The 144,179-nt window shown below is 36.4% G+C and overlaps 2 protein-coding genes across 2 annotated transcripts; both read right to left on the reverse strand.

The window, feature by feature from the left end:
* Positions 1–23,841: 23,841 nt before the first annotated feature.
* On the reverse strand, positions 23,842–96,580 carry LOC150109372 (uncharacterized). The gene is made up of 12 exons (XM_090402229.1): positions 96,347–96,580; positions 91,169–91,459; positions 62,772–62,880; positions 52,040–52,135; positions 41,816–42,396; positions 39,037–39,202; positions 37,529–37,698; positions 33,771–33,941; positions 29,896–29,994; positions 29,081–29,327; positions 28,498–28,685; positions 23,842–24,847 (listed from the first exon to the last, which is right to left on the reverse strand). The coding sequence occupies exons 1-12, from the start codon at positions 96,578–96,580 to the stop codon at positions 24,719–24,721; spliced, it is 2,481 nt and encodes an 826-aa protein (XP_090258355.1). The 3' UTR covers positions 23,842–24,718.
* Positions 96,581–100,584: 4,004 nt separating this feature from the next.
* On the reverse strand, positions 100,585–101,397 carry LOC150109373 (uncharacterized). Its single transcript, XM_090402243.1, has one exon. The coding sequence runs from the start codon at positions 101,395–101,397 to the stop codon at positions 100,585–100,587; it is 813 nt and encodes a 270-aa protein (XP_090258369.1).
* Positions 101,398–144,179: the final 42,782 nt, after the last annotated feature.

A 144,179-nucleotide genomic window follows, 5' to 3' on the forward strand; every position in this document is an offset into this window, starting at 1 on the left:
TAAACTCTGTTAATCATCAAATACTCGTGAACGGTTTCTATTGAAATGATGTAGTTGATAAACTTATGTAATTAAATTACTTTTTTAATTTTAAAAAAGAGAGAATAAAATTAATTATGAAAAGATAGTATGTCAAATACGAAACATTCATCTTTACTTGCTTTACAACTGGTACATCCGTGAAGATTCTGAAACAGCTTACTAAGTCATTCGTTATTTCGTAGAAAGCGCAAAACGTGGCTGACACTGCTTCGAAATGTCTCTTTTCACTTTTCATTAAATTGCAATCTTAAATAATCAACAAATGTTGAATAAGATTAAGAACTTTCTCTGCTTGTTCTAAAACCACTTGATCTTCCGTAAGTGAGATCTAAACTCAATGAAAATCAACAACAACCGTAATTTATTTGATTTGGGGGAAGATGGGGACAAATTTAGAAAATTATTAAAAGAAGCGAAAAACAAGAGCGAGAGGGTGAAGATTGTATATCTCCCGCGGTTCTATGATGTGAAGAGAGAAGGGCATTGATTGCAAACAAATCAATACGCAGGTTGTGCAGAAGAAGTGATGTAGAGTTTGAGCAGACCTATGGTGTGAATTTGAGGGACGAATTTGTTGAGTTACTGAGCGACTACTTTGCAAGGGTATATCATCCAAGTGAAGCTGTGACAGATTTGACAGGGACTGTTATGAAAACAGAGGTGGATGAATTGGAGATTCTTAGAATATTGTAGAATCTTGACTGAATATACAGCTGTGGGATTGGATGAGATATCTCCGACTACGATCTTTAATTTAAATTCCAATGACAAAGTCCAAACGAATGGAAAGAGAACAAAATAATTCCATTGTATGAAGGATGCTCTCAGATTGCAATAGGAAATTATAGACTAATCATTATCTCAGAAGTGGTGGTAAAAGTACCGGAAAAGTTGATCAGAGAGAGAGAGAGAGAGAGAGAGAGAGCGAATTCAGGAATGGGTAGATAGGAATATGATACTTTATGATTTCAACAAGGATTTGTGAAAGGTCAGTCATGTCTTAGTAATTTTTTATAATAGAGTAACCGCTGAGTTGGATAAAGGAAATGGCTACACGATGATACTCATGGATTTTGCAAAGGCATTTGACAGAATGCCGCATAGAGCTCTGTTACGCAAATTAGAACAAACTGATGGATACGAGAGTGGGTGATAGACAGATACCAAAATGCTGTAATGTAGTATATATAGGAACAGAATCCAAATAAAATTAATTTAAAAAAAACAGATGGTTGGTAATGTGGGGTGCAAAGTCCAATTCTTCCTTCCCGTGGTGCACCCTGGGGGTGTTGGGAATCCTAACTATTATCGGACTTGGGCACAACACTAACAGAACCCTTGTGAACACTTCAGAATCCTGGTTAGAAGTGTATATCCGAATCACTGCAACAACAGAAAGAGTCCCGAGTCCTTCCCAGCCCACACTCACCTTTCTACGGCGGCGGTAAGGCATTGAGTGAGACTAGGGGTGTTAAGAATCTCGCAGATGAAGGCTGACCGCCTATTAGATCTTTGGAAATGACAATCGTTATCCTCAATACTCGAACTTTGGCAAGAGACAACAGAATAGATTTATTAATCAAAGAACTAACCAATATCAACTTAAATATCCTACTTAAATACCTACTAGTAAATGAAACAAAAAAGATTGAAAGAACTGGCAGCAGGATGGTACGATGGCTCACAGATACTCCTCGGAGTATCCTCAAACAATGGCTGACAAGGCGGAGTGTACTTCATTGTTAAATCTAAGATCACAAGTCGATCCCTTGTTGTAACATCATATCTCAAAGAATAGGTGTACTCGTAATTGGAATAGAGAACAATATAACAATAAAATTAATATCCTGATACGCTCCAACATCCGTAACTGATACTCAAGATATAGAAAATTTTTAAATGAATCTTGAACAGGCACTAAATTACAAGTCAACATACACATTCATTGGTGGAGATTTTAATGTCAAAATAGGAGGCGGTAAACAAAACGAAAAGTTTATAGGTCCAAATGGCCTGGGAGAAAGAAACAGAAGAGGAGAGAGATTAGCTGAATTTTCAGCAGCTGAAGAACTCTTTATCATGAACACTTTTTTTTCAACAAACGCCCAGGAAGAAGATGAACTTGGCAATCACCGAATGGAGACACAAAAAATGAAATTGACTACATTTTAACAGACTGGTACAAAATGTTGGCACAATAGGCAAAACATATTTGATTCTAACCACAAACTTCTCAGAGCCATTATAAGAACAGATCACAAAAAAAGAATAACATATTAGGGGAACATTAAACCACAAAAGACGACCAAAACAAACAGACTACCACGAGTATAGGGAATACATAGAAGAGACTGAATGGACTATTAAGAGCTACTACATAAATGACGACTATACTAAAATAATTAATAAATTCAACGAGTGGAAGAAAAAAAATCAGAAATTCCTGTGAAACAAAGAAAAGATAACGACTCTCACCTCAAACTACAGAACTACTGAAAAAGAGAAAAGAACTGAAGAAATCTGAAGAAAATTTTCTAGAATACAAAAATATCTGTAAGTTACTAAGGAAAAGAATTTCAGAAGACTACAAAGCTTTCAGGATACAAAAACTAAGAGAACTAGTGCAGGTAAAAACCAGCCTGAAAATAACAGAGAAAGACTTAAATTTTAAACAGTCAATTCTATCTGTTTACAGGATCAAAATGGAGAAAAACATACTAGTAGAACAAGGATAGAAGAAATTGTGGAAAATTTTTATAATGATCTCTATGCAACTAAGTGCCAAGTTTCAGAACCTATCATTTCAAAACCAAGCAATATACCAGATGTACTTCCAGAAGAAATAGAACATGCCCTTAAGAAAATAAGTAAAGGCAAAGCCTCAGGACTTGATCATGTTAAGGCTGAAGAAATCCAACAAGGTGGACCAATTATTTTCAAAGCCTTGGCTGCTAGATTCACGTGGTACTTCAAAGAAAGAAAGATTCCAGAGGAATGGAAGACCTCAAAAACAATAATTCTATTCAAAAAAAAAAAAAACGGGAATAAGGAAGACATAAAAAACTATCGTCCAATCTGTCACTCTCTCACATATATAAAATCATGAACAGAGTAATACCGAACAGAATCCAAAACACTATCGCAGACAACTCCAGTAGAGAGCAGGCAGGATTCAGAAGAGGCTTCTCCAAAATAGATCATATCCAGGTCATTTTGCAATTAACGGAAAATGTAGAGAATACCGAATCCCTCTATGAAACATATTGATTTGTTTCATAGAGGATCCCTCTTTATTGATTTTAGAAAAGCATCTGATACCATAGAACACAATGCAGTCACCAGTGTCTTACTGGAAATAAATGTGGATCCTACTTACATCCACATGATAAAAAAACTAACAAAAATCAGACCACACAAATAACCCTATTTGATCAACCTATAAATATAGATATAAAGAGCGGGGTGAAGGCGATGTCAAGGCGATGTGATCTCCCCAAATCTATTTTCCAGCACTTTAGAATACATTCTGAAAAAAATAGACATAAACGAGGGAATAAGCATAGATGGTGAAAAACTACAAATCCTTATTTTTGCCGAAGATCTAGTACTGATATCCCACAACCCAAAAGGCCTGGAAGAAATGAGTGAAAAAGTATACACAAACAGCAGTGAGATAGCTTAGAAATGAATCTAGAAAAAAATGGATTAAAATATCTACACAAGTAACAGTCACCTATGTATTGATAACATCCCTATGGAACAAGTTGACTCCTACAATTACTTAGGACAAACAATAAAAATTAATAATGATATCTGAAGAACTAATAAAACGAAAGAAATCGGCATGGCTATCATTCAACAGACTAAAAGACACACTTACTGATCCAATCTTGACACCTCTGCGAAGGCGAAACTATATAATGGTGACATTCTTCCATCACTCACATACGGATCAGAAACATGGAACACAAAAAGACAAGAAGAAGAGGTTATCTATGCACGCTGAGTTATCTATTGATAACTCAGCGTGCATAGTCTGGCTATGTTGGAAATACGGAACTAAGAGAGAGATCAGGCATAAAAGATGTGGTAACTGCAGTATACGAAAGCAAGATGAGATGGGTAGACCATATAGCCAGATTCGGGGATAACAGATGTATATACAGTATACTCAGTTGGTAACCAAGAATAAAGAGAAAACCAGGAAGACCACCTACAAAATGTGAAGACCCACTGGTCAAATCTATGGGTATAACATGGATGAGAGAGGCACAAGATCGAGATCGGTGGAGGAATTTTTGTGACTTTCACTCATGGAGAAATCCTGAATAAAACACAGGCCCATCAAGGTAATCAAGGCTGGTAGTGTGCCGCAGGCCCTGTGCTTGAAGACTACTGCTGTTTAATTTGTACATAAACGATATAGGATATAACCTGAAAGGAAATATTCATTTTTTTGCTGATGATCATGTGATATCAAGGCGATGTGGAGAGCTTGCAGGATGATATAAATAGGCTGTGAGTATGGGCAAAAGATAACGGATGTAAATTTAATGTGGAGAAATATAAAGGTATGCATTTTGGGATAAACAGATTGCAAGCTGTGTATCTCATTGATGGCACTATACTCCAGGAAATAGATGAAGCTACAGATTTAGGGGTATTAGTGGATAGAGAACTGAAGTGTAGAGGGATTTTTTCATTGCATTTTGAAATTATCACACAGAAGGCATTTTTCCACCTGTGAAGTTTGTAATCAACCTATAATAGTCAGGTCAAAATTCCTCGTACAGACTTTGAAGAGAGGTATAGAGAACATCAAAATCAACCATATTCACATAGGAAAGCATAACCGGAAAAGCCACCCGAAAGTGATAGGTGGCGCTGTTCGCCAGCGCTCCATGCAAGCAATTGGGGCTTCCTCATCCAAGCTTTCGTTGTCGTACAAAGAACATGCGTCGTTTTACGAACGCTGAGATGGCAGACATGCACCTCGTTTACCATATTATGTATCCAACTATTATTGAACTGTTCAGTTACGTCTAATAAAGTTTTTTACACTACTTACTGCCTTGTTTTATTTCTGTATCTTTGTGTCCCTGTTAGTACCTTCCGGTGGCGTTTCCAGTCATGCTTTCCTATGTGAATATGGTTGATTTTGATGTTCTCTACTTCCAAATCAAAGTTTGTACGTGGAATTTTGAACCACCCTGTATAATTCACTAATGCCAAAAGATTAGTTACAGAATTATGAAGCGCTACTCAAACTCCTATGTAATATTCTAGAAAACTATTGAACCTATACACATTATCACATCTTGTAATAAGAGAGAGAGAGAGAGAGAGAATTTTTTTTCTCTCATCCTTCCTTCATTCCAATAGGAAAATTAGATGAAAGATGGTTTTTTAACCCGGCGTTAGTAAGGTGGCGGTGTCACAGTTATTTCATTCTATATCTTTGGGGTCTGTGACACCCCACCTTACTAACGCCGGATTTTAAAGCTCAGTTACAGGTGCACGGTGAGTGTGTGTGTGTGTGTGGGGGGGGTGATGTAACTGAAACACTTCTGAATAAAGAGAAATTTTTAATTAATGTGAATATAATGTGCTTCAGATGAGTTCGCTACGCATATTTACAGCAGTCATAAATTGCATACTGTTATTAAAAGAGGCATTCAAAGGGAAAAAAATCAGAAAGCAGATACTCGTACAGTAACACCATTGTATCCTGATACCAGTATTACCATATTTCAAATATTATATAAAGCATTACACTTTTACCCTCATACCATTATACAGTATTACCATACTTCAAATATAGTATTACCATATACAGTAATATCATTGTACCCTCATACTATTATATATATTATTACCATATTTGAAATATCTTTTTTTGGCAAGATGGGTGAAGCAAGAATGCTTTTTCATATTCCCCATTATCTGTAGAAGAAAATGCAAATGTATGGATGGGGGTTATTAAGCTATAAGCTCTGGTCTTTGCAGGGTAACAGCAATAGCCGATATTTAAGTATAGTCTGAGCACAGAAGTTAGAGCTGTTGGTGGCAGACTGCCAAGAACAGTCGATTCATGTTGAAGGGGAGAAAGAAATAAGGCGAAGTACTAGTTGGTCACCAACGCGCGAAATCACGTTCTTTATACGTAAAATTTTCCAACTGTTGTACAAGCAAAATAGTTACCACTTTAACAACTGCAATGATCATAAAAGAGAAGTTAATTTTCCGACATGTAATAATAACCCTCATACCACAAAACGGATTGATTAGCCTATTATCGGAATGGATTATTCTCCTCCTTCTGACATGCGCAGGAGTGTTGAAGGGTCTCGTATCTGTGGGCGTATATAAAGGGTTATTCTAAAAAATTTAGCGATCCTCCGGACCACTCCCTACGAGTGACCGAAAGATCGTCCAACTCAGCGTTGTTCCACTCAGTGACAGGCTCATCCCCTCACCGATAAAAACTCTCAGCGTTGGCTCTACCCAGTGGCAGGCTCACCCCACCACCGAGCAGAGACGTTCATATCTCATCTCATCTCATCTCGTCTCAGGAGCAAGAGCAATAGTGAGTCTCAGTTAAAACTTCATTGGTTACATGTTGCCATCTTTCAAATATCTTCAATTTCAACTTTACTGACTCCAAGGGTAAGCAAGATGCTTTTCATATACCCCGCTGTCTGAATGAATACAGTGCAGAAAAATGTTTATAAGCAATACTCTCGCCCTGTGAGGACAAGGGGATTATAGATCATTTCTTGAAATCAGGATGTCTTTAGGTCTTTTGTGTTTGTACAGATCCGTTTCAGCATAGTCAGCAGCTTGTTGCACCAGTGAATTGGGATGTGTAGACGTTTTTAGGAAATACTTTGCTGCAAGAGACTGGAGGAAAGAGTTGATATAGGGGATGTCTGTGTCTCGATGAAGTCGAATAACTTTGACAAACCATGGGGCGTTCAGAATCATGCGAAGGCACTTGTTTTGCACTCGCTGCAGTTTGAGGATATTATTATCATGTGACTTCTGTTTTCCAAGGAATTTTGGTGTTAAACAGGAAGATGTCCCCTGTAGGAGATACTGTTCTTCTGGAGAAGAGCACGACTTTGCTCTTCAAGGGGTTTACTTGTAATCTCCAATTGGAGAAACATTTTTCTTAAATTTGTAGGATTTCTTGGAGATTTTTGGTGACGAGGTGTGGGCGAAGAGATCTGGTTAATACCGCTGTGTCATCAGCGTAGAGGGCCAAGATAGAGGACATTGGATTGTGTGGAATATCCGCCATAAATATCGAGAACAAAATTGGGGCCAGTAATGATTCTTGCGGAACCAGCCAGAATGGAGCGCTTGGTAGATATAGTGTAGTTTATCTTGACCTAGCATAAATCTGTTGCTGAGGTATGATTGGATCAACTGTACCATCTGTAGCGGGATGTTAAAGGCAATGAGCTTGTGGAGCACATAATGCCACACCTTATTGTAGGCCTTGGCCATATCCAGAAAGACAGCTCCGGTAAGTTGACGCCAGTTGTAGCCTGTGGTAATATATTCAGTTAGCCTATGGATCTGTTGAGTGGTGCTGTGAAGCTGACGGAATCCAAATTGTTCATTTGGGAGGATATTCAGCTTATTTACTATGGATTGGAATCCGGTGAGGATGACCCTTTCGGTAATCTTTCCCAGGTTTGAAATCAGGCTAATGGGACGATAATTTTGCGGTAGATGTGGGTCTTTGCCTGGTTTATGAATGGGGGTTATATAAGCAGTTTTCCACGGGGAAGGGAAATATCGGAATCTAATAATCGCGTTGATTATGTTGGTAAGATGCACAATGGCTCTGCGGGATAGTAGTTTAATAACTTTATTGGTGATGCCATCTGGACCAGGAGCTTTTTTGTTGCTAACATTCTTAATGATCTCGTAGATTTCTGCTGGTGAAGTAGGGACGATTTGATTAGTACAGGCATCAGGAAGTTTTAGTACATGACACAGCCCTTCTAAATTTTTTGCAATGGTTTCTGCCTTCTCTGCATCCGTGTGCACACATATCCGATTGTAGAGGGGGAAGAGATTTGTTTTTATTTCTCAGATTCCTTATGAGTCCCAAGATATATTGATCCACAGGTGAGAAGGAAGTCAACTTATCCTTCCATAGCCGATCCCTGTGTGCTTTGAGGGCGTCTCTCACAGCTCCATTTAATCTGTTAAGAATTCTTTTGTCTTGAGGCGGCGAGTATTCTGAAACCTTTTTCTAGTTTTATTTTTATCTCTGATAGGTTCATAATATCCTCCGGTAACCGATTTGTTATGGAGCGAGTTGTGTTAGAGGTGACTACCGTTATGGCTGCATTAATTTGCTGAGTAAAATTTTTGACTGCTGTTTGAATTGCTTGCTTTGACCTTATAGGAGGAACAGGGCCAATGAACTCTGGGAGTGCTTTTGCTAACTTTTCCCAGGATGGGAATGAGTGTGAGGGGGGGGGGAGGGGTGTTTCGTTCCCAGCTGTAATAGCACCGGATCATGATCTGATGACAGCTCGTTTAATGGTCCTAAATTATATTGAAGTTTAACATATTGCAGGATGGCTGTAACCAAGATGTCAGCAGTGCCATTCGGGCTGTCATGAGTAGGTTCAGTGGGACCTGCAACGACAGTGCAATTGAATCATGTGTAGTTGGCGAGGATGCGTCCGTTGTTGTTTGTGGTTCTACAGTTCCATACCGGGTGTTTGGAGTTTAAGTCCCCAGCAATAATGATAGCCTCTCTAGCATCTAGGATGGCATCCATATCCGTGTGCAGTAGTGTTTTTTGCGGTGGGTTGTATGCTGCATAAATTTTCAGTCTGCCAGCCGAGCTAGTAAGAACCTCCACAGCAGTAACTTCGAGTTAGTGGTTGGAGGTTGTTCACTGTGTGGTGTTGGATATAATTTTTTAATAAAGATTGAAGTGTCACCATCACCTCTGTAATTTGGTCTGTCAGTTCTATAGAGGTGATATCCCCTAATTTTGGGGCTGTCCAATGGCCTCAGATGTGTTTCACTTATCAAAACAGCGTCTGGCTGAAGTCTCTGAGTGACCTCTTGGAGCTTCATAATCTTGTGTTTGAGGCCATTGGCATTCCACATCAAAATCTGTAAAGCGTCTGGAGTTAGTATATTCTTGTTCATCAATGGTGCTGAGAGGATTGATCGAGTTTCATATAGGAATCTTTTTTGAGCAGCTGGTGAAGGATTGGACCTGCTGAAATCCTGTAACATATTTGCCAGCAAGGCAGTAATGACAGTTCTCAGGTTTGAACTGCGCTGCTGATTGATTCTGATTCCATTCCTTCGTTGTCATTTTGAAACGGGCCATGTCCGCAAAGGTTCTTGCCTGCCGTTGGTAATTTGTTCTCTTAGGAGCCTCAAACTGCAGTGGTGGGACTTCTGTCACATATTGTTGAACACTGCGAGACTGTGGTGCTAGAGGTGTAGGTGTTCGTGAGCTGATAGAGGCAGGTGATTGTATGTTTGTTTCGGACCGCCTGTTATTCGGGTGTTGAACACGTCCTTTATAGTTAGCTGAATGAGGACTACCACAGTTTGCACAACTAGTCGGGGTGGTTTTTGGCTTTGTGCAGGTGTTAGTGGGATATCTCTTGGCACATATCATGTATTTACTGCTAGGTCATGGAGGAGGGATGTGATGTAGGGAATGTTGACTTCTCTGTGAATCTGGGAGTTTCTGATAAACCATGGGGCATCTAAACTCATTCTCAGGCATTTTTTCTGTATTATCTGCAGCTTTCGAATATTTGTATTCGAGGTATGGCTAGATGCAGGAGATGCGTAAGTGATGACTGGGCATATTACCATCCTGTATATGAGTAGTTTGTTCTGAGTGTCCAGTTTGCTTTTTCTGTTGATAATGGGGTAGAGCTGAGCAATTACTTTGGATGTCTTCGAGCTTATGTATTTTTTATGACTGATGAATTGTAATTTTTTGTTGAGCATTATGCCGAGATACTCGACTTCACTCTGCCATGGGATCTTAACTCCTAGATATATGTCTTCCTTGGTCTGAAACTTCTTTCTAGTGAACAGTATGGCTGAACTCTTCTGTGGGTTTGCTTGAATCCTCCAGTCCATCAACCATTTCTCTAATGGCTGAATACAATACTGCTTTGGAGTCTTTTGATGGCTAGTTTGGGGCTGAGAGATCTTGCTAATAATGCAGTGTGTCATCTGCATATTAAGTGATTGTTGAGCTTGGGTTTTGAGGGATATCAGCTATGTAGATAGAAAACAGCAGGGGGGGGGGCAGGAGTGAGCCCTGTGGCACACCTTCCAGGACCTTGCGTCTGTTTGACAGAGTTTCATTTATTCTGACTTGTATGAATCTGTCTTTGAGGTATAAGTGAATTATTTTTACTAGATTTGTTGGTATATTGAATGTGATGAGCTTGTAGAGAAGACCCTGATGCCACACCTTATCAAAAGCCTTCGCAGCATCTATGAAGACTACACTTATGTGGAGGTTCCAGTTGAAGCCTTTGGTGATGAATTCGACCAGTCTGTGAATCTGTTGTACGGTAGTGTGGTTTTTTCTGAATCCGAACTGCTCGTTAGGAATAATATCTGGTTTATCCGTTTCTGATTGAAGCCTTGTAAGGATGACCTTTTCCACAATCTTTCCAAGGCTGGACAGAAGACTGATAGCCCTGTAGCTTTCGGGGAGCTGAGTGTTCTTTCCAATCTTTTTGATTGGCGTGATATCCGCCATCTTCCATGTTAAGGGAAAATACTTGAGTATGAGGATGGCATTGATTATGTTGACTAGATGCACAATGGCTTTTCTGGGGAGTAGTTTGATTATTTTGTTTGTGATTCCGTCTGGATCTGGAGCCCTATTGTTGTCCAGGTGGGTTATGATATTTATAACTTCTGCTGGAGAAGTGGGTGTGACAGGTTCTGGGTCATCCTTTTGTTGTTGTGGCCTGCTTAACTCGGCGGTGAATCTTGTAGATAAGATCGATGTTCAAATTTTCATAAGAGGGGTTATATTGAGTTTCCAAGCTGTCTACCAGAGCCTCTGCCTTTTCCTTGTCAGTATGGGCTATTCCCTTCTTAGTCTGAATTGGGGGTAAAAGTTGCCTTTTAGTGCGGAGGGTTCTCAAGAACTTCCAACTGAAGTTGTCCTCTGGGTTTAGCTTGGTTAGCTTGGATTCCCAATCTTGGTTTCGATGTTTTTGGAGAGCTTCGCGAACTTGTCTATTTAGTTTATTCAGATTTGTTTTATCTTGTGGGGATCTTGTGTTATGGTACCTCTTTCTGGCTTTGTTTTTAAATCTGATTAGATCCATGATTTCTTCGGGGATCCGTAGTCACTAGGGTGAAAGACTGTAGTTTGGGTGACTGACTTTATTGCTTTTTTGATTTGACTGGTTAGGTTGTTTACAGCAAAGTTTTTCTTTGTGTGAATAACAGGGACTGGGCCAATGTGGTCAGGGAGAATTCTGGAGAGCTTGTCCCAAGATATGAAAGAGTATGGAGGGGAGAATTGATCTTGTGTACTGAGTTTAAGCAGAATGGGGTTGTGGTCGGAAGAAAGTTCATTTAATGTTTCCAACTGATACTGGTATCTGATGTTTTTGAGGATGACTATGACAAGTACATCTGAGTTTCCAACTGAGCTGTGATGGGTGGGCTCTGTGGGTGCAGCTACAACAATAGAATTTTGTATTGAGTAATGATTTAGAGTTCGACCTTTGTCGTTGATTGTGGAGCTATACCAGGCTGTATGTTTGGCATTAAAGTCACCCGCACATGACGATGAAGTCTGTGAAGCCGAGAATGGTGTCCAAGTCAGATACCAGTAATGGAATGCTGGGTGGATTGTATACAGCATAGATTTTGATACTGCCAGCATTGTTGGTATGAACTTCAAAGCCAGTTATCTCTAGGTTCTTGGTTTGTAGATTTTTCAGAACATTGTGGCTTAGGTAGTTTTTAATGTATATGGCTGTACCTCCTTCACTGCTGGTGAGTCTGTATTGTGAATCTCCATAATTTGGGGTTATTAGCTCGCCTGAGATGTATTTCATTTACTAATATTATGTCAGGATTGTGTTTGTGAGTGAACTCTTGCAATTCCAGAATTTTGTTACTCAGTCCATTTGCGTTCCATGCAGTGATGACGAGAGAGCTGGGACGGAATTTTCTTTTATTCATTATTGAGGGCTGTCAGAATTGAGTGGGAACCTTGTAGGAATCTTTTCGTGGAGGATGGCGAAGGATTTGTCATGCTGAATTCTTGTAACATGCTAGCTAGTGAGGCCGTTAATACTGATGTTAGATTAGAACTTATTTGTTCATGGGATGGAACAGCCTTAGTTCGTGCACCCTCTGCATAACTTTTGGTCATTGCTGCAGTTTGTTTTCTTTCCTGAGTTGTCGAGCTGGAGATTATTTGGATCGGGGTGCGACCTGCACGGCTGCCTTGAGCATCACTATAGTGTGTTGGAAGGGTAGTTTTTTTGCTGACTCTCGGTTATTTGGGTATGTAATGCATCCCTTGTAGCTGGCAGGGTGAGGGCCTCCACAATTGGCTGGAGTGGATCTTGGCTTGATGCACATGATGGTCTGGTGGCCCTCGCCGCATTATAAACACCTGAAATTTGCCTGCAAAGTTTCTGGGCATGGCCAAACCTTTGGCACCTATGGCACTGCCCAGCTGGCGATTTTTTCCTTAGTGGCTGAGTAGAAATGTTTGACAGCAGTATGTGTAATCCTGCAGGGCTAGGGGCCTGCTAGCAAAGAATCCTATGGTTTACTATCAATATATAATCCCGCAGGGCTAGGGGCCTGCCAGCAAACGTCCTGTAGACTGAGTTGGTCTACTAGCAATATTTAGTCTTATAGCGTCCTACTAAATGGTGAAAGGAGTATCAGTATCTCACTTGGCCACAGATTGGAAACCTACCTTCCTATAAAACCTTAAAAACACCACTAGTCCTTATTGCGGGTGGGGCCTGCCAGCCATTTGACCTCTTGCATGTTTCTTGCAGAGGGGGGAGACAGTAGGAATCAAATTGTGTCAGTGCCAGTGCAATGCGAGATTTCTGAGAAACCTTGTATTGCAATCTAATCAGGCTCAGTCTAAAATAATACGTCCGTTCTCATCAAAAGCCAAAAGCAGAATCGGATCTCCTCCCCTCCAACCAAATCCTATCTTTCAAATATCCTTATCCTTATAAGGACTGGCTTAAAGGGGCGAAGCAAGAATGCTTTTCATATTCCCCGTTGTCTGTAGAGGACAGTGTATGGATAAGGTGTTATTGAGCAATTAAAGCTCTGATCATGGTAGGAGGGTAACAGCAATTGCCGAGCCTCAGTTAAAACTTCATTCGCAACAGCATTGCTATTTGTTACCCTGGAGGTCCTAATAAAAAGGACTTTCTCAAATTCAGCCCTTGGTTTAAAGGGGCGAAGCAAGAATGCTTTTCATCTTCCTCGTTATCTGTAGAGGACAGTGTAAGGATAAGGTGTTATTGAGTTATTAAAGCTCTGATCATGGAAGGAAGGTAGCAGCAGCAGCCGAGCCTCAATTGTAACTTTATTGGCTACAGCATTGCCATCCATTACCCTCCCTGGGTACCCATTTTAGTCGCCACGTACGACATGCATGAGCTACATTGGTGCTATTCTTATCCCGGCAACATTACCGAAGATTATAAAAATTTTTATCTTTTGGAATATATATTGGTGTGTTTACTTTTTTTTTTTTCCAAATTATAAAGAAGTAATTTTTATAGCCTGTGTAGCTCAGTAGAAATGAATGGCTGGATAGCGACGAGTGCAGGCGTGTTTTTTTTTTTTTTTTTTTTTTTTTGTGCTCCGTGTGTCTAAGCTATTTTCCCATCGTAAGTGGATTAATTCGGCTTAAGCCGATTACCAGTGTGATTGCCCATGTTCCCGCAAGTAATTGCCGTAGGAATGTCGACGATAATTAAATCTGTAACTCAACCCTGTAATTCTACAGTATCCAGTTTGGCCACTTCTATTGGAAAAGACAATAAAGTAAAGGATTCTACAATGAAATCTCCAGAAACGTAGCCGAATACTTCTAAGGATATCGGAATGGGTGTCTTGAATTCGCTAAACCTACTGGAAGAACCGGAAGAACCCATACACAGAGGAGGATGTAATAGAAGGTTTAAAAGCAAAGATAAGAGGTTCTGACGTGTGGCACCTAGGTGCGTTAAAATATAATAATGTGTTTCTAATATCTTTTAAACACCTATCTGTGAAAGACATTTTTTTTTAAATTAAGAGAAATTATTGTTCGTAATTTAAAATGTGAAATGATACCCATTAGTAAATGCCGTAAAAATTGACATTGTTATACACTGGTTACCCCCCCCCCCAAATATCAAAAACAGATTAGTAGTTTGAAAAATTCGGGAAATTTGAAATTTTAGAAAATATCGCCAGTTGTAAAGATAAAGAGTGAGCCCATGTTCTCTCTAATAAGAAAAAATTAACTATAACTCTGAACGAAGATGCAAAAGTAGAAGATATACCGTACGTAATTAAGGTTCAAAAAATGACCGGAATAGTCATAATTCCAGGACGACCTCCGGCATGTTTCAGATGCAGGAAAATTGGACATTTGCGAAAGCAGTGTACGGCACCTACGTGTGATAAATGCAAAAGAATCGGACATGATACGGAAGACTGTAAAGGGCAAACATATGCATCAATGTTGGTTAAACGACCAGCAGTAAACCAACCTAACCAAGAAGAAGAGCTAGAGTCAGTAGATGATGTACAAGAAAATAATAATACTGTACATCATCTAGAAGAAAAAAACCAAATAGGCACTAACGAGGAGGAATCGGAGCGGGGTGATTCTCAAAATATATCAATTGTGCCATCAAGACCAGTGGATGCAGAAGGAGAAAAAACAAAGAGAAAGGAATAGTAACAGATAAAGATCAGGTATCTATGAGAAAAGAGGAAGAAAAGAATATGACACCTGACGAAAGGGGAAAACATGAAGCAAACGGCAGCGCTTCTACCCCAGGGAGACGTAAAAAAATCCAGTTCGTAACTAATGTAAAAGCAAAAAGAGAAAAATGAAAAACAAAAAGAAATAAAGCCTGCTAATATATACTGTATATACAAAAAATGATGAATAAGCCAATTAAGATAATTAGAATGAATTGTAATGGATTGAATAATCAGATTTCACAAAAATTGCTAACAAACACAGTATACCAGAACCAAGTAGATATAGTAATGCTACAAGAATAAAAACTATACAGAAATCTAAAAAAAAAAAAAAAAAAGTCCTTTTTAGGACTTCCTGGGTAACAAATGGCAATGCTGTAGCCAATGAAGTTTTAACTGAGGCTGGGCTATTGCCGTTACCCAGCCATGACTAGAGCTTTTTAGCCCAATAACACTCCATCCACACAGATTTACTTCATTCAGATGACGGGATAAAGAGTCAAGGACTCAGTCCATCGCCCAGTTCTTTTAAGAACTTAATCTGCAGTGCCACTACTACATTCTTGGCGAACAAGCCCAAAGTAATGGCATTGCAGGTTTAATGACTTTGATAAGTAAGAGAAGTAGCATACAATTATTATCACACTCTACTCTAATAGAACACAGAGTGTTAGAGGTTGAAATAGTCCGGCTGAACACACACACACAAAACGCTTTTGGGAGATCCTGGAAACCAAACTGGCAAACACAAGAAATATAATTGCGGCCGGAGACATGAATTTTGTAGAAAACAATATATTAGACATAGAGGTAAAAAACACTATAACAAAAAACAAATTTTCACACATTATACAGCGATGTCAACTCAAAGACAATTCCGAGAATTACATCCAACATCTAAAGCTTATATTCACCGTGCGGTTAGCCTAGTGGCTTTGTGCTTCGCAACCATATGCCTGGGGAAGGAGTGTCCCAGGCTCGATTCTCGTTGTAGACGTGAGGAATTTGAGGATCTTCCTCAGGCATAGCCAAGTTAGCCGGTCTTGGGCGCGGTCAGTAGGGTTTTTTATCTGGCGTTTTTCATCCCGCAAGCAGGCAAACCGGCCCCGTGAACATGCGCCTCTACAGTCAAAAATATATCCCCCCCCCCCCCCCAGCGGCAGACCAGGCGACGGGTCGGTTGGGAGTAGTACTAACAAGAAGTCGCATCTAAGTAACACGCGGACCCTGCATAGGAAGCGGGAATAACGCGTAGAAGAAGAAGAAGAAGAAGATCTAAAGCTTATATTCATTATTCCCCCACCAATGCCTCACGGCTAGACCCAATCTACATAAGCCTATATATGGGATTAACCGTTAAAAGGTTTGCCACTTGCCATTGACTTTTAGTGACCACTACATGGTCAAGGGGCAAACTTTCCCATGAGGCTAACAACAGAAATACATACACCAACAGAAACTACCCACTCTGGAAGCTAAACAACAGTATAATCAACACCGACACATTTACAACAGAAATAAAAAGAATATTAGACAACATAACAGAAATAGAAAATCCAGTGTATGCCTGGAACCAATTCATGATACATTTAAAAAAGGCTGCTATACAAATAGGAAAACATAAAAAATATACAACAAACCAAGAAAAAAGAAGCATAATCAAAGAACTAATACGACAATACAACACAGACAGAACCCTCCTAGCAAATAAAATAGCTATCAACGCTCTTAAAGCAAAATTGAAACAAATAGAAATAAAAGAGACTGAAGGGGCCTGGATACGTGCAAAAATCAGAACAATGGAACATGATGAAGGGAAGTCCAAAGCAGCTTGGCTCCTTGAAGAGCAGAGAAAACAAACACCATTCATAAAGTAAAACATGAGGGGACAGAGGTCGATGGAGATGCAAATCTCCTCCGATTCTTCCACTCACAATACACAAGTACCTTCTCCCAAAAACAAAGTGACAAAACAGAAACACAAAAATTTATTAAACACTTTACCGAGATTAACAAAGTCAGAAGCTGAAAGTATAGATTCTCCCATTACAAAAACTGAATGCAAAAATACTATAAAGTCCCTGTCACTACACAAATCTCCAGGACCCGACTGTCTCACTGCGGAATTTTATAAAGCTTACTACCCCCTGTTTGAGACATTATTTGTGAACGAAATACAGAATTCAGAAAGCATCCCAGAATATTTCAACCTCGGTTACATAACACTGATACCAAAAAAAAAAGACACCACAAACAACGCAAACTCACAATGGAGAGGCATTACACTCCTCAACACAGACTACAAAATCTTATCCAAAATCATATCACAACGAATTCAAATGCACATACATAAAATAATATCAGAATCCCAAACCTGCGGCGTTAAAAACAGAAAAATAGAAGATAATATTCTGACAGTTAGATGCATATATGAACACTACCAGGCAACACAACAACCATGCCTGTTGGTAAGTTTGGACATAGAAAAGGCCTTCGATTCGGTTAGTCACCACTACCTGAAAGAAGTCATTAAAGCTGCAGGTTTCGAGAAGAAATTTCAAAACTTATTGTCAAACATATACAACACTGCACAGTCACGACTCATAATCAACAGGAAACTGTCTGCACCTGTTAAAATTGACTGCTCGGTCAGACAGGGAGACAGCTTATCTATGATCCTATTTGCTCTTGCCTTAGATCCGGTGATAAGAGCGATATCGGGACATCCCGGCATAGCGGGTACTCATATAGGAGAAGAAGGTAAAACAAAAGTAGTAGCCTATGCCGACGATGTTACGTTAACGCTAACCACAGCCGAGTCCTTCATGATTACTTGTAATGTATTTAAATCTTTTGAAAAGGCATCCGCATTAAAACTCAACTTTCATAAATGTCACGCGATGTTCGTCGGCCGATGGGCAAATAAGCCAACCATGCCGAATTGATTTAATAAATGTACATTTAAAAACTCTAAGTGCAAGAGCAAAAATCATAGAGAGAGCTTACTCGGAACACAAAGCATGGAGTGCATATATCATACACTACATGCAAAGAATAATGCCCCACCAAATAATTTGTTCCCTTCCACAATCGAATGGCAAAATACCAAAAATGTTCATTGAAGTTGCGGAGGGGTACGAATTCATTAATAATCATATAGCAATAAAAGAGTTCCTCAAAATGAAACCAAAAATTGCACTTATCACTCTCACGCGAGCAGTTATACCACCACCACAACACCGAGAGTTTGAAAAAGGTAAAATTAAATTATCCAATATACTCAAAAAGGCATTCAGATTACCTATATACCCTAAATTAAAAACATTTTATTACAAGGTTCACCACGCTTGCCTACCCACCAGATTATGGTGCGCATATAAAGGTATTCCACTTCAAGCCCCAGCCAAATGCTACTTCTGCCCTGAACCAGAAACACTATATCACATAATGTTATACTGCCCCCACACCTCTCCAATATGGAACACTGTTCAGAAATTCATAAAACACAAAGAAACGGTCACAGAACACACGCTATTCTGGCTAAAGGACGGAAACATAACAATAACCGCAGCAATTATAATTATAACAACAGTGTACTCCATCTGGACATAACGAGGTGACAGAATTTATGGAAGAGATACAGGCCCAGATATAATGTAAAACTCAACAAACAACTAAATGAAATCATAACAGACACAATAAACAGAAAAAAGATAACAAAACACCAATGGCGGAAGATAGGCCTTATCTCTGAAGAATATGAAGAAAACATACAAATAATGGAAATAAAAGACCCACCATAAAGAAAAAAAACATGAAAACAAGCTAATACAATTCACTCTGAAAGGGAAAATAATGGAATAGAAAACTAAACACATAATTTAAATAAGTATATATAAGTATAGAAATATTGTATAGTAATGAATATATCTATTTGCATAAGAGGGAGTATATGTCTTATAATTTTCAGATAAGGTAAAAATATTGTAATATTTCAATGGATGTTAAATGGCAAAATAACTGCCCAAAAGATTGCTCAGGACTCTAGGTGAAAATAGATATTGGGCATGTTATCATGTTGTAAATAAAAATTGTTAACTGAAATAAGCATGCCATGTACTTATTGCATATATGTTATTGTATATTGTATTATTTTATAGTATATATTATCATGAAAATTGTTAGCTGAAATAAGCATTCCATGTACTTATTGTATATATGTAAATAGTTCATCCGAATGTACATAGATGCCAGGCCCGTTTCTACATTTTGCGGGGCCCTGTTCGAAATGGAAAAGCGGGGCCCCTGAAAGTTAGTAACATTTATGGAAATTTTAAATAGAAGAATATCTTGTTAATTAATTAATTAAATCAAATATGAAAAATATTTATGCACATAAATAAACAACTATGCTCTTTAGCATCAATTTAAGTAAAGGGAAAAAATTAGTTAAAAAATAAATGTGTTTGTATGTACATGATATATTATTTTATTATGCAAGTACAAATTATCATATAAATACGCCAGAACAATGATTTATTTAATAATATAAATACTAATATAAAAATATGAAAAAATATCCGTTTTTACTATAAAGAATGAAAAAATATATGTATAACAACTCATAAGATTTAAAAAAAATCTTAATATATTAAATTTTATTTAACCTAATGCGCTTATCAATAAAATCATTTATAACGCTATCAAAATTTATGCTCTATCGATATTATTGCCAGGAACGACAAACGTTCTTGAGAAGATCGCAAATAGGTTTTTATTAATTTTAATTTGGAAAATGACCTTTCTGCTGATGCGAGTAACTGGACTGGTCAATAATATTTTAAATGTCGTCGTAATATTTGATAAATATCCGACAAATTATTTGGAATTATGAATTTTAAAATATTAAAGGTGCATCTTCTGGAACAATATTTCTAAAAATAATTAATTCATTGTAAAATTCAGATTCATCAATATCTGTATTTAATTTTTGATACAGCTGTTTGCAGCAAAATTTTAATTCATTTTCTGTCATTTTCTTATTAATTTCATATCATAAAGAAATCCAAATTATTTTTCGTGAATTTCATGCAATTCAAATCTTTTTTTTCTGACAGATTGTAGAGGCAGTATCTAAAATTACAAAAAATAAATTTATCCTAAAATTATCTTTGTTATCAACTATGTGTGATTCATCATGCGTTTCATAATCCAAAAAATACTTTTCTTCGACGTACTCGAATTTCTTTAAATTTAATTTCTGTTTCTAATAGATTTGAAAGTTCTTTAGCAATCTCAAAACAGCTATCAAATCCTGATATTCTCTGCTCTTCAAAGTACTGCACTAATGCTACGTCTATGAGAATTTTTGCATTTTGTAATACTTGACTTACTAAATTAACTTTTGACAAAAGCTCATACCAAATTACAAGGCTTAGTATAAACTCAAATGAATCTATTTGTTCATATATTGAAACCACTTCTACTTTGATAGTATTGTCTGATGCAGTTTTAAATAATTCCCTTAGTGCATTTAAAAATTCTGGAATTTGAAAACGTACAGCTCTAACTAATTCTATTCTACATCCTTCTTGTATCACATAACGGTTTTGGAGTTAATTGCTTAACAAATTTCTTTAATATGTCCCAACGTGAAGTTGAAGCAGGCAAATAATGTATATATTCTTTGTATAACATTAAAAAAAATTATTGTTATAATTGATTTTGCGACATCCCCTAAAATCAAATTTAAATTATGATAAGCGCAAGGAGTATAAAATGCCTTTTCGTTTTCATTTAAAATGTAAGCACGGCGGACTCCCTTATATACTCCTTTTATATTCGCTCCGTTATCATACCCTTGCCCTCTACAATCTGACAATTTAGGATTTAATTTATTCAAAAGTGATTTTATATTTTCATATATACCTTTACCAGTAGTGTGTCATTAGTTGTTAAAAACGTCAAAAAGTGTTTTCACGAATTTCAATATCTGCTTTAAATATATGTAAAAATCTAAAAATTACTGAAATTTGGTCCTGATTTTGGTTCCCATATCAACAATTAATTCATTTTGCACAATGGGTGATAGATACGAATTTTGTTTCTTACCTATAATTCCCCCCCCCCCGAACATCGCATTAAATGATCTTTTAAAAGTGGATCAAATTCTGCAATTAATTCTATGATTCCGAAAAAATTGCCATTATGGGCTGTGAACAAAGTATCAAAATTCCCTCTAAAAGCTAAATTATGTTCGGATAAATAAAGAATTGCTGCTACTATTCGTCTTAAAACATTTCTTAAACTGTTCTGCTTCAAATTTTATGACATTTTGATTTGTCTCATCAATTGTATTGTGATTTTTAAATTATTCCATTTGTGTCCATGAATACATGCATTTCATATGCACTGGATTTCGTTCGCGCGACTTTAATCTTTCACTTACATGTCGCCAGTCAGAAAAGCCATTACTAGATAAACCCGGGTTTTTCTAACTTATTCTACCAAACTGCCTACCCCCCCCCCACACACACACTCTGCAGTTTTCGACATCGCAGACTGAGAAAAAGCCACAACACCCAGAAAAAGGTATGTGCAATTTTCTATTCCTTAGGCTACATATACTTTTTAGTACATCTACACTCATAATGCCCTAAGAATCCATGAGTAAATAGCCAATGACATTTAAACAGGGGTACTCCTAAACTGAAGCAGGCAAAATAGCTGTAATCATAATAGTTTATAAAGAGGAGTAACATGGGAGTTTTCCAAGAAATAATATACATTATTTATTCATCATTATTTTTGTTTTTTCTCTATTTATTTTTAATCCAATTACTCTGGAAGCTTCATTTAGCTGATTTAACCTTTCTTCTAGATCTTCAAGATTATCTGCTATCAAAACAATATCATCTGCAAATTTCAGATGATGCAGCCTTTCTCCATTTATGTTTATTCCTTTTGTTTCCCAATCAACACTTCTAAAGACTTCCTCTAGTGCAGCTGTAAATAATTTGGGAGATATGGTGTCGTCTTGCCGGATGCCTTTATTGTATTGGGAACTTTTCACTGTTTTTATATAATTTAATTACAGAAGTTGCATTATTGTAAATATGTTTTAATATTTCAATACATGGTTTCTCAGTTCCCTGGGTTTCAAATGCTTTTAGTGTTGCAGATGTTTTAACTGAATCAAATGCTTCAGTTAAGGCAGTCTTACAAACAGTAAAATATTAATGACAACAAAAGCGGTATTACCTAGGATTCAGGTACTGTAATGCAAATTAGCTGTGCGTGCTATTTGAACATCTGGCTGGAAGTTTTGGGTAAACAATGGAAGTCAAGGATCATAGAATTATTTTAACAGAAAGAAGTAATTAAGTGGGGTATCGGCAATAGGATAAGAACAAGATGGGTTTCGTGACAACAGTCAGTAAATAGCAACATGATATTTGCTACATTTTCTTTCCCATTTCAAAATTTATTTTATAAAAATTCCTGATGGTCAAAACATGGAAGGCAAGTTTATGGACTTTGTATCCAAAACGAGTATACTAATTCTGGATTGAATAAAATGTCGTCCGAATGCCTCTAAGCATTCCTGATTTTGATATGTTCTAATTAAATTTTTGATATGTTCTAATTAAATATCTAAATTGTTAATAGGATTCGTTGATCAAGAAGTTCATCCCAATAGAAGCTACGTCCATAGAATGAAACAAACTAAAAATCAATATAAATGTATTTACTTACATGCAATAAAACGTTTTTCTAAATCACGTGCATCTTATTTACATGGAAATCAAAGTATTTAATAAGCCATTATGATTACAGAGGCAACGAGAAATAAACAAGGAACTTATTTTGAAAATTAAAGAAAGATTACCATTAGACCTTTGGGTTTATTTATTTATTTATTTTAATTATTTAGAATCTACTGACAGCGTTTTAGAATAAAATACATTTTTTTTCAGTTTACAAAATAATAAACTGATGTCAAAGTACAGAAATAATAATGACTAATAAACTGTTATTAATCAGTACTGGTTAATAAACAATGATTGATTCATGTCAAGCACTGAATAAGTAAATTAAAACTGCATTTAAAACACGTATAATGAAAAGTACGTATTTAATAAATACAAAAATATAAAAAAATGTCACTGAGAGAGAGTGCAGCACTGAAAATGATGGCGACAAATTCAGAACAGTTGTATGAAGAAACCGAATGAATTACACGAGATGCAGCAAATTTAATTTCGGTTTTAGAAATAGTTTCCATCAAAATGTGACAATAGAATTTTAATGTTCTTATTTAAGAAACCGAATTCGCATATAGCTGACTAGATAAATATCAATCATGTCTCTTTTAAAATAGATTTTTAAAATAGATATAATGTTATGAAGCTGTCAAATTACCTTGCGTGTCTCGTAGTTTATTACTAGCAGAGATAGAGGGTTTCTAAGAAAGAAGTCCGGTTGAATAAATGTTACAATTGGATAATTCACTTCATACAAAATTAATCCCCGAATTAAAAACAAAAACAAATACTATATTGCTTTCGTATTTCATATAAAATATAATTGATTTAAATATGTATTCAACTTATATTAATTTATTTTTTCTGTTTTCATAAAATACAAATTTAAATGTTATTTTTAAGATAAAAATCAATTATTTTTCAATAGTTCTTAAAATTATTATATTTGCTAAATAATTTATATCATTTAGTTACTTTATCTAGTAAAATTTTCTCAAATTTTATTGATAAAACAGTGTTTCATCTTGGCCATTCAAAAATGTCACAGATTTTCACAATTCATGTAAACTTGTAAGAAATTCTCACGCTTGGGATAATTATAACCCAAAAAGATCATTCCTTATTAAAATTAGAATATTTTACTCAAACGACATTTACTTTCTTTCTTGTACTTACACAATGAAAAATGTAAAATTATATTTCAAGTAACTTTAATGATTAAAGTTACTTGAAATAAGTAAAGATCAATCATTATTATTCAAAATTATTATAGATACATATATCTGACGATAGATGGCATCTGAGTATCATTTCTTTGATATACAGTATTGTATTGACAAATACAAATATATGATACAGTTCGTATACAATCAGTAAAGATTTACCTCTTGGAGGCATTTTCATATGCACAGTTAATAACTGTTATAATTTCTGAATACGTTTAACAGTCAGTATAAGAGGGGAAGGAAATGAAGTCCGATATTGGACAACTTTACTGTGTCTCATTCTACTAGCGACAACATAAGGAACATTGTTTATCACAGTATCCTATGAGGGATTATTATAATATCAATTCCTTCATCTTTATGGATTCCAGTCAAGTCCTTTAAGGCTGAGATAACAGTCTTCTAATTACAAAGACGGAGGCCGACACGGAACCGGATCGATCAGTTTCATGGACTTAGATCCACTTTACACAATAATAATGAATTTCAGCGGCAATAGGCCAGTATAACCGAAGATTGTTCCGGAAATTTTAACACAATGAATGCTCACTAAATTCTCACATTCATCTTGATGTTTACACAAATGTTTTTTCTTCTTTCTAACGAAACATGAATTAGCGTCTTCAAGCAATACTGTCCAAATGTTTCGATGAGTTTTGCATATGTGATTTTGGGCAAGTATCACAGATAAATGTAATCTTCATAAATTGCAATTACGACCATGATCAGAGCTCCAGAAAGTACTCCAAGATTCTGTGCAAAAAGCATCTTCCACGGACTACTTCTTCTGATTTCTTTCATTTGAGGAAGCTGTAAAAATAATAAATACTATTTATACATAAGTTAATGAATAAATATTATTATAAAAGATGGGGTACGCAGCAGCTAGGTTCTCGTTCCTGCACCCTGTTAGTACCCATTAGGGGAAGCTAAAGCTGCTATCAACCAAACGCAAGTGATAGAACTAAAATGCTCCCAAATTTCTGCCCTAAAGGATCTTACCTGGGGCCAAGCCTAAAAATAATGTCATTTAATATTGAAGGTTTCTCCAGTGTCAAGCAAGATTTCGTTGCAAATATTTGCAGAGATAATGACTGCGATGTGCTCTGTCTGCAAGAAACTCACAGAGGAGAAGGTACTGCAAGACCTTACATCCATGGCATGAGACTCATCAAAGAAATATCCCACGATAAATATGGCAGTGCAATAGCTACGAAAGAGAACTTGATCCCACCGTCCATTGACTCAACGAACAACAGAAACATTGAGATTATTACGATCACATTTAAAAATATCTCAATCAACTCAGTCTATAAACCACCAGAAGGAGAAAGCTTCTTCCCTGACATCCTCCTCAATAATAATGCATACATGACTAATGTTGTATTAGGTGACTTTAACAGCCATAGTGTTAACGGGGGTTACACAAAGTCCAACGAAGATGGAGAACTTGTTGAAAAATGGGCTGAAAATCTTTCTCTAAGCCTGATACATAATCCAAAACTCTCTGCATCTTTCAACAGTGGCAGATGGAAGCGAAGCTATAACCCTGACCTCATATCTGTTATCTCAAAAATATCCAACATCTGTGTTAAAAAGTTTTAAATTCGATTCCACATACTCAACATCCTATAATGCATCAATTCACCCCAGCAATTATGCCTAATACCGTCCTTTACAGACGACGATTTAATTTCCAAAAAGCTAATTGGAAGAGTTTCATGGAAGATCTTGACCGCTCCATAGAAGAAGTCCCTCCAAACCCTCAAGAGTATCCAGGATTCATAAAAATACTGAGGAAAATCTCCACCAAACACATCCCCCGAGGATGCCACACAAACTACATTCCAGGCCTTTCCAATGACATACAAGCCAGTATGCTGATTACTTACCACTTACAACACCAACCCCTTCTCAGAAGAGACTATCCAAGCAAGAGAAAAATTATGCTCCAAGATGGCAGAGGAAGGGCGTTCCTCATGAAAAAAAAAAATAGAAGCCCTTGATATGACCCATAGCAGCAGAAAGGCATGGAACTTTATCAACAGAATTAGGAAGGATTTCACTAAGCCATATGAGCATCCGCAGGTAACAGCTAATCAAATTGCTCACCAGCTGCTGCTGAATGGAAAATTCACTAAAAAAAAAAAAAAAAAGGATACTTAGAACCCCAAGCGAGGAACAAAATATGATTAACTCAGATTTCACCATCACTGAACTCAATGCTGCCATAAACCTATTAAAACCTAGAAAATCTGCAGGCCTTGATGATGTCTGTAATGAACAGATTAAACATTTTGGAACCAGGACTAAAGAGTGGTTATTAAACCTCTACAACACTTGCCTCCAGATAGTTGGTATCCTTAGGGTATACCAACTATCTGGAGGCAAGTCAAAGTGGTGGCCTTTCTGAAACCAGGGACACCCCCAACCGAAGCAAAACATTACAGACCTATATAACTACTACTCAGCAACCTCTTTAAACTCTATGAACGATTAATTTTGAACAGGCTACAACCCCTAATCGAACCCCATCTTGTTGCCGAGCAGGCTGGCTTTAGACCAGGCAAATCCTGCACATCACAAATTCTCAACCTCACTCAATATATAGAAAATGGTTATGAGCAAAAGCTAGCTACAGGAGTAGTCTTTGTAGACTTAACTGCAGCATATGATACCGTAAACCATCTCACACTCAGAAATAAAATATACAGAATAATTAGACTTTCGCCTTGTCCTCCTGATTCAATCACTCTCGAAAAACAGACGCTTTTACGTGGACCTTGGGGGTAGGAAGAGCCGCTGGCACCACAAAAAAGAAAATGGCCTCCCCCAGGGAAGTGTGTTATCACTATTACTTTTTAACATCTACGTCAATGATCTCCCCATCTTTTCAGGAACTAGAAATTTTATCTATGCTGATGACATTGCCATAGCTACTCAGTCAAAAAACAAGTCCATTGAAACTACTCTATCACTTGCCTTAAATAGTCTAACCACATACTATACCAGCAAACAACTAAAACCAAACTCCTTGAAAACCCAGACTGGCCCTTTTCACCTTAACAATAAGGAAGCCAACAGGAAGCTACAGATTTCTTGGGAAGGCTCTAATATAGAACATTCCTGGAAACCAATCTACCTCGGTGTGACTCTCGATCGCACCCTCTCATATAAAACCCATATAGAAAAAAAAAAGGCAAAAGTGAATGCAAAAAATAACATACTAAGAAAGCTCACTTCCTCCAAATGGGGTGCAGACCCTAGCACACTGAGATATTCTGCCTTGTCCCTTTGCTATTCTTCTGCTGAATATGCCTGCCCAGTATGGTCCAGATCCTGCCATGCTGAAAAACTTGACACAGCATTGAATGAAAACTGCCGCTTAATTACAGGATGCCTGAAACCAACACCACTAAAAGACCTGTATACTTTGGCTGGTATTGCACCCCCTTCAATTCGAAGATCTGCATTCTCAGCTGAAGAAAGAAGCAGACAAATGAATGATGAACTCTACCCACTGTTCGGCCAGACCGCAGTGCCCCAAAGACTAAGATCCCGACATAGCTTCCTGACAACTGTTGAACTACCTAAAAACCTCCCAGAGACAAGACTTCAACAATGGCTTGCACTAATTCTGAAAATAATACTGGTATTCCAACAGCCCAACATCTTCCACGTGGTGCCCACTTAGACTTGGAAAAGGCTAAACAGACTCCGACGATAGGACGCTGCAAACAAAACCTCATCAAATGGGGGCTACCTCACTGGCCCAGACAATTGTGAGTGTGGGACAACCCAGTCCATGGAACACCTTCTTTCTTGTCCCTTTCTTCCATCGCCTTGTACAAAAGAGGACCTTATATCTTGCACAGAAAGAGCAGTTGATTGTGCAAGATACTGGAGGAACATCTGACCATGTTTATTGTATATAAGTTATGTATAGTTTCCTTTTTTTCATGTTTAATTATTATTCCCTTTATAATTTACCTACCAAATCTAAGCTAATCTCATTGTAACGTATCCTATTTTGTTGTAAATCATGTTGTACCACTTACTTACTACTGTACTGCTTGTGTTTGGATACGAAATAAATAAAATTATAAAGATATATTTATTCAAAATTTCCCATAAAATTTGTTAAGTTTAGTAACTTCAAAAATAACTACTTAGAACTTCGGTACTGAAAATCAATACCGAAGTCTGTAGTTGAAGTATTTTACTGATTTTAAAAATGATCCAAACGTATCACATCAGTTAAAAATTACTCCGAAAAGAACGTGGAAAGTATCGCCATCTACCGGCCTAAATTTGATAACAAAGCTTATATTTCTTAGCTGGGTGTAGGTTTCATAACCTATTTATGTTAAAAATAGGTTATAAAAGCTTTATCTCGACATAATGTTAAATATTCTGCTGTTAGGACTGTATGCCCTGAAGTAATAATAATAATAACCTACCATTTCTGTAAGGGCGACGTACAAAAAGATTCCGGCAGTGGCCGTCATGATCCATTGACGGGCGTTCTCGTCATCTCCTAGATTAATGCCGATGTAGAGACCAAGGAAGCAAGAGAGCGCTGATAGCACATTGAGCAGCAGGGCTTTGGAGAAAGACAGTCCAGTAGAGAGCAGCACCACGAAGTCTCCTGTGGGAATAAATGCACATCAGTGCGCTGATCAAAGCAAGTGAACACACAGCAAAATGCACGCTGAAAATATAATTCCTATCCGTGGAACTTTCTCGCAACATACAAACAACAGCAGCACATTTCTCACAGCCTTAGTCGCTTCAGTCCTAATCTCGAACCTTTAGAAGACTTTTCAACTGAAGGTGCGTTAACAGATATTATACAGAGGTGATGACTTTTTCATCCCGAAAAGTATGCAAACCGGCTGGAGAATACATGCAATTAGCAGACATAATATACTAATCCCACAGGCTTAGTTATTCTCTCTCTCTCTCTCTCTCTCTCTCTTTCTTAAAATATGTCTTAAAATGGTAAGAATTAAAGCCAATTTTCGTCTTCAAAAAAACACTTACCAAATTCATGTGGTAGCTCGTGGCAGAACACTGCCAGCGATGTAGAAAGCCCACTATGAAGTCCTGATGCAAAAGCAGCTCCAATAGCTAGACCATCCCCAAAATTATGTACGGTGTCTCCGAGTGTGATAACCCATGCCATGGAAGTCAGACCCAAACACACTCTTTCCGACTTCATCACGGGTTTCTCACATTGTCCGCTCATTAATTCAGGATCCACAGATACGGATGACTGTCTGGAGAAAGACTATAATATATAAAAAGAAAAAGAAAATTCAATTAGACATAAAAATTATTTAAATAAAAATCCAAGAAAATAGAGATATATATATAGACGAATGTAAAATATTGAAATCAAATATGTACTTTATAATTATTTTTATTCGATTATTCAGTCGATTCAAAAGGACCGCTAAACAGAATTTGAGCTATCATTTTCAGAAACTTTTTTTTTTTTTTCCCCTGCACCTGATTATATTATGAAAACTTACGGAGAATAAACATGCATTAGTAAGGCATATTTAAAATACAATCCACAATAAAACAAAAAACCCAATACCTCCGAATTGGTGGGCATGAAACGATAATACAGCTCCCGTTAGGATTTTGTATTTATAAAATAAATAAATAAATAAAAATTTAAAAAAATTAAAAAAAAACTTATATAGGTTTACGATGTCAATTTATATTCTGAAAATCCCATGAAGACGATAAACTGGCTCTTAATAAGGTTTAGTGTAACTCGAATGTGATTTTATGACAGAAAGCGATAAGAATTCATTTAATTATGAATAAATGTAACTGTGACCACTTACAAGTTCTTGCCTAGATTCGGATTTTTCCTGTAATGAATTCAACCTCATCTGATCGCTTACGGCTGAAGGGAAGTGCGTGTGTCCATGCACTTGCGATTCCTGAAATATAAATACTTGATTATTATTTCTCTATAAAATAGGATGACATAAAGATCTGCTCTATTTAAATAACAGAACGAAATCAGTGTATTCAGAGATGTACTAAAAATGGAACAAACATTTTTTTTATTAATTGGTTAGTTAAGCATCACAGTTACCGAAGAAAAACTTCATTAAATTTAAATATTATATATTTTTTAAAAAACTTTTTATATATTAAATGTTAAACTATAAAGTATATCTTAATTTTAAAGAATGTTTTGAGTTTTCTCATTTTTCTTTTTTTTTTTATAGATTTCTATCCTAACAGGAAAATATGTGCTATCTAGATCAAACTCAAAATTACTTGATTAGATTAGATATTGCACATGTTCTGAGAAGTCGGAAGGTTGATTCAATCGACCTTGAGATGCGGTGATTGATTAATTAATACCCTTGGAGTGTAACACCGGTGAAGTTTAACTGAGGTTCGGCTGTTGCTGTTACTCCCTTGGGTGATGAGATGATGAGATATCCTTGGAGGGTAACGGATGGCAATGCTGAACCAATGAAGTTTAACTGAGGGTTGCTGTTACCCCCTTGGATAATGAGTTTCGAGAGTTTGCTCTCTTGAGGTTTATGCCTTAAGGGAGCAATTTGAGTCTCCGGGGAAAGTGTTCTCCGGCACGGCCCTGTGAGGGGCTTTGTCGGTGAATTATTTTCTTCGGTATTTGAGCGGTTCTGCTCAGTGGTGGGTTTCACTGAGTGGAACCAACGCGGAGATTTGAACGGTCTTTCGCCCACTATGGAGTGGCCTAGAGATCGTCCGAATTTTTGAGATATCACCTTTACTTAAGCAGGCGGTGATTGATTCATTCAAGCCAATACCCTTGGAGGGTAATGCTGTAGCCAATGAAGTTCTAACTGAGGCTCGGCTATTGCTGATACCCTCCTGCAATGATCACAGCTTTAATTGCTCAATAACACCTTATCCTACACTGTCCTCTACAGATAACGGGGAACATGAAAAGCATTCTTGCTTCGCCCCTTTAAGCCAGTCCTTATAAGGACTATTGCACATGTTCTGTAACTATTTGAGACGTCATTATTAAAAAGTTTTATGCAACTTCGTTGGCAACACTGACCTCAAATAAGGAAACTGTACAAAACATTACTTTTTCGCTCGAACGCGGTTCTTTACACACCGTGAAAAGAAAATAGTTGTTTTCAAATAGAGCATGTGATGTGATTTGTTTATAGGAAAATCGTTTTGAATTCCGACAACCCTTCTTTTATCTGCAAGTACTGCTGTTTTGAAAACAGTGACTATCAGATTTGAGTTTTTTTTTTTTTTTTTAAGTCAGATAGAGACAATGGAAAACGTCCTATCCGATCTCGTATAACATTTTTGATTACAGGGGAAAATGCATCTTAAAATACTTAAAGATATTTTATATGAATTACTTAAACATTGCGGTAATTTTTTTTTTTTTTTTTGCTGATTGCACACGATAGACGACTTTCACGAATAATGGCATAATAATAAGTTTTATCTTCTTCCTTTTCATATTAGGTAAAATGGCCTATTTTTGGCCAACTAACCTTGGCGAGTAATCTCGGTAGCTCAGTAGCTAAATGCGATGCCTCCTGGTTAGAATGATTAGGTTGGAATCCCGTATACGACGTGAATAACCTTTATAAGGATTTATTTTAACTAAATATTAGCTAGCTGGTCTCATCCGGAGGTTATAAGGAATTCTCCTGGAAATATCTGGCTTTTTCTTACTGCAAAACCGACAAATTCGTCATGACAATACACGTTATTTGCAAACAAATGAGCATTGGACTGAGTCATCTTATCCTGCTTAAAGTAAGGATACTTGCCAAGTATCGTAAAGCGCCAAAAAGATCAAAGAAGAAGAATTATATCCTGAAAAAAAAAGTTTCGTTGATTTTTTTTGCCGTAAATTTCACCAGAGATGAATGGAATTTGATTAGACCTTTCACATGTAGATAATGATGTAATCAAAGAGAGAAAAGATCTTTTCTGATCACATTCAGATTCAATGGTTTTTCAGATATTGGTGGATAATAGAAAGAAGGGTAACCTAACCCACGAGTGAGTCAATGCATTCGTTCATTATTTTTCCAGCTCTAACAAAATACAGAATGGTAGTGAAGAATACTCTGAGTTTAAAAAGATGAGAATCCTTTATTTTTATATCTTAAACTACACAGTGGTCCAGTCGTGTTGTGACCCCACATGCTCAATAAGATTCGTAACATGCGAACGAGGAAATACAAAGACACAGGAAGGGGTTCATCGTTCATCACATTTCCTGTCCCTTTGTATATGATACTGTTTCCTATGTCCCTATTATTAGGAATGCGAGCGGTAAATCCCTCATGTCTTTTGTTCTCGGAGTTGAATGTTATATTTCTAGACGATTTTTGATAATTTCCTCCTTTATTATTATTATTATTATTATTATTATTATTATTATTAAATCTATTAAACATCAGTCTACTTTCCAACACAGCAAACAAACCAATAAATGATAACTAGCTGGTGTCATCTTCAGATAAGCTTAACAAATAAATTTCGAGGATGAAAGCTAAGAATACATCTCATCCAAGATCAATTTAAAAAAAAAAAAGGAAAAAAATCTGTACAAATTTCATTGTTACAAAAATGTTGTAAATATGTCATCATAATGTGTAATCATAATTTTAATAATAAAAAAGATTGAATTTTTTTAAAGATGTAATGAAGTACGTATCATATGTAATCAAATGCATGCAATGTATGTATCATAGGTAAACAAATGTATGTATCATACGTAATAAAAAATATTATTATTTAAATTATTTAAATTAAGGGGATATTAAATCCCACATTGTTTTAAAACCGAATAAGAAACTCAAAGATTGGAATCAGAGAGTTTCATGCCGAATATAGTAAACTATAAAAGAATCGGCGACCACTAACGTGAGCTAATGCAAGTAGTCCTAGTACGTAGTACAATCTCGGGCAACTCGTTGCAAAGGTGGGGAAAGTTCAGATCGCTATTCTTAGGTATTTTCCATAATGTAAAAACACATTTCCTAGGAAATGTATGCTGTTATTACATTATGGAGGGAGGTCACTACCCAGACCGGTTTCAGCCTTTTTTGAGGCTTCATCAGTGAGTAGCTAGACCTAATACCAAAGTGTATAGCGAAAAGAACTTATATACTCTGCGAACGAGTTTTCCAAAACAGGTGCAACCATTAAGTTACTTAAGTATAAAGAGCTAATAAGCTTCATTTCGGCAATGAAAACGTTACTTAAATTAAGGTATTGTACTACGTACTAGGGTCACTTGCATTAGCTCACGCTAGTAATCGCCGATATTTTTATAGTTTACTATATTCGGCATGAAACTCTCTGATTCCAATCTTTGAGTTTCTTATTCGGTTTTAAAACAATGTGGGATTTAATATCCCCTTAATTTAAATAATGTTTATATCGCCGAAATGAAGCTTATTAGCTCTTTATATTTAAGTAACTTAATTATTATTATTAATTATTAACTATACACAAATATAGTATCGTCAAGCTAGGAACGCACGGTATGCATGAATTCCGAATATCTATGTGGTTTTCAACTTTCTGTAAGCAACAGATTTATTTTATAATCTCCTTACACCTCGCATTTTCGATTTCTTCACACGTTTTAGCAGTCTCTCTCTCTCTTGACACGCACCTACATTTCATATTTGCATTTGTGTCACCTGATTATCGGCGCATGTCTTACCTCTTTCTGCGGTTCCTTGACCAAAATGTGAGTGATGGCCTCAAAGAGGAAAAGGCAGTAGACCGTCAGTTGAACTCCAAGTTGCTTCCAGATATACGGAGGGATGTCATCGATAGTCGGACCCTCGTTATGTTCATGTCTGTGGCCTCCGTGAGAATGTAGACCAATTGCCTAGAATTGGGAAAAGAAAAACAAATGAATTCGATTTTATTGCTTTATTACACTCTTAAAAGCTTTTGAGGTTGAGAAAGAACCAACCAACATTAGCTTTAAAAATGGAAAAATTCAGTAAACCAATAAAAATATTTTTAATATATTTCCTTTTTCTTTTTTTAAGAAAGATTAAAAAAAATCCATATTTATTATCAGATCAATGTAAGAAATCCGGATTTAAAACTGATATTCTCACAGGATATGTAGAATAAAGGGATTTCTATCTTTTGTATTGCACTGTTTCAGAAAATATTCACAATGCACGTTTTCGTTCGCAGTTAATTAGCTAAGAAATGTGAATTTTTATTCACCTTTGCTAAAATACTTAGCTATAATTGCTAAGATGAAAGATGGTAAGCTTCCCCAGGGATCTTTACGTTATTCACAAGGGCCCCATTAACTCTCATGGTTACCAGTAGACGTTTTGCATCTCCAGCCAGAATTTAACTTTTAAATGAATGTGTGTTGGGGAATTCTGGGTTGTCTCATACGAAGGGGGAAGGCAAATTATATGCGATTTCCGAAACCATATGAGTTCCTTATGTTATTTAGGGACTCGGACAAATTTAACACATCGATCAATATTTGCTTTTTTTATTGTTATAAACATCGCCATATTATTTGAATGCATCGAATACGTGTTGACTGTGCATTCCCAAAGCACAGTCAACCCGTATTCGATCTGAGCTGCTTCATCCGTTAAGTAGCAGATCTACTTAGATATGTGGGACGGAATCAAAAGTCTCCAGGTCGAGTGGTGATGGTGGTTCAATTGCCATGACATTTCCACCTCGTCCAGACTTGCCATGTTCCAGTGGGACATCTGTTACCTGCAATGAGGATATAAAGTCTCGGTCATCCTACATTCATCCATCCCCCGTTTCCTCAACTTACCTCTGCTACAAGGATTTTCTTTAGCACAGTGAATGCATCCCCTTATTAGCTCAAACTGAAAATTGCTCAACCGTTTAAATAAGCTAAATTATAACAACTTTAATAATAGACGTACGAATACAAATGATTATAAACGTAAAGCTAATTACAAATGGGAAATATAACTACATGAACAGCAACTAAACTTTTAATTACATTTACATATCATTAAATATCCCCACGAAATCATTAAACATTCTACAACAGCCCTATACGGACAGTCCGGATATCCCGAAGAGACTTTATATCTTTTTATTTATTTGTTTGTTTATTTTTGGTGCATTTGAATGCCCCCACATTGACGAGGAGTCAAGACGATGTCTTGTTTTCTCATCCACTGCGATATATTTACTAATCCACATAAATCCACATAAGCAAGTAGTGGATGAATCCCAGAGGAGCGATGTTTGACCTCCTTCTCCTTCCTTCAGAAAGAAAGTATCCAAATGGTTTGGAAATCCGAAAGGAGAGATTTGCTTGGATCGGAACTCGGTGCTTAATCCCCCCCCCCACCCCTGTGGTTCTCGACAGGAGTTTTATTTAGATCGGTTTTAGATTGTCCTTATTTAGGGGAAATCTTTGTTTTCGTGATTTGCTGGTGGGTAGCACTAGCTCCTCCTCCTGCGCTTCTGAAACTTGCGATGCTGACAAAGACTTTTCCCATCTTCCTTCACAGTAATTAATTTTGGAAGTGTCTGCAATTCTACCACGATGCTACGTTTAGCATTTTCTTTATTATAAGGGATGATTCATTATTTATAGGATCCATTAGTTTATACATCTTTGGAGAAATATTTTCTTCTCACAGTAATTCCTCGATATTTGGTAATTACGGTAAAGTACACCTAAGTCCTAGACAAAAGAGGAAGGTGACTCAAGGGACAGTACGTCTGAAGAAGACATGTACAGAGGCTTGGAGAAATTTTTCTTTCTAATGAGAGTAGAGCCGAAGCATCAGGTGAAGAACATGCTCCCTACTCTCACCAGAAAGAAAAATTTCTCCAAGCACACATCTTCTTCAGAAGATGTGTGCTTGGAGAAATGTACACATCCTGTACACATCTTCTTCAGAAGTACTGGTCTTTGAGTCACCTTCCTCTTTTGTCTAGGTATACATTACCGTAATTTTGATGGTTTGGGCTTTCCCGAGGCAGCACATCTTTTTTGTGCATATAAGATTTGCATCTCCATGAATGTTTTTCCTGTTCCTCGCGTACGCGTTTGTTCTGTCCCTGAGCATCATGATTGCTGTATTTCTAATGATGACATTTATAATGGAGAAGCGTTTCTGCACTTGAGATGGATGGATTTGATTGGAATTACGACAGAGGTAACTAAGAATATTTGTAAGAATGCTTGCTGCTTGCATAGTCTCATGCCAATTTTATGATGCCAGGACTTCTGAAGAAAGTCCTCCATAGTTTAGGTTCTATTCATCGACTACTAGAAGAACTCCTTCGCTCAGCTGATTTCACAGTTAGTCATCTTTGGCAAAGGCAAGTAGAGTCACCATAGAAATTCTAGTTTCTAATCTGTTAACTCAACATAAATCGACCATATAACAGTGCAGAGAATACGACTTAGGAATTAGGGACATAGCTTGTTATCTAAAACACACACACACACTAAGATGCATTCAGTAATTTGACAAAGGTGTGAGAGAGGGACTAGATGCTTATCAACTTCCAAAAAAAGTTAGGGATAAAAGTGCCCGTATCCTCTTTGGAGAATAAAAGGCATTAGAAAATTTATTTATTTTATAAATAAAAAATAATTCATCTAACGCGTTTTTTTTTTTATTCGTAAGAAGTAGGTATAATTTCTTTTTAAAGCCTAACCTCTCGACATTGCGTCCTTTGTAGTTGTCACTGATAGATAAGGTCATCTCTACCAAATTCGTAGCTTTATTAGATACGAGAGTACCGCAAACAACTGCTGCCATCTCGTGTTCCCATTATTATCTGAAATACTGATGAATTCTATTGTCTATTTTTCTGAGCTGCGCGCTAAAAATCAAGTTTCACTGAGGAAAAGCCTACTTGTTTGTATCCAAAATCGACTAATTCTAGTATGTTGAAAGAAAGAAAAAAAAAAAAAAGGTCTACAGAAAGTTCCTCTGGTTGGTGATTAGAATCGAACCTATGACGGTCTTCTGTTAGTCCGGTATATGGAAATTTTCATGAGCAAATAATTTCGAGCACCAATATTATTTTATTCAATAATAAAATGCATCTGTTAGAACATTACTTAATACGAGTGCTTGTTATTTTATATTTTGAAACACTGTCATTACGATGTTACCTTTCTCATCAGAATTCACTCTTCTGTTTCTGAGGAGGAGGAGGAGGAGGAGGAGGAGGGCTAGGGAATGAAGACGTCTGTAGGTCTCTAACTAACTCAATACTAAGCAGAATAATGTCCAAAACTCTTTTAAGATCTTTGACAAGCCATATCTGTTTATTTAACACTCTAAGTAAACACTCTAAGCTCTAATTATCAATTCAAAAAAGAAATATGATTTTCTATATTTGTTCAGATAACCAATCATCGATCACTGTGATGTACTTAATCTGGATGGGGGGCCAATGCTAACCCTTACCTCCTTTTCTCACCTGAGGAATAAGATGTAGAAGAGCATCTCCAGCCATGGTACTGAACGACAATCCGATGAATGCCATCATAACGAAATGGTAGGTCTCCTTGCCTAAAATAGGCAGCAGTAAAATTCCTCCAAGCGAACACAGACTGATCACGAACACCGCTAACGAGCTGTATCCATACACTGCACGAAAGAAAGTGGAAGTCGATTTAGGTTCATGCTGTAAATAAAGGGAGATTCTTGCATGATTAATAAATGGGTTACTAATTAAATATCGCGTAATTTATGAAATTTAAAAGGGTTCTTAATGCTGAATTTCTATGGCCTATTTACCATTATATTTGGACTACTTTACTATACAATCATGAGTCAAAACATTATAACATCCGGTCTGGTTCGAAGATTGTTCTCGTGGATATCACTAGCTCCTCTTATCGCTGCTGAACACACCTGAACCGCTAATTCGTACCGGGGGAATTGTTTCGGATCAGATATTGCTCTGCATGTGATAACAGGCATCCGGTAACATTGCGCGTGCATGGTTCGAGCGTAAAGAGCATATCCAAATATTCTGTGTACTCCCAGGCCTTCCGATTTTCCTGATTGAATCCCATCGAACAATTGTGGGATCATGTGCACCCGGAAGTCAACGTCAGTGACTCGCACCAGATCCTGACTTTTGCGCATTATTCTGTCTAGTTGGAGCAGACCTTCTGTGGTCTTGTGGAGTTAGTGTGAAGATGGAAGCAAGCGGTTATCTCGATCAAAGGAAGCCCATCCCATTACTAGGTAGGTAGTCATAATATTTTGGCTCATGAGCGTATATATAAGAGAGATATGTCTCTAGAATCCAGAAAGTGTCGCTTCAATCGTTAATATAAACCTCTGATAGTGATGTGTATCTTACGAGATCCACGAAACGCTAACTGAGAATTAATATTTACAGTAAGTGAGCGAAAAAGCATCTACTTAAAGACACTCCCAGCACTGGTGAACTATTTTTTCCCCTAGTTTTTTCTGGGTCTTCACGGACCTATGACTTTCCTTTGGTAACCCAGAGCATCCTTGTGGGATTCACATGACAATTATTTTTGAGTTTATTAAGAATTACAACCCAGAACACGAAACTGAGCTAATATTTTATGTAATTTTAATTTCTTTCCCCATTAGGTAACTTTGGTAGTGGAGGGGGATGTATGTCAACCACCTTATGATAATTACTGAGATTTTTTATTTTTTATTTATTTATTTATTTATTTTTGTTACAGAAAGTTCTGATCAGAAGGAAGGCAGCCACTCTGTTCGGCATATGAAGAGGACTGGTCTTTGAAGCCAAAAAATTTAAAAAAATAATAAAAATAAAAATCTGGATTGACCCGCCACTTTTATAAAAACCTTCATCAATCGAAAGCGTGAGCTGTGTGCATATGTTTGTTGTCATGTACGCTCGACCTCCGTCAAGCCGGTTTTTGAGAGCGATCAAGGTTGGAGTTACAAGGTAGGGAAAAGTGTCATACTCACGTTCTTTATTAGTTGGTTGATAAATGCTGGTCTTGGTGACATCCGCACAAACACCACTCACAGTTTGCTGAATTAAAGCTGGACAAAGTTGAATAAACTCGCTGCGAGTGACGCTTCCGTTGACAGAACGACTGAACTTCCACACCAATTCTTGGGTGCTGATACACTGAAAATGCAAAAACGTTTAATTAATATTTTTAAAGTTTATTTATTTATTTTGTTAAATAATCCACACTTGATGCCATATTTTATTCAACCAGTCTTAGGTTCGAGAATGTTTGATGATTTTTTACCCCATTATAATTCCGTTTTTTCATTGGGAAATGATAATAATAATAATTTTTAATAATTTCTGCTTAGCTTGATGAAAATTTGGTATTTAACAGCCGGTTTGATTGAGGGAACAGACTGTATGAGGGTGGTCTGAAAAGTTCTCGGCCTAACAATGGAAAAACGCATTTATAATTTCAAAATTATTTTTATTTTTCAACAAAGTCTCCCTTAAGACTAACACATTTATTCCAGCGATGCTCCAGCGCCATTATCCCGACCCTGTAGTGGTTCTCAGTAAGATCTGCAAAATAACCCTCCACAGCTGCAATCACCTCTTGATTCGAAGAGGTGACGGCAGCTGTAGAATTGTTAGAACATCCACCCTATTACACAGAGGGAGCCAAATCTGGGGAATAGGGTGGATGTTCCAACAATTCATAGTGCAAATCCCTTAATTTTCCCATTGCCAAAACACTTTTGTGGACAGGTGGATTGTCCTGATGAAAGATGCATTTTTTTTTTACTTCTGCAAACCGGGTCTTTTCTCACGAATTTTTTCGTCTAGTCTTGTTAAAAGATCGGAATAATGCGGGGAGTATTATTTCGATCAGCCCATTTCTTAATTGTCTTCTTTAGCGATGAACAACCGGATTCTGTTCACTGTTTTGATTGCCGATTGGATTCTGGTGTGTAATGGTGATTCCAAGTCTCATCCATAATAATAAATTGACACACAAAATCAATTTTGTTCTTGTTAAAATGCTCAAAGCACTGTTCAGAGATTTTCATGCGAGTGCCTTTTTGATCTGCTGTGAGCAAGTGCGGAACCTATCTTGCGCAAAGCTTTTTCATATGCAATTCTTCATGCAAAATATATCCTACATGTTCTTTTGAAATGCCTATAATCTCAGCAATTTCACGCACTTTGACTCGCCGGTCATCCAATACCACATCGTGCACTTAATCAATAATTTCTGGTGTTGTTGCACTTTTTGGATGTCCTTCACGTAGATCATCTTCAAGGCTGGTACGGCACCACGTTTAAACTCGGCAGCCCATTTCTTAATTGTCGAAAACGAAGGAGAAGAGTGCCCATAAACTTTTATGAACTTCGAATGAATTTCTTTTGGCGTTAAACCTTCTTTTACAAAGAATTTTATAACAGCACGATACTCAATTTTATCCATTTCAAGGAATACAGACAACGCTTTTGCTTCCGACAGCTGTATAAAACAAACTACTTGGTAGAATGACTTGTAATTTCACACGGATGCTAATGACAGATATACCAACTCTGAAAAAAAACTCTTGCCGATAGTGTTGCCATCTATGGTCGAGGTCGAGAACATTTCAGACCATCCTCGTAGATACGAATCCCTTGATGATATTCATGTTTGTTTATTGTAATCTTATTAAATTCCCGAAGTAAAGTTCTAATGCTAATATACTTTAGCTGTATTTATAGCCTTCTGTGGGTGAAATTCATATAAAAAGTAAAATTAAATAGGCTTACTGCATTTTGTAATTTCAATTGATACTACTAATTTACAAGAATGGCACTGAAAACCCATTTTTTATGATTACGCAAAGTCCTACTTGATATCTAAGTTACAGAACATCTAGCACCCTATCAACTGGTTTCGAGGTCGATTTTATGTTTAAAAGGGCGAAAACTGGAGCACCAGAGGAAGCCAACCAGTCCGAGACTAACATCTGTAGTCGGATGATTACTCTGTAGATTACTCATCTACAGAGTAATCATCTATAACTGGGGTGGTGAACTAGGTTTAGTTCACCACCCCAGTTTTAGTTTTAGTTTACTAGGTTTAGTTGACTCTACTTATATTTGGGCATGTGTATACTTATTCACAGCTTATTTACTCTGTTACATTTCCTAACCATCTCAACGAAAACTTATTCTGTTCACAACTGGTTGTCTGTTAGCTTTTGGCTGTCATTTAGAATGTTTTTTCTTTTTTTCGAAACAGTTCGGAAAATTCGGCCCATTCAGAATATTATTTCTTCATTTAAGCTCAGTTTATTAAGCAGCTCTGGTTTCTATAGATCGGAATTTCAAAATCAACTGTTCGATTTCTTAAATTCTCTTTTCGGTAAAAGATTTGCTGTTGTTAAAGATACGTCCGAGTGATTTACTGCAACAACCTTTGAGTCCGAAAGAGGAACGCTTTCTGACGACAGAAGAACGAAAGACGTGATCTTTAGACGAATGTTGCCTTTCCTGATTAGTGCAAGCGTTAAGAAACAGGGGGAGGGGGGTGCAACGGGAAACGCGAATAACGCAAACTGTCGGAAGAATCCTAGCTGGACTTTGTCATCCCACGAATAAGTCGTGCAGTAACTTGAGTGTCATGACGACGGAAAATAATTAGACCTAGGCGGTTGCAAATTGCGGGAACTTTGCTAGCACGTGATTGTTCATGTGTGCGATATGAACCTCGTTTCACCTATGAACGTAGACACGCACGCTTACAGATGGCAAACTTACCTTGCTAGCCAGACTGGTATGTTGGTGTTTAGTTTCACTTCCGTCATCACGATCCACCGAGGGATGTGTGTTGCTTCCTTCGTTTATGAACCCAAGAGTTGTCGTGCTACGTACTGTCGTCCGTCTTTCGGTAGTTGATGTCGTTGTGAGCTCGGATTCGGCACTTCGTTTGCTAATCGCCGAATGGGTGTGAGGTTGAGAGTGAGGGTGGTGATGATGATGATGATGGTGATTTTCCGATTCGTCATCTTCGGTCACATTGTGTTCGGAGTCGTTACGGCTGTCTTCGTGAGTCTCGTGATGGTGGTGATGATGATCATTATCGTCGTGCGAATGACCTCTGTGATCTTCATCGTGAATGTCGGAATGATTTTCTTCTGGAGATTTTTGATGGTCCAAGGAATCGCTGCAGTGATCGTGGTCGTGGCCTTCGAGGTCATGACCTTTGTGATCACGGTCGTGATCGCCATTATGATCATGATGGGAATGGTCCTTTGAGTTTCCATGTTCATGATGGTGATCATGATCCTTCGAGGTAGACTGCTTTGATTTCTGTAGGTCCCCATGCAATCTCTGAAGATCTAAAAACAGAGGGAAACATAAATTAATCAAAATCAATTTAATTAAATAATTAAAAAATCTCAAACTCATACAAAATAAGCTATGTATAGAGCGCAGCATTAAAAAAAAAAAGAAGAAAATGTAAATATGACAGTTCTCATTAGAATGTACACAATGGGACAATGAATGTACCTGTCGTGGATCAAAAGATACCAGCTAGTGAAATACGACTTAAACCCAGATTTTGGCGGGATAATAAATAAATAAACAGGTTTCGGAAGGGAAAAATCCACATCTGGTTAACTGACCTTCAGTTAAAAGACCTTATAAAGGTATCTCGTAGTGTGCATAGGAATCATAGTGTATCGTCAGTACTAACTGAGTTACAGAGGCTCTAAAATGTAAATGAAAATCACAAAGCCTGGAGGATAATCAATCCGTTTTTCCATCTACTGGACAGAACAAGTTGGAAGGAAGAGAACAAGAGAGATAGAGAGAAGAAGAAGATTATAATATGTAATTTATAAAATAAAGTTTGAAATTATGCGAAATAGTTTGTATATTCCCACAGAACGACTCCTCAACATTGCTATAGAATTAAAAAGACGGTATAATTTTATTTGAAAAATTATCTGTCAAAATGTATTCACCCCCCCCCCCCAAAAAAAAACAGAGCTTTTCAAATGACATTTAGACAAAATTGCCATTTTTCTCCCCAAGGTATCTAATATTTTAAGTGTTCTAGTTCTTTCTTCGTATTTTATTTAAAAAAAAAAAATTGTTACGTCGATCTGAGACAGTGCTAACCAGGCTTGCTGTAACAAGCTAACCTTCTTGCCGAGTTCAAAATTCAAGCACTGTTAATACAAGGCAAAGTACGTGTTGGGTTTCCACATTGAAACAAACATTTTTGTACGTAACAAAGGCGATCAGCTTTAAGTACTATTTGAAAAGAAAACAGAGTGGACCTCATTGTTCAGTGACAGGTTATGTCCCATTTACGTACAAGAAGGTTGAACTACTTAACCTCAAGTACGTGTAACCATATGGTAGAAACGTCGGTGAAAAGAAATTCATTTTAATTAAGTCCTACACACTTAAATAGTGCACTCTGAAATTGAACTCACAATAATTTGTGTAATAAAGAGTCCTTAAATAAGAAATGAAGCCAGGACACAATTTCAAAACCGCTCGTATAAAGCGATAAATGTTCGTTATAAATAACACACTTCAATTGTCTGTCAGCTAGCGAAACTCGTTCGCTTAGCGTAAGTTATTATGGAAACACTATAGCAATACCCTGCAACTGACCAGATACAAATAATAGCGTTAGTTAAACCACGTAGTCCATATAAAATGAACCTTATTTCGATAATAACAATCACAACAACAACAACAATAAAACGATGTTGGTACAAATTCCTTTGTTTTTAACACTCTTATGTCTGCGACCCACAAAAAGGTCGTCTCTCTTTCTCTCTCTCTCTGCTTTGCTAATGCCTGGAGAGAAAGTGCTTTTCAATTTACCTCAGAAAAAAAAATTCTTCTGGTATTTTATTTTTCTAAATTTTATTTCATTATTTTTTTTTTATATTTCTTGCATATATGGAAATATACGTAATTAACTTTGATATATTGTGTAATAGTATAGTATAGTATAGTATAGTATAGTATAAATAACCATTACAAACATTTTTTTTTCCCTATAATAACGCAAGGAATCATTTTATACGCTCATCTTAGTTTCCATCCATTCCATTTAGTAGAATACCGTGCAGTCAAAAATGGTTAAACTAATTTTTCACTGTAAACGTGTGTGTGTGTATGTGTGAATTTAAAAATTTAAATAATAATTTTATTAATTTTTAATTTTTCGACAAAAAAGTCACTCGATTTCTAGGCTGTACCCAACAACACTGATTTTTCATTCCACTGCTCTCATCTCATTCGTTTTAAACATGGCGGAAATGAGGTAACCTCATTATCTGGAAAGAGTGCCATCTAACGGATATTTCCCAACTAATGGTTCAGAGAAAACCCAAGTTTTCGCTCTTGGTATTTCAAAACATCGCATCTTATTTATTTATTTATTTTTAATTCTACGGATTTCCTTCCACTTCTGGCAAGTAGATGACCAGTTTCCTATACTGCCACTCACTGTGTGTCATAGGGGACTGATTCCGGTTTTCAGAATTCCCTATTAATGGAGCCGCTCCACAAGTAGGGAAATTTGAAGATTGAAATCCCTACAAAGACATTCTCCGTACTCACTCTGTGTATGGAGCATGTCGTTTGGTTAGAAAGATTTGGTTCGAATCGTATACGACGCGAAGAACCTATATGGGGGGGGGGGTGACAGGATTCTTTCTCCAGGAAACTTGAGTTTACTTGATTTACGAAACAGACAAACCAGGAAGAAGAAGAACAACCGAATCCATCTTCCCTACTAAAGAGCCGAAGAAATATCTTATCATCTTTGTGTAACTCAATAACATCCTCTCACTGAATTCCGAATCTTATCTTTAGCTTTATTGATGACTTTTCAATTTCTTATTTGAAAAAACTCTGCCGTGCTTTTACATCCAAAGTTTGTTTTTTTTATTAATCCTTGACCTATATATAATATTTATGCACTATAGATTTTGCAATCTTTAGCTGTGTGGTAATGATATATTTAAAAAAAATAAATAAAACTAACAGGGGTGACATTTATCTATGCTTATATGCTTTGCAGGCGTATTTAGCCGATTGCTTAGATACCAACAGGCTGTTGCTTCAAATTCTTCCGACGTGCGAATGGACACTTATGAATGTCTTGAGGTAATAGATAATTTACGTGCCAGCTGTGAGAACCACCCACGTTAGTGGTGGCCTGAAATATCTTAAAAATTTCAGAATAGTATTCTCGGACTATATAAATTAATTAAGGAATTAAAACTAATCAACCACCCGTTATTAATGTAGAATAGAATGTCAGCCTTTCGTAGAGATGAATTAAATAAAAATATGTACTTCTACATAACAGAAACGGACAATCGTACTGTGTGTGCCATAGTACAGGAATACTTTCATCACAAAAGACAAACATTTTTTCTTTACAACCTTAAAGTAATCATTCACTCATAAATGTTTTTATCTTCGTAATCTGGCAACAATGCGCGTGGGAAATATGATTAAAAGAAATTTGGAAGGTCTTCAGAAATTCATATTTTATGTGAATTTCTGAGAACTTGCTGGAAAAAAACTAGTCAAACTAAATGATAATTCCATTAATTCATATCCTCCTTAACAAAAGCATGCTTTCCGTTTTCTAAATTCTAACTAATCAGTTTCGGCACGTTGTCTGCTTTCAGCCAATCCTCTGATTACTTTTTGATTAATCGCCCTTGAATGCTTTTCTAGCACCCATCAAATTTCTGGACAACGGTAACTCAATCCAAAGTTCCCATAACAACACCGAAGGACTCATGATGATGGTGTATAATTGTCCTTCTATTGACCAATATCTAATAAGTTCTGTCCATTCGAATTCAGTTTTGCCAATCCCTATTTAATTTCGTACATAATAAAGTGAATAAGTATTAGTCAATATTGGAAATATTACTTTCATAAACCATACTAATTTTCTGAGTTTAACTATTTCTAAACTCGTTAAAACTGGTTGCAACATTTTTAAATAATATAGCTTATTTTTGTATTATTTAATGTTTGTTTCTAAACAAAGACGAATCCTTAATTCATCTTTGATTATGTATTAGTTAAATCAAACATGAAGTTGTGTTTCACGCTTCAAATATTTCAGCTGTTTTCAAAATGAAATAAAACAAAATTGAAATTGAAAGTTGGCCAGCTATAAGTTCAGTATGCTGCGTGTGGATGTGGATGTTGTTATTATTATTTATTATATTGTAATTCTACATGAGGGGTCAGGTATATAACAATAACAAAAGCCACTAATATATATCCAAATTGTATCCAAGTTATTCAATAAAAATTTATTTTTACATGTACATGCTATATATATACAAACGTAGCTAAAAATAAAAAAAATTAAATGTCATTAAGAATTATATTAATAAATAAAAGGTGTATAGGTAAATTGTTATTTATTCACTAAATATCTTGCATATCATAAAACTACTACACTTTTTAAAATATAAAATAAGATTTTTATGTATAAATTATATAAATTAGATTTTTAGATCAGAAGTATCCTTTGTCTTTTTTTTGGTTCGTACCAAATATGGCATAATAAGTTGGCGGTATAGATGGGTTGAACTTGAAATGGGATGATGGATTATTGGATCGCTGACATTAACAGATTAATTTGGAAGAAATTGTTGATATGAAGACCTTGAATGAATATCAATCAACAGTTAAAGGAAACAAAGTGTGTGTGTGCGCGCGCGCACGCGAGAGAGAGAGAGAGAGAGAAAGAGAGAGAGTTATGTTATATACATTATCTTCCTCCTAAATATGCATATGCCATGATTGTTCGTTCATTGGTTAAAGTTGATCACTTTCAACACTACCTTTATACTAAAGGTGCTCATTTGATTTTAAACATATGCTTACCAACTAGTGTCAACAATCCTCAAAATTAATATGTTATTGATGAGGACTCTCCAAGTTAGTTAGTTCTTATATTTCAGCCTTTCCAAGGCACTTCTGATGCAGTTAGAATTTACTTGGAGGAAAGATATAAGATGTGATAGCACTGGAGTCGTGGCAACTAATTTGAACGGGGAATTTTGATAGGAAGTTAGTGATGGTAGTGATGGTAGGCTGGGTCATGTGATATTACTATTACGAGTGTTCTGTGCATCCCTTGAGGGTAGATGTAGGGGAATTTGATGTGATTAGCTTGCTTACTGCTTTGAAACATCATTCCCACTTGTACATCAGGACGTCTTTTGTGTGCTGTAAAATTTATCATCATGGAATTATTGATGTGTATCCTCAGGGATTGTGAAGAATAGTACGATAGTCCTACATAATTAAATTTGCATTGTTACTGGCTTCCAATGAGTTTTCTTCTGGCTTAATCTCTTGTTTGTCAAGTCTCCAATGTTGTCAAATCGAGCATTTTGTCAAAATCTTCTAAGGCAATACTACCAGCATAGCCTCCTAGATCTTGGTTGCTTCTTGATCTTTTGCCTGATTCCGGCATTGACGGAACAGGCATCAAATGCCTGTTCCGTTAACTTTTTCATCCGGTTTGTGGTCACACACACACACACACACACACACACACACACATATCCTTATAAGCCACTATATTTTAAGCTTCCATATATTGATCTAACATTCTTTTAATGATATAAAACATATTTCATGCAAATAACTCTAAGTTGAGTAAACCTTTACAGCTAATAGTTCTCTAGTGTCAGTAAAGAAACATGAACATTAGTGACAATTATATTACTTAACATGTTCATTGCCAATCACGCGATATCGCGCGATGCGAGTTCTCACCAAACGGCCGATCACGCGTTATCGCGTTGACGTCGCTAACTAAATAAAAAAATAAAAAAAATTTGGCCACCACACGAAATTCCAATTTTCAGCTTGGCAATAAAAGTATTAAACCAACTACTATATCAGACGGTAGTTGGCGTTTATGAATGGTACACTTCTTCATTGTAGGTCCTGTAAATTTGCAAATTATTCAAGGTATCTTTTGAAGATTTTAGTTGGTGTAAGTAGAGAAATATAAGCATATTTGTAACTCTAGCATTATCAGAGAGCAAGGAATTAAATGACAGAACATTCTTAATTAATTAAGAATCTTTTTTTTTCGCCAATATTGTCAGAACTTATGGATTTTGTTATACATTTTGACTATTTCACAAACAGAGGAAAGTTTCATCACAGCTGGAAGGAACAGCTATGAGCTAGAGTTGCTTTTCAAATTTCTGTACGGTTTACTTTGAAAAACGTCCCCCCCCCCCACCCCCCCCCCCCCCCACCCCCCCCCCCCCCCACCCCCCCCCCCCCCCACCCCCCCCCCCCCCCACCCCCCCCCCCCCCCACCCCCCCCCCCCCCCACCCCCCCCCCCCCCCACCCCCCCCCCCCCCCACCCCCCCCCCCCCCCACCCCCCCCCCCCCCCACCCCCCCCCCCCCCCACCCCCCCCCCCCCCCACCCCCCCCCCCCCCCACCCCCCCCCCCCCCCACCCCCCCCCCCCCCCACCCCCCCCCCCCCCCACCCCCCCCCCCCCCCACCCCCCCCCCCCCCCACCCCCCCCCCCCCCCACCCCCCCCCCCCCCCACCCCCCCCCCCCCCCACCCCCCCCCCCCCCCACCCCCCCCCCCCCCCACCCCCCCCCCCCCCCACCCCCCCCCCCCCCCACCCCCCCCCCCCCCCACCCCCCCCCCCCCCCACCCCCCCCCCCCCCCACCCCCCCCCCCCCCCACCCCCCCCCCCCCCCACCCCCCCAGAGACTCAAGGTGCTCCCTTAAGGCAAAAACCCTAAGGGAGGTAACTCAAAAACTCACACCCAGGATAACAGCAACAGCCGAACCTCAGTTTACTTCCTCGGTTCAGCATTGCTAATTGTTACCCTGGAAGTCCTGATTAGTAAGTAAAGGGTAAAATCTCAAAAAATCGGACGATCTCTAGGCCACTCCATAGTGGGCGAAAGACCGTCCATATCTCAGCGTTGGTTCCACTCAGTGTCGGCCGCCCCGTTCAAGCACCCCAACGGGCTCCCCGACTCCTGAGCAGAACCGCTCAAATTCCGAGGAAAATAATTCACCGACAAGAACCCCTCAGCGGGCCCTGCCGGAGAACACCTTCCCCGGAGACTCAATGTGCTCCCTTAAGGCAAAAACCCTAAGGGAGCGAACTCAAAATCTCACACCCAGGATAACAGCAACAGCCGAACCTCAGTTTACTTCCTCGGTTCAGCATTGCTAATTGTTACCCTGGAAGTCCTGAAAAGGACTTTTTTCTACTTTCTCGATTCCGTAACGTAATCACTGACATTTGTTATCATGTTATCAAGAAATATATTAATAAATAAAAAGGTGTATAGACAAATATCAATAAATTTAGTGTACTATCTAAAACTATATAGTAATAAACTTAAATATTTAATTTAATATAATTTGAAAAAGTAATAAATATTTCAATTCTTTTTTCTAAAAAAAAAATCGACCGAATGACAAAAATAAATCGGTACAACTTCAATGTATAAAAATAGAGCAGTTTTTTTTTCCAGCTCCGTTAAAATGTAACAAAAATTCACTATCTGAAAATGTTATTTAAAAAAAATTCAATGTAAATTATCGTTGCGCAGAATAGGAAGAATAGGAATGCAAGATAATATCAGTGATATTCTTAAAATATGAAGGAGACTATCAAAGTTATTTCAAATGATTCGTTTTTATCGTGTTATTCGTTTAAGTTGTTATGGACACAAACATGTTTCACAATCGAGGTTAATTGCGTCAGTTTCCATTCCCAAAATTGGAACTTGTTTTCGTCATGAACTTACTGCTTGAGTTACTGTTTTATTAACTTTGATTTAAGAAGGATCTTTACAATTTTCGTACGTAAAAAATCATGCCTAGCAAATATTCACGTGTTGATCATTTACGGAAAGATTGTACAAAGTTCCTATTGTCTGTGAATTACGGGGAAAAAAATGACCTTAATGACATGCCAGGTACTGCATAACGTGTAAGTTACGTAACCTATTGTTCAAAATGCGAGCTAATACTTAAAGCATTCATAATAACGTGTAAGAAATATGTGTTTTTAAAGTTGATATGGTTTCCAAGCAAGTAAAAACTTTGGTCAACAAAGAATATGCTATCTGAAATATGTGATGCATAAAATCTTAACCAGTTTATAAAACGAACTTCAGAATTGTCGTAGTTAAGTTTTTATGTGAAGCAGAACACTTCCAAACATACGTTTTCAAATCACTGTAATTACACTTTTTCCTTCGAAGCAAACTAAATGTGTAGTACGTAAATATTCCTTCATTTATATTTGAAAGTAATTTGTAACAAGAAAGTGATATTACTAGTAAATGTGTAGGTTGTTTTCTTGTAGAGGAGCATGTGAGGTACAACAGAGCGAAGAATTACAATCATCTGTTGTAAATAAAACTACAGAAGGAAATACTCGTATGTGTACAAAAAAGAGGACAACGCAGTTACTTGAGATTTATAGATATGCATCCACAGCATACAATCCTATGAAATTAACTATTTATTCATTTTTAAGATATATTTTGCATCATACTTATAAATGACAGATTTCAGAAATCTATAGCAACTTAATGCTGGACCTATCGCTTTTATCATATACTAACCCGGTTTCTCGCAATAAATAAATTAAAAAAAAAAAACTATTATTATTATTTAACTGCTTACTTATTTTTTTAATTTTATTTATATATTTGTTTACTTATTTCGATTATTAAATATTTATTTATTTACTTATTTATTTATTAAAAATAAATAAGTTTACTTATTTATTTTTAATAAATTTTAATAAATAAGTTTTTAATAAATTTTAATAAATTTTAATAAATAAGTAAAAATAAATAAGTAAACTTATTTATTTTTACTTATTTATGTTTTCTTATTTATTATTATAAACACGGATAACCTCATTCTTCTTTTTATATATTTCAGCTGCTAAATGTTTTTATACTTCATTTACAGTATACTTTATATTATTTTGTCTAATGGAGTAGAGAAAGCAAGCATAATTCGAATGATATTGAATTTTATTGTTTTACAAATATAACAACTTTCTAACTATAGTGAGTTTTACTGTATATTAGTACATATCACTTAATCAGATAATCTGTATTTTTTGCTGGGATATTCACTCTGATAAATTATGTCGTAAGTTACCATGCTAAAGAAATACACAGATCGCTTCTTTATCTCAACACAAAATGGAAACGTGCTGTTCTGACAATCTTTGCGAAACCCAAATTCTATATTTAAATATTTTAGTGCATAGTTTTTTTAATTAAATACTAAATAAATGAATAACATATCAATGAATAATCGCAAAAATATCATTGAAAGCATACTGTACTTGTTAATAGTTTCATACACCATTTAATAGTTCATATATAGAAACTGAAAATCAGCTTCGTAATGTTTATCTTCTTGGGCACTATAATGTTGATAGAGCTGATGTTTTAAATAACCTGCTTAATGAATTGAATTATTAATACAGGAATAATGTGCGGAATCTGGCGAATGAGTTCTCATCTTTCAAGTACAGGAATAACGAAGAAGGTTGTTTCTCCTCATGCTACTACCGAGGTTTTGAAAGTTCGAAATTTCAAAATATAAATGTATTTACAATTTTACTGTATTGACTATAATAAAAATGAAAATAGCTTCTCTATCGCTTATTTATTCCTCAGGGAGATAAAAGGGAACTCTTTTAGCAAACCGCCTTATTTGAAATCAGGCATTCCCTTCACCCTTAATCGTCATTGATAGTTAAGCTCCTGACTACCAATGAATTTTGAAGACTTCGCGGGTGAGTGTAAGTCAAACTGTACCCATGTTGTGTTCCGTAACAATAATTATATTATTATTTTCTAAAATAGAGTGAGTTCTATGGTCTATTTTTTTCTGAGTTGTGGTTATGGTTACTTGCATCGATAACATCCAAGTACTTACCCATTTCGGATATGTACTGATGGCAATGGTCTCCATAGCGATGAAAGAGATCTTCAAGAAAGTCAGCTACCGACTCTCCAACATCAATGCAGTCCCCTACAAGAAAGAAAAAAAAAAAAACTCAAAATGCAAACAAATGTATATTGATTCAGATTAATTACAAATATTAAAAACAAATTTCTCGAGAAAATCTTACTTTAACTTACACGATATTTTGATGCCGTGTAAGACGAATGGAGAAAAGGGTTAATAACCCAAAGACATCGTAATATATAGTAAATACAGAGTAGGTGTATCACGTTCTAGTGACTTTGATAATTCTACTTATGAACTTTACTATCCTTTTATGAATCCTGCCGCTGTAATGAGGTCAGCAGCTAGAACAACCATGACACTCGTGGTTATCAGTGTAGCACGTTCAATACGTAGCGGGAAAGGGGGGGGGGTGAGGATGACAATTGTTAAGAGCAGTCTAGGAGAGAATACCGGTGGTGTCGTTAACCACACTGGAATTCTTTTGTTTACAAACAAAATCTACAGAGCACATAAATGAGGCCTTTTATTGCGAATCGGGCCATTTCCTCCTTTTTTTCGTTTTTTTTTTTCACTTCATTCAATTATTTTTATAATGAAACTAAAAAAAAAGTCAAAGTGAAATGGGTCCTTTAGGAAGAATTACTCAAGAAAAGGATATACATAAGAATCAATATAATCATAAGTCGGTCCAAAACTATTTTTACTCGAATCACCAAAACTAAAATCTGCTTCTGTAATATAAGCATACATAATAACTTATAGTATCTCTGAACTGTGGTCATGTAGCTACTTTCTGTGGCTTTTAGTTATGATGTGATAAGCAATGCTTTACTCTATGCAGTGTCTCCACTTAATGAGTCGGAAATAAAAGGTACGTTCCAACTTGATGTGTCAGAAAAACAAATTTAAAAGAGAATAAGAATTTAAAAATATATATGATAAATTTTTAATAAAATTTATCATATATATTTGATAAATAAAATATATGATAAAAAGAATTCAATAAGGACGAAGAAATTAATTTAAGGGGCGAAAATAAAACCCTTTGAAAAATAAAAAAAATTAATAACGTCTTCAGAATATGGGAAAGTTGTAGCGCTTTCTGTTTATATACTGTTGTTACACCTGATATCTTAAGAATGTAGAATTCTCAGCTATCATGGTGTAACATGAAGAATAAATAAATTAAAAACCCTGCAAAAAAAGATAATAGATGAATTATTTAAAAGAAAAAGAAATATTCTTGCATCCAATAAAATATATAAAATATAAAGGTGTTTGTTAAACTAACTAACAAAAAAGAAAGAATATATTAATGTTGTAATATGGTATAAATGAGAAAATTTAACTAAATAAGACAGAAAAGGATTAGTCATAAGAGATGGTATGTGAGAGGCTAGAGATTAAAATATTAAGTGAATTCATAGAGAAATTTTGAAAGGGGATTAAGTTAGAGGCTAGCACAAGAAAAACAACAGACAATCACTTAGGGTCAATTCCCTGATTGAGAAATTGTTACAGGATCGCCGATCAAATGACGTTTGGCAGAAAAACGCCACCCTAATTGGTCGGTAAAGTCAAGTCAAAAAGGGAAGGGGGGGCGGAGAAAAGAAGTTAAAGAAGGTGCCGCTAGAAGAGAGGGCATAAAAGGGTATAGAACCCCCACCCCCCGAGGAGGGACTCTTTTTGGTTTTTGGTTTTGGTTCTGTTCAGGAGAGTCCTTCGCGAGCTCTTTCGTATGGATTTCACGGTGTTTTCCTGAGTGGCGAGATAGGGGTTATATCTCCATCGTCACAACACGGAAACGAAAGTGAGTGGGATTTCGATTCCGTACTTCCTATGTAAGAAGTGAGGAATGCCATATAGTCAAAGAAAAGAAATCATATTCTTTGTGTTTCAACTCCAGTGTCAACTACGAGAAAGGGAAAGAAGTAAAGAAATCGATGTCCACGTCGCGAGTTGTACAGCCGTTATATAGATGATTCAAAGTGTGTCCTAAGTTACGAGAGGTTAAGACCGCGTAAGCATAGTTCAGTTCCAAAAGGAACGTAGGAGAAACAGATTATCGGAGAGGTTATACCAAGATAGTTCGATCAGAGAAAGGTAGAGGTCCATATGGAAAATTCAAGGAAGAAAGGTACTGTAAAATATATCTCGTGTTAACTAAGATTCGTCTGTAATAGTTATCATTATTCTAATACTGAACTGTTGAAGTGACCAAGAAAACAATACTAGGACTTTTGTATATGACAGAATATAATGAAAGTAAGCTTACTAATGTTAATATTATATGAGCAATTAAGTGTCCTGAGAATTTTGCATGTCTAATATATTGTATAAGAAAGTTTAAATGTCATAGTTGTGTGTTAGTGCAGTAAAAGGTTTAGTTAATCTACTTAAGTTTGGATAGTTAAATAGTGTGAATTAATCTTATATGTCCACGTCATATGAAGTTATGTGTTGAATGTGTATGGCGGCATGATCGTAATACCTATTATAGGATCATAGATTAATTATTTCTGTTAAGCTAATGTCAGTTTGTAAATATTTAGTATAGAATTGAATTGAGTAATAACTAAAATTTGAATTGTACCATGTTAAGGAATTTAATAAACCTTTTGTCCAATGATAAAACAGTTGTCTGAAATTGCTGTTCAATGCACCACTTGAAAAATTACGAACCTAATCACGCGGGAAATTAATGTGTTAAGAAACGAGATAAAGTGTCACGACTACAACATAGTTTCACTTTCAGACATATTTTAGTTCTTTCTCCTTGTTTTTGTATATAAGATCTTAAACTAAATGTCCCAAAAGGCGCAGCATAATAAAATATTAGGGATACTAAGGGGAGAATTAACTTAAGTATTAGTAAAAATTTTGGTGATATCTCGTGCGTAGATAATAGTTGAACATAGATAAAGGGGAAGTAACTAGATAGAATAAAAATCATAAATTGGGACACAACACTCTATCAGGTGATCTACAACGTTTTGATACATGGAAAGTTTTGCACACATATTTACATATTTGTATATATATTTCTCGTATGTTATGGAACTGCAAACTTTAAAGGTAGGTGCACATCATTCTGACATACGAAAACAAAGAAGTAAAAAAAAAGAAATGTTGGTTAGTTGATTGGTTGTTTTGAATTACACACAAGCCAACTGCGTGGGTTCTTCTGGTCGATTTTCCTTTTTAGGGGGGGGGGGATAAGAAATTGGAGTTTCCTATTTTTATTATTTGTCATCCAACCACAAAAATAAATAAATAAATAAATAAATAATTCTTAATCCTTATGAAAAATTTAACGTAACCACTTTGTCCATGTAATAATAGTAATAATAATACATAGTATTTGAGGCCCTTAACGTAAACCGACTGAGCGAGGAGCCTCATTTTGTGCATGCATTCATTACAATAGTCATATGATGGCAGTAGTTTTTAATCAAAAATATGCCAAATTGATTCACATGAAGCTATTTAAAATTACTTCATTTTAATTTACAATTTTAATTAATGACATAAACATGGCATAATATCACAACTGATTTCAGACGAATATCGTGGGGGGAGGGAAATCTATATTCAAATATCACATTAAAAGGGAAGTAAGCAGCCTTTAAATATTTCTTTACTAGGATTAGTTGATGCGTAATGCCTGCGATGAGTTTGAGAAGTCGTGTGGATTGAGAGCGATTATCCGGCTATCCAGGAGGATGTTTTCATTTGAATGTATTTTTACAAAACTCGTCTTGCCGAAGGTTTTAAACTCATGACACACCATCGCGTGGGTGGAATAATTGTAAGTTGGCCTTCAGCCTTTTTTATGACTGGCAATGATTTACTTTCCTCTCGAATTTCCTCTAAAAGCGATCCAGACGGCTGGGAAAACATCAACTACTGTGACAGCCAAACTATTATGCAGCTTTTAATGCACCCACATGCAACGTATTCATCCACTAAAGCATTTCGCGCGTGGTGATCACGTCTCTACACCTATTACCAGTAGTCAAACATCTGATTCAAGGTCAAGTGGAACGAAACACAATTTCAAGGTGTTGGGGCCATCAGTCGACATTAATCAGGGATGGCTTCGGTCTTTGTTACTGGCTCACGAAGCAATTTATCATCACTGGTTAAGCCTCGAAGTTGTTACTGGCTTCTACTAGAAAACTGAAGGAGGACGGGAACGGCTATCAAAAAACTTCGTTATTTTTTTTAAATCATCGTGTATTAAAAATAATACAGAGATCTTGGGTCGACTGCAAATACCCAGTATTTCTAAAAAAAAATTTAATGCCACCAGTTTAAACAAACTAGCTTTGTGTTCTTACATACGCAACTAATCAGTCTTTCCTCGTAGTATACGATCTGTTCTGTGATCTCATTCAGAGTAGGTTCATCCACTGTTATGAACAGAAACTACCCAATGCTCATGACTGAATATAGTACTGAAACTCCGATTGTGTGACATAATTCAATACATGTATGGATCCCCTTGTATTCCTTCTACGTAGTTAAAACCAAGCATTTAAATTGATTTTTTATGTAACAATTTCAAAAATATGCGAAAGCAAGGAGAGTAGGAGAGCTTTACTCTTGGATATTGTTAACAAACATGTGCACGAAAAGATGGAGTGAGCACGTGCATTGTTATGGTGGAGAAACTCGTCAAGTTGTTTCATTTCTTCGGGGGTCTTTTTTTTTTTCGTGGCACTTCCAATCGCTCGCAACCACCTTAAAAGATGTTGATAAAACACTTTGTCTAGAGTGTGACCTTTCTTTACAAATTTCAATGTTAATACAAAATCACATCAAAAAAAAAAAAGTTTCTAAAAACATGATGGTCAACATTATACTAAAAAAGGGAGAGTAATAATGGGAGAGTAATAATCCGTTAGGATTATCAGACTTTACTTTCTTATTCTCTACTCTGATGTTGACTGTTATTTTTTTTAAATATTATTATTGGAATATAAGTTAATGTTTATTTTATAACCATGATGGAGCTTGGCATAGAGCCAAAGAAACTTATTAGAAATATTAATTGCTGCGGATACATTCTGTCAAGATTTCTTCCAAAAATGAACAGCAACTACAAACTCTACGGTTGCATGTTTGGAAAGGTTTTTGTGTCATTCATGAATTCTAGTTTTACTTATGGCCTTGGTCGCTATTCGCTTGTCTTAACTTTTCTGATGATTCACCAAGAATGTACTGTAAGAAATTGCTCTAATGGCTGTTTGAAACATTCGAGAATGGTCAGGGACATTTCATTAGAATCAAGATTCCCTCCATTTTACAACTGGCGCTATTGGCAGCACGTAAATTTGAATATTCAATTCACGAAAGTTTGGATCGCTTATTTAAAACTATTTCGTATATCTGAAATTTGTACTTTTGGTGGCGCTTGTCAAATTTAATTTTATTTATTATATTTTCATTAATCTCTCTATAAATATACTCAAAAATCACTAAAAGAGGAAAATAAACAGTTTTCATTGCAGAAATAACACTATGATCTTTAAATTTAAAGAAAGAATTCGAAAAGGCCAGCTTCTGTTTTGCCATGAGTCCACCCTCTACTGCACAAGTTGCAAACATAAACTTATCCTTACGCAAACTTAAACATTTATCCAGTAATTCGCTACAAGATACGCAAACTGTCCTTTGAAAGCCGGAGATTAGAAACAATACATTTTATCGTTATTTTATTTATTTGTTTTTCCAGGATCTCGGTAAAAGGAACATCAAAGATCAAAGAGAACCGTTTTATACGCATTACCTTAACAGATTATCCTCTGTTAAAACAAACCCACATCAAAATAAAGTTCAGTCATGTATCCTTCATTGTTATAGTAATTCGTAAAAGGTGTTAGTACTGTGTTTAGAAATAAATTAATAAAATAATTAATTTTCAAATATATTTTCTTCTGAAAATATATCATTTACTTTGCATTGAATCTAAATTAACATATCTAAATGTTCGAAATATATGGGTAAGTATTGGTTATTATTTTAGACTAGAAGTCCTAAATAGGTCACTGTTCACGATGCTCGCTGACAAAAGGAATAAATGAGTGCGCAAACAGAAAAGAAATTGTGGAAGGAGGCTGAGGTATAAGGACAAGAGCTTGCGAGCTAAGAGGCGCCTAGTGTTTATTTATTATTTTTTATTTTATTTTATTTATGTATTATTATTATTATTATTTTATTTTATTATTTTTTTTTTTTGCATCCGAAACAGGAGAGGTACAAAAATCTATAATATATCAGTGCCGTGTGTGAGATGCAGGTAAAGACAGAAAAAGAAGAAATCGATTGACATTACACGAAGGTTCTGGAGGTTCTAATTGTTGGGAAACACACTATGAGGAAGTCTATTCTAGAGGACATACGGAGATATCCTCAGGCCTAACAGAAAGAGCAAGAATGATGCTTGCCAGTCACTGGAGCAATGACATGGAAGTACCTGAGAACGGACAAGGAGCTCTGAAACAGTGCATCCGTGAGATAAGAAGTTAGGGTGAGTCTGTGAAGAAAGAGTCATCTATGACTGAATTTGCTGTCCTCTGGACACCATCCAGAATTTTTACGGAGGTATTAGGTAAACTACCATAAATGTGAGAACAATATTCAATGGATGGGCTCATTTGGGATTTGTATAGGATTAGTTAAAATAGCATCTTCAGCGCAAAAATGCCTAGTTTTTTAGAGGTAGAAGAAGCTGTTGATATGATGTGTTTATATGAGGAAAGACTGGAGGTGAATATTGGCCCAAGGAGAGAGACAGAGAGAGAATCTATGTATTATTGAGGAAATGTCTGCGTTTTGGCACATTGACAGTGACAGGTTTGTCTCGTTCCACTGAAAGTTGGTATAAAGATCAGTGTTTAAGGCACAGGTAGCAGATTATCTGGACGCTTCGGATGTCTGAGACTTACATGATTTGTCGAAAGAGTAGGATGAATCGAGTGTACTATCGTCGGCAAAACTATGAGATTACGATTGCGAGTATGCCATTATGTATTGGAGAAAGGGATAAGTGATAAAATGGAGCCCTGAGGACTTCTGCATTGATGGCAAAGCTTGAAGAGAGGATGCATCGACCGTGTCGTAGAATGAACGGCCAGATAGAAACTAGGTATCCATTACAAAGGATGGTATGTAGACAGAAGGAAGATAGTTGGTTAAGCAAGCCATGATGCCAAACATGATCAACAGTTCTGAAAATGTGAAGGGCGTTTCTCTTAGTCTTTCCCACGTGTCTGGTGGTAGGCGATGTAGGCTAAATTGTTAACCATGGATCTAGATTGGGTGAATCCATACTGGTGGTCGGTGATTAAGTAATGGGTCTCTGGATAGTGTAGAAGTTGACAGTTGTTAAAGTTCTCCATTATTTTGCAGAGGATCGAGGTAACAGCGATTGGTCGATAGTTGGATAACATGCTTTTATCTCGCTCTGTTGGAAGAGGATGGATATATGCTTGCCTCCTTGTGGAATGCCAAGTATAGAAAAAAATTGAAGAAATGATAGAGGACAAGTTATATCTGGAGCACAATATTTGAGCGAAGTCGGAAAGATGTCATCGGGACCAGAAGACGTTTTATTTATTTCTTTTAAGGTTACACGGTGGTCAGCAGTCATGGTTAAGAATTTAGGCAGACATAAGAGACGTGTTAAAATAATTACTTAATATTAGTAAAGTAACATTTAATGTTTCGACCTCGTCGAAACGTTAAATATTAAACGCTATTGATAAACCTTTAACGTTATTAAGGTCATCATCAGAAATGCTACGTGCACTTTACAAGGTAAAATGAATCTGAGCTGCTTATTAAACTTTTATCTAGCCTGACCTCTAATGGGAAAAAAATAAATAACATTAAAAAATTAAAATAAAAAATAAAATAAAATAGAGCGTTTTTTTTAAAGTAAACATAAAAAATAAAATTAAAACAGAACTACATTAAACATTTCTAAAGTCCTCTCGTATTGAGATTTCCTTCTGGGCTTGTTCCGGTTGCTATAAAGTTCTTAGATGAGTCCTCCACATTCTTGATGATTAGTCCGTCATTTTGCTCAGGTTTGGATTGTGTTTTAGCATTTCACAGGCTTCTTTAAATTTTCTCTCAAACCAGGTTTTGGTGCGGTGTAGGGACTTGGTGCCTTTCTAGTCAATTCTAATGTATTGTTTTCCATAATGGAGGTATTTAATGTGTCGTTTGTGTTCGTCTTTTCTGATTAGGATAGTGCGTCCTGTTTCTCCTTTCTAGGGTAGGTTACATGTACACTGGATTTTGTAAACCCAATTATGCCCGCGCTCCCAGAATTTATGGCCTGCCAAAAATACACAAAACAAACACATCAATACGTCCGATAGTTGAAGGAATAATCGGCAGCCCTAATTACCACTTAGCCAAGAAATTAGCGGCCACACTCAAGGAGTTAGTAGGTCATTTCCCCTCCTACGTAAAAAATACACAACATTTTATAAGCTAAATTAAAAACATCACACTCAACGACCAAGATTTATTACTCAGCTTTGACATAACTTCCCTTTTCACCAATGTCCCGATTAATGATACCATTATTCTCCTACAAAAAATATTTTCGTCCGACATCACGGTCCTCTTTGCCCACGTACTCCGCTCCGGATATTTCGTGTGGCAAAACAATTTTTATCTACAAAAAGAAGATACGGCCATGGGCTCATCACTCCCCCCCCCCCCCAATAGCCAACTTTTACATGGAAGACTTTGAACAAAAAGCTCTAGATTCGGCCAGTTTAAAGCCCAAAGTCAGGCTCAGATATGTCGATGATATTTTCGCCATTTGGCCCCACAGCCGCGATACATTCCTTAGCCACCCGAACAAACAACACAAACGTATCCAATTCACTATTGAAATCGAAAACAAGAATTCTCTTCCTTTTTTAGACACACACTCGTCACACGTCTTCCCTCAGGCTGTCTCTCCTTCTCGGTCTATCGCAAATCTACACACACAGGCCAGTACATGCACAAAAATTCATACTACCACCCAACACAAAAACTAGGAGTCATAAGCACCCTCAAACACAGAGCACTATTTGCTCGAATGAACAAGCTCTAAACCAAGAATTAGAAATCATTAACCATACATTTGTAAAAAATGGCTATAATAAAAAAAAAAAAGTTCACAAGATCCTCCACAAAAATACCACTTAAAAAAAAAGATTATAAGATTGCCATACCGTATGATAGAGGCATTTCAAAAAAAAAAATAGACAGAACACTACACAAATACATGATCAAGACTACCTTCAAACCCCCGACAAAATTAAGAAATTTACTCAGTTCTTCCAGAGATTCTCTTCCACACCTGGCCCATCCAGGGGTTCACAAAATCCAATATACATATAACCTACCCTACATAGGGGGAAATAGCACGCACTGTCCTAATCAGACACATTAAATACCTCTTCTATGGTAAATCAGGCCTATCAGACCACGCATAGAATTGACTGGAAGGGCACCAAGTCCATACACTGCACCAAAATCTGGTTTGATAGAAAATTTAAAGAAGCCCGTGAAATGCTAAAACACAATCCAAACCTGAACAAAATGACGGACCAATCATTCCAAGAATGTGGAGGACCCATCTGCAACTCTTATAGCAACTGGAACAAGCCCAGAAGGAAATCTCAGTACTTTAGAAGGACTTTAGAAATGTTTAATGTAGTTCTGTTTTTAATTTATTTTTATATTTACTTTTAAAAAAAAGTTTTTTTTTTAATATTATTAATTTTTTTCCCACTAGAGGTCAGGCTAGATAAAAAATTAATAAGCAGCTTAGATTCATTTTACATTTGTAAAGTGTAGTAGCATGTAGCTGGCTCCATATAGATATGTATTTTTCTGATGATGACACTATACAGAGGTCGAAACGTCAAATGTTACTTTCCTAATATTAAGTAAAGTAAGTATTTTAAGACGTGCGTTACGTCTCCATAAATGCTTAACCATGAAAGAAGACGTTTTAGTTTCGAAGGGGACATACGGTTGGGGCTTAATTATTACTAACATGGTAGAAGACGATCTTTCCTTATTAATAGGAATTCAGCAGAAAAATTAAATATTTTTCTATATATATATAATAATTAATATAATAATTAGTTTAATTTAATATAATAATTTAATATATATAATATATAATGAAATATTTATTTTCTTGTGCATAAAAGCATTTTTTTAAATTTAATGCCCAGTCTATATATATATATAGTTTCGTCACATGTGCCACATATGCTAGCGGCTTCGTCTGGGTTAAGAAGAACAAACAAATATACAATAAGCAAACAATAGTTATGTAATGATTCATATTTACCGCCTATTTTATATAGTTTTCAAATATTTATCATTTTGGGACAGAATTTTTGTTTAATTTTGACTTCTTATATACTTTTATTATTATTATTATTATTATTATTATTATTATTATTATTATTATTATTATGAAGTTTCCATAAATTGGAGAAAGGGGCGAACAACAATAAAAAGAAACGCGGAATTCGGACGGTGAAAGTAATTTTATCTCTAAACTTTACATAGAAAAATAATGCTAATTGCAGAAATATCTTAAATGCGACAAATCTTGAAACTTAAAGCACATTAGCTAACTAGTTTACAATGTTTGAAGTTTACTTACCTCTCAGCAAATGGCCAATGAGTGATGTAATAAGTCTGGTTAAATCTACACGCTCCGAGGTATTGATATCTAACAGAACTTCTGACAAAAGACTTTCTCCACTAAAACACTGAAAAAATTCATAAAATAAATTTTTTTATTAATATATAAATAAAATATTAATAAAGATCTATGAATATTTTTAATAACATAAAAATTAAATAATTAAAATTTATTAAATAAAAAGAAATATAATACACCATAAAAAGAAAATTATCAAAAATAATAAATTTTAAAAGAATCATATGTGAGCAATTTTTTTTATGTTGGAAGGGAGGGAATGAACACCTGATTCCCGGAAAAGTCCTTTTTAGGGCTTCCAGGGTGACAAATGGCAATGTTATAGCCAATGAAGTTTTAACTGAGGCTCGGCTATTGCCGTTACCCAGCCATGACTAGAGCTTTTAGGCTCAATAACACTCTATCCATACAGATTTACTTCATTCAGATGACGGGATAAAGAGTCAAGGACTCAGTCCATCGCCCAGTTCTTTTAAGAACTTAAGAACTGTGAGCAATTTTTGGGAAAGTCGGTGATTAATAATACCCCTGGAGGGTAATAGATGGCAATGCTGTAGCCAATGAAGTTCTAACTGAAGCTCGGCTATTGCTGTTACCCTCCTGCCATGATCAGAGCTTTAAAAGAACAATAACACCTTATCCCTATATACTGTCCTCTACAGATAACGGGGAAGCTGAAAAGCATTCTTTGCTTCGCCCCTTTAAGCCAGTCCTTATAATAAGGACGTGAGCAAATTTTGTGGTTGCAACCTTGAACCTCAGAAGTCATTACACACTTAAGCTTGAGATGAGATATTATTCGTTCACCTTGTTTAATTATTTTTTTGTGCATAAAAGAATTTTTTTAAATTTAATGCCCAGTTCATTCAAATACTGCGAACTAGTCTGATTTTAAAAAATCTTGGAAATGCAAATGAGGACGAAATGTAGAAAATAAACATTCCCAAACTCTTTAAAATAAAATTAAGCAACGAAAAAGTGATATAACATATATTTTAAGGAATTTTCTGTATCTTTTAATCTATAAGAATTTTATGAGCTTCAACTTCGGCTTTTACTTTTAACTCTAATTTCGACTATAGCTAATTTCTTAATTTCGGCTTTAATTAGTAATTTCCAAAGTGACGCCATTGAATTTTAAATTGATCATACAGCGCGAAGACACCCAACAAGAATGAATTAAGTGACCCTATTTCATATAATTTCTGTATAGCCCAACAGTTCACTTTTCCACAAGTGCTTTCTTTTTTCTTTTTCTTTTTTTTTTTTTTTTTGGCTCTGCATCAGTCCAGAGGAGGTCAACAGCACCGTTCACCTTGATTGCTCAGAAGACAAGAAGAGTTTTTAGTGGTGTTTTTTTTTTTTTTTTTTTGCAGCCCACACATCAAAAAGAGACTTGGAAGCGTGCCCACGCCTTAATTATTCCCATGCGCTCAAAATGATTTAAGTCTGCAAATCCAATGGGGGTGGGCTTAACTTCGTACATCGATCCTGTGTGCCGAAGCAATAACACAGATCGTGCACACAGAAGACACTCCCTGTAGGTAATACATGGTCAGTGTATGCAGGTAAAAACACTCGATCGCACAGCATACGGAGGCATTCGTTCCCAAAACTCAATAATTTTTTTTTTTTTTCATAACATGTTTAGTTAATGGATTACCTCGTAGGTTATCTTGAAAATGTTACGACTATAAGATGTTTATGCAATAACAAGAATGGCGATTCGATACACACTCAGCTCTAACAGTGCATATAAAAAAGAAACAAGGGAAAAAAAAAAGGGGGGGGGAGAAATGTAATTTGAACATTAGTGCGCACGCGCGCACACTAATGTGTTACGCTGGTAGGATTATAATCTATATTCACTAAATAATGTAGAATATTGGCTGAAGAATGGAAGTTCTCTTTTTCCCCCCCCACCATATTACTAACTACTTTTTTATACATAATTTATGAAATATTAGTAGTCATTAAAAATAAAATTGGAATTTAAAGAAACATCGCCATTACTCACGAAAACAGAAATATAATTATCTAATATTAATAGCCGACAACTAAAGTTATAAGACTTTAACGAGCAGGTGACCAAAATCTTCTTGGTCTCTTCCCAATGTGTGTATGTGTGTATGATAGTTTATTCATATCAGGTTAGTAACTTGCTTTTCTTTATTTTCTCATAATATTTTTTTTTGTATAAAGATCGAATGAAGATCAAATGTACTTTATTTTGTATATAGATTTTGTGTTTTATATCTGCGTAATGTCCAACTCTACCTCTCCGTGGTGCACCTTGGAGTGTTGGGAATCCTAAACCAGTATCGGACCTGAACCCAACACCACTAACAGAGCTCTGACGAACACTTCAGAACCCCGGCCAGGAGAAGTCTATATGCGACCACAAAGATGCCACTACAACAACAGAAACGGCTCCGAGTCCTGCGCGGCCCACACTCACCTTTCTACAGCGGCGGTAAGGCACAGAGTGAGGCCAGGGGTGCTAAGAATCTCGCAGATGAAGGCAGACCGCGTATTAGATCTTTGAAAATGGCAATCGTTATCCTCAATACTCGAACTTTGGCAAAAGACAACAGAATAGATTTATTAATCAAAGAACTAACCAATATCAACTTGGATATCCTGCTAGTGAATAAAGCAAAAAGATTGAAAGAACTGACAGCAAGATGGTACAATGGCTCACAGATACTCCTTGGCGCATCCTCAGACAATGGCAAACAAGGCGGAGTGGACTTCATTGTTAAATCTAAGCTCACCAAGTCGACCATTTCTTGTAACATCATATCTAAAAGAATAGGTGTACTCGTAACTGGAATAGAGAACAATATAACAATAAAATTAATATCCTGCTATGCTCCAACATCTGTAGCTGATAATCAAGAAAGAGAAAATTTTTACACGAATCTTGAACAGACATTAAATTACAAGTCAACATACACATTCGTTGGTGGTGACTTTAATGCCAAAATAGGATGTGGAAAAGAAAACGAAAAGTTTATAGGACCACATGTCCAGGGAGAAAGAAATGGAAGAGGAGAGAGATTAGCTGAATCTGCTGCAGCTGAAGAACTCTTTATCATCAACACTTTTTTTCAACAAACGCCCAGGAAGAAGATGGATTGGCAATCACCGAATGAAGACGCAAAATATGAGATTGGCTACATTTTAACAGACTGTAAAAGAGTGGTACAAAATGTTGGTACAATAGGCGAAACATAATTCAAAATGGATTCTGACCACAGACTCCTCAGACCCATTATAAAAATAGACCACAAAAAAAAAGAACAACATATTAGGGGAACATCAAACCACAAAAGACAGCCCACACAAATAGAATACCACAAGTTCAGGAAGTACATAGAAGAGCCTGAATGGACTATTAAGAACAGTTACATAAATGATGACTATATTGACTTTATTAATAAATTCAACGAGTGCAAGAAAAAATCAGAAATTCCTGTGAAACAAAAGAAAAGAGATCGACTCTGACTTCGAACTACAGAACTACTGAAAAAGAGAAATGAACTGAAAAAAATTTTCTAGAATACAAAATTATCTGTAAGTTACTAAGGAAAAGAATTCTAGAAGACTACAAAGTTTTCAGGATACAAAAATTAAGAGAAGCAGTGCAGGGAAAAACTAGTCTGAAAAAAAACAGAGAAAGACTTAAATTTTAAACAGTCAATTCCATCTGCTTTACAGGATCAAAATCGAGAAAAACATACTAATAGAACAAGGATTGAGTAAATTTGTGGAGAATTTTTATAATGATCTCTATGCAACAAGGTGCCAAGTTTCATAACCTTCATTCCAAAACCAAGCAATATACCAGATGTACTTCCAGAAAAAATAGAACATGCCCTTAAGAAAATAAGTAAAGGCAAAGGCTGAGGACTTGACCATGTTATGGCTGAAGAAATCCAACAAGGTGGACCAATTATTTTCAAAGCCTTGGCTGCTAGATTCACGTGGTACTTCAAAGAAAGAAAGATTCCAGAGGAATGGAAGACCTAAAAAACCATACTTCTATTCAAAAAAGGGAACACGAAAGACAAAAAAACTATTGTCCAATCTGTCTACTCTGGCACATACATAAAATTATGAACAGAGTAATACTGAACAGAATCCAAAACACTATCGAAGACAACTCCAGTAGAGAGCAGGCAGGATTCAGAAGAGGCTTCTCCAAAATAGATCATATCCAGGTCATTTTGCAATTAACAGAAAATGCAGAGAATACCGAATCCCTCTATGTTTCCTCTTTATTGATTTTAGAAAAGCATCTGATACCATAGAACACAATGCAGTCATCAGTGTCTTACTGGAAATAAATGTTGATCCTACTTACATCCACATGATAAAAGAAATTAACAAAAATCAGACTACACAAATAACCCTATTTGATCAACATATAAATATAGATATAAAGAGAGGGGTCCGTCAAGGCGATGTGATCTCCCCAGATCTATTTACCAGAACTTTAGAATACATTCTGAAAAAAAAAAAAAAAAAGTCCTAAACTGAGGAATAAGCATAAATGGTGAAAAACTACAAATCCTTATGTTTGCTGATGATCTATTACTGATATCCCACAACCCAAAAGACCTAGAAGAAATGGGTGAAAAAATATACACAAACAGCAGTTAGATATACTTAGAAATGAATCTACAAAAAAAAAAAAAAAATGATCAAAAACATCTACACAAGTGAAAGTCACCTATGTATTGATAACATCCCTATAGAACAAGTTGATTCCTACATTTACTTAGGACAAACAATGAAAATGAATAACGATTGATCTGAAGAACTAGCAAACAGAAAGAACGCTGCATGGCTATCATTCAACAAGATTTGGATCAGTAAAGAAACACTTACTGATCCAAATCTTGACATCTCTGGGAATGCAAAACTATTTAATAGTGATATTCTTCCATCGCTCACATATTGATCAGAAACATGGAACACGACAAGAAAAGAAGAAGAAACTCTCAGAATAACTCAGCGTGCAATAGAACGCAGGATTTGTAACATCAGCAAAATGGAACATGGTAGAAACATGGAACTATGAAAGAGATCAGGCCTCAAAATATGGTAACTGCAGTGTATGAAAGCAAGATGAGATGGGCAGGTCACATAGCACGATTCAGGGATGACATATGGAATACTATACTCAATTGGTAACCAAGAATAAAGAAAAATCCAGGAAGACCACTTACAAGATGGGAAGACCCACTGGTCAAATCTATGGGTATAACATGGAAAAGAAAGAGGCTCAAGATCGAGATCGTTGGAGGAATCTTTGTGACCTGCACTCATGGAGAAATCCTGAGTGAAACAGGTCCATCAGGGTCATATCTGCGTAATATATTTACTCCATCATGTTTAGTTACATATAAGTATTAATATGTTATCGAGTTTAGGAGATATACTAAACTTGATACCGTAATAATAATAATAAAACATGATACAACAATTTTTTGTCGATAACATTTTTTATAAAGATCAAATCAAACTCAATACATCATCTTCATCAAATACATGATTTAAAATGGATACGGGCTGCTATAACAATACTACGTTATTACGTTTACATTATTACTAATAGTTTGGTCTTCTAACGCGCTTCTAAACTCACTGACCCCACTAGAATTTTGTCTTCCTTTGGATCTTTTTTCCCTACCATTCTTGTAAAAAAAAAATACGTTTTGCTAATGTTTTCTTCGTGTTTTGTTCACATGGCTGAATGCTGACAATGTCAAGTTCTTTCTCAATATCTCCATTTTTAATATGAATCTGCCATCTCTTCAAGCCCCCCCCCCCAACCCCGGCCTCCAAGTTTTCTCAGAATTTTCATATCATTTGTGTCTAGTCTTTGATCAACTGTTTCATTTCTCGCTCATTACATACGTCTTTAATACTTATATTCCGAAAAGCATATAAATCAACATGTATCTCTTTTTTACTACTAATTTTAAGGTACCATATTCTTATTATATGTAAATCGTGTAATGCTACATCATGTGGTGAAACGAATAAAGGAAAAACAGAACACCCAGTACATTTTAATATTAATGAAAAACACTTTTCTTTTTAATCATTAATTTTCTTATTAATTATTAATAATACAAGAAAAACTGAATACATGAACGATTTTTTTTTCGCTAGATGGGTGAAGCAAGAATTCTTTTCATATTCCCCGTTATCTGTAGAAGAAAATGTATGGGTAGGGGATTATTGAGCTATAAGCTCTGGTCATGGCGGGGTAACGGCAATAGCCGAGCCTCAGTTAAAACTTCATTAGCTACAGCATTGCAATCTGTTACCTCTGGAATTCACTATCTCTGGAATATTATGGTGTATTGTAATATAATATAATATTAACATATTATATTTTATTGTGTTGTAATATAAATAATATATATATAATAAATATTTACATAATTATATATAATTTAATTATATATTTATATATACTTAATATATATTATATATTTAATTATAATTATATATTTCATAATAATTATATATTTAATAATAATTATATATTTAATTATATATATATATATATAATTAATATATTGCAATACACCATAATACATGTTTCTTATTACAAAATCATATTAATAAAATAAAGGGTTACTTATATCTTATTATTTTTAAAACATTTAGAAAATTAATCAAGAAGTTTGATTAATTTACATTAAAAATATAATTTTATTTAATGTTTTATATAAAATGTGTAATTTTGCGGTAAAATATAAATATTATTTCTCCTTTTTTTATAGTCTTTTAAAATGCATTGAGTAAATCGTCTATATACGTCTACATACTATATGATTTTTTTTTCACCCTACTTATTCTCACATTAATACCATGTGTGTGAAAGGGTTTAGATTATTCAGGGAACCCTGATCCGAAAAGCTTTCTTTTTCATGAAATTGCATTAATCCTATAATAATAATAAAATGTTCTTATTTCGTAGTCCAACCGTAATATAACCAAGTTGCTGCATCTTGGAAAAAAAAAAAAAATGTTGTTCATTTAAAAGGATTATTTCCAGTTTATAAATCGGCAAACGGGTATACTTTCAGTAAATTTTTAATAAAAAATTAAATTCGAAATAATTTAAATTATATTTTAAAAAGTTTATTAAAAATAACATAAAAGTACATGCAATAAATTTTTAAATTATAAATTTAATTATGAAATTATATTCCATAATTATATTAAAATTAATGAATTAAATTTTTGTATTATTCATTTAAAATATTAATTTTAATTTATAAGTAATTTTTATATTTATTACAAGCATGTTGGTTTTGTAGTTGGTGTTTTGGACATCTCGCCAGTTTGGTGGGTTTTCGGGACGAAATCTGAGCTTCCCAGAAATTTAATAATTTCTAGGAAGCTCAGGTTCCTCTCATTCTTCTTGTTTCTAATATTCCAAACATGTAAAATCGTTATATTATATCATTAGAGTGGTAATTAGTAGTTACTCATATAAAATTACAAGAATAGCGAAGTTAAACACGTTATTCTAGATGAGGCCAAGCCATTGTTTTAAACCGTCTAATCATTACATCCTTATGACTACTAGCTATGTTTGCCATTCTGGCTCGACATTATTTAGGAAAAAAAACAACTTCCTATTGGACTATGTTGTTAATCCTAAGTCCCATTCTGTATTTTTGAGTTTATCATTACCAATGTAGAAGGATTTCTTCAGATATGCTACTCTGATGACAACCTTTAAATTCATTCGGTTTAAATCTTAATTCCCGTTTATGAGACCAATTAAATATCTTATTTAAATCTGCCTAAAGCCATCCTTACTCGTTTTAACAACCCCATTTCGTCTTAATAATGTTCTCAGATTTAGATTAGAACACTAAATTGATATTTTTTAAATTTAAACATAGCAATTAGAAACATATATGCCTACATTTATGGTAGTATCAGTTTATAATCACAATTAAATGCTTTATTTATGATACTGTTTGCCCATAATCATAAATTTTTGAGAAATTACTCCGACAATTATCTTCATTATGATAGTGTTGGTCCATTATCATCAAGTAATTCATGGTTTCGGAATAAATTATTTCGATGCATTATTCATGTCAAGTATCCTTATTAATATCGTGATCGTAAACATGAACATCCTTAAGGGGGTTTAATTATTTTATTAAATCCATTAATATTTTCTAAACATTTGGCAAGATTTTAAAAGTTTTATGTTATTTTATTCAAATGAGATCCGACCTCAGGATATTGAAATCACAGGATTATTATTATTATTATTATTATTATTATTATTATTATTATTATTATTATTATTATTATTATTATTACTTCTCTGCTACTATGACTGCATGGCTCAGGTCACCGCCAGGGGACACTCTACACTATATAAATACACAGCGTAGAGTGGCCTTGGCGGTGTCTGCTACACATGATCATCACCACCACCATCAGTGGTGCTAACAATCATTTAAGCGGCCAAAACTTTCCAAGTGTCCATGGATTTTGTAACCATAATTCTAGAATAATATAGACTTATGTCTATAAGCAGGACTCGACACTCTATGCATAACTTCAGTCGCCATGATGAAGGAACAAAATGTACTCTGCTAATTTCCCTCAGTTTTTAATGATACGGTCTCAGTAAGCAAATAGGAGTTCATCTGTATCGTTGTTTGGAGAAAATTCCTCTGTGTGAGACCCATTTAAAGAATGAGAAGTAAATAGATAATAAGAATAAACAGAAAATAAAACAAAATTTCCTTTTTGCACAGTATAATTTGCTATTAATTTTTGTTACTAGAATGAGCCTTTATACTGCGAATGTTCGTCTGTGTTTTCTTAAAGTGAAAAAAAAAAAGATTTTGTTCAGAAAATTATTTTTTAATTAATTAAAAATATTATATTTTGTCCAATCAAAATATAATATTTTGATACTCGCCAAAGTATACTTATGTTAAATTGCGTGTGTTCTCTTTACCAATATGCATGGGTGCGGGATAAAAATAAATAAAATTGCTCGGAAAAAACCTTATCACCACCGCATGAGACTGGCTAACTCACCGTCATTTAAAAACCCTGATAAAGGCTCTTAGACGGAATTCGAACCCGGGTATTTATAACGGCAGGTCAGGAGTTTCACAAAATATCTTTATTGGGAAAAAGCTCAATAAAGGCTCCTCGTGGGATTAAAAATATTCTTCCGGGATTGCGTTCTCTGGTTTATCAATAGCACGGTAACGTAAGCATAGCTAATAAATAACGCTGTTAAAAATGCGTCAAACGTATGCCAACAGTCGCCAAGTAAAAGTCTACATACTTGGTGATTGTTTTGATTCGTGAATTGTCTGACCTTTTAATATTGGCTTAGCGCCAAGAATAGCATGAATTAAAATGCTTTTTTCAAGAAGACAACGCCTGTTCATTAATTAATTGCTCCAATACGTGTCATGTGAGTGCTCATTTTGCTCGGGCATTCCTTTTATAGTTCAGCAAATTCGGAAACGCCACTCTGCCATCAGATTCTTTTACTCTCCGCAGTCCCCTCAAGGCTAATACACGAGTACACATTAAAGCAAAATATTAATCACAAATAGGGATATATTTTCGCATAAATTTGCTTGAAATGAACTAAAAATTTAGGTCCATACTCGTTAATTGCTTACATTTAAATGAATAGCTTTTTAAATAACGATATATCTGGCATCCCCCCCATATATATATATATTTTTTTGATAGTTTGTCACACAGTTTGTGTCAATTGTGGCCTTGTACGAAGCCCTCATGCCTTTCAAGTCCGAGTACAAACTGGGAATCAAATATGCGTTAAAAATTGACTTCCTACATATTTCAAAGCGAGCTCAGCACCACGTCGCAACACAATCTGTCCAGGCATACATCAAGTGGGTTTCCCTCGAGAGAAGCAGGTCTAGTTCGCGCTCTCTACATGCATCAGCGTGATTGCGGTTGTACTACTTTTACACGTGTCCTTTCTTCTGACCAGTTCCTCAGGGGGCAATCACCCCTTCTCGATCCATAGCTGTGCTCTGGTAAATAGGATCGAGTATTCGTCGCAGTTACGGTCAGCCATTCAAAAACCTTAAACCGGTCGTGCACTTTTTTTTTCTTCAGACTTGTTTTTCCAAAAAAAAAGTATTCTAAGTATAGTATCACTCGCAATGTTCTACATGTGACCCTCGCGAAATGCGAAATGATTGCAGTAGCAGAGATATACTTCCCCCAAATAATGGAAACCTCGGGGGGGGGGGGCGACAGCATATTTCTAAATTCTTTCCTTTTCTTCTTTTTCATATACAAAAAAAAAGTACAATGACAATCCTCAAACAAGCGTGTTATGCTGCTATATCATAAATTCTATCAAATTATGCCATCGTGTAATTATATTCTTATAATTCTTATTTAAGAATTTTGTACATTGTGTAAGCATCAACTCTACAAAAAGAAAAAAAAAAACAAATCGCTGGTTCTGAAGTTAGTCGATCTTTAATGCTGGCAAGTAAGGTTTTGATTACTGAGAAAAATCAACCGTACAACTTACACGATTTCAGACCGTAATATACGTGTTAGGGTTTGGACCACGAGAGGGCAGCATTTCCTTCTGTATTTTTTGCATTAGAATCTTTCAAAATCATCCATAGCCTTGGAATCAGTCATTGACGGCTTGCTTCTGGTGGAGACTAGCTGCCCACCGATTTCCAAAATTAGGGATGAAAGAAGTTCGCGTACTCACTTTAAGAATAAAAGTGTGAGAGTTTTTTTTTTTTTTTTTTTTAATATTCTTAGCGTAATCACTTTCAAGTAGTAAAGCTCTCAAAATTTATAAAACACACATTCGAAAAACGATTTTCTTCTTAAATTTTCTCGGAACCCATCAATGGAAAGACACCCACGGATGGAGAAACACTATCCTGGACGATGATCAGGCCGACAGAGAACGTGTAGGAAAAAATAGGCATGCCACAATCATTAACTATACGTTATATCTATCAACTTCTTTTAATTTACTCGCTGTCGGCACTGAAGTCCTGTAGGACAAAACATATCCACCGATGTTTAGATCATTACCGAAATCTGTGTTCGAAAAAGAACACAAGAGACAGGTAGTAAGTATCATTAACAGTTTCTTTTGTGAACTTCAATCTATTAACAATACTGACATAATCAAGAATTCAATACTGAATTGTTTGATATTACGTCGAACTCCATACTTAGGCTATTATCACTTGTGAATAGCTTTTCCTTGATGGCCATTTTATGGGAAAATACACAAAACATGAAGGAGAAATAAATCTATTCAAGCACACGAGAAGCATTAAATTGCACACACAAAAAAAGATGCATTTTATGATATTTTCAGCAGCCTTCAGATTTTTTAATGATCAGCAAACAGTTGAGAGATCTGTTTAGTGTATACCTGCCTTGAGGAGCTTTAAATAACTTTATAGTAGTCATGTTTTTACTGAAATTTAGCACGCATGCACACACACACACACACACACACAACATTAATATAATTAACATTCTCTAGCGCACATCTTAAATTTTGGTTATTTTATGCCTAACACTTGGAGGTTATTTGAAGTTCGTTCAAGTTAGCTTCTTCTGTCGAACCACTTTTCTGACCTTCATTTCGTATTACCTACCGGTAGCCGACCTTAATTACTACCTTAGCAGACAGGGTGGAAAGGTTCAGGAGTGCCAATAAACCTGATACGACCAGTAAGTGGTCGGACTGATTTTTTTTTTTTTTCTTACGTGACAGTTTAAAAAAAAAAAAAAGAAAAGAAAAGAAAAGAAATTACACACCTCATCCAGATCAAGGCTACGATTTTTTATAGCGAAACATTAACACTCATAAAAGATTAAAGAAATACTTATCGGCTGGAATATATTTAAGTAATTATAAATATTTATGTAATAAAAATAATAATTTTCTTTTACTTAAAATTTTTGATGATAATACTAATATCTAAATAAAATCTATAAAAAATCATTCATACCAAATAAAATTTATAATAAATAATTTAGAAATAGTAAATTCTGATTGCTGCAAAATCCATTTTTGTTTCAATACTGGTTCTATCGAAATTTATTTAATCAACTTTACGATTTTTATTTATGGAAGTCCTACTTCAAACACTATCGTAGTAAAGTGTCAACTTCAAACACTACTTCAAATACTATCAAAGACTATCGTATGTTATTATTAGTATTATAGGCCAGCTCTAGAAACCAAAGATGGAAATTTGTAATGTGACGTCAGGCTTCCAATATGCAGGTCTAGTGGTAGCTGTCTCACATGGGCGCTATGGAATTCATCTCCAAGGAATTCATCTCCAACCTAAAGACATTATTAAGAAGGAAGCTTGTGATAGCCAATGATTCGATGCTTAGGCTATGTGGAAGAAACGGGCGTGAATTTTTATAAGTGTGAAGTGAGTCTGATTGTAGATAAACTTGCATAAGAGAGATGACCAGCATCTGAATGGTAGCATCACAAGTCTTGAGAAATTATTTATTGGAATAATAAGCGCAGAGATTCAGGGAAATTAGAGTATCATGGAAGTACGGTGAAAATGTGTATGTACAGCTCAAGTATGCAAAAGTGATAATGATGAAGGGTGAAGGATCGCAATGGATCTGGACTTCTTGAGTGGAGGCGAGAAAGAGAAAGATGCTCAACTGGGTCAAGCAGACTACAGTTGCATATATGCAGAAAACTAATACCATCGTGAACAGAAGATGGAGATTGTTGTCTTGTGAATACGATGAGATCTAAAATTGTTAGAGCCTGAATCTGGCTTTCGGCAGATGGTAATAACTGTGGGCACATTAATTAGGGATGCTACTGATATGCAGTACTTACAAATAATTAAAATATTAATGAAATTTTAATTTCATTAATATTAAAGAATGGAAATATTAAAATATGAATGAATTGTGGACACATGAGAATGGTTATTAATTCAATGTTAATAAATGTAATATTATGCACTTTGGTGTGATGAGATTTCCAACTGTATTTTATAGTGGTGGGATTATGGTTGGAAAAATTGATGAGGTTCATGATCTCGTTATTGTAGATAGCAACTTGAAGTTCAAAGGTCTCACACAGAAAATATAAATGATAATTGGAGGACTTGCGATGCTGAAACGAGCATGGGTGTAAAGATAAGCATTGAAGCAAAAACAGAAATGTTTTTGATTCAATCGGATCATTTACAGGGGCACCAAAGGATAAAAAAGGATTTCGTATTTGATACCACCTCATCTGGACTACTGTACGCATATGTGTCTCGGATTGGAGGAAAGAAAGAAGCTGTGGAGATTGTACTAAGAAGCATTACAATAATGATGTTGGGATTAAGGAATATAGATTACGGGGAGGACAGATTGAGAGTCTGTGGACTGCAGACAGTAAATAGGAGAAAGAGATAGATGGTGTGATAAAGCCTATAAACTTCGGGAAAAGTGTTATAGGATACTGGTTGTTGAATTTTGAACCACATTCCATATAACAACCACATTCCATATAATGAAATTCCATTGAATTTCATTACATGGAATGTGGGGAGAGGATTGCTAGGTAACGATAGGATTGTTAGATCAGTGGTTCCCAACCTTTTTTCCACTTGGTATCCCTTTTGTACCCCTTGTTTTTAAAATGGCTGTTTTTAAATACTGACACTTTTGTTCAGTGCCTATCTTAATGTAAAATAGTTTACTTTACTTGTTTTTCCGCCATTACCGATTATTTTTCGTGTACCCCCTGAACGGCCCAGCACGTACTCCCGAGGTCGTAGATCAATAATATAAGTAGCGCTAATCTGTTCTATTTCAAAATCTCTCTTTTGAGCTCGTTATTTTTATTCATGCGGTATAATTTATGACGTTTTGTGGGCCGCTCTGGGATTACAAATCCTTGCTTACCCTTAAAAATTGATTTAATGTTTTCAGATGAATTTCATAAAATGCATAAACGCCTGTTAAATTCATTCATTTTATGAGAGTTTTTCTCGGACTCTGGCTGGATGGATTTTACTTAAAATTTGGTACATGGAATCCGTAAAATTTTCAGGTTACGTCAATTTTTGCTTCAATCGGATCATTTACAGGGGAACCAAAGGATAAAAAAGAGTTTCTTATTTTTATTTCATATTGCAATATTCATATTACAATAACTCCGCTTTTTTTTTTTTTTTTTGGAATGAATTTAACAAATTTAGGATAAATAAAAATGGACATATGAATTTGAGCACTTTATTCAGTTATGAATTGGCCATAATTCCGCAGTAGCTCTGTGGAATTTAATGAAATGTGGTATTTAGGATCAAGAGACTGTAATTTGTTGAATTGGTTCAATTTTGGTTTCAAATCGAATCATTTTTTTATGATGAAATTAGAGAAAACAAAATTATACATGTAGAGTACATAAGTCAAAGACGGGTTGGATTTAATAAAAACTTCTCATAATTTCACTTGCGCTCGTCCGATTTTTACAAACTACTACCTCATGGTGTATTTTAAATAGGGATAACTTTGTCACAAATATAATAGTTTTCGCAAAAACAACGACAATCGAAAATTCAACTCTAATTAAAATATGCGCTGGATATGATAAAGTAATGTTCACTGTATAGTGAAGATTACTTTATCATATTATTACTAAATAAAAATACAATATTTATACTTTAAATTTAATTTTGTAACAGCTGCTCTCAAAGAGGTTGTGACAAAACGATTGTCGTTCGCATGTTCTGGGTTATATTGATCGATATAAATATTGGGTAATGAGTTATAAACTCAAGATCGCATTGATCATACGAAGTACCAGTTGGTCTCCCAGGTGACAGTACTGATTGATGATTTTTTTACCTTGTCTTCATCTATCCTGTGCTCCTTTCTAAAAGGTGATACAAAAACATCTGAAGGTCATTTATGGCGACAACGCCTGTGAACGTAAGGAACGGCCCAGGATTCCTAACGGGTCTTTCACATAGCAGACACTATTTCGAAGGATATTTTTAATATATATTATTTTAAGTAGCTTTGTTCGATCAAGGTCATATGATAAGCGATAGGGAATGAGGCTTGTCTGGAATCTGAGTCTCTCTTCATTGAGCCCCTGCAGTTCTTTTATTTCAGTGAGTCACAACTTATCTGCTGCAGATTCTCGTTCAGAATTTTTTTTCCGACAAAGTTTCATCGTAGAGTTATGATTTCTATTTGGAATAAATCTATTTTATTCGTTGCTTCAGCAATCATGAACCATACAGAACATATTTTTATGCACGTTTTAAGGTGGACAGCTCGCGTTGGGCACTTTTTTCTTATTCCTGTTTTCTAAGAAACATGAAGACTTTCAGGGACTTTGATCTATCTACCACATTTCTTCCAAAAACTATAAGAACATGAACAACTACTAGTCGACATACATTTACTGTCCGGCTACAAAACTACTGAACCAATTTCTGATTTTCTGATTTTGTTCCATCAATTGTTGTTCGGAACAGAAATGAATGGAATGCTGTCTTTCTCAAAGACTACTTCTAGCTGTTCGAGGAGATCTTCAGCAGATTTCTATTGTTCTATTAACCTTTTGTTTGCAAACAAAAAAGTTGCGAATTCTATAGGATTGGTGTCCTATAGAATTCGCAACTTTTTTGTGTGTCTTCAACCCACGAAAGGTTGTAAATATACATATATTTTAAAATGTATATTAAAATGAATAGTATCTTCGCTCTGTAACTAATTGGTCGTAGGTTCCAACCCCATCATGGAAATGAATGTTTGTGGATGCCTTTAGGTGGCAAATGATTTTAGTTTCCTGGTCACAGCTTTACTCTGTTTATTGAGGACCTGAAGTGGCTTGGTCATTAGAGTAATGGTTTGGATTACCCACTCCATAGCTCACCCGAAAGGTCTTCCAACTTTTATTAGGATTATTTTTATGTGGTCTTTCTAATTAAAAAATTCTATCAAAAATTTTTATCATCCTCTTTAAATTATAAAGAACCTTTATAAAATTCGAATAGCATAAATTACTTAGCATTTTTATTTAAATAAAATCTGGCGTTTCGTTTAATTTTTCAATGGATAGTAAGAGAGTCTTTCTTTACGTAGTTAAAGAATAACTACCGCAGTACTGCCCTTCGATTGAAAAATTCGGGTTCTGTTTGGGGCACATTATAAAGGATATTCCAGTGAAGGTAAGATGAATTTTGCTTATACAACAGTTGGAAAATTTTATGTATAAAGCACGTGATTTCGCGTGTTGGGGACGAATTCGTACATCGCCTTATTTCTTTCTATGTTTTTCATGCTCTGACTTTATAGCCCATAGTCTTACTTACTTCAACCATAATAACACCCAACCTAATCCGACTCTTTTGTAAAACACTACGTGCATGTAACATAAATACAATTGATTAGTTTCGCTGTCTAAAATGGCGTTGGTAATTAATGGACTACCCATAGTCTTGTTACAGCGCCTACAGCCAGATTTGTATTGTTAAGGGAATATTTATGTCTACTGTCCGACCACAGATACGAGAGCCTCAGCTGGCAATATGCCAAGAAGAGTCAATTCATGTTGAAGGGGAGAAAGAAATAAGGCAATGTATGAATCCGTCACCAACACCGAAATCACGTGCTTTATACGTAAAATTTTCCAATTGTTGTACATGCAAAATTTACCGCTTTAAAAATTTGAATTTTCACAAAAGAAAAGCTAATTTTCCGACGAATAATAATAAACACTCATCCCACGAAACGCATTGATTGCCCTATTATCGGGATGGATTCGCCTTCTTCTGCCATGCGCAGAAGTGTCGAGGGGCTCACATCTGTGAGTCGCACAGTACAAAGAAGTAAAATAGCTTCCAAATCGCTATAAACTATACATCGGATTTTTTTTTTTTTTTTTTTTTGTATTTTTTATCGGGTGATGATTTCGAAATAAATTTTGTGTCGTGGTTTTATTTTTCAGTATGTTTATAGTGAAGGATTATTCGGTACAATTTCTTGTCAAAAACTAAATAAATAAATAGAAAGAAAAAGAAAAGGAAAGTTTCATTGCGTAGGAATACGGTTGAAGATGATAATGATCAATGGAGATAATTTAGCTATTATCTGTTTTTAATTTAGCATTTGCACGGATATATCTTGCGTACTGTAGTAAGACCCAATGACTTCACTCAACGGGACATTAATTAATTGTCATTAATTTTAACTCGCAGAAACGACCAGATCACACGCGATCCAAGGATAGACAGACAGACACACAGAGAGAGAACTAAAATGTCCCATTTTAATTGACAATTTAAATCAGCTTTGAAACATTTCTTAACAGATCGTAATGTAAAGAGTTCGTCTTTTTTTCTGATTATTTTTTTCCAAAGAAAAAAAAAAATCAGGAGGCTTGCAATTCCTTCCTTCTTTCACCATTCGCGATATGCACCTGTAATGAAGAAATTAATTGCCTGTTTTCGAAAGTGGATCAAGGTTTTGCACCTCCTTATTTTATAGATCTGACCTATAAACCTTGCGTTCTACATAGATGGAGCCGACCCTTAGGAAAATAAACCGCAAACCCATTAGTTCATCGGCTACTTTCTTCGCATTTTCTGCTCTTACGAGAATAGAGTGTAATCGATACACAAAACAGTGCACCCATCAATACTTAAAGTGCATCCACCAGCTGCCTCCTTAGATGCAATCAATATCTAAAACTTCGCTTTTTTTTCCCTTTTTTCTTTTGTTTGTTTTTCTTTCTTTCTCTTTTATTACTTCCGTCTCTGTGACTTAAACATGTGTACGGTTCGTGACAAAGATTACATCAATGTTTATGCAGTGGCATATCGTGGCCTTTCTTTCCTACCCACCTGACTGCATCGTTAGGAAACATCCTGGAGAGAAATATTACACTGAGACATCGGTTTTTCTGATCTCTTTAAGTTATTCAAAGCTAAGCCGAACGTTGGCTCATGTATAACGAATTAAATTCATTATCATGTCTTCTTCATCCATAAGGATATGCTTATATCCATATGGGATGGACCATGAAATAATCGTAAGTTTAAACACCAACACTTTTTGGATATTTTTATATCGGTATTTATTTTATTTATTGATTTGTTCCTTTTATTTAAACACCAACACCTTTTGGACATTTTTATATCGGTATTTATTTTATTTATTGATTTTCCTTTTATTTTATTATTATTTTTATTTTTTACTTAATTACTGCATATTTATTTTTTATTATTTTTATTATATATTATATTTTTACATAATTATTGCATATTTATTATTTATTATTATATATTATATTTTTTATATAATTACTGCATATTTATTATTTATATTATATTATATTTTTAATATAGTCCTTATAAGGACTGGCTTAAAGGGGCGAAGCAAGAATGCTTTTCATCTTCCCCGTTATCTGTAGAGGACAGTGCAGGGATAAGGTGTTATTGAGCTATTAAAGCTCTGATCATGGCAGGAGGGTAACAGCAATAGCCAAGCCTCAGTTAGAACTTCATTGGCTACAGCATTGCCATCCATTACCCTCCAAGGGTATTGGATTGAATGAATCAATCAATCACCGCATCTCACGGTCGATTGATCCTTTTAGTTCCATACCCATATTTTTAATATTATATTATATATTAATTAATAATTAATATATATAATATTAAATATATATATATTAAATATATATTAATTAATAATTAATATATATATAATATTAAATATATATATATTAAATATATATTAATTAATATAATATTAAATAAATATATATATATTAAATATATATTAATTAATAATTAATATATATATAATATTAAATATATATATATTAAATATATATTAATTAATATAATATTAAATAAATATATATATATTAAATATATATTAATTAATAATTAATATATATATAATATTAAATATATATTAATTAATAATTAATATATATATAATATTAAATATATATATATTAAATATATATATATTTTTTTTTTTTAAATTTCAAATATTTTTCTTATATGATTATTTTTATGGTGTGAATAGACATTCCCTTCCATTTAGGGAATTTTGCTGTAAATCCACTTCGGTTATGTTAAGTTACTTGATCTAATTATTAAACAAACTAGTTTTTATAGTCCTAAATTCCAGATACGTTATGTAAAGGAGGAACGCCGTTACGTATGTCCTATAATGTGTAACAACAGGGTCAAGAAGGTTAGAGGGATTCATTACTGATGCAAGAAGCTGATTCTCCCCCCCCCGCCTTCACATAACCTTGCCCTTAATACTTTTACCTTTGATGACGCAATCCTTTCATCAATAAGGTAAAATGTAATATCTGTTTAAATAATATATAATAAAGTACACTTTTTGGTAACGAAGCACCATTTGAGTTATTTTCGTGTTTCCTTAGAAGCACTTGTCTTCAATAAAGAATCTGTGATTACTTCCCTCCTCCCCCTAGAAATACGGAACACGCCAGAATCTTGCTTTCAGTCGACGACCTATATTTTTAAATAGCTCGATGTTATTAGTTCATTTTTAGCCGCCAGCTAGAAAAAGAACTTTCTTTTTACCCACAAGAGAACGACTACAAGCGTTGTCATGACAACAGCACGAACAACAGAGTTAAATATGTTTTTCTCTGGAGAAAAGTATTCGGTAGGAAATTATTGTAAATAATACTTGTATTGGAAGTTGGAGATGATTTGTTATTGGTCGTAAAATTCGCTATCCTTGCTGTATTCCTATGCTGCTATTGGCACGAAAAGTTTGTAAGTTTTCTTACTAAATTATATTACAAACTAAGTTTGATAGCATAAGTTGCAATAGCAAAATTGCAATGAAAAAAAAAAAAGCAGAATATTTACAACAATGAGCTGAGCCAAGTTAGAATTCCAACAATAGAATAGAAGCCAAAAGATTCGTACAATGAAACCAAAATGAAATTCTAATATTGAGGTTGCAAATCATAATTATCAACAGTTAGAATAATTTTAACAATGAGACAGTCAGAATAAAATAATAATAATTCTTCCAAAAGGAAGACGCGCATTAGCAGTGAGTAGAACTTTTAGTTTGAATCACTTATATTCGTGTAGTTAATGGGCATGTCGAGCCAAGGTAAGCATTGAATTCAATTCCCGGCGGAGATAATTTTGTCACGGCATGGCGCTATTGAAAATTTCTTCATCTGCTGAGAGTGTTGACAATTGTGGCTCGTTACACTGTAAAAGAGGCCTCACGTAAAGGTTAAATGCATCATTATCTTTTTTTTTTTTTTTTCCGAGAGTGACCTTGTGGCCTCGCGAAGAGTGTAAACAATAGAATTGACGTGTAGAAGTGTTCACAAAGCAGATTACGTCTTTAACATTAAGAACATACCATATGTCACTTTTCTCCTTCCAGTAGAATGTTTTTTAATATTTTTTTAAAATACTTTTGACTATAGATTATATATATTCTTTAAAGGTGGTTAATTATTATTATTATCCATAGAGGCCCATAGACTGATCGTAGGAGCCGAATACCTACGCCATCTACACCACCTATTACAAACCGCTATACAGTATTGATGTTTATTGATTTTGTGTGTTCTCTAGCCGATTTTGCCTGCTACGCAAAACGAAAAATCAACCATCTCCGAATAAGCTCGTCGAATTAGTTAAAATATTCTTTTGAACTGCAGAGGATTACTCACGAAATCCAAAGAAATTATTTTATCTTAATTTTTGTCAAAATTTTCGCAGTAAAATATGTGAGCGCAGTGACGCTCACATATTTTACTGCATTATTATGGGGGGGGGGGGGGAGTTGAGTAGACAATTTGAGAACACACACTACGCATCGCATACAACCTCTGACTGAGCATCTGTAATGATCGCTAATTCATAAGTAGTATAGAAATAGAAGACACGACACAATATAAATTTAAAAAAAAAGAATTTTAATTAGGAAAAGATTTTTGGAAATTTTTCTAGTGTTTTTTTTTTCCTTTTTCTTTGGGGGGGGGGTGCAAAGACCCCTGGGTGCGCCTCTGTGTGAGCGTATTTTTCAGGTGATTATAAATAGACTGAATGAGAGAAAACTGATGAAAGTTAACCCTCCTCGCATTTTTAAATAGTAAATAATATTTACTAAAATAAAGAGCCAAAAGGTGATTAAATCATCACTTCCGTGATGCAAAATTATATAAATTAAGTGGATATTAAGTCCAACATTGTTTCAAAGCCGAATACAGAAACTATAAAAGTTCCGTGCCAAATATAGTAACCAGAAACCATAAACGTTTCGGCGAAGTTTGACCAGAGAGCTTCAACGGGAATACACTCGCTGCCATGCTACGAGTTGCCCCAGCCAAACGATAGGAAGCATGCTCGCTTATAAGCGTCAGGCTTTGAAATAATGTTGGATTTAATATCCACTTAATTGATATATTTTTGCATCGCCGAAGTGAAGCCTTTTAGTTCTTTATTTTAGTTAAATACTTTAGTGAATAGGTTACGCACCGACCGAGAGTTCGCTTACGGAAAATACACCTCTCCCACGCTTCGAGTTCCTTAGTACTGAGACTTTTTGTTCTCTTAGTAGGTTTCTTCCGGAATTTTGCTCCCGCTGGGGTGGGGGTGGGGGATTTCGGGAAGATTTTCCTGAGAGAGCATTTTAAGCCTCCGGGTGTTTTCTGGCGTGGCCCGTGAGGGGCTTTGTCAGTGGATGCTTTTCTCTGGAATATGGTCGGTTCTGTTCAGTGGTGGGGTGAGCCTGTCATTGAGTGGAACCAACTCTAAGTTGGACGATCTTTCGGTCACTCGTAGGAGTGGTCCGGGGGTTCGGCTAATTTTTAGAGAGACCTTTACTTAAAAAGTGTTTCTGACGAAAACCAGTGAGAGTGAAACAGCTTCAGGCTAGTGAAACCTTATCAAACAAACAATATGAGGCGAATATACGCTTACTAGCGATCGTGCTTCCTATCGGTTGGCTGGGAGAACTCGTAGTATGACGGCGAGTGTATTTTCAGTTGAAGCTCTCTCTCTCTCGCTCTGGTCCTTATAGTCCTTATAAGGACTGGCTTAAAGGGGCGAAGCAAGAATGCTTTTCATCATCCCCGTTGTCTGTAGAGGACAGTGTAGGGATAAGGTGTTATTGTGTTATTAAAGCTCTGATCATGGCAAGAGGGTAGCAGCAATAGCCGAGCCTCAGTTAGAACTTCATTGGCTACAGCATTACCACTTCGCCGAAACTTTTATAGTTTGGGTATTCGGCTTTGAAATAATGTTGGATTTAATATCCACTTAATTTATATAGTAAATAATATTTACCTGACTGTTATCATTGTAGCAATAATATGTAAATTTCAAGTCTGTTTTATTATTATTTTATTTATTTTTAATAGGATGTAAAATTACCAATTCTGATTTTATCCAATGTTACTTCCTTGTAAAACTAATTAAATTGCTTTTGCTAATTTATATGTGATGCTAAAAATAACCGAAAAGTAATAAAATAAACTATGTAACAATAATAATACATTGAATTTAATTAATAAAAATATCATAGATTTAATATTTCTCTAGTAAAATTAAAATGTATGAATGCACCACTTTATTTTTTGTATTTTAAAAATTAAATAATTGTAGAGATTGCCGATTATTGTTATTAAGTGGCAGTAGCATATTCATATTTTGTACTAAAATGCAAATGGTGGCTCGCGTATTAGTGACGCGTTTTGATCAGTGCGATAGTTTTGAATGATATTTATAGAGGTAAGCGTTCTTCATTTTCTGAAATTTCATATGCTATTGCTTTGCGCATTTAACTAATCGCTCGATATTGCTGGCAATCCTTTTCATCTGCAATATCCGCTACAAAATTTCTGCTGGCAGGTCTCAAGACCTGCGGGATTTCTAATTGCGATCATAAGCAATTCCCCAATCACCACCTGCTAGATATAACAACGAATAAAGCAGACATGGATAATATTACTGATCTACTAAACAAAGAGCAAGCACTAAAACTGTTTAAATTATTGCTTAAAAAATTTGATACGGAATGGCCAGGTTTCCTAAACCTGTACACACAACCAGAAGAATCCGAAGATATAGAGGACGAAGTAGAAGAGATCAACGACACGACCATCTCCCTACCCGAGAGCCACAATCAGACAGTCTTCACAGAAGAACAAACGAATAAAAGAAGAAGAATCTAGGATGATCATATAGAAAACGAAACACCCTCACAAACAGTGCCGGAAAAAAGGGAAAGGTCCCCCGGTAATTCTCCGTGAAAAGGAAAAATGGACCACAGTTGCAAGAAACCTGAGAGAACATCAAATTGGATACTTCTGACACAGAAACACCAACGAAGGTGTAAAAATTCAACCAACAACAGTCACAGACTACAGAGGGACAACAAAAATGATGGACAACAACAAACTGCAGCACCACACCTTCGCACTAAGCAGCGAAAGAAATCTAAAGGTTGTACTGCGAGGTGTCACCGAAGGCATTACCTCCGAGGAGATCGCCGCAGACCTTACCCTGCAGGGCCTAACACCAATCAAAGTCAGCCGGATGTACACATCCGATAAACAACCGATGCCATTAGTATTGGTCGAGATCCAGAACACTAAAAGACGAATTTATGACATAACTGCGGTCTGTGGACTTAAGATAACAACAGAACCACTCAGGAAAAGGACATCAGCAGGGCAATGCCATCGTTGCCAAAAGTTCGGCCATGCCCAAAGACTCTGTAAAGCCGAGTTCAGATGCCTGAAGTGTGGCGAGAAACATCAAACCATTACATGCACAAAACCAAGAACCACACCAGCCAACTGTGGAGGTCCCCACCCAGCAAACTACAAAGGATGCAGCCACCATCCCAGAAATCACGGAACTACAAGACCCGTCCAACCTCCCCCAATTTGGACCACTCAAAGCATTTCTGCTGCACAGTCATCAAACCAACAAAACCCTATCCATAAAAGTCAGGAAAGGGTCAACCTTCCACCAAGACCTATGCAGAAGCAGCCCGCCCAAAGGACACAATACAAAGCAATCAAATAGGCTCCAATATTATAGCAATACTGACTGCCTCGCTAGCCACTATGCTGCAGGAATTCAGCAGAACAAACCCAACTCCATCCTCCACAAAGAGATTCCTGCAAGGAACCCATTCCATACTCACAGCACTGAATTATGAATAAAACAAAGATAAAACCCAACTCGCTTCTAATTACAGCCTGGAATGCCAATTGCCTCACCAACAAGACACTAGAACTACAGGAATTCGCACAAAGACACAACCCGGACATAATGCTGATCAACGAGACCCACCTAAGACCTGCCAACAACCCCAAAGTGAGAGGATACACAATATACCGTACGGATAGACTCAGCACCAGAGGGGAGGCACTGCCATCTACATCAAACCATACCTCCATCACAATGCCATATCCAACCCACAGACTACAAACCTGGAAACTACAGGAATACAAGTCCACACAAACAATGCTGGGGCCTCAAGATATTTGCTGCCTACAACTCACCAAGCAACCCTCTACAGACAACAGACCTGGATGCAGTCCTCGGCACCACAGACCCCACCATCATAGTAGGTGACTTGAACGCCAAACACACAGCATGGTTCAGCACCACCAACAACAGAAGTGGACGCATACTACACAACTACTCAACACTTAACTCAGTTGTGGTAGCAGGACCCACTGAGCACACCCATTACAGCCCTCATGGCAGATCAGATGTACTTGACATAGCTATCCTTAGAAATATCAGTTATCAATACAAACTAGAGACGATCAGTGAACTCTCATCTGACCACAACCCAATCCTGATCAAACTTGGCACGCAAGACCAACTGGCCCACCAGCACACCTTCATATCATGGGATAGGCTAGCTAAAATCCTACCAAAATACATTGGTCCTGTAACCATCATACACAAAAAAGAAGAAATAGATGAAGCAGTAAGCAATCTAACAAGCCAAATTAAAAAAGCACTAGAAGCAGTCACCAAAACCACAACCAACTGCCCAACCAGTCGGCTCCCAGAAAACATCATGGATCTCATCAGAACAAAAAACAAAGCCAGGAAAAGATACCACAACACAAGAGCCCCACAGGACAAGAAAATACTGAACAAGTTGAACAATCAAGTCAGAAAAGCACTTCAAATCCACAGGAATCAGGATTGGGACAATAAACTATCATCACTCAACCCAGAAGATCACTCAATATGGAAATTTCTGAAGATTCTGCGCACCAAACACAACCCCCCCTACCGCCGATGCAAACTGCTCATGGAATGGCGCACACTGATAAAGAAAAAGCAGAAGCAATAGCAGAAAACCTAGAAAAAAAAATGCAGCCCATCATATGACAATATAAACATCACCCACATATATACAGTCCACCAGCAGGTCAAGCGTACCTTAAGACAGTCCGAAGACAAATCAGCCAGCATCACCCCTACTACTCCAGTTGAAATAACCAACATCATAAAACATCTAAACAACAAAAAAGCTCCAGGTCCAAATGGAATTACTAACAGAATCATCAAATTACTTCCTAGAAAGACTATTATGCATCTGGTTAACATAACCAATGCAATATTGAGGATACAACACTTCCCCTCTGCATGGAAAACAGCAGACATCATACCAATAAAAAAGCCAGGAAACAATCCGCAACTCCCGCAAAGCTACCGTCCAATAAGCCTGCTTTCCAACCTGGGAAAGATTGCTGAAAAAATTATCCTTTCAAGACTACAAGAAAAATCAGACCAATTAGGAATAATTCCACACGAACAATTTGGCTTCCGCTGTATGCACAGCACAGTGCAACAAATACACCGACTAGTAGAGCATATCACTCAAGGATACAACTGGAACCTTCACACAGCTGCAGTTTTTCTGGATATTGCCAAGGCCTTTGATAAGGTTTGGCATCAAGGATTACTCTACAAACTCATTCAGGTCAACATTCCAATAAACCTTACCCGTCTAATAAAATCATACCTCACTGACAGATCCATGCAGATAAAAATAAATGGCACCATCTCAACTAGGCGCCAAATCCTGGCAGGAGTACCACAGGGATCTCTATTGGCTCCTTTACTTTTCACAATCTACGTGGCTGATATTCCTCAGAAGCTGAGGACTACCATCACAGCCCTATATGCTGACGACACAGCCATAATGACAAGATCTCTCCGCCCACACCTGGCGATCAGTCGTCTCCAGGATACCATCACAAAGCTAGAGAAATGGTTCTCCGACTGGAGGATACAAGTAAACCCCGTCAAAAGCTCAGCTATACTATTCACCAGACGCAAAGCCTTCATCCAAGATGATATTCATCTCCTCGGCAAAAAAAGATACCATGGCAGACAGAAACCAAATACCTTGGAGTACAGCTAGACAAAAAGCTAAATTTCAACAGCCATATCAAGCTCATAGGCGCAAAGACATCCAGAACCATAGCCCAACTCCATCCCCTGATCAACCGCAACAGCAAATTGGATACACGCAACAAGTACGACCAGTAATCACTTATGCATCCACGGCATGGAGTCACACATCCAAATCTAACATCCGAAAACTACAGAAGATACAAAACAAATGCCTGCGGATGATCTTGGACGCCCCATGGTTCGTCAGAAACACGCAGATCCACAGAAAAACCGGAACCCCTGACATTCATTCTCTCTTTCATGACCATGCGGAAAAGTTCTTCAGCAAGGCACATTCTCATTCCAACCCACTAATCAGACAAGCTTCCAGTTATAGTGAACATGACTATCACAAACATAAAAACCCAAGGCAATCCTGCTTTCAGCAGAACAGAGCTAACTCCATAGTTCACAAAGTGCGAGCATAAGACTCACAACCTCCCCCTTCAAGCTTCTCCACACAGATAAAGGGGAAAATAAAAAGCATTTTATGCTTCACCCAGCAACATTGTTGTTGTTGTTGTTGATTATTGTTATTAGCACACAGTTTTACTGTTCATAGCTATAAACGTATAATATAAACGTATAATAAGTCTAGTTCTAATAAGCACCGTTAATTAGGAAAAGAATTTAACATACTTCGTGACTTTCTGTATCCAGTAAATAGTTAGGAAATAATGCTATTTTGATATTCTCTCAGATGCTTTGTCTAGCAGTGCTAAGTTATGCGATGATCAGCGAGTGCTATTCTATATTCTATATGAAGATTAAAATGTGCTATGTGGACACATATTCAATTTACAATAAACTATATTGTAGCACTTTTAAGACATGAACAAATACGACAAAAGCAGACAGACATACAGATCACACCCACCGTCACATCAGCTATTATTAGCTTCAATAATAAAAAAGCATGGAACATGAACTTGGTAAATAAAAATCCACAAATAAAGAGAAATGTGATCAGAACAAAACAGACACTGTCGTAATGACTTACACATAAATAACAAACGTACCAGTTTCGGCAAGGAAATAATTTGACAAGGAATAGGGTCAGATATGCTTCAAAATCAACAGGAATTAGCCTACTTTTGCTGTAAGCAAATACGAAAATAAGACTGTTGGCGAGAAATGTTATAATCATCAGTAAAATAAACAGAATGGGAAAGAAAATAAATAAGAATTCCAGATCACACACACACATACACACACACAGAGAGAGAGAGAGAGAGAAAGAGAGGTTTAAAACAATAAGTTGTAAAACGTGTTGGTAAAGACGGGAGCAAATCTCTCCGCAACAAACTGAACTATTTACGGGTGATTGCGGAACATTTTAAGCAAGATCACTTCTATAAAAGGTTATTTTGACAAAATACTAAACAGCTTTCACTTAAAAGGCAGTGGGCGTGTTTGTTTTAGAATTATTTCCCCCCACCCAACACCCTGTCCATTCCAGAGTTCTGTTGACCAACTGGTGTCTTGCAATCGCATTGACGTCTTAGACATAAAATATTCCCTCGAATAAACAACTGAGTTCAAAACATGTTGTGTGCATTTTCCTTAGTAGATCGAGACGCTCAAAAAAAAAAAAAAAAAAAGCGCGGGTCATGAGGGTTATCTAATTCTTCCTACATCCGGGAATGCAATAATCTTTCATGCTTTACCATTAGGCAATGGAATATAGTTCCCCTTACTCCGGAGATAGAACAGGAAATATTTTTCTACACGTGCCCTCTTCCCACACTTATCTTTTTATATAATAACACTGCTCACCTTTGTCCTGTGTAAGGGGTCATAGACGTCCTTGACCCGGCGTAAAATATCCTCCAGGCTTTCTAGAAGACGTTCAGATTCCGTATGAAATTTGTTGTACACTTGTTCGCTGCATATATTGTACTGCGGACATCCCGTCGAGGAGGATGAGGAAACAGTGGTTCTACAGTCCGAACGAAAGTTAAGTACATGATGCAAAAAGAGCACGCTGATCCGATGAATATCATCTTGTCTTAAAGGTGATGATGCACTTAGCGACAGGAGTTGGAGAACTTTGTTCGTCGTGAGGCACTAGAAAACAGAAAAAAAAAAAAAAAAACATTCAGTTAAAGCAAAACAAAACATTTTTTTTTTTTTTTTTTTTTTTTTTACAAATGATTCATTGTTCTATTTTAGGCGCGAGTTATACAAGTTCATTCTAGTGCGTGCACTTTTCTACTGACATAGACCAGCACGCGACAGTAGGACCAAAAAAAAAATAATAATAATAAATAATAATAATAATAAGTTCAACAAAGAAATTTAGCACGCGCGCAGCCAACAATGGATGACCGACAATTAAACTGAAACACGCGAGACAAGAAATGGACATTAAATGGATTAAATGAAAAGGGTAAAACTAAAAGAAATATACGTTATTTAGTTTTATATTAATTAAATGAATTTTATCTTATATTTCATCAAGGAATATTTCCAAAGAGTCGTTTCATAAGCTATTTTATTTTCTTATCAGTAACTAAAATATTGGATTTCTAAAGAGGTTTTATACGTCAACCGCCCTTGATTTCCGTAATATCGTCTCGTGAATAATTCAAGTTCAGAAAGGACCTTGGCATTCGAATTGGAAACTCGGCTTACAATCATCATCTGCAAGGTTAGTTACTGGCCGAGTTTCAATAAATAACTTAGTCGAAGTCTTTCGCATCCTTCATCACTACATTTCCGAGTACATACACGAACAATGTTTACACTACATGTCCCCCCCCCTATTTTCCTGTTCTTCCGCGATACCTTATGACGAAAGCAAAGTTACCGAAGGCCGCTTCTATGAATAATTTAACAAACAGACATACGCGAAGCAGATGCGTCTAGGATGTTAAAAACAGGATGTATTGTCAACATCGAACTTAGTGGGTACCGAAATTGCGCGAAGTAATTATGGTAAATTATGGTTTGCTTATACGAACATATAATGTTCGTATAAGCAAACTTTCTATAGAATTATTTAGTACCAGCATTTCAGATATGCTATAATGTGTAGAAATTCACCAAAGGACTTGTAGAATCAATCTGATTAATATAACAATGAATGGAAACGTGCAATGAGAACAATTAATGATTTCAGTTACGCATGGTCATTCTAAATCAGGGCTGTCCCAAGCACTGCCCGCGGGCCTCATGCGGCCCGCGGTGCGATTTTGTGTGGCCCGCCAGTGGGGTTTGATTTTCACGAGCGAAAAAAATAAAATAACAATTTAAATCGAATGCCCATTAGATATTTTAATTTTATCACTAATCGATAATCGCGATGTCGTTAATTTTATATGGTGTGTAAACCCACGTGTTTTTCAAATATTAGATGTGTCAAAGAAGCGTTCTTATACTGTTTTGTTCAAACGCGCATGCTCTGGCCGCTCACGGGGAACACGAGCGCGCGATTAGTGTTGTTCGTTTGTTCAGTTATCGAGGTTGTGTCGCTGCTGCTCACCAGATTACTAGATATGTATTATGATGCGGCCCTCGGGTAAATCTTTTTTTTTTTTTTTTAATGCAACCCTCGGATTACCAAAGGTTGGACAGCCCTGTTCTAAATGATCATTTTTCTTCGCAGAAACTCGCGTTTTTCATCCTGCAAAAATCATGCCGGTCAGAAGAACACGCAGTAACATACCATGATACTTTGGCTTCACATCCTTAGTTTGCTTCTGCCATAATTCCAACGGTAAGAATATGTAAATTATAATCTTTTTCCACCTTCGTGGCACTTGACCCTGAAACAAAGGAACAAACAAAAACTCTCTGCCAATCCCTTGATAGTGACATGGCACGTCCAGAAATCACGTCTACCCACTGAAGAGATCAACCGTGTTCTGATTCGTTTACGCATTTGTCAAGGCTAGACAGGCATCACAAGTATCCACGGCAACCTTGCAACTTTTGCTCACATCATTACAATCCTCAAGAACACGTACATAAAATAGTCCGAAATATCAGTAAAACTGCTATATTTTTAATGAGTATGAAAAAAGGTGGTAAACCATACCGCTGAATTCCATGGCTTAACTTTCATGAATTAAAAAAATAAAAAATAAAAAGAATTCTCCCACTCGAATTGCAGTTCCTTTCTAGATCTTTTATTCAAAAGTGCAGTATCAAAAATAGCATACCGCACGAGCCACGTATAATCTTTGCTCCACTCAAGGACTCACGAAGTCATGATTTTCATAAGGTTTCAGCTAACACATTTTTTCGCGTGCGTGTTAGATATCAATGTTAACTGAACACACTTGCCAGTATTATAATTTTAATTAGCTTGGCATTCAACTATTGTTTGCATATTAACTAATGTTTAAATGACTGGCAAGTTGCCAAAAACTTGCGTTACAACTATCAGATTCACTGATAATGTTAATACGAACAAGTGAAAGCTTTTGACGTGTCTTAAATATTACATGCGGAAATAGTTCGTTAAACCACAGCCATATTTTTTTTATTTGATCAAATTAATGAATTTAATTATTGAACAATTCTACGTACATGCCACGTTCTAGCCTTAAAAAAATTCATTATGAAACAGATGAGGAAATCTGTAGGATTTTACCCTATCTAATAGATAGTATACAGTATGAATACGTTTTGGCTGCCTTATAGAAGGGTCTTAACTTTAATTACAGACAATAGTCATACTTTTCTATTTTTAAACAAGTGTAGTCACATAACAAAACTTTAAACAATCGTTTCCGTCCTGCAATACAATCCTCGTTACATTTTAAATCCAGTTTTCAAATGACAATAATAAACTAATGCTAATAGTGATCGATCAAAGGAGACATGGGTGTGTTCCCCCAGGGTAAACTCGCTGTTATCACGACTGGCTGCACACATCAAGGCAGTTCAAAAATACCTCGATCTCCGTGTGTCTGTTATTTCCAATGTGTTTTGTCTCACCAGTCCTCCCGCCCTGTTACTGTCTAGTTGTCATGGTAACTGCACACTCCACTAACGATGAAAATCGCGGATTTCTTTCTAATTAATTGTCAGGGTTGAGTTTAATCTCGGTTGATTGTGCCTTCCACGTGTTGTGATATAGAGGGAGGTGGAGTTAAAGGGGTAGTGGGGGGGAGGAGAATCTTCCGGGAAGGTGTCCTAGTTAAATTTCTGGAGGTTGTTCACCTCCTCCACACGCTGTTTGGGTTGAATAGCTGATTATTCCCCTTGTAAAGTGCTGAAAACTATAAACCCGTGTAGAAGCAGTGTCTCGTAACGGATTTAATTGATGTACTGTACCTGTACATATTATTAGGAACATGACGACAGAAGAGGGCATTGCAATATTCTCTAATTACACACGCATTAAAATTCACTTGGCGATATCTAATTTAATCAGTTATGGTGGAGGCCTCAATTATGTACAAGAGTTAGGCAATTTTTAGGAACACCTGACCTACTTAAACATGTTACAATCTCTCTCTCATTCACTCTGATTATATATAGAAAAAGTTTCATTAGACTTGTGGATCGTCCTGACATGATCTCTCCTTGATTATATATATAGGAGTTGGATAATTTATTACTCGTAAGACATTAAGTCACGGTTGACATAAAATTTTTGCATTTCAGTTGAGTTTAGCATCCACAATTGTGAATACAAAAGAAATTTTTTCACGCACACACAAAAAAAGAAAAAAAAAAGAGGTCTACAGATTAGAATCCCCCAGCTCATCATCCTACTCTTCCCATTAATTTAAACCATGGTCGCATCACAAAAAAAAAAAAAAAAGGCCAAAGTGCTTTCTTTGTAAAGTTCGTAATAAAGTATTTCCTGAAAGACGTCTATATTAGCATTAATTAGACTTATAGAAACTTACAAGAAGATGATCCAGAACAAAGAAAATCGCACATGGATGTTGCTCTCCTCTAGGCGATATCCTGTGCGTAATCTGTAAGGACGTGAAGTTAAGGCACAGAGCCAATATTTGTTTATTATCAAGCCATCATCACTGTCATCATTCGAATGGTTTGAATTCGAGAGCACTTGGAGCACTTCCAAGAAGAAGTTTTGATATTTGTATCTTCAGTTGTGACATAACTTGAGTTTCTTCCATGTTTATGTCGTACTTGCATTTCAGAGCATGTTGTAATAGTCCATATTAGGTTAGTCATATCTTATGTAGTTCTTGTGTTTCTTCTTTCTAATCAAAGTACTTCGATCTGGTTATATAAAATATTGAACATCATACTGAAAGGAGCTTAGGGATATATATTATGAATATATACATTATGAATAAAGCTACATTCCCTTTGGTCAATTTGATTTTCAAACAAACAAACAAACAAACAAACAAAAAACTCCTAACCTAACCGAATCTAAATTACAATCATCTCCCTTGTAATATTTTTATATTTCGTACTTAATTATTTTCCATGAGGTTTCTGCAGCCATGGCCAATAGCGAAATGGGCATCGTGCAATATCTGAAATATTTCTTCAATGTGAAAGTATTTAATCCAGTTGCCATATGCATATTACAATACCCGTATATGATGTTTAGATGTTATGGGCCAAGTCACTTTGGTTTTTGACTCTTCCATTTTTAATATCATTGTCAAATACGCTGATTTTGTAAAAAAAATTGAGTGACCTGGGCAAAGTTCTCTTCACGTCTCCCGATAAAAAGAAATCCGAAGAATCTCATTCTTCCCTATCCACTCCTTCTCCCTCAGCCACTTCTAATATTGTCAAAAAGGTATCATTATTATCACTTTGCCCGATCAGATGATAATGGTATTCATATTGACCCGTCAATGTGATAAATTATGATAAACGTGAAATTTATTACAGTGCCCGATTTTGTTTGTCATTATTGATAATGCCCTGTCATTATAAAAAATGCCCGTATTAATCATTTAGTGCATAACATGTATACGTTTTTAATAAATGAACAAAACGGTGACTTACCTGTACGCATTCCATGTGGGTGAGTCCCTGCTGAACGCACAGAAGTCGATTTACGAAAGTGTTCACCAATAGTTCGAGGTGGGGTCGAACCGAAAATTCAAGGTCACCATATTCACGATTTTCAAGGAATACGGGCAAAATGTCCTCGAGTTTGGGTTCGGTAAGGGCGGCGAAGGTAGGTGGCATACAAACGCAGGAGAGGCACATTAACGGGAACAAAGTAGAGGACGCCATGCGTCGAGCCCACCTGTTCGTTAACACCCCTGGAGTCATTCTTCGTTAACTTTTCCAAGACTTCATGCAAACTTTTATCGTAGTGTGTGTGACTGCCGGTCTCTAGATCTGCAAAGAAACTAGGCAAGTAGGTCTGTCGCCATGCGTTCTCTACGAAGGAGTGTTTGGCGTGCAGGAGCCGCGCACTTTCAAATTACTTACACCTTCTGACAAGCTTCGTTTTAGTGACGTTTCTCTCGACGTCACTGCAAGTACTCAAAGAGCATGCGTGATATCCACAGTTGAGTGGTTTTATGATCTATACAACTTAGCTGGTTACCATGACAATGGGATCGTGCTGTGCAAGGTAACAAAGGAGCGGCTATTTTCTATATTGGATTTCTCTTCTTTATCTTTTTTTTTTTATTTTTTTTTTATGCAATGTGTGTAAGCAATGATGAATCCGAACCACTCTTCTACTTTACATGAAAAATTTGAAGAAAGTGTGAAATTTAAATTAGGAGATCCTTTAAAAATATGCCAATGACTAAACTCTATCAATATCTAGAGATAATGGATCGATTTTGCTGAGTAGCCCCCCCTCTCTCTCTCTCTCTCTCTCTCTCACCGTATATTTATAGAAGAGCAGTGGCGTAGCTAGAGTTGTTGCCGCCCGGGGCAGTTCCTGAGTTTGCCGCCCCTCTCCGTACACACCAAAATACTACAAAAAGTCAAAACGACGTATAGGGAAATAAATTAAAACACTATGTTTATTTTTGAAGTAAAACTTTAATTCCAACATTCTAAAATGATATTTTTCTTGCTTTTCTGTTAGCAAAATCCTCGATGAAATTGGCGAAGTCTATTTCATAGTAATGTAGGTAATTCTTAATCGATTTTATTTAGAAAAACTCCTCTCACAACTGGCAACACTTACAGCAATTATGAGGAAAATTCGCAGTATTATTTCAATATTTGGAAATGATTTCTTGAGACTGTATTTTAGGATTAACTGCAAAAGTTCAAAAAGGTTCAAAGTGCCGCCCGGGGGGGCCTCCCCCCCCCCCAGCTACGCCACTGCAGAAGAGATCTTAGATTTTTTTTGTTTGTTTATTTTTTTATCGGGAACTGTTCAAATGATTTAATGATACATATCTATTGGAGGAACCGGTTGATGATTTTTTTTCCCATATAAATTTCATTCTAACAGCCGATGCATTGACTCATCTACTTGCATATGCTTCAACAGTTTACACACAAGTTCTAAGGCCTAAGTACTGTTGCTATGGCAACTGTCTCTAGGGTTTAACAAACAGATAAAATGAAACTAGCCTATACAAGTAAAATAGACGAACCTTCAAAAATCAATCTTAATTTTTTAATATAACTAAATTAATTAAATTATAGAACAAACAATGAAGTGCTTGGTTTTTGACCTGGGAAAATACTACAAATTTCCGTTTTATTAATTTTTTTTTTAATGTTTCATAAATAAAATATGAATCTATCCTATAAGCAACTCGGTTTTTCTAAATTATTCTTCTATAAGATTTCTACCAAAGCAAAACGCTACGATACGTTTTGTTTTGGTCGAAATCTTATCAATTAGAATTTTATTCTAAAGCCAGTACTGTGTATTATGTCATCAGGACGTCTTTAAAATTTGTACTTTTTTTTTCTTTAATATTAAATCACTGAAAACCTATAAAATCTTTGAGTTAGAACGCAGTACAAAGAGCGGAATGCGTACCAGATACCTACTTGTATTGTTGTTTCATGAGGCGTTTAAGGGTCCACGTGCGTACGGTCTCCACGGAGTTACGTTTTCTTATATTACAGCGTCGTCATCAAAAACCGCTTCTTTTTTTTCCCTTCCGGCTGTACGCACGTGAGTCGAGGCGATTGTTCAGTGCGTGACCTGGCCCCGACCACATCATCGAAGTCCTCGTTGTCACAGGCGATGCCAAATAGAGTGGAAGAGTGACCATTAAAAATGGTAGCGTGTAGCCTTTCGGCCCCAGGCGGAGAGACCTCGAGGAAATGTTCAAAGAAGTCGACCGTTTTTATTATTAGAAGTTGATCTCTTACGAATCACAAAAAAAAAAAAAAAAAAGAAGAAGAAGAAGAAGGGGAATATCAAGTATATCATGTTTGATGAGGACAACGAACAGGGAGGATCTTTCTTAGAAGTATTTTTATTCGGGGAGGGGAGAAAAAAACATTTATTATTGGAAGTATTATAATTAAAGTGCATACATCGATGAGCTGAAATAATCTTCTTGGTGTGATATCACGTAAAGAACTTGGCATCTGAAACGACTAAAAATGATCTTTTGGCGTGATTGTTACATTTTTCTTAAAAAAAAAAAAATCCTCTAGCGCCATATTTATTTCCCCAAAGAAAATATAACCGTTTAAATCCATAACTAACTTTAGAAATCGACAGGCAGCCGAAAGATCATGAGTTCATGGCTACTCATGATTTTCAAGACATCAGCCAGAGCATGGCAAACAAACTACCGCCATCTCGTGTTCTAAACTCTAACTGGTATCGTGGTCTCAATGTAATGTGAGTTCCACGGTCGATTTCTTTTTTGTTGTGAGCTAACACTCGATTTTCATATTAAATAAAAACACTCACCTGAGCCAAAGATCGACTAACTCGAGAATCAGCTGAAAAAAAAAAAATAATAATAAATAAATAAAAATAGAAAGCGTTCTTCTAGTCGGTGACTGGAATCAATTTTTCTTTTTATTATTTGGGATTATAATCGAAGTAATTATTAGATCAGCGTACGTCTGTAAATTATTACGGGAAAAACCTTCCACCTTCTACACATATTGGCCACTGAATTAGAAATTTATTTAATATCGTGTTGGGCCTCCAGGCATGCGCGACTGCCAATACCGATCCTCTTCAAATACCTGCGCATAGTTCAGAGATATGAGTCGCGAACAGCCTTCATTAAATGTTTCGGACAATTCCTGCACACAGAAAGTTCTCTTTGTCCGTACAAGCCTTCTCAGAAGACGGTGATCTCCTTCCCGATAGACTATTTTAAGACCACAGTTACTCCTCTTAGATACTCAAGGTGGGTTATTTTTCCACTGATTAAACACCAGGAATATCTCGCGTTTTGAAAAATCACTCAACTATGCTGTTTACAAAAATCGTGGTTTAAGCCAGAAGCACCAACAATAAGTCCTTTACCGAATTCGTTCTAGAACACGTGGTGACGCACGTGACCAAGTGTTTTGCATATACGCTGCGTAAGTAACGTTTCTGTGCATCTGCATAAGAGTTTCTAATTCAGTGGCCGGTATGTGCATAAGATCGGCTAACACACCCTCAGATGAAAAGCAGCGATAAAGGTTCATCGGGCCTAGCTTGGATTCGATACCAGCTCAGCAGAGCCGGGCTTACAGGTATTTTCACCTGAGGAAGGAGGATAAATTTTCGCCCTTATGTATATAGTTTTTTATTTCTAATAAGTATTAAATAAAAATAAATAAATAAATGATTTGGGGAAGAAAATAAATTTATTGATTATTAAATAAAAAAAGTCACAGAACGCAGTAATAGTAGAATAGTAGTAGGAACATAAAATTACACATATTAAAAATAAAATCACTCCAACCTTAACAAAAGAAAAACAAACTAAGTGTTACACATGAGATGAATTAGAATATTACAAATTTTTCAATAATTCAATTTACTAATAGAGACAAAATGATATTAATAATACTTATATAAATAAATGCCCAATATAAAATATTTTTTTAAAGTTTTACTTTTCTTGCTTTTAGTGAAGCCAATTCATCAATTATTTTATCAAAATTAATTTGTTTTGTAAATTCCTGTTCGATAAAATTGCCATATTTGACAATTTTTTCTTAGCAAATAACGATCTTAAATATATTTTGATAATTTTTAGTTTACTGAAGCCTCTTTCACAAGAAGCTACAGTAACAGGTAGTGTAAGGACTATTCTCAATGCAACTTCTAAATTTGGATAGGACTGAACTCAACTATATCCATGAATCGTTTTTAAAAGATTTAAACTTGTAGCTGCTTTAAGGTCTGGAATTAACGTCATTGCCTGATTTTTGAAACTGATTATTTCTGATAATAATTCTACAGAATTTATATCGTTTCGATATTTAAAGGATAAATCACATGCTGCTTTTTTTAAATTTTCTGTATCCATCGACTTTAATTTTTCACCTCTTAAAAATTCGAAGTCAGACGAAATCTCATATAGTTTTTCATATCTCCATCTAAGTTCTGTTATTAAAATATCTATTACTCCTTTCATTTCTACTGTAAATAAATATTTATCATTATAAGGAACTGATTGCTGAGATTGATCATCTAATTTAATAATTTGGCTTCGTTTGTTTTCAAAATCTGTAGACAATTCCATTTCTGAAGCCAAATATTCACTCTTAGAAAAAATATTTTTCCATAGGGTGTCTCTCATTTGCTGCAAGGAGTTAGATAATCTTTCTATTAAACGTGAAGCTTTAATTATAGTTATCGTTTTTGATTGCAAAGCTTTGTTTATTTTATCAATTTCTTGCAATATTAAATTCCATGTAGATAACGTACATAAGAATTTAAAATTTATTTGTTTCGATATACTTTTAATTTCAGGGCATTGCAATGATTGCTCATTTTTCAAATCAATTAATATCTTATACACGTGGGGTATTTGTTGGTGCAATTCCTTGATGGCATTTGCTCTTGAGACCCATCGTGTGTCTGTATGACCCTTTAAAGTTGTTTTTAATACAGACATTAGTTTATCCCATCTAGTCGTCGAATTCACATCCGTCATGTTCGCCCAATTGTCATATCCTTGACCTCTAACGTTTAGAATATCAAGTCCATCTTTTTTCTAATTTGTTGACAATTTCATAGGCTAAACCGCTACCAGTTTTTTCTTTTATCGCTATAAAATCTACAAAGCTTTCTTCAATCGTAATAGAATCGTTCCTAATAACTACATATTCGAATCATTTGGCACATTTGTTCGTGATGCGATACATCAGGTGTACAGTCAAACATCAAGGAAAAGTATTTCGATTCTTTAATTCTAGAAAGAATTTCAGTTCGAACATGGTTCCCTAAGAGTAAAAGAAATTTGTCTTGAATCTTATTAGATAAGTATGAAACAGACCCCTTCTTATAATTAGCAACATGTTCTGCGATGGTCATATTGTATCGGCTTATTAATTCAATCAAGTTTAGAAAAATTCCTGCATTCGGATTACCAATAATTTCTTGCGTACCTCTAAGAGGTAAATTATTCTTTGCACAAAATAAAATGACATCCAACACAACACGTAAAATATTTCTCCATCTTTCCTTTTCTGCCTGTATTGCTTTTTTGCAACAAATCGTCTATAAAACCACCAGTTTTAAGTTTCTTTTCAAAGCATTTCCAATGGAGATACGCGTCGCGATGAAGTACAGAATTTTCCTGATCGGAAATTCGATTTAGATTTTTACAATCTTTAAATCCTCGGCTTTGATTGCAGATGACAGAATCCGTTTTACTTCCTTTACCAAAATGGATACATGGAAAGCAAAATATCGACATAGATATTTTTGAAAAAATGAGCCAGTTACGATGGACTCGCTCTCCATTGGAACATTTTTAAAAAAACCATTCCTTTGAAAATCTCCTGCCATCCTCTGAGGCGCATTCCCTAAAATCTGCGTCTTCTCCTTGTTCTGGTCCATGTTCAATTAAAACACATCTAATTTTATCCGTAATAGGTGGCCATGAAGGAGGATCGTTGAAATTAATAGAATTAAATACCTCTTTTTCTTGTTCTGTCGAATTTTCTCGTATTTCAATTTCTTCTTCTTCAACTTCCCTTCCTTTTTCTTGATCTTCAATGGTAGTGTTTTCTTTAAATTCAATCGTCTTTTCTTGAGCCTCGATCGGTATTTTCTCGAGTGAATTGCTTGTATTTGAAGTACTCGGATTTTCTAGCCAATTTTGCAACTGTATTACACTATGTTGATTTGTTTCATTTCTCAATTTTCTTCTTTTCCTATATTCAGCACCACTGGGTTTTCTTGAAGCCATTAGTTCATCTGAAAAAGAAAAATCATATATTTGTAATGTAATCACTTTTGATTACGTTACAAATAAAAATGGAAAATAAGATTGCAGTCGTAATATAATGTAACATACAATGAAACATTTTTACGAATTTATATAATAGAAAACTTACCTTAAGTTTGTCGTATTTAAAATAATATCTTCTGCTCGCTGTCATACTAACACACTGCACAAATAATGCACATTAATGTACAACGAACATGCCCAAACTCGCGTACCATACCGCTTACTAGGGCGATATCATACGAGGAAACGAGTGTATTGAGCGAGAGCGTCCAACGCAAATCGTTAGTTTGCTTAAAGTATTTGACGAACATTTCAAGATACATTTGGCTTTTTATTTTAATTTTTAGTTTGCAAGTTATTAATTTTCATTTTTCACCAATTTGTCGCCCTTTCCCATTGTTCACCCGAGGCAAGTGCCTCGTTTGCCTCACCCTTGTCCCGGCTCTGCAGCTCAGCTATGAAGGGCTGGACTAGAATCGAACGTGATCGTTCCTTTGACGGTCTAGTTTAATGGAACCAGAAATTGCCACAAGTTGCACAGTCATACTGTTATTAAAAAACAAAACAAAATTGCGTTCGTGCTATCGAATAAATAATAATTAAAAAAATTTGTCTAACTTTTTAAGATACTCATTCGTAGGCCTGCAGAAATCGTGATAATTATATGTGATTTTGAAGCCACTTGACCTGCTTTTTTCTTTCTCTCTTTTATTTTTAGGGAATAAATTAATTCACGCTCTTTCAGACGGGCAATGCATTTCGGCCTTCGGTCACAGGGGGAAAAAAATGCATTTGTGATAATACGGCACCGTGTGTACTTTTAAACTTTCCACACTCTTTTTGCAGATGTTGTAGCACCTTTATGCTCAACGATCAACACACGACTTTTTAAGAACAATTTTTTTCCTGAATAATAATTATTTTATGCAAAATGAGGTATTCCTTTCCGATAGTCCTTATCCTTATAAGGACTAGCTTAAAGGGGCGAAGCAAGAATGCTTTTCATCTTCCCCGTTATCTGTAGAGGACAGTGTAGGGATAAGGTTATTGAGCTATTAAAACTCTGATCATGGCAAGAGAGTAACAGCAATAGCTGAGCCTCAGTTAGAACTTCATTGGCTACAGCATTGCCATCCATTATCCTCCAAGGGTATTAATCACCTCATCTCACGGTCGATTTACATCCCTTTCCGATAGTTCTTATAAGAACTGGGCGATGGACTGCGTCCTTGACTCTTTATCCCGTCATCTGAATGAAGTAAATCTGTGTGGATGGAGTGTTATTGAGCTAAGAAGCTCTAGTCATGGCTGGGTAACGACAATAGCCGAGCCTCAGTTAAAACTTCATTGGCTAGAGCATTGCCATTTGTTATCCTGGAAGTCCTTCCCCCCCCCCCTTTCCGATAGCCTGAAATGGAAGTTTATATGTAATCTAAAAATGTCAAAAAATTAAAGGTGTATTATTAAAATTTTCTAAAATTGGTATTTTTTAGAAATAAGAGATTTATCTAAAATAGAAATAAATCAGTTATAGATTTTACTTTATTTTCTATATAAAAAGATGAATTTTTTTTCAAATTTCTATTTTCACAATTGAAGCTGCTCTTCATATTGATTTCTTACCGTCATATACAGTATAAAGTGCCACATATAATAAATTGCAAATCATCTCACAGACAAAAATAACAGAATATTTAAGACAGTAAATTTAATCAGTCTTGTATTAAATGTAAATTAACAAATCTGACATCTTTGTTATTCAGTCTTTTTAATAATTTTAATAAAACATAGTAAAAATTTCTTCATTGTTTTTAATCACATCGAAATGGTTTAGAAGAGTTATTTCAATGTAACCAACCATTTTGAGATAATAATTAACAATTGTTAATTGTTAATTATTTTCTAAGACAAAGAAGTAAGTTTAATCATACGAACATGAAACCTATTTATTAGTACTAATGGAAATTCAATAATTATTATATTATTCAATTCAATAATGGAATTGAAATTCAATTGAAATAAAGGAAATTATGTAATTTTATATTATTGAGTGAATTTTGCTGTGGGGCCAGATTATCTGTTTTCTGGAAGAAAAATCCAAGTTTGCCCGTAAGGAATAAACATCCCTGCCTCCTCCGTTTGAGATAGACTAATTCACCTTCAGATGAAAAGTCTCTTTCATAGAAATATTTCATCATATCAGCAGTGAGATACTGAAATGAGTTCATATACTGTTGAAATAGTAGTGTATAGCTGAAATATAAAATTTTTCTTGAATGTGACATGGACAAGGATATGAATTTGGTGTTTTAAATTACAATCTAGATTTGCAGCCATTTGATTCTTCTGATTTCAATGTGTTCAATATCTTCTTAGTTCGGGTCACGGTTTCTTCGGATATCACATTGGGATGTAAATTTTGCTAGAAGAAATATTAATCCTCGGATGGTTTTGACCTCTAGAGTTAGATTTCAACGATGTGGTTAAGCAATTTAATCTCGAACGTAGATCCTATACTAGGAATAATGTTTCTTTGGGTTGAAAAGAGAAACCTAAGTCTCTCCTACCTCACGAAACTGGGGTGACTTACAAATGACTGTGACATATTTAATCGAGTGGAAGAACAGATAAGCTAAGCTGATGGTCTGCTTAGAATTCACCGGTGTTGTTCGCTGGAAATATATTCACTTGGCTCGGGTCCAAACCTACTCAGCACACCTCTTTGATCAGAATGCGGATATAAAATCGTTTTAATTATCGCATTTCACAATAGAACTATCATAAATTATTTATCAGTAATGTTTATCTGCCAATGGCCTTGCGAGTACACGTATTTCACATTTTATATTTCTGTTAACTGAAGATTATCTTTCCGTGATCACAGCGATAATTTTTAATTCTTTCTTTCTCTCTTTCTTTTTCGTCATGCGCTCAATGACGAATATTTTAAGCATTAGCTACTAATTTTCCTGCATTCCGTTTTTTTTTCCTTTTGATACCTTTTTGCATTTTTTTTTTTTTTTTGGCTAGATGGACAACAATGTTTTTCATATTCTCCGTTATCTGTAGAAGACAATCTATGAATGGGGTGTTATTGAGCTATAGGCTCTGGTCTTTTGGAATTTGCAATTTCCTTATCCTTATAAGGACTGGCTTAAACGGGCGAAACAAGAATGCTTTCCATATTCCCCGTTATCTGTAGAAGACAGTGTAGGAATAAGGTGTTATTGAGCTATTAAGCTCTGATCATGGCAGGAGGGTAACAGCAATAACCGAGCCTCAGTTTAGAACTTCATTGGCTACGGCATTGCCATCCATTACCCTCCCAAGGTTTCATTCCATAATCTGCTCCCAATTTGAAATTTGTAATAATCACATTTTATTAATTGTTGATAATATTTTTATTATTATGGTGTTCAATTTATTTTAATAAATTTTAGGATTTTCAATGTATATTAAAAATATTTAAAGTGTTATTATCCATCTTTCTTTTTTTTTTTCTTTTATTTGTTATATATTTTGTAATCTATAATTGTAGATTTTTAAAATACATGTCTGTTTAATGATGATACTACTTTTCATCAGTATGTTCTCAATTGCCAAAGTGGGATGATATTTCACTTGTTTAGAAACTTGAACAGAGCCATCTGGTGAGGTAAGCCTAATGAAGTGAAACGTTGCTAGTGAGAATTAATGGAAATGATGGAATAACTATTAGAGTAATGAAGGCGCTAAGGATATAGCGTTGGCTTATGTCGAACTTTAATTAGTGAGGCCCGTTGGGATTCAAGAAGCTGTCACCTGACTAGTGACCTATTTACAGTGTGTTAAATACATGTATGCTTTTATTCTACAGAGTTTTAAACTATTCACAAGTGGCATAATGATTCAGAGACTGAAATATTTCTTACAAATTCTAATGGCATAATATTAGCCTCGCCAAAAATGTTATATGGAACTGTTCACAAATTATGAATAGTATTGTTTCCTTAAAGTGCAATTTAAAGATACATATCGCCGTACCTTCTTCCACTACCGCTCTCTCTCTCTCTCTCTCTCTCTCTCTCTCTCTCTCTCTGAGTATTGCAATATTTTCTTAGAAGCGCTACATCTCCGACAAGCAATGTTTAACCAGCTGTAAATAGGAAGATTTCATGGTAGTGGTTATAATTGAGTTTCAGTGACGACACCTTCAGCTGTGGAATCATCACGCGAAACAGGGTGTTTACGAGACCGCTCAAACATTGAGTGACGTGAATGAATTTATGCTTGAAGATATCTTCTACTAACAAAGCAATTATAGGGATCTCCTCTTATAAAACATCCTCCCTGCTTACGAAATTGCAATACAAACATCAAAAGAACCTTAATCGTAATGATCTCTCTCTCTTATCTATTTTTACTCGTCTTATTTCTAAACACTATTTGAATTTACCACAGTATCTTAACCATAATGAGTTTTTCCCACTCAGCCAGTTATATTCGCGAATAAATTTTATAAAATATTAAAAAACATTTTTTAACATTTTATATTTCAGCTTTTTAGTTTTACCATTTACCTAAAATGAGTATGTTTAATTTTATCGAAAGAAAGTGTTTCGGAAATTTAATAAAATTATTTTTTTGGAATTAAATCGAAGATTTCTTTTTTTCCTTTCTTTTTTTTTAAAACATTTTTTTAAAAAAAACTACTAATGACTCAGATACCAAAAATCTCCAGATCACGATGGCATCTATCCGTTTGTCCTTAAACATTGTACTCCAGAGCAAATTTTCGACAAGCAATGTTTAACCAGTTGTACATTTGCCATCAGTCGTCGCTTCCGTCTTCTATGCTCAGTTGACACTTATACCAACACATGGAAGCAAAGCATATATCTAACCCATTTACTGACCAATTGCTATCATTTCCATACTCTCCAAAATAGAGATATTTCCGCTGGACTTAAATAAAGATGCAGGTTGGAGAGTTAGACAACCGAAGTATAAAAGCCGACAATATGCGAAAGCACACGGAGTACAATACTAGTTTGGAAGTTCTTGGCATGAAACTAGTGATGAAACCTTGTTGGACCATCGTAGTATTCTGCACAAAATACTACGTTAAGAATATATATGACCACGGGTGTATATACATGTAGTGTACATCCATTATAATTATTGTGTCCCGAATACCATCACGATATATCAAATAACCATTTGGCAGTAGTAAAAACCAAAAAAAATCACAGGGTCCAGTTTACCGACCAGCTCTCCAACCAACAAGCTACGAATTCAAATTCCATCCGTCATGAGTTGGGATGTATTTTATTATGATATTTACTGGAGTTCTGTGCATTTTAAATGAGGTATACTGATAGTGTTTAAGACCGAATTATTTCACTGCGTCTTCGAGAATGCCAATGCTTCAGACTATCTTTTAGTCATTGAATTAGTTTAAATTTTCCAGTAAGCGTGTGTGTGTGCTCTAGGAAATGGGCGATTTTTTCAGTACACTTTAATGATGAGAAGGCTTCTCAGAAACTGAACTGTACCTTATAGCATGCAACATAATCTTTTACAAAGGAACAACTCACCCACATCCGTATGCATCCTCACGAAAAGCCAAGCAGGAAATTCCGCACATATTCTCAACACTTACACCTAGAACACCACCCAGGAATTAAGCTTCGAACACTACAGACGCCGTCCAAGACTATCAATTATACGCGAACGCATCTGTAGGAGTAAACTGTATTAAAACTTGATGTTTTGTCGTGGTCTTAGCCGATGGGTGACTTTGTTCATCCATAGCTTTCTGGTGTGTGTGGGATTACTATCAATATTGATACTTTTATAGTGATAATTCCATGCGTTTAATGCGTGCATGAATGTATAGTTAGCGCGGGGGCGGGGGGAATGGCAACTATACGTGCGTAATTTCGGGAAAGTTGATATTTTCTCAAATTGTTCATTGTTCAATAATAATAATAATAATAATAATTTTTCATAATAATTATTTTATTTTATTATTATTATTACATATGATATAACATTACATACATTTGTTTACATATGATACATACTTGATTACATATTTTTCTTTTAAAAATTCAATCCTTTTTTATTATTAAAATTATGATTAATATTGTGATTACCTATTTACAACAGGTTTAATTCTGTTTTTTTTTTGTTTTTTTTTTTTTGTAACAATGTACAGATTTTTTTCTTTCTTTTCTTTTTTCCCCCTGTATAATGTATTATATAGGGAAAAAACTTTAGTGAGTACGGGAGTGGCGAACTCGAGGTGCCTGATGCTGGACCATACCTTATTTCATGTAATATACATCTGTTATATTATCTATAGGATGGTCCCTACTCTTATTTCTTTCTATCCTTTTCTTATTTCTTGTTCCTTCCCCCCAATGCTATTAGAGTAATCGAGGGCTAGGAGTGATTCTTTCAATGTTTCTACTTTTTTCATCTCTTCATGCATAGAAGGCAACGGGAAACCACTATGCTTCTACTTTTTCCCTAGTTTGGATGAGCAGTAAAGATCCAAAGAAAAACTAGATTTGCTGGACATCTTCTGAGAGGTTCTTCGGGACACCTGACAAGAACTCTATTACAAGGGAAAGTTGAGGGGAAGAGAAGACGTGGAAGACCAACTAGAGAGTGGTTTAATGACATCGTGGAATGGACTGGTTTAAGAATGATGGAAGCGACAGACAGAGAGAAATGGAGAAGAGCTGCTCATCTGCTGCAACCCTCTTGCTAGAGGATGCTACAGGACGACGACGATAATGTATTAATAATAATAATATAACACAGCATTTATTCGTTTAACAATGAGTTATATATATATTTTTACAATTTTGATTTTTAGTATATTTAAGCGCTGTAACTACAGCACTGAAATGTGATATATGGGTTTGGATTTTTTCTTTTTGAATTTTATTTTCATTTATTTATTTATTTTTTAACTTGGATGAATTTCGCGCATGCCATGCCAAGAATTTCGCGCATGCCACGCACGCACGCACGCACGCGCGCGCACGCACACACACACACACACACACACACACACACACACACACACACACACACACACACACACACACACACACACACACACACACGCACGCACGCACACACGCACGCACGCACACGCACGCGCACGCACGCACGCACGCGCGATAACTTGGAATGTCTTGATGCGTCGCTGAACTGGAAGCTTGAACGAATATATTGTGTTTCATTAAGTTTGTGTGGTATTTTGGGTGCGTGTTTCTTGTTCATAGTTTGTCCTTAGAGCTCTTTTCAGGTTATCGTAGTTTGTAAGGTTTCTGTATTCAAAAGGTAATTTGTTTATCATGTCTGGGATGTAGAAGTTTCGCGTGGCCTTTCCGTAGTGATTATTGTATTTATATGTGATATAATTAGTAGTCTCAGGTCTTGTTATACGGTATGTATATCCGACTGTCCTGTAGTTGGCATCGAAATAATGTTTTAGCAAAGCTGCATAGTCACATAAATGTTTTGCTGTCAGTATTTTGTGTTCTGACAATGTATATAAGGTCATGATTTTCTCTTTGTTCCCAAAATATCAGTTTTATTATTTTGTACTGTAGCGACATTAATCTATTTAGTTTGTAGGGTGCACAGAAAGCATATGGTGATATAGCGTATCTTGGTATATTTTGGCATAGTGTTTTGTATATTGGTGTTTTTAGGCGTGTGGGAACTATGTCTTTTAACCTGTAGAGTTTGCCACTTATTGATCGGAGTTTGTTGTGTAGATGGTTTATGTGGCTATTCCAGTTCATATCTGCATCAAAGTAAATTCCAAGGTATCGTATTGTTTCAACCTGAGTGATTGTAGTGGTTTTACTATTTCTGTATGTTTTATTATGTTGGAGAGTGAATTGGATGGTTATATATTTGTTATCGATTGGTCGAGTCAGTGGATTTCTGAATATAATTATTATTTTGTCTTATCTGAGTTTAGGTGTATGGAGTTTTTGGTGAGCCAGTATATAAGCAGATTTATGTCATGTTGCATATTTGTTTGGGATATTCTTGCGTTATTATGGATGGATATTATAACTGTATCATCTGCTTATTGGAAGAGCTTACCTTTGACAAGTAGCTGATTAATATCGTGCGTGTAAATGTTGAATAGAGTTGGGGAGAGTAGAGCTCCCTGTGGTACTCCACAGGTTACTGGTCTCTCTACTTCGGTTTGACCCGATACGTATCATATGCTTTCTATTTTGAAATCACTTGTGCTGAGGCCCATCTATTCAAGCATGCCTCAACTTTTCTAACAAGGTTTGATGTGGAAGTGTAACAAATGTAGATCAATAAAGACTACCATGGCAATTTTATTTTTGTCTAAGGCGGTATTAATTACGTCTGTAAAGTCTTCCAAGCGAGATGTTGTTTCCTTATTTTTCTGAAAACCATATTGTGTTTTGGGGATAATATGAAAGATCTCAGTGTATGCTGTGAATTTCTTTAGTACGATCCGCTCCATAATTTGATTGATAATTGGTAATGTTGCTATGGGTGTGTAATTGCTGATTAAATTTCTTTTTCCATGTTTGTATATGGGTGTGATTATGGAGGGCTTTAGCATACTTGGTATCTGTCCTGTTTTGAATATTTTATTTATTAATTTTAGTAGGATAGGACCTAAGCTAGTTGCGTGTTGCTTGATATCCTTAGGTCTTATACCATCAATTCCTGGGCCTTTGTTTGGTTTGATTTAATGTATTACAGAGAGAACTTCTGCTTCTTTTATGGTTGGGAACTATAATGTCTGTTTTTATTGTGGTCCAAGTGGAGGATCACGTTTTGTGATTGGAGGAATATTTCTGTGCAGTTCTTGGATGGAGTCTGCAAAGTATTGGTTAAAGTCATTTGCTAGTTGGTGGATAGGTTTTGCGTCTTAATAATAATAATAATAATAATAATAATAATAATAATAATAATAATATTGAATGCGAGGGAGTATGGTGTGTCAGGAGTGACAGGGAGATTAAAATGGGGGAGAAGTGTTATTGATGATAGCTGATGAACTGCAGCCGAGGAGAATTGAAATTGTATCGCAGGATAGTGAAAGGAGCTCATTTGAGGCTATTTGGTGTGAGATTGAGACTTGCAGAATAAAATATACAGTTGGGTGCTGCTATAGACCAGGTGATGGAATAGATGGTGGAGATAGTATGCACAAGCAAATAGAAGAAATGAGTGGAAGGAGGGTAATTATTATGAGTGATTTCAACTATGGTAACATTGATTGGAAGAAGGAGAGGACACACAGGAGGAAGGAATTGGATTTTATGCGGTTATAAAGGGGTAACTATCTGCGACAGCATGTAATGGAAAATACTAGGGGTCAGAGAGTGCTTGACCTAGTAATTGCATCTGAGAATTTGGCTGTAACGAATATGACCACGTTGCCACCTATTGGTGAGAGTGATCATAGGGTCTTGACTTGGGCGGTCGCTCAAGGTGTGGAATTTACAATTAAGACAGGGTACGTGGAATTATTGGGCTGGTAAGTACGATAAGCTTAGGAGTTTGATTGGTTCAGCGCCATGGCATGTAAAACTGCAAGAGCTAGATGTTGATAGTGCATGGGAGGTGGTTAGGAAGTGTTTGCATCAGGGAATGGCTGACTGTATACCTAGCGTTCGAGTAATAAATCAAGTAGGGTTAAATGGATGAATAACACCATTAAGTTTGCACTGCAAAAAAAGAAACTACTATGGAGGGAATTTAAGGAGAAAGGTGACCGGCAGACATGAACGGTATAAAACGCAGGCCAGAAGGGTAACAAGTGTGGCAAGAAAAGCAAAAACGGATTATGAAAGAACATTGGCCATGCAGGCTAAAGAGAATCCCAAGCAGTTTTTTCGATATGCTGCAAGTAAAAGAAAAAATGTATATGGCAGAATGATTTTAAAGAATGCCGATGGTAGGGAGGTAACCGAATCAGTTGATATAGTTGAATTACTGAGCGAGCACTTTGCAAGAATATATCATCCAGGTGGTGACATTGCAGAAATGAAGGGAATTTAAGGAGGGAATTTAAGGAGAAAGGTGACCGGCAGACATGAACGGTATAAAACGCAGGCCAGAAGGGTAACAAGTGTGGCAAGAAAAGCAAAAACGGATTATGAAAGAACATTGGCCATGCAGGCTAAAGAGAATCCCAAGCAGTTTTTCGATATGCTGCAAGTAAAAGAAAAAATGTATATGGCAGAATGATTTTAAAGAATGCCGATGGTAGGGAGGTAACCGAATCAGTTGATATAGTTGAATTACTGAGCGAGCACTTTGCAAGAATATATCATCCAGGTGGTGACATTGCAGAAATGAATGAACCAATAGATTATACGGGAATTGTGGTGAATGAAGTGGAGGTGAGTAGTCTATTACAAAACCTCAATGTCAATACATCTGTGGGATTGGATGGTATACAAGCTCGTGTCGTACGTGAAGCGGCTAAAGAATTGTCAGTGCCCTTGACCATTTTGTGTAATTTGAGTCTCGGGTCTGGGTTAGTCCCGAGGGGGTGGAAAAAGAGGGGAAAATAGTTCCACGGCATAAAGGAGGTTCCATGACTACTGTTGTAAATTACCGACCGATTAGCATATCAGGAATCGTTGTCAAGGTCTTGGAGAAATTAGTCAAGAGAAGAATACAGGATTGGATAGATGAAAATGGGATACTGTATGGGGGACAACATAGTTTTGTGAAGGGTAGATCATGCCTCAGTAACTTGTTCACGTTTTGTAACACAGTGACAGAACTGCATAAGGGTAATGGGTTTACAGTGATTCTACTGGACCTTGCTAAGGCCTTTGACAGGATACCATATGGAACTCCTATCAGTAAACTGCAGCATATGGGGATGGATAAATGGTTGGTGAGATGGATAAAGGGTTGGTGAGATGGATAGAAGGATGGTTGATGAAGAGATATCAGAGAGTGGTTTATTCAGGAGTAGAGTCCAAAAGACGGCTTGTGACTAGTGGTGTGCCGCAGAGTTCTGTTCTTGGACCACTACTTTTCAATTTGTTCATTAACGATATAGGAAAGGATCTGAGAGGAGGTGTTCACTTGTTTGCTGATGATGCAAAGTTGGAAATAATAATAATAATAATAATAATAATAATAATAATAATAATAATAATAATAATAATAATAATAATAATAGAGCAATAGTGAATGCACAGGATGTCAAAATTTTGCAAGATGATTTGGATAGTTTGGAGGACTGGACTAAGGAAAAATGGATGGCATTTTAATGTGGCAAAGTGTAAGGTTATGCATTTTGGGGTAAAAAGATTAGCAGCAGTATATCACACTGGTGGAACCGTACTCCAGGAGATTGATGAGGCCAGGGATTTGGGAGTGTTGGTGGATAGGCAGTTGAAGTTTAGGGGGCACATCGCAAAAGTCTCTAAATCAGCTCATCAAATCACTTGGTTGCTGAAAAATACTTTGACGAGCAGGGACAAACAAGTTATTGTTCCTCTATATCGAACCTTGATAAGACCCCATCTAGACTACTGTGCCCAGTTATGGGCGCCAGGGTTTCTTCTTGATGGGGAGGAGGTGGAGAGGCTCCAGAGACGAGTGACCAAGATGATAGCAGGTCTGTGGAATGAACCTTATGAGAACAGGTTGAAGATTTGTGGGTTGCAAAAATTGGTTGATAGGCGGGAAAAGGGTGATGTGATTGAGACATTAAAATTACTGAAGGGTTTCTATAAGATTAATCTAGAAGATATTTTTGAGAATAGGACTGGTGGTGGGAGGACAAGGGGCCATACATGGAAGCTGGGCAAGAATGTGGTTAGCAGGGGTGTTAGAGCTAGGTTTTTTATTTGGAGAGTGGTGAATGAGTGGAATAAGCTGCCAGAGTCTGTTGTGGGTACTATAACTGTGAATGAGTTCAAGGCGAGGTATGATTGATACTGTGTGAATGTCGAATAGTTGTTCTTGACATGATGTCTAGGGCCTTCTCATGACTAGGGCCTCCCTCGATGATTTTATCGACTCCTTGGAGTTGCCCGGAATAATAATAATAATAATGAGAAGAAGAAGAAGAAGAAGAAGAAGAAGAAGTATTACTATAAATTATTATAATATAATGTTATATATTATTTTATATGTATTACATTATAAATACTTATAATAATATATTATTATTAATTTTTTCCAACACCAAAAAAGGATATGATAGAATAGTAATATTTATCAAACTGTAAAAGAACTTTAGTGTGCAGGATGGATGAAACCCTGGGAGTGTAATGGATGGCAATACTTTAGCCAATGAAGTTCTAACTGAAGCTTGGTTATTGCTGTTACCCTCCTGCCATGATCAGAGCTAATTGCTCAATAACACCCTGTCCTTACATTGTGCTCTACAGATAACTGGGAAGATGAAAAGCATTCTTGCTTCGCCCGTTTATGCCAGTCCTTATAAGGACTATAAAACTTAACGTGAATTTTAACGGCTCATCTTCAGAATCACACTTAAAACTGATCAGTTATATAAATAAACATAAGCTTAGATAAACATATGTTGCAACATTTCTCACTCTTTCTTATCTAGTGCATGACAATATATCAGGTGGTGTTAGGTCGCACATAAATCATTCATCTAAGTAGAGTACAATGTTTTTGAAAATTTAAGTACCAACCAAACCGTGAAATAACTAGCGCTATTATCCATGTACAATCTAACAGAAGCTATGAAGTCATGAACTGCCGAAGATGTAGTCGAAAATACTACCACCACTGCTTACATAGATTTATAGACACACATGCACCACCAGATATCTATACGGTAACAACCCTTGTAAAATGAAAATTATTAGACCATTATTTCGCGGCTGTAAACTTGCATACTAGGACAAAATCCTTGCGATTCTCCCCATCTGAAAAGCGACGTGAAAATATAAATTCACGAAGAAATGGTTAACTGAAAAAAAAAAAAAAAAAAAAAAAACTGATTGGAAGTACAGCATTACTGGACTATATAACATTAAACTCACCCCTTAGAAAGTATATAAAAGAGTACAAAAAATCAAAATATTCATAAAAATAATCCTAAATCTTTGGATAACATAAAACATAATTTTAAATATACATAACAAGCATATCCTATGGAAGCAATCGAAACGATGCCCTAATAATGCAACTTTAAAAACGAATAGAATAAAACACAGAACAGCAGATACAAATTGCAAAATGAAGCTACTATGAGACAAATTAACCCCTATACAAATTGGTGTAAAACAAACCTGGCATGTAATTAAAGAAATATAGGTTGTATTCCTAAACCCACTTTCTTTGAAAACATAAAACATAGCCACGTGAAAAAACCTCAGACTTTTCGAAGAAAAGTTTGGCTTTTTTCATGAGACCATGGAATCCTACAGGAAGCTGTTCTTTTTCAGCTTTTCTTCAACATCTATATGCATGATATCAACTGGCAGCGTCTTATAGGCAAGATTTTCCATCTGCAGATGCCATATCGGTGGTATCCATCTATAATAATCCAATCAAATGTGTAATATGACATAAATCTGCTCACTGACTGAATGACGATAATCTCCATCCTCCTATAATCTGATTACACAAAATTAATGATATTTAGAAATCCACTCAGTCAACCAGTTCATGATAAGTATATACAGTAAATATCCTCCATCCAAATACAAAACGCATACAATAATAAAACTACTCCCATCACTCAAGCTGAAACAATACGATATCTTGGAATATACCTTAATGCAGATATGAACTGAACTAGCCACATAAATTAATATACAAGGCACTATAACGTACTATGATAAGCTATAACAGAGTGTACATTCTTAATCTTTTCAGAACAAAGACACAATACCACCTTTATCCACTCTGCAGTGATTGAACATGAAATATTAACAGCAGAATATGCGAACTACAGAATAGGACCACATATCGTATGACAAAACCTCAAAAGTATATATATATATATATATATATATATATATATATATATATATATAAAGATAAGCCGAAATTTGAACGTTTTTATATCACTTTTTTTTGTCTCCGGCTTACCAGCCCGGAACTCGTGGATTGGTCGCCGTAGGCGCCAGGGGGGGCAGAGGCCCCCTAATATATATGTAGAATAACAATAATCACTATCAAAAAAACGACCCGGAGCTTCTGGTCCAGGAACTCTGGTGTGTGTGTGTGTGTGTGTGTGTGTGTGTGTGTGTGTGTGTGTGTGTGTGTGTGTGTGTGTGTGTGTGTGTGTGTGTGTGTGTGTGTGTGTGTGTGTGTGTGTGTGTGTGTGTGTGTGTGTGCTTCCCATCCTACCGTAGCGATGTGGTATAGATCAGATCTATATTTAACTGGAAGAAGTTGATTTTCATACCATGCACAAGAAGCGAGATATGAAGGACTGTAAAAACTATAGAACTATTACTTTAATCTCTCAGGCAAGCAATATTTTATTAAAGATCACTCCAAATAAGATTGATGAAGAGATGCCCCAGGAACAAGCAGGTTTTAGGAAAGGTAAGGGTATTAGAGATCAGATCCTTTACCTTAGATAGATCATTAAAAAGTATAAAGAATTTATTTAAGTTAAGGGATATTACATCCCATATAGTTTCTTAGCCGAATAAGAAACTCAAAGAGTTTCATGCCGAATATAGTAGAAACTATATAAAGTTCGGCGATTCCAAGCGTAAGCAAATACCTGGATACTGCAGCACTGATCCCAAAGGGTAGTGCAAGCTGGGGCAACTCGTGGTAGAAGTGGAGCGAGCTCCGATCACTATTCTTGATATTTGCCCATAATGTGAACGTAGCTCCTAGGAACTGTAATTTTTGTTCACATTATGAGAGAAGGTCACTACCCAGACCGGTTTCGACCTTTATTGAGGTCTCATCAGTGAGTAGCCAGACCTAGTTAATATCAAGTTTGTAGCGAACAGAACTTGTACCCCTTCTACGAGTATTGCCGTGAGGTGCTCTAATAAATTATTAGATATGTGAAGAGCCAAAGGCTTCAATTCGGCGACATATAACTTGTTTAAGTTAAGGGATATTACATCCCATATAGTTTCTTATAATCTAATAAAGAATTTAAACTCCCTCTGATAATGTGTTTCATAGACTACTGCTCCAAAGCTTTTGACTGTGTTCAGCATGTGAAACTGTGGAAAGTAATGAAAAGAATGAGTTTTTCCTCAACACACTATCAGGTTGATAGTTAATTTGTACAGTGTGCAAGAAAGCATGGCAAGAAAAGGGAATGGATTTGGTTTCAGGTTGGCATCTAAGTTAGGCAAAGGATGCTACTTTGTCCTCGCCTGTTTATATCTATGCAGAGGAAGAACCTCACCTGTTTATATTATCATGCTTGAAGTATTGATCGAGCTTAACACAGGAAGTGTTAAGCTCGTTCAATATGCTGCAGATTGTTTAGTAATCTGAGGTACGCTGATGATACAGTTCTCGTTTGTGATGACAAGGAAGAACTAGGACAATTCCTTGATAAACTTAATTGGATCACTAACAACAAAGGACTTCAACTCAATCCCAGCAAGACAAAGATTGTGGTTCTCAAAGGAAATATAGACAGAGAAACTTCTGAGAATCAAGTGTACCTTAAAGGAGAAAGAATTGAGAAGTCAGCAAGTTAGAATATCTGGTATCCATTATTAATGTGAAGTATTGCTGCTCAGAAGATGTCAGAAGAAGATTAAGAATGGCTGAAGGCTGGATCTATCTCCACTGGAACAAAGTTGAGAATTCTGAAAGCAGCAGTTTTTTCAAAAGCAATTTATGGATGTGAGAACTGGAACCTAAATAAGTCTGATAGGGAAAGGATAACTGCAGATGTGGTGTTACAGAAGGCTCTTGAGGATATCGTATATTGAAAGGCGAACAAACGGATGGATGCTAGAAAGAATCGGTAGAATGTTAAGGCTCCTTGAGGATATTGATGGAAGAAAGTTGAAATAATGCTTTGGACTCATTCAAAGGATGGAAGGAGGACGTCTCAAAACAATAATAGAAGGTAAAGTTCCTGGAAAAAGAGGAAGAGGTAGACCGTCAATGAGATCGATGGATGGATGGTGTGTACGGAGTGATTGATCATCAGAGAGTTGAAGCCTCAGAAAAGCATACGACAGGACTACCTGGAGAGAATTGGTGTTGAACATTACCAAGGAAAGGAGTGACTATACTGCATCTGATAATGTCCAATGAGTAGATGGATGGATATTTAACAAAGTAAAAAATCAATAAACATTAACTGACCAGTTTAGAAAGCGTGCATGCTAACTGCAGGGTCTACGAGTAAATGTAGCAAAAAAGAACAAGTTTTGCAATAAAGTGCTTATCTTACATGTACTTATTCCTGTAGTTTTCTATGTCTGTAAATTGCGTGTGCTATTCTTGCTAGTTTGCTTGTTTTATTGGATGAAAACTTCGAGTTCCTGAAAAAAAAAAAAAAAAAAGACTTGCAACCTCTATATGAGATCAGTTAACTCACCTTCAATCAGATTAGGAGTTGAGTTAACTGATTTCATACACAGGTAGCAATTTTTTTATTATATAATTATTATTTAGCATAATAAGGTTACATTATTTTGATATCAATATAATCTACCGATTACATAAATAACTCGCAGATTATATAGTCGTTTTTTGTTACGAGAAGAAAACGATTATATAACTGCGAGTTATATGTGTAATTGGTAGATTATATTGATATCAAAATAATGTAACCTTATTATGTTATAAAACAGTTTATATTATTAAAATTTCTAAATCAATTAAGATTTAAAAGTAATAATAATTGCATAAACCTTTTATTTTATTACATATATTACTTTGATATAAAGCTTTTGAAAGTTGATTCTCAGGCGGTTAAGACGAATCAATCGACCGTGAGATGCAGTGATTGATTCATTCAATTCAATACCCTTGGAGGGTAATGGATGGCAATGGTGCAACCAATGAAGTTCTAACTGAGGCTCGGCCATTGCTGTTACCCTCCTGCCATGATCAGAGCTTTAATTGCTCAGTAACACCTTATCCCTACATTGTCCTCTACAGATAACGGGGAAGATGAAAAGCATTCTTGCTTCGCCCCTTTAAGCCAGTCCTTATAAGGACTATAAGGATTCTCAGGCAATTGTCAGCTTTCAGCTGAAGTTCATTGTTAGTTGGGTTGTTCATTGTGTTGTATCAGTCTTTTACCTAGTTTTCACGATGGTTATGTACGACGGATTATTATTATTATTATCATCATTAATTATGTCACATCTCCAGGGAGTCCAAAGACTCATCGAGGGAGAGTGTGCCAACAGCATCGAACGATTAACCCCTTCCAATTACTAACCGCGCTCAAACTTGCTTAACTTTTTGCTGAGCCATTAATAGACTGGAAGGATTTTGCTAATTGATTCGTTTAGCGCAAGGTAAGGTTCTGGCTTTAATGCAACTTTCACAGGCCCACTCCTGTTCAATGCCCTGTGCCCGTCAGTAGACTTCTGCCTCTAGTAGTAGATTTCGACTGCCTGTCTACACTTGGTGGAAAGAAGGGACAAGGCAGGTCCTGAATCACACAGCCACCATTCAACCATGGGTTGATTTAATTTAAATCATTACTGCTACTTCGAGCGTTGTGCCCACGCTCGGTTTTGTTAGTAGTCCTTTACGGCTGCGGAATTCTCTCTGCGGCTAATCCAGTGATTGGTTCTACGCGCACTTTTACGCGCACTTAAGCTTAACATGGTGTAAAATGCACCTCATTTTCTCAAAATGAACGAAGTTGACGCTGACGCCGTGGTAGAGTCACTAAACAGAGGGCTCTCCATAAATAAACTTAAAAAGATTCCTAAAAAATTTGAAATCAATTTTTACTCTATGTCGGGGGACGACGAAGAGGTTGATGACAATGCTCCAACAGAAGAGAAGCTGGACTTGGTGATCTCCGCCCCCTCAGACTTCAAAGAGGTCCGAGCGGGTAAGAAGGGAAAAACCACGGCCTCTGAACCACCAAAAGAGGATGGAATGGAAGAAGATGGGCCAGTTTCGGACCCCTCTTCCTCCACTAGAGAGAGGGTACCTCCGATCATACTCCGCGAAAAACAAAGTCGGATGTCTCTTAGGGCCACCATGTCCTATCTAAAGAACTCTTATATCACCGCCAAATATGTTACCGACGCCATCAAGATACAGCCCACCACACTGATGGACTACCGAAAATTGACAGGAGAAATGAATGCCAGAGGCATTCAGTATCACACCTTCTCGCTAGGCTCAGGGAAAAATCTGAAGGTGGCGCTTCGAGGAGTGTCTGAAGACGTATCCACAGAAGAAGTGGATGCTGATCGCCATTAGGACCTGCCACCCATCAAGGTCAGCAAAATGACCAAAAAAAGACAAGACTCCGATGTCACTAGTATTAGTTGAGATCCATCAATCTTACAGACAGATTTATGACTTGACGTCAATCTGTGGACTTAAAATCAGCCCAGACCCTTTAAGAAAAAGGACTTCAACAGGTCAGTGCCATAGATGTCAAGTCATAAATCTGTCTGTAAGATTGATGGAAAATGTGTAAGGCTGAGTTTAAATGTCTAAAATGCGGGGACAGCCAACCAACCAATATCTGTACAAAGCCTAAAACCACCCTGTCTAAATGTACCAGCTGCGGTCGCCCGTACACAGCCAACTACAGAGGATGTGCATTCAAAATCCAAAAAAATAGAAGATCAGAGACAGACAGACACTCCTCCTCCCCAAGTACCTGACACAAACCTGACACTATCATAACCTCTTTTCTAGCAAATATGCTACTAGACTTCAGCAGATAAAACCTTACATCATCCTCTGCTAAAAGATTCCTAAAGGATACACAAACCATTCTCACAGCGCTCATTCATGAACAGGAATAAACTAAATCCAGACTCACTGCAGATTATCGCGTGGAACGCTAACGACCTCATAAATAAGGTCTTGGAGCTCCAAGAGTTCACCCAAAGACAACAGTCGGATGTAATTTTGATAAGTGAAACGCATATGTAGTCATAGGGCAACCACAAAATCAGGGTATATCATCTGTATAGAACTGACATGCTGACCCACAGATGCGGCGGCACAGCCATTTTCATCAAGAATTACATTAGTTATTACTCTGTAAATATCCCACCTACCACTAATCTTGAGGTTACAGGTGTAAAGGCTCTCACGAGCTCGGCTGGTAGACTAAAAATGTATGCAGCATACAATCCTCCATTAAAATCATTACTGTCCTATTTGGACGCCATCTTGGGCATCAGGGAGCCTGTCTTCATTGCCGGTGACTTAAACGCCAAGCATCCCGCCTGGAACAGTGAACTACCAACAAGAATGGCCACATACTTGCTAACTATGCAGGATCCAACAACCGGGTTGTGGCAGGTCCCACTGAACCTACCCATCATAATACATATGGCAATGCTGATGTCTTGGACATAGTTATACAGCAGAATATGAGACTCTAGTACAGTTTAATGACACATCTTCCTCTGGTCGGCGATCCTAGAAAAGAGTATAATGAGTGTAATGTTCATTAACAATAATATACAATGATTCTTTCTGGGAAAATGTTCAAATGTATGAGTTTACTGCTACAGTTGGAAAACCAGGAAAAAACTGTTCTCCCCCCCCCCCCCCCCACACACACTCATTCATATCATGGGAAAGGTTGACCAACGTGCTCCCGAAATATATTGGTCCTGTTCCGCTTATAAAATCCAAAGAATAAATGGAAACAGCTGTTAAAGACCTGACCCAACAAATTAACACAGACTTTACAGCAGTCACTACTTCCCACAACTGCCCTCAGGCCCAACCACTTGCCAGAATATATCACAAACCTGATCAAAGAGAAAAATAAGGCTAGAAAAGGTTTCATAATACCCTCGCACCACAAGACAAACGAATCCTGAATAGGCTCAATTCTGCAGTGAGAGATGCCCTTAAAGCACATAGAGGTCAACTTTGGGGAGAAAGATTGACTTCTATCTCTCCTGACAATCACTCCATTTGGAATCTAATCAGAGAGATCAAAAACAAAACCCAATCTCTTCCCCTCTCCAAACAGATCATCCACACCGATGCAGATAAAGCCGAAGCAATAGCAGAAAACTTAGACAAGCAATGTAAATCCTCATATGAACATATAGACTTCAATCACATCTATAAGATCCATCGATATGTCAGATGTTCATTAAAATCTTCTGTAACCTGCTCCAATCAAATTGCGCCTACATCACCAGCAGAAATATATGATATGATCAAGAAATTAAAAAACAAAACTGCTCCTGGACCTGATAGCATCACCAACAAGGTGATAAAGCTGCTGCCTCGAATAGATATTATACATCTGACCAACATAATTAATTCCATCCTCCGTTTCAAACATTTCCATTCCTGTTGGAAAGTGGCGGATATAATTCCAATCCATAAGATCGGAAAAGACTTGCACCTGCCTCAAAATTATCGGCCAATCAGTCTCATCTCAAATTTGGGTAAAATCGCAGAAAACGTTATTCTTACTAGACTCCAAGCCTCCGTACATAAGTTAAACATTTTTCCTAAAGAGCAGTTTGGGTTTCAACAGACTAGTTGAATGCATCTCAATTGGATACAACTGGCATCAATGCACTGGGGCTGTTTTCCTTGACATAGCCAATGCATTTGATAAAATTTGGAATTTCAGATTACGCATAAAATGATTTCAACTGGAATACCATTGGAAATGGTTCACCTAATTAAATCGTACCTTTTTGACAGGTATAAAATTCTTCACAGTCACATACAATCACCCAAATCAACTAATTCGACAGGCAGCTGACTATAAGTCATCGGACCGCTTCAGACATAGAAAACCGAAATCATTCATTGCAAGAGAAAGCTGATACAACACAAAATGCTCACAAAGAGCGGGTAAAATACCCACACTAAAATTCTCACCCTCAATCAAGAACTCAGATAAAGGGATGAAGAATCAAGGACTCAGTCCATCACTCAAAACGTTCCAAGATCCCACATGCTCTCTTTTAGCACTATGTTTATGTTAAAAGCATTAGTTTGATTTCGGTAGTTGATTGATTACTGCTCGTGGTTTTATTTGATACGGACATATTTGTGCCTTTAATTTCGGCCATAAAAACGTGCTTATTTTTTTGGTCTTTGATATCATGGCTGTTGTCCATTCATTTTTGTTACAAGAGGTGACAGGGAGTACTCGTTTCGTGTTGTTGTTAGATACTTGCACTTGGGGGAGCGTTCGCTTTTCTTTTTCATTCCCTTTTCTTCAATAATATCTGTGGTCTTATCCTTCAAAGTATAATAATAATAATAATAATAATAATAATAATAATAATAATAATAATAATAATAATAATAATAATAATAACCGACATTTTCAAATATCCAATCTAGAAAGATTGTGATCATTGTTATAATATACAAACCCAGCTATTGAAGATTTAGTGGAAGACTGAAGAAAAGATTCATTGGTTCAGCCAAGGAAGCATGTGGCGAAGTTCTCTCACGAGGCAACAAAATCAAAACTCTACTGTGGATCCAGGAAGAGGCAGTGATAGAAAAAAAGATATCGTCGAAACATCTTAACAAGTAAGCGAGTGCTTTGACAGAATACAGAGATAAATGAAAGAAAGCAAAACAATCTGTAAACGATATTGAAAACATTGATACGAATATAGAAGATAAAATGTTTAGGAGGGTCAAAAAATATTCTTGCGGCTATTGAAAAAGCTTAAATGATGGAACAACTGAAGTGGAAGACTGAAGAAAAGATTCATTGGTTCAGCCAAGGAAGCATGTGGCGAAGTTCTCTCACGAGGCAACAAAATCAAAACTCTACTGTGGATCCAGGAAGAGGCAGTGATAGAAAAAAAGATATCGTCGAAACATCTTAACAAGTAAGCGAGTGCTTTGACAGAATACAGAGATAAATGAAAGAAAGCAAAACAATCTGTAAACGATATTGAAAACATTGATACGAATATAGAAGATAAAATGTTTAGGAGGGTCAAAAAATATTCTTGCGGCTATTGAAAAAGCTTAAATGATGGAACAAAAATTATTACAAAAGGAATCAGAGATGATAAAAAGTGATACAGAAAAGAAATTATAAAAATATGCTCTGAATATCTGGAGTTATTATTGTGAAAGATTGTAACGGAATATCAGTGGAACGTATTCAAGAGAGAGGAATATATTCAAGGATATATATATAAATAATTGAGTTACTCAAAGACTTTAAGACAGTGATTCTCAACCTATAGGGGCGTGTCCCCCTTTGAGGGCGAGAATAAAGTGGAAATCAAAGGAAAAACTACTTTATTGAAACAAAAACATTTGATTAAACTATTTATTTACACCAAAACATAAAATACACTCTGAAAATAAAATAATAAAAATGTATAAAATCCACTGTATTCAATAAACTAGTTGCACTTACGGGAACATATCAATATTGCGAAATATACCGAGCATCTAATTAAAACTAAACAATAACAATTACACTCTTAGTTCTCTTTGTATATTTAACTGAGATCCATATTTTGTTTTTATGGCAGCCACTGCAGAAACTCCGATTTCATAAAGATAAGGTGTTGGAAATGGCAAAAGTGCAAGAAAAGCTCTTGATTTTAATGCAGAAAATTCATCATAAAAATCCATCCCAAAATTCAAACAGCGATTTAGATGCAAATTGGCTTTTGATTCGCTACTTGACGTGAAGTCTATAAATCGTTCCTCTTCTTCAATCGAGAAATCTTCAGGGGTAATTTGAAATGGGTTTCTAACCCACTTGTATACATTGCCATTATGTTGTCGTCGGTTATAAAATAGTTTCTAAAATTCTTCGTCAACATTGTTAAAATGATTTTCATTAGTTGTAAATAAAACTTTGATGTGTTGCTCTTCTGCCTGGTAGGAGTATAGGAGTAAAATAACGCCGACCATCGATTTCTCACTGTTGGCCACTGTTGCAGTGTTACTGCCTTCTTGCCATTTCAAGCCTTATTTATACTAGCAGAAACAGAAACATATTTAGAACATTCGAGACTTCGTGATGAAATCGCGAATGTTTCACGATTCAACAGTCTGTGCAGGGATGCCAGATTTATACAATTTTAGAAAGATCTGGTGACGTATTTAAATTTGAATGAATATTTAAAATTTTAATTATTTCCTAGTTTGTTTGTTTTTTTGTTTTGTTTTGTTTTGCTAACTTCTATGGGTTTCATCAGTGTCTCAACACAAGAATTGCAAGGGTGAAGGTGGGGGGCGTGTGTAAGATTCTTTCTATATTCAGTTCCATGACATTGAGAATTTTTTTCCCCTGTGGGTTTCTTCCTGATCTCTGATGAGAACTAGCGGTTTGAACAACTGTCAGGTCAGTGAAACCTAATTTTAGCATTAATAAAAGATGAATATACTGGGCTTTACACTACCTATATCTTAGGTAGTGCAAAGTAAGGCCACTCAATACGAAGGTTACATTCTTGTAAACTCGCTGGTAAATTTTCGAAACTTTTCTTAAACTTTTTTTATATTTGCCTATAAAATATAGTTGGATCTATAATATCCTCTGTTTTATTCTTATTATACCTGTAGAAGTTTTTAATGTCTTAGTTTATAAACATATATACTCTATATACCAATAAAGTTCTCTCACGACGGCCCATGATAATCACCCGGCCCAGTAAGTGAGTACACTACTAATCACAGTGTTAATAGTTTGTTAATTAATTAATAAAAATAATCCACGGAAGACGTTGAGACAGTGAACTTTACTTTTTACTTGTTGTAGCATTCGGGCAACTGCTGGTAATTAAAAATTATCAAAATTGATTGGCATCTCTCTATAAATGCTAAAAAAACAGCCATTTCATGACAGAATCGTTACGAAATTTATTTTAAAATAATTCTATTTTTAAATAAAAATTATTTAAATAAATAATGAATTTTCCTAAATCTTTTTTAATTATGAATATCATATAATTAAATAAAGGTAGTATTTTTTACCAGCTATTAAAATATTTTATTTAGTGAACCTGTATAACACAGCACATCAGTATGAAAATTAATGGCAACGGTGAAATTTACTCAATTCGTTTTTCTGGGTTGTTCATAATAATCACTTCATAATGTATTGGTTACTACATTTGTATTAACGCATAATAAAAGTGATTAGATCATATCCGCTAATTGATATGCATCGGAAATAAAAGTGATTAGATCATATCCGCTAAATGATATGCATCGGATATTAGAGATGAATGTTGAAAAGATCTTATAGGTAAAGCCGACTCTAAAAAAAATTCGGACGATCCCTAGGCCACTCAACAGTGGGCGAAAGATCGTCCATCTCAGCGCTGGCTCCACTCAGTGATGGCCTTCCACCCACCACCACCACCGCTCATATTCCGAAGAAAAGCATTCACCGACAAAGTCCCTCACGGGAAAACACTTACCCCGGAGACTCAAATTGCTCCCTTAAGGCAAGAACCTTAAGAGAGGTACTCGTATTAGCGACAGCCGAGCCTCAGTTAAACTTCATTGGCTACAGCATTGCCAGACCGGTTTCAACCCTCATTGAGGTCTCATCATTGAATAGGTAGACCTAGCTTGTTTCAATAATAATAATAATTTGTGAGTTCAACGTATCTCATCATTGGCCTGTGGAGTAAGATAGGCTGAGATTCAGCAGATAGTAGTAGAGGAAATAAAGATAGAGTGCATAGTAGTAGAGTAGATGAATGAGGCCTCAGCTGACCTGTTTTAGCTGTTGACCCCCCAGGGGTTCTTCTAAAACGGTCGTTGATTTTTCACTTTAAAAAAGGAAAAATCCTGAAAAGGAAAAAAAAGGAGAGACTAAGCAAATTTAACAAGTGTAAATAAATCTAAAGACTATGTGGAAGACAATTCTATAGAGGAATGAGTTTGCCGAGCAAACCCAGAACAGTATAACCAGGAAAAGAAGGGAGATGACCTGGCCCGGAAGACCCCGCCCTGAAAAGGGCTTGAGACCACCTCGATGTTGGCCTTCGCAGTCCGGGTTTGTTCGGGTCAACCCCAACCTGGGGGACAGAAAAACTTTCAACTGCGAAAGGACTAGACATACCTGTGGGTTAAACGCTGATCGGGAAGGAAGATCGAGATAACGTCAACACCTACAACTTGAAGGTGTTATAGGAGCAGACACAACCGGATTCCCCCCTGTATGATCTGGCAGATGGTTGGTGGGTCGCACCCTCTCCTCAGGAACCGCTCCTCACCACGTAAGCACCTTTGCTGCTCCAGGAAGCGGCGGAGGTAGGCTGAGAGACAGTTCCTAACACGGAGATAGATGCGATCCTCCTCGTTAACAAGGTGTTTTTTCCTGATTTTCCAAATGTGGTGTTTGATCACATTTATTAGGAAAATCAGGTGTTTCTTGTTTTTGGTTACTGGGGGAGGAAACTGTAGCAAAACTACTTCGGCGAATGTGAGCGCTGGGATCGCAAGGACCTCAGCCAGTCTGTGCCAAACACGCTGTACTGGCGGGCAGTGAAAGAAAAAGTGCCCTACGGTTTCTACCGCGACGCAGACGTCGCAGAAGGGGTTGCACGGTCGCGAGCTGTAGGCTGATTTTACCAGTTTCACCGGGAATCTGCCGTAGGCGATTTTTTAGGCTAAGTCCCGGTGAAATGGTTGCCCCCAGCTGTTTTTTATGTTGGTGAACAGCACCTCTTCGTTTGTGCCCAGATCGGGCTTTTCCCAGTCAAAGTGGTCAAAAATTTTCCAGTACAGCTTGTTTGGGCTGAGCTGAAGCACTCGAACTCCATCCGTTGCCATTTTTTTGAAAAGTTTGCATATTTTGTAGTACCACTCTGGCACCGTCTCCGCACATGGTCCGGCGTGGCCAGTGGTCCCGAAGTAGGGTAGGAAAAATCCTAAGAAGTATTTAATCAGATTGCCGGAAGGGTGATTTGATGCCAGTGCTTTCCGTATGGTCTGAGCAGTGTTGGTTAGGTGGCAGTATTTGAGGATTGGCAGGGCGAATCCTCCTTGTGTGTGTGTGGGGGGGGGGGGAAGATGGAGAAAGGCCCTGCGCACCTCGTGCCTCCTGTTGTTCCAGAAAAAATCAGTGACATGTTTGTGAATGGCGTTGTCTTGTGTGTCTGTGATGTTAATGGTGTGCAGTAACATCGGTTTTAGGACTGTTTTGATAACTGTTGCTCTACCTTCGAATGATAGGTGGTTGGGACTGAAGGGTTTGAGTTTTTCGCGACACATTTCTATTAAGTGTTGTGTTTGCAACACTGGGGTCTCTAGGAAGGGAATTCCTAGTATTGTTAATGGGCCGGTTGTGGGTTTCAGACCATACGGAAGACTGGCAGGGCCGAATTTCCCATAAATTTTGATTTTTGTTTTTTCGGGATTAGTGTGAAGACCACTGAGCATGCTGAACTCTCGCAGTATGCCGAAGAAGATGTAAATCGAGTCGGAATCCCGAAGGGCTCCGACGATGTCATCGGCATATACGATAGTTTTGGAGCCTAAGTGGGCAGCGGTATTCCTCTTACTGCGCACGTCTCATCAATTTTTTTTTTAGTAGAGGCTCTAGTACTAAAGAGAAAAGAAGGGGGCTAAGGGGGAAGCCTTGCCGAACCCCTCTGCGTATGGGAATGGGTTCTGAAAGAAACCCATTAATCGCAATGTGCGTTGCTGTTTTACCGTACATACTTTTGATTGCTTCCCTTACGCAGGCCGCCACTCCGACTTTCTCTAGGATATAGTGCAGGAAGTTGTGCTTTGCACTATCGAACGCTTTTTCTAAGTCTATTGATACGAGTGCAAGTGGGAGTTCCTTGTTTGTCACAAGGTGGAGAAGGTCTCTTATCAGGAAGAGGTTGAGCTCCATCGATCTGCCCGGAACTCCGTATACTTGAGTGCTGGTTAGCACATTCCCAATGCCCATCTTCAGACGGTTGCAAATCACTCTTGCGAATAATTTGTAGTCTGTGTTAGTCAATGAAATGGGCCTCCAGCTACCCATGCTATTTAGGTCTCTCCCTTTCTTGGGGATGAAAATTGTGTACCCACTAACGAAGTCAGCAGGTACGTCACCAGTGAATAGGAATCTGTTGAATAATGAGACCAGGATAGGCAAGATGAAGTTCTAGGCTGAGCGATAGAGCTCAACGCCTAGCCCATCCGGGCCAGGGGTTTTCCGTAGCTTAAGCTGTTTGTAGGCTCGAGTAACCTCTTCCGAAGTGATTGGTCTCATTTGAAGAGTTCTGAGGTGTTCAGGCATGTTGTCAATGCTCCACACTCCGAAGTCGCCTGTCTCCTCAGCTTCATCGGAATAGGTTCTCGTGTAATGCTGGGAAAATTGCTGCAGGATGTCTTCCGTGGTTGTGAGTGTTTGCCCGTTAGCGTGAATTTGCCGAAACATTTTCTCGTCTTGTGCTGCTATGCGCTGCCGATTGTAAAAGGCGGCCGACGGTGTTTCCGCCTGCCGGAGAAACAGTCTGGCGCGAAAATCGAGCTCGGCGACTTTTTTCCGTCGAAGTGCCTCGAGTTCGATTTCCACGGCTTTAATAAGCGAATCGCTAGGAATACCGTTTCTCTGATTAGCCCGGTACCATCCTAGCTCTCGATACAGCTCTCTCATTTTTTTTCTTTGCGCGTGAGCTCTTTCTCTGGAGATGTTTTGGAAGAGCTCTTTTGCCTCGGTTTTGAACTGGGCCCACGCGTCCCAGTCCCAGTTGGCCTTTTTCCTTCCTTCGCATAGCAGCTGCAAATCCTTGCTATAAATTTTGGGGAGGCTTGGAGGCATTTTCCAAGGTCCTCTTGATGTTTCTACGACCTCGGGTAGTTCGACTTTCATGAGAACCATTTCATGGTCTGTTATCGAGCTACCAACCGCTATATGCCTGACTGAAACAACTCGTGGCCCTAGGTTCCTGGAGATATAAAGGCGGTCGAGTCGTGTTGCGACTCCTCCTCTCGCCCATGTGGTACCCACTGTGTCTGGATTGTGTTTTCTCCAGATGTCAATGAGGTCGACATTATCACAGCACAGTTGCAGTTCCCTAGAGCCACCGGTACCGGTGTTGTTGCTGCCACCAATTTTGTCAAAATTTGTTTCAAAATTCGATTCGACCCATATCTGGTTAGACAAAAGTACAACACGATGCTCATGTCAACTAGATTCCAAGATATTCATTTTTAAAAAAGGTGTATTAGTAATTTTTGAAAGTTTGTTAAAAAATTCAAATATTTCTATTACTTTTAAAAATATTAAATATTATATTTTAAATTGCTTTGGAAAAAAATGTTTAAATATTTTATATAAAGAGTAAGCGTTAATAAATCTGTAATATCGGAAAGTATCTGTTTGATTATCCCTAATCTCAACTACATTCAAAGATATTTAACTTTATTTTCTCTTCCAAAATCTCTTAAATTTGAGATATTTTTGAACGTTCAACTCTCGATTTTGGCTGCTCTTAAAGTTTAAAAAAGAAACTTATGATTATCGAAGGTCATAGGGAAAAAAAAGCTTAAGAATATGAGATTAAAAAGGAGAAGAAAGATATCACATTTCAAGTTTATCCAATTCATTTGTTGACCATTGCTCAAACTATCGTCAGAAAAATATCTCAGCCAGTAAAGAGAAGTCAAATGTTTCACAAGTTTACTTCGAAAGCTGTTCAGAATCGTACCATTCGTCGCAACTTATTCAGGAGAAGCGGTGAGTATTACAAATCATTTCCAAAAAAAAAAATAATATATTTTGGTCTCACAGAACGGTTGCAACTGAAATGAATGAAGGAAAGAGAAAATGAAGTGCTCCCTAAAATGCATAAATTAACAGATCTCCCTTTCTTGCTATTTTTCACTCGAAAAACCTTCTGGTACTCAAATAATTCATGCTTCCACGTCTATAACTAAGCTCTTAAAAAAGATCACGTCACCATTGTCAAGTGAGGCAAAGATCATCTAACCGATTTAAGTGCTATCAAAATACGGTTTTTTTTTTTTTTTTTCTTTTGGAAAAAGATATTGATTGATCCCTTCCCCGCCCACATTTGATAACATTCCGATCAGTAGTCAAAATAGTTTTTCTCCTTTGGCTTTTGCTCATCCTAGCACACGAACAGCTCCTAAGCCTCCAAACACAAATTATTATTTTTATTTTTTTATTTATTTTTCAATTAAAAATGCTACGTTTCTCCTGTACAACTTGTAACACTTCATAAATCCAAATGATCTTAGAATATGGTTTACACATTTGAGGATTGTGAACCCAAAGTTGCCTTCAGAATTTGATCCGAAGAGGGCAAATCTACTTAATACACTACCTCTCTCTCATGGACAGCCTTCAGTTAGTTTCTCATTGAACTCTGCATTTCTTTGTCTCTCCTGCTAAATACTTGCTCACACCGGGCACTGTTGTGACGTTTTGTGTGTGAAATAATATGCAAAAAATATTGGGGACACTTAATTCAAGAACTACATCTACTGAATTATCACAGCTACTCTACTGAAAGAAATATATCGTACAGTCAACTGTAAATAAGTATGGAAGAAAACTGGATAATTCATATGCAGTGTTTCTAAGTTTAGCTTGAAAGCTGTAAATTTCATTTTGTCTTCTTAAAGTTTAGCTTATAAACTATAGATGTCGCTTGCTGAATTTTTAAGCTTTTAGCTTAAAAGCTGCAGATTTCGTTTGATGTATTTTTAAGTTTTTATTAAAAGGATGTATATTTCACTTAATGTATTTCAAGCTGTAGTTAATATTTAAGCTAACGTTTAATGAAATGTTAAACCTTTTGAAGAATTCTGAGATATTCTAAAACTAACTGTAATTAAAATTATTACAATTAGATGTTTTATATGAGAGTAAACAACATGGTTTATAAAACATAGAAAAACTGCTTAAACTGGTAGGCTTTATGGTTGGAAATCAAAGTTATTGATGTTTTTACAAGAAAAACAATCTAAAGGAATCTGTAACACTCAAAAGATATTTTGTAACGAAGTTGCTTAAGAGATCATTTTTGAAGGAATACTTCCCAGGGATCATTAACGAAACGATAAAAATAATAAAATAACTATTTCGATGAATTATAAAAAGTGCTTCACCGAAAATTGTTGGTTCGATTTTTTGCATAAATGAATTTTCTTTCGACTAATTGTTATTTGTTTGTTTTTTCAGTGACTTGCCGTCGATGAATTATTTCTCAATCTTTCAAAGAATTGCCATTCCATAAACTGCTTTTCAATGAAGTATTTTCGGTGAGTTTTCACGGAATCGTAGAACGTAAAATAGTAAAATTCTTTACTGCCTTTAATAAGCAAGTACATCTGAGAAACTTTAATTAAAACAAATTTAGATGTTACGTGATCTTCTGAACAGCTGTTAATTACAAGAAACTCGTGTTATGCTATGCGGAAAATTACTTTTCTCGAGAAGACATTACGTAATATTCACAAACGCAATAAGAAGATAGTTCGCGGAAGTGTTGAAACTTAAGAGTGAAAAAAAAAAAAAAAAAACTCGCGAGATGCTCTTTGTTTCCGTAGGGCAAAGTGTAAACTTTGCTTTCACTTTGAAATTAAAGCATGAAATTTTAACTCAACTCGACTTTTATTACTAACAAAAATCAAGTATGGAAAGATGACACGATCTTCCACCTCCGCATGAGACTGACGGACGGATTTACCTTGAAATTCCTCATAAAGGTCACTCTCGTATCAGAATAAGAATCGAACCCAAGTCTTTTCAACAATAGTTTGCATCGACACCGAACTTCGCTACTAGAGGAACTTGCAGACAATCTGGGATCACAGATGAATGAAATTCTATGAGCGGGAATTCGATGATAGCGAAGACATCGGCTTTAGGCTTATATTTATTATCATAAATTTTAAATTTATAATAACACATTTATTATATTAAATTTGTTGTATCGAACATTTAAATAATTACTAATATCTTTCACAATTTGGTTATCCCAAAGTAAACTTAAGTACTGCACTGTTAGCAAACTTGTCCTTTGTATCTCCCTGATGATTTTTCGAGTAGCGACGAAAAGTGTCATTGTAGACTGCTTGCTGTTCTGACGCCGATGACTGGACCTGTGGTCCCTTATCCCTCTGCAAAGAAATGTTTGGATTAAGGATAACTAGTGAACACTTCGGTCATCAACTGTGGGCTATTTTTATTTTATTTTATTTTATTATTATTATTTTTTTTTTTGACGTTTGTCCCAAGAGATTTGTTTGTTGTAGTTTATTGCTAGGTGATAGAGGTGGACCACAACTTACTAGAGATATTATGGAGCATTTCGCTCTCCCATTATGGGCTTCTGGAAGTTAGTTTTTAAAAAAACTTACCTATCCAGTATGGTTTTAGGACGCTTGTATTATGCAGTGTCTACCGCTTGGCGGATTTCTAGGTTTAGTTGAATGGTAGCATTTGCAAAGAATTTTGCAGCCTTTTCGCATAGGAAAGTTTCGATCTCTGGGACACAGGCTTCTAAGTGAAGTTGTATGTTTTAAGAGTCATGATGCGTTCAACGCTATTCGTAAAACATTTGTTCTTGATTATCTGTAGTTTGTTAAGTTTTGAATACGCCGTTGGGCTCCAGGTGAGCCATACTTAAGGACTAGCCCGATCAGCCTATTGGTTAGGAAGTTCCCTGCTCAGCTTACGTCGGTTGAGTAGCGGTTATAACCTATTTACTTTTTAAACAGACACAGTCGATATGAGTCATGAAGCGAAGCCCATATCTAATGGCTGCAGGTTGCAATAAAATGAAGGTGCCAAACATGAGTACTTTGCCATTCGGAAACACTCATCTTCTTGTGAATAGTGCTGTAGTGCTCTTGTTAGCATTGACATCAGTTCGGCATCTTTGAACCATTGTTCTAGTTCCAAGAAGGTTGCATTTTAGATTTTTTTAGTTGCTAATCTAAGTCAGAGGGAGCGAACTATTATTGCAGTATTGTCTACAAATAGGACCTTTCTGATGGCAACTGTGCGTGGGATGGCAACCATATAGGTGGCGAAGAACAGAGATGACAACAGGAAACTTTGTGGGGCATCTGATTTCAAGTTCAGGCGATCCATTTCCCTGCAGCTTCACTCGGAGTTTGAGATCGCCGAGGTACGATTTGTAAAGTTTGACCAATCCTAGTGGGAATTTGGCCTCCAGGAATTTGAAAAGAAGCCCATTGTGACACGGGCTTCTTTTTTAAAAACAATTTTCTGGTCGATGCCAAAGCAATCGACAAAATATATTTTGTCGATTGCTTTGGCATCGACCAGAAAGATCGTCTCTATGTTCTGCTTCCAGTTGTACCTTACGCCAATGTTATCCACCACTCCGAACCTTTTGTTCAATGGAGTTCTACTGGAATCCAAGTTTCTCATCGAGGATGAGATTTAATTCCTTAGTGACTTTATACAGTCTTATTAGTATTATCTTTACGGCTATTTTTTATAGGCAGGAAAATAGGGCGATAGTTTTGGGAATGGTGCGCTGTTTTTCCTGGTTTTCGGAATTAAGATTATGTCAGTTACTTTCCATCGTAACTAGCGATATCTTAATACTACTTTGAGTGTACTTTGCACTACTAAAGGTTTGTCTCCCGCTGTTGATTTCAATAGTTTTTAAGCGCAGATTGATCTTCTTTCGTAGCTTTGCTGAGCCCTTGTCTAGATTCTGGGTCCAGTATTCTGTGAGTATTTGCAAATGGCTCTTCTTTTTGGGGAATGAGTTTTTTAATCTCTTTCGGAAGTCGGTCGAGATTTATGCGTGTCCCATCCGTGGTGGCATCTGTTCAAATATTTTTTATGTTCTTTACCAAGCTCTAAGCTGAGTGGTCGATTTTTGACTTCGAGTCGATAGTTGGAACTGGACCAATAGAATCATTTATAAGCAGCGGCATTAATATCGTCTTGTTAGTTTTTTTTTTTTTTTTTCAGGTGACGTTAGTTTTGTCCAGTTAACGGTTGGGCATCGATCTGGATATTACCCTATTGTGAGCCCCACTTGGCGAAAAAATGAATTCTAGGCAAACTGATAGGTAAATATTATGAAATATTCCTGTTTCTATAATGGTTAAGAAAACAAAAATAAAACAATTAGATATACTTTTGTTTATTATTAACTTTTGTGTGATTCGAAGGAATGTTTTTAAGGTTACTTTCATTGGATATGTTAATTTTAGCATGCATGCATGCTATGAAAACACAACCGCCTACGCCTGGAGAGAGATTCTAGCTCATTGTTGTACAAGCCTGAGCTATAAAGTCCCTTTAAGAAGTGTAAGTAATGCTAATTCGGCTACATTCAGAGATTTCAAACAAGGTCGATGAATAATTTAGAACTATCTGCTTAGTTAAATTGCTAAGGATTCCAAAGTGTGGTGGGCGACTCCCTGGAGGAAACAGCCCGTGTTCATTCTATAAAACTCAATAGTGGTAATACAGTAGTGTAGAATTCAAACTCATAAAGTTCGTAGGCAGTTTTATAATCGCTCGCACTCGTCTTGGCATTGACTTAACTAGACCAGGAAGATCTAGTGGTCCGAAACTGGTCTCCCAAATTGGTACGAATAGGTAATAATAAGCGGTCATCTTGTGCTTTCTGGGAAAGAGAGAATCCAGTGATGTTCAGGAGAATAATCCCCATAATAGAATACTGACGCAATTGGCATTGGAAATCAAAATTTCCAATGCCAATTGCGTCTTGTTGATTGAATACAATATATTATTGCAGCATTTCATTAATTAAGGCATTGGTAGAATGTTCAACTTACTTATCCTTCTTTCTTGGTTTAAAATATTTCTTCTAAACATGTCTTGTAAAATTCCTTTTTTTTTTTTTTTTGCATACTTTCATATGTTTCACTAATGCGAAATGAACTTATCGAAAGTTGTGCCCTTTAAGCAATGAGATTCATTTTTTATAGGACAGCCATTTGAATAAATGTAACAAACGTGTTTATAGTTTGGACTGCTAGAGTGTGTTGTAATCGCTGGTGCAACTTTCGAGTTGAGTGACGCAGCAGTTTTCGTGTGGCAACCGTTGAAGTAAGAATGTGTAAGTCGAACGTGTCAGAAGATGCTTCATGGAGCAAAGAGCTGTGATAAAAGTTTACTGTAAATTAGAAACAAAATGCTGCAGAAGTGTACCAAGACATAAAAAATGTTTACAGCAGTGACTGTCTGAGCCGTGCATAGGTGTTCTGCTGGTTTTCAACGATTAACGATTAGAGGGAAGCCCTGAAAGATGAACCACGCTGTGGACGTCCAGTTTCTATACGAATAAATGAAAATTGGGAGAAAGCTAGAGAAATATTTTGCTCGTGAGAAGGAATAACCACTAGACTGCTCGCTGTACAGCTCGGCATCGGTAAGGAAACGACTAGATTAATCTTAGAAAGAGATCTACAAAAATTTCATCCAAGTAGTTGATCAAGATCGTGATGTGTTGCGAAGAATTGTCACCAGTGATGAAAGCTGGTGTTTAAAGTTTTGATCTGGGAATGAAACGCCAGAGTAAGGAATGGCATGGAAAGTCTTCTCCCAGGCTGAAGAAAGTCAGGTTGCAACAATCACGTGTCAAGACAAGGGTCATAGTTTTTTTTCGACCCTGCTGGAATCATCCACAGTGATTTTGTTCCTGAGGACATTACAGTGATTGGTCAGTATGACTTAGGGGTAATGCAACGTCTGTACGCCACCATGCGATATGTCAGAAAACAACTGTTCCACAACAATATTTGGTTTCTGTTGCACGACAACGCGCCTGCGCACTGCCTGTGAAGCACCATCTAGCTTCGAAGTCGATCTGTGTGATTGAACATCCTATTCGCCAGATTTGGCTCCGCAGACTTTTTTCTCTTCTCAAAGATGAAGTGACCTTAAAAGTGGGGTGCTTCAGCGACATTTAGGACATCCGAAGCGGTGAAATACGACAGATGTTGTGTGGAGTTGGAGGGAGATTATTTCGAATCTGTGTAATTGACAATTCCGAATATAGTTCTTTGTTTTGATATAATAATTATTGTCTCCTTACTTAACCGACACACTGCGTATCTTTGGGGAAATTAACTAGAAAATTAAGAAAGAGAAAAATATATTTATTTGAATCTCATTATCATGATGTCAAGATTTGTAAAACGTCCCATTAGTGATAGAGGATTTGAATATGAATCTATTTTTTTATTTTTTTATGCTAATCTTCTGCTTCCCATAAGCGTGGTAATTTTCTAAATATATTTCTCTATACATAAAAACAAAACGTTTTGCTGTCTTAACCATCATCATCTTGGCTAATGCGTGTGAAGTAGATAAAATATGAAAGGCCCTCACTGTGATTTCCGGCTACTCATACTCTCTCGGCAGGACTGAGTGAATAAAATGGTTTCACCTTAACACATGAACGATCACAATGACTCAATGGCCATGATGTGTTCATGAAGTAGGCTTAGCTCGTTTACTTAATATTATCAGTAAAGAAGTTGTTTAATCATGGAACAACCATTTTGTAAGTAATATCTCCTGTCGTAGCAAATCGAAAACACTAACGCCATTCTCGTTAAGATCAATTACGGGAAGACAGCAATTTGTGTTATTGTAAACACATTGGTATCCAAATGCGAAGGACGAAATACATTTTAAAAATTTCATGCTTACAGCCAAATGGGGACATAAATTTATTGCGAGCATACTAATAAATTATATCACAAAAAAATGTGTTATAAATTTCGTACAAATTAAATTGCAGTACGTTTATGGCGAAACTTTCAAATTGCCGAAGAACGCAGTTAAGGAATTAATGTACGGTGCTCACAGAAAACTATGCCGAGACACATTTAAGTATGGAATATGTCCACCACTACCTGCGATACAGCTCTCACAACGTCATACAATGCTTAGCACCAAGTGATTCAGGAGTTCTTGAGATAAACTGGCCCACTCTTCTTTCTTCAGAGCAAGAATAAGGCCATGTTTGTTTTCTGAAGGGGAATTTCGAGCAGCAATGCGGCTGCCTATTGTCCGTGTGGTTAGCCTATGGTTATGCGCTTCGTAACCATATGCCTGGGGAAGGAGTGTCCTAGGTTCGATTCCCGTCTACGACGTGAGCAGCTTCAGGATCTATATCAGCCATAGCCAAGTTAGCCGGTCTTGGGCGTGGACAGCAAGGTTTTTCCCCCCGGTTTATCTGGGGTTTTTCCTCCCGCAAGCAGTCAAACCGGCCTCGTGAACACACGCTGCTACAGTCAAAAATACATCCCCCCTCCCTCCAGCGGCAGGCTCGGCGACAGGTCGGTTGGGGGTTGTACTAACAAAAAGTCACATCAAAATGTAACACGCGGACCCTGTATTGGAAGCGGAATAAACGCGTAGAGGAAGAAAGAAGAATGCGTCTCCCTATTGTGTCCCCAACATATTCTATGGGGTTGAGATCTGGGAAGCGTGCTGGCCACTCGCCTTGATTAATAGCACGGTCTCAAAAAGTATTTCCACTGCTCGTGTACGATGTGGTGTAGCATTGTCATCAAAAAAAAAAAAAATCTTCGTCTGCAGCACCACGAAACAATCGAACATGGCGTTGAACTTCGTTGCAATATCGTTCGCCAGTCATTGTCCTTTTTTTCCAGCACTTCTAGCTCGGTGCGTCCATTAAGCATAATTCCAGCACCGCCGTATCTGTCTCTTTCAAGAACATTCTCGCGATGGTAAGCAGTTCCATTTCCCCATATTTCAAGTGTCGTCTAGAATCGGAGGAAAGATTAAAACGATTCTGATATGCAAAGAGTACATTACCCATTGGTGTTTCGTACAATTTTAAAGACATAACAGCACTCAAAACGTGTTCTACGATAAGCTGTTGATAAAGGGACGCAGACTACTCACTTTTGGGCGTATAAGCCTACTTGTCGCAGATATCTTGCCACAGTCTGTCGAGATATCCGCGTGCCTGTGCTTGAATGCAATTAACATGCAAACTGACTTGTGGTGTTGCGTTGATTACGTTTTGCGGTTATAATTAAAAATCTGTCTTCATGCTCCGTGGTAGAGCAAGGGAGACCTCTTAGCAAACGTCCGGAACACATTCCATTGGCTTGGAACTCTGCCTAGATCTTGGATACAAAGCTATGCGAGAATCCAAATTCTGTGGCATTATCAGTCTTCTTCACGCTTTCCTGTAATTCTTGGATATTAGAAGACATCCAAGTTTGTGCAACTTTATACTTCGCGTAAAGAACTTCCTTCAAATAAAGTTCGTTTAACGCAGCCTTTTGCCTTTTATAGTGTCGAGTGCTAGCACGTCACCCCTTTGCGCGTGATTCGAAAATTTCAATGTGTACCCGCTTTCTACTGGAAATCGTCAGTTGTACAAATTTCCACAAACAGATTCGTCTGAATTTGGGGTTGTAATCTTAAGAAATAGCATTTGTGATTAGGTTTTGGACAATACGCAGAAGGAAAATGGGATGAGAACCATTAGCATATTATATGTTGAGTGCTTGTTTCTTTTTTATTTGATCACATGATATTCTAAAAACTCTGATAGATACAATCAGGCTTCAACACTCTGAAGATCAGTCACTCCAGACCTAATATCCATCCTCCTTTTTCCTGGAATTTTACCTTCTGTTACTCTTTTGAGTATTTCTTCATTTCTTTCAATGTATCCAAAGTATTTCAGCTTTCTTATGTCAATATCTTCAAGGAGCCTTAAAGTTATGCCGATCTTTTCTAGCACCCATCCATTTATCCGTCTTTAAGTATATAATATCTCAACAGCTTTCTGTCACAGCACATCTCAAAAGCCACTGTCCTTTTCCTATCAGACTTCTTCAGGTTTCAAGTGTCACATCCAGAAGTTGCTGTTAGAAAAACAGCTGAATCCAAAATCCTCAACTTTGGACCATTCATGATGTCTAAACGACATCATTTAGAGCCACGCTTCAACCATTTTTCAATCAGACGAGTGAGTATGAGTGTGGTCGATGTCTGGAAATCGTTTTAAGTCCGTATGTATCATGATACTAATTGTGAAGTTTGATAAAGGAGGTATAATACTACGGATTTGATTTTTCTGGTAACACACTCGGTGATTTGGTCGTAGCGTCCGCAAGAATGACCGCAAAGGGATATGCAACCTTTCACGTTAATGTATTACTTTCTATACTGTGACAATTCCCTTGCACCATGTCTTTTTTTCAGCACTTTAGCGCGCCATCTCATACTGTGGATGTTCTGCAACATGACTTGGAGAATATGATAGAAAACCTTTAATGGCCTGCACGGATTCCAAATCATGCACCCGCAATAGAACTCGTATATGATGAAGTGGAACGTTCAGGACCGTGCCAGTACTTCACCAATGATTCATATAACAAAGAAGAATGGTCGAAATGTAACGCATATATTACCACAAACTGTTATGGAACATGCCTAGAAAAGGGGAAAGCATGATCAAGATCGAAGAAGGATCTGCATGATGTGTGCAATGTAAGTCTCTCTCACATATGGTGCTATTTCTATATTTTTGTCAGCACAGTGAGGATCGTATTCAAAGTACTGCTAGGGTTGGGTCGTTAAATATATTAGACCAAATCATGAGGAAACTGTGATGAATCTCATCGTGATTTCCTCATGATTTTTCCAAAACTTCCATGCTTTTATTGCAAATTTCTTACAAATCTCGTTCCATCTGTATAGAAAGTTTGACCTTATTCTCCAGAAACTGATATCTTGAACAGTTTATTATTTGCCATTTTATGAAATTTTGGCTATCACGGCTGTTATTCCGCACCTTGTTGAATTCAATTATACACAGCTGATGAAGGAATCCCAAGAAAGACTTTGATCTGTGAAATTAATCTGGAATTTCTGGAACGATAGATAGCATGATATTGTACATGTTGGGACGAAGAATTTTGTAGCTTAGTTGACATCGACGATGTCCTTCAGTTGGAGAGAGATTGGGTTTGGAGTTAGTCAAAGACTCAAAGAACCATTGGGGGGTCTGATAGGAAGCTAGGAGGATTTTTTAATAGAATGAAGTCCAATCTTTACACGAAGTGAAGGGGAAGGATGACTCATTACCGATTACGAAGTATACCTCCTTGTAAATCTTTTTGGTGTTGCCCAGACTACGGAAAGTTGAAAGTTTACATAAAATACGTCACGAGATTTTTCTTTCTGCGATCAAAATCATAAAGTTGATTGTCTTTGGGGGCAAGTAGTACGTGCGATATCATCTTTAAGTTTATGCAATCCACTCGTGGTAATTTTGTTTTTAAAAAAGTCTTTTTCTTGAAAAAACGTTAACTTCGATAACTTCTTATTATTTAATCTTACATAGTCCTTCATTTAAGCGTTTAATCAAGTGCTATTTTGAATACTTCTGACTTGAAGAATTCTTTCAAGCGGATCTTAATCAGGGGAATTTCTTATGGGTATCTCCACGTCCTTTGTTATCGTGGATCTTTCCGGGGGAAATACATCAATGATTCGGGGAGTTTTCAGGGGATAGTCTTTGACGCAGCCGTCATGCTTAAATCCCTTCGCTAACTTTCTTGGAAATTACTTTACTCACCTAACAGGTACTTCATTTACTTCCGGAACTTAAAACTTCGTTTTAAGTTTAAGTTTTGTTTTTTTTTTAAGGTTGAAAAATCTAGGGATGATCGCATCTCTCTTTAAGAATTCAGAAGAAAAAATCCTCGTAATTTATGCTTTATTTTTTCTGCAAGTAAAACATGGAAGCGAACATTCATTAAGCAAAAAATAATTTAATGAGTGGTCAAAAATAGTTTTAGCAATCTTCATTAAAATGCTGAATACTGTACTTCTGAATTTTTCCATCGAAAACTGAAGTCTTTGTTGGCTGCTGTGGAATGAAAAAGTACGATTTCTGATTTTTTTTTTCTAGGTAAAATTATAAAATTTTTTAAAATGATGTTGTCTTAAGAGGAAAAAAAACACACTTTTCTGTGTTCCTTTTTCTTATGTTCTGCATCACCATTTTCACTTCTTAAACATCATCAGTATTCTGCCATCATACTGATGATGATGCATCTACGTGGTACATTCTTTCCATTTACTTCATGTCTTTCATTCTAATCTTATCTCACTGCGTCAACATTCGCAAGGACAAGAAGAAAAACTTTTCAAATTAAAATTATAACTTGATTTTTACAAAATTCTTGCAAATATTTTCAGTGTGTTCTTAAATTCAGCTTTGGTTTATTTTGATTTACGGCGAAAGCAACTCAGGCTGTAAGACCGGTCTTATTATGGCTGTTAATTGCGTGTGTTTTAATGGCCGGTTTGCCTGCTTGGCGGGAGAGACAATGGCCAGTTCCGTAGAAACACCATAAAGTAGGAAGCATTGCATAGTCTAGAATGTTTAGATGCTTCTTGGAGTTCGATGTTAGTGGCACCACAAACACAAGTCGGAGGACATCGCACCACTATTTTCGAATTTCATCGTTGGGGTTACGCACGCTAGTAAGATACGTTCACTGGACATCCCCAAACCCGTCCATCTCATCGGTAGGGGCACATAGCGTGATTCCTCACTCCATAATACAGCTTTCGAAGCTTCTACGTCCCACTGTACCCACTCTTCGCACACTGAAGACGCTGCATGTTTGGTTCGGGTAATGTGGGGCTTGCATATTGTGGTCCTTCCATGGAAACTCATGTTGTGAGCTTTTTTTTTTTTAATTTTCTGAATTTTTCTATGCTGATTCGTGTTCCAGTCGATGCTTGGAACTCCACATTCAACGTGCCTGCCGATGATAGGCGACTTTTATATATTATCTTTCGCAGCACCCTATGGTCACGTTCAATAAGTGTGGTGAGTCGCCAACTGCCGGTAGCACTTGCAGTTGACTCCGTGCTTTCATCTCAGTATGGTAGCTGATTGTTGACCTGGGATGGCCCCATTTTTCAACAATTTGCAGAACAGATAGACCTGCAACATGGAATCCTATCACAACGCCTCTTTCAAACTCCGTCAGTTATCTTCTAGCAGCCACCCGGACTCAGTTCCACTGATTTGGGAGCATCATATTCCTTATACCGACTACAAACACGTGACTTGTTACATGGAGCGATGCACCTTGCCCGTGAGGTGTCCATTAACTTTTTCTTAAGCAGTATATATAGCAATTTTTATTCATTAATTTTGCTGAATTCGTATAGTAGTATTTTACTAAATAATTATAATTAACACTATATTTTATATTAATTTTGTAGTCCCATCTACTTTCTTATTTTTATATTTTCATATATTTTAAAAAATAAGGTATTTAAAGATAAACTTAGTTATTCAGGTATACTTTACTCCTCATGT

Source organism: Typopeltis vanoorti, chromosome 2 (genome assembly GCF_054136105.1).
Source record: "Typopeltis vanoorti isolate ZY-2024b chromosome 2, IOZ_Tvanoo_1.0, whole genome shotgun sequence".
Classification (NCBI taxonomy): domain Eukaryota; kingdom Metazoa; phylum Arthropoda; class Arachnida; order Uropygi; family Thelyphonidae; genus Typopeltis; species Typopeltis vanoorti.

Bases quoted from the DNA above. Each gene is read 5' to 3' on its own strand.
- LOC150109373 (XM_090402243.1), bottom strand. From the start codon at position 101,397: ATGACGGATGTGAATTCGACGACTAGATGGGATAAACTAATGTCTGTA.
- LOC150109372 (XM_090402229.1), bottom strand. From the start codon at position 96,580: ATGGCGTCCTCTACTTTGTTCCCGTTAATGTGCCTCTCCTGCGTTTGT. The intron at 91,460-96,346 runs GTAAGTCACCGT...TCTGTTTTCTAG, and splicing joins CCCACATGGAATGCGTACAG to TGCCTCACGACGAACAAAGT. The intron at 52,136-62,771 runs GTAAGTAAACTT...TCTTTCTTGTAG, and splicing joins CATTGGCCATTTGCTGAGAG to GGGACTGCATTGATGTTGGA.